The sequence below is a fragment of the Salarias fasciatus genome, chromosome 22, assembly GCF_902148845.1.
Source record: "Salarias fasciatus chromosome 22, fSalaFa1.1, whole genome shotgun sequence".
NCBI lineage: Eukaryota > Metazoa > Chordata > Actinopteri > Blenniiformes > Blenniidae > Salarias > Salarias fasciatus.
This window is the reverse complement of record NC_043765.1, coordinates 31,135,463-31,258,787: the sequence shown is the minus strand read 5'-3', so window position 1 is coordinate 31,258,787 and position 123,325 is coordinate 31,135,463. Positions and strand designations below refer to the sequence as shown.

The window sequence follows — 123,325 nt, the reverse complement described above, 5'->3', positions numbered from 1 at the left end:
ACCTATTGTTTTCCTTGATGAAAACGTGTGTTGAATCGCATGTGGCCTACTTGTCTTGTCTGCCTACTTGTAGGGGAAATGCAGGATAGATCTGTTGAGGGTTTCCAGATTGAAATATTTTTTGGAAATCAGCAATGCCAAACAATGTGCGTGCTCAACGGGCACAATGCCCTCAAACACATCATGCATGACATCTGGTGATAGCCTGTATTAACACTAAAGTGGGCAAGAGTTTTAGTGATAACACAGTGACTTTTCACCCCAAAACAGCTTGTGCCATTCTCCTGAGCTGATTTCACATGACAGTCATGGAGTTCTTTAGTCCTGAGACTGAATGCACCTGACTTAACTTCTTCTGTTTGGATGTCTGTTCTTGTTCCTGTGCAAAATCGGCAGATATAGCCAGAAGAAAAGCTCTCATTAAAACCAGCTAAACTGTGGGCTCCCAGGTTGTCTGCTGCAACAAACTGAATCGTGCCTTTCAGACATCTGTCAAGCGATGGAACAAATACTCCCTCTTCTTCTAGAGTTTTTATATCTTGAAGAAGGGGATGCAAGACACGGTCATAACCAAAATTGTTCACATCATCTGTCTTACACAAGACTGCCAAGAAAATTGAAGAAAGTGATGAATGTGAGCCTGGAGGGAAATTATTCAAAGTCCAGTAGATTGCACAAAGCTTATGTTTTCTACGAGAAGTACCCAGAGGGTTGCAAACCTCAAAGTCATCTATGTATAAGTTAACTAAAATTGTTAACTCATCCCCCGAGAGGAAACTGTTTCCTTGGAAGAACGCACCATCCTGAGAAGATCTGTAAGTATGTTGCTCACCAGTCACCTTGTTACTCTGCTGGGCTTTGTGGTTTTCAACTACCTTGTCTACAACATCTCTCCTTTCAAAGAGTTGCTGCAAAGACTTCAGTACAGGCACATACTGAAAACTGCTTTTCTCCTTTGCATCAAGTATGTACTCAATGGGTTCAACAACCTTAAAGCTTTGTTTATAATACTGCTTGCGGAGATAGGATGTGCTCAGGGGACCATTCTTCCCTATGGCTTTGAGCAATGGGTTTGATGCACAGAGAGCAGTTACTACTTCTCTTATCACGGACTGATCAGTTGTGGCACTATGTTTCTGAAAAACACTCTCAAGAGTGTTAATGGACAGGGGTAATGTTGCTGAATTTAGCAAGTAGTGCAGTTCCTCTAAGAACTCATCAATTTTTGTGCCTGGCACACGTGCAAAATGCTCCAACTTGAGCAACGCTGCAGCAAAATTTTGCTCAATTACTTCTGGTAAGTTCTTGACTACACTATCACTACTCGAACATGCATGTTCTGTTTCAAATGCAAAGTCATCTTGATCAAGTGTCTCTTCCTCAGGATTATCAGAGGATTCTTGTGAAACTCCAGTGATTTTAACTACACCTGGCTTGAAATCTTTCAATGCATGTGGGTTGTGTTTCCTATTCTTGTGAGAGTGAAATGTTCCATACACATTTGTTCTAAAACTGCAACCCTCAAACATACAGAAAACAGTTTCGTTACTCCTCAAATGAGTGCCAATATGTATAAAATAATCCTTTTCTGTTGGCAGATCGTTACAGGTGCACAAACAACAACTGAATGTTGAAACTTCCAGCAGCTCCTGAGTGTTTTGTTTAGGATGGACTCGACTTAAATGAATGTGAACAGCATTCCATGTCTTAAAAGTACATGGGCATGTTGTGTGGGGGCATGGATAACGTTGCCTATGACAGTGCTGTAGTCTAATATGTTTAAGCAGCTCAAGTCTGCTGGATAGACATACAGTACAGTCCTTACACCTCCACATCTCCTCACCTAAAATACATTCACTGTTTTGGAGAGAAATCCAGGTCTGACAGGATGAATTTTACCCAGCAGGCACTTCTGCAGTTGAACGCAGGCACAGGTTAAGTCGGACCGGAGCCTCCTGCAATCAGAAATTGAGAGAACAATCAATTAATGTGAATGGAAGTCAACATGTAATCACTGAAACACCTGGATCTGGATGAGTGGAACAGGTAGCTCAAAGACTAGGGATTGAGCAATCAACATAGATATGATAAATTCACAACTTATACACAACGTATTGTTTTAATTGTGTTAAGGTGCATCTGTCAAGAAAATACATTTGGCTGAAACTGGCACACATCCAAAATAATATGCAAGATCTAATCTCTAGGTGAGGCATCGCTGCAGCCACACTGCAATCCTGCACTGAAAATGTTACTAAGGATTTTAACCACCACCACCACCATCCCCCGAACACACTTCATACCTTTTCCAGAAAAGATGTTGTCACTGATGCAAGCGAATGGAAGACAGATGTAGTGGGACAGCTCACTTGAAGACACAGGACACTTTGGTGACAAACTGCTGTGAGAAAATGAGGGAGATCAATCAATTCTTGTCCATGAAGGTCAAGTTAGCAAGTAACAATTGACAGATATACATCATCCAGTGTGAAAACAAAGATGCTACAAGATGTTAAAAGATTCTTCCATTCAATATTATTATAATTATTATTAACACAAAGCAACATTATCAAAAAACGGACTGCAGTATTGTTAAACAAATGAACAGGCAGAATACTATTCATACAGCCAGGCAACTATCCATGTAATCTATCTTGAGAATAAAAAGATCACTGCAGGGAGAGGAAGTAGACAGCTGCACATCTATATCTGCCATCATAACAAACATAACAACTTTTTGAATATTTAGTTAATTTACTCTTAAAAGTTGAATTGTTGTGAGACACAGTTAATGTGCGTTCAGGCGAGCAATTGCAGTTCCTCCACTTTCACCCATTTCCTCACTCTTTCAAAACTTAGATCCTGTATTCCTTCGATTTAGCGGCTGTAGCTTCACCGCTACGGACTCATACCGTGTCCCACAAGGGTCAAACGCGCTGCAACGGGATAACAGCTGCCAGTACAGAAACGCTACATATGGATAAACTCGCACACAAACGTTTGGCGAATCGTCTGAGGACGGGCTGTCAGCTGCTGCGCTGTACACGTACTGACATGTCTCCACCGTCCGCATGCGTTTGTGATTAGCCTTTTAGCATTAGCACCGAGTGTCTCAAGTCGCTCAAAAGTTAAAATATTTTAACTCTGACTACGGGCAACCTCAGGTGGCTCGTTCTGGGCTACAGGACGCAAGTGCAGAGATCGCTTGTAGTCGCTCATTGCCATTGACTTTGCATTGAAATTGGTCGCCCGCGCCCTGAAGTCGCGTCCGGTGTGAACACGGCATAAAATACACCAACCTGCAACCAAACAACCTGCACACAGTTCCGCTGCAACGCGCACTAACCAGAAATATTTATGCATATTATTTCGTTTGCATTTAGATGGTTAATAATGACGTCTTACAACGTACCTTTTCCATGTGCGCGGTCAGTTCCTCTTCCCAGGTGTCACTGCGAACTGTCGCAACAGCAAAGTCTCGCGGATCATCGCGATATTCACGTTGCTTTCACTGCCTAGTTGTACAAACGCAATTTCTTCACATAACTGTAATGTGAATTAATTTAATAAATGTTTAGTTGCTTGACTTCATGTAAAGCCAACATGATTTTATAATGTTCATGATGGAAACATTAAATTATAGATTAGATGAAACATGTTACAATTGAATTAATGTAACAGCCTACCAGTTTGCTTATTTTGAGTGTACAGCGCCTCATGATTTTTTGCTCCATATTGGTCTGGACTGTCCTGCCACTCCTCCATTCACCCGTGGAAGGAATCCTACAGTGTACGGCGGCGGAGCTTCTCCGGCTCCGCTGTCACCGGTCCGGATCTCCTCCAGCAGCTCTGAACCACCATCCGGACATCTGCTTCCAGCCTCGCCCAAGACACGTCCATCATGGCTCTCGGCAGGGCTTTCTTTTCGGCGCCTCCAAGGGAATTACTTCGATCCGGTCCTCCACTCGCCGTCCGCCCAGAAACACCGGCAGGACTGTCAACCACAGCGTGCTAGCCCGCCTGGCTAGGTCGGCTAAAGCTCCAGCTGACGCTCCCCGCTCCAGTGACAATAGCAACATCAACGTCGGTCTGCTGAACATCCGCTCTCTCTCACGAGCAAAGGTCAACTCATCCAAGATCTCCTGACGGACCGTAAGCTTGACTTTCTCTGTTCAAATGAGACGTGGCAACTTCCTGGTGACTTCTCCCAGCTGAACGGTGCTACTCCGCTGGGGCTTGTTTACATTAGCAAACCTCGCGGCTCGGGTCACGGAGGCGATCTCACGATACTACACCGCGAGAGGTGGAAGGTCCTCCCAGTTTCTCTGCCTGCTCTCTCATCTCTGGAATGCCTGGCCTGTCAGATCTCCGGCCCCACTCCCACCATCATTGCCACCGTCTACCGTCCCCCCAAGCCTCACTCCGATTTTTTAAATGAATTTTCGGCCCTTCTCACCCACTTATCCACTCTCTCTCCGAATGTAATTCTGCTGGGAGATTTCAACATACACATGGACAATCCTGCTCTCCCCCTTACCAAGGACTTCTCCTCATCACTCGACAGTTTTGGCTTCCTTCAGTTTGCAGATTTCCCCACCCACATCAAAGGACACAGCCTGGACTTAATCTGCTGCTCCGGTCTCACCCCGTCTGACTGGACTGCTTCATATTACGACCATTTCCTCCTCTCATTAATGTCTCCCTCCGTCTGTCCATCTCTAAGGCCCCCCGTGTCATTTCATTCCGTAATATAAAGGAAATTAGCATGGACTCCCTCTCCTCCTGCATCTCCACCCTGACTTTTGACTCCTCCACCCCCGATGACCTTGTCTCTCTGGACAATCATGGACTCTCTCACATCCTCAACTCACTCGCTCCTGTAAAATCTGGCTCTGTTTTCTTTACCCGGTCCTGCTCCCTGGTTCACTCCTGATCTCCGTATCATGAAACCCAAAAAATCGTCAGCTTGAAACACTCTTTCGTAAATCTGGACTCAACATCCACAAAGACAAGTATACTGCTCATTTATCTCTTTATAAGGACTCCATATCTCACGCGAAATCACAATATTACACCGGTCTCATCTGCTCTAATGCTGGCAGCAGTAAGACACTCTTTTCTCTTTTCAACAGCATCATCCAGCCCCCAGACTCTCTACCCCCCATCTGTACTCTGCAGAGTCCTGTAACTCTCTCCTCCAGTTCTTCAACAACAAGGTCTTGAGAATCCACCAACACCTCAGCTCCTCTACCTCCCCTCTCCCCTCCTCTGAACCTCTCCCGCCATCTCATCTACTTTCCAACTTTGACCTCCCTCCTCCCTCTGACATCTCCAATCTCATCACCAAGTCCAAGCCCTCGACCTGTCAGCTGGACCCCCTCCCCACAGTCCTGGTCAGATCCTGCCTCCCCTCTCTGCTCCCCCTCATATCAGCCATCATTCACTCCTCGCTGTCGTCTGGAACTGTTCCCGCTCTTTTTAAATCTGCAGCTGTCAGCCCCATCCTGAAGAAACCTGGTTCAGATCCCAACAACTTCAATAAGCTCCGCCCCATTTCTCACCTTCCCTTCATCTCCAGAATCCTAGAGAAAATTGTTGCCTCTCAACTCCACTCCCATCTCACCCACAACAGCCTTGATGAGCAGTTCCAGTCCGGTTTCCGTCCCGCCACAGCACTGAAACAGCAGTAATAAAGATCACTGATGACCTTCTCATGGCAGCTGACTCCGGTCTCATCTCCATCCTCATCCTCCTCCATCTGAGGCGGCCTTCCTCACCGTCTCTCACTCCATCCTGCTCAATAGACTCTCCTCCATCAGCATCACTCACTCCCCCCTTCTCTGGTTTCTCTCCTCCCTCACTGGAGCTCTCAGTTCATCCAGCTCAAGTCCTTCACCTCTCAGCCCTCCCTGTCACTTCTGGTGTGCCCCAGGGCTCTGTCCGGGGGCCCCTCCTCTTCATCATATACCTCCTTCCCCTCGGCAACATTTTCTGGAAATATGGCATTAATTTTCACTGCTACACGGAGACACCCAGCTCTCTCTCTCCAGTAAACCTGACTCCACTCTCCCTCCCTCCTCCCTCACCCTCTGTATCTCTGAAATCAAATCTTTTAAAAAAATTCCTGGATCCTCGGTGCTTCAAGAATGAAACTCACCAGGATACGGAGTCATTCAGGAGCTGCTTCACCTCCGGTTGGATCCAGACCGGGTCTGCGCTGCTCCGCAAGTTTCTCCCGAACTTCTGCTGCAGACCATAGCACCAGGAGGCCCTGGTCTCCTCCTCAGACCACCGCTTATTCTTAAAATCCATTTCTTGGCTGAATTAAACTAAATTAAATGCTGCCCCATCGCAGCTTTCTGATAAAAAAAAAAAAGGCGTCTCTGTGTTTTGCCAGGGGAGACGTAGCCCCGCCCCCCAGGGCCTGACGTAGTCGACACATGGCCGGGGCCTGATCTGGGGCTGATTTGGCCCAGGAACCAGTTTGGTGGAAAAGGGGTAGAGGGGTCTTGCATCAATTTTGCACTATTATATTAAAACTATGCAGAGTTTGAATGTTGTAAAGAAATTTCATTGTCATGTTTATCATGACATTTAGAGGTTGGATTGATTAAAAGCCACCAGATGTGATCCTGAACTTATTTGGAATCACTTTCCTTACAACAACACACCTCCTGCTGAAGTTGCAGACACAGCTGTGTTCCCCACATTCACCATTGAGTCCTGTGGCCAGTATGGGGGTTGAATCCATGACTTTGGCGCTATTAGCACCACGCTCTGACCAGCTGAGCTAACTGGCCTGCTTCAGGCAAAATGGAGACAAGGGTAGTTACAGATAACTGACCGGATATTCAGATCAACCAGTGTGAGATTTGGCTGCATTGGCAGCAGCCTCTTCATTGATATGAATTATCCATCAGTTCCGAGGTGACTCGTTTGCAGAGTCCTGGATCGGGTATCTTGAGAAGTTCAGCTGTGCAGGTGAAGCCTTCTTCAATGACTTTCCTCCTGAAGGTCAACCTCCTGACATCTGGAAATACTCCTCAGTCTGCTTTTCCCTCGCTGGACACATTCTTCTTCTTTCACTACAATGAATGTTGACCTGAACCCCCAAAACCAGCTGAGGCAGGTGACAGTGGAGGAGGGGGTGCAGAAGGGGAGACCTTGAGGTAGAGTTGTGTGTCGTCAGCGTAGCAATGGAAATTAATTCCATGCTTGCTGACGACACACCCGAGGGGAAGCATGTAGATGGTGAAGAGGGTGGGGCCGAGCACGGAGCCCTGGGGGACCCCACTGCCACCATGGCCAGTTGTTCGGGCCTTATCCAAATATGAACACCCGGGGGGGCAGGCTTCGTTGAACACAGAGTAGACCCCAGGCTGTTGCCATGTCTCACAACATCCCCTTTTCGATGATGTGGTCATGGATGAGTCCGGCTTTGTTAGACAGTGACTGCACGTTTAGCTGTTCAAGAGTGATGTGTTTGTTGAAGTCCAGTTTGTTTATTGGGCGCAGGACACTGTAATCCACTCCAGGTTTTCTGACGCTCCGGCTCACAGCGCTATCAGACCTCAGTGGCCGTGCTCCGATGACGGAGCTGTTGTGCGACGGGACGCGCTGCAGACCACAGTGACGGTGTGGAGCTCTCGCTGCCGTGATTCAGGAAAGAAAACCAGCGGCCTGATCCCCGGTGGATGTGACAAGGTCTGCGCGGTAGATCCACGAGCGATGACTGTGATGGTGTGCCGTCCGGTTGCACCCACGTCTGCGCTAAGATGTCTGCAGGCATGTTGAGGGAGCTAGCACCGGTGTTAGTTGTTGTTAGTCAGGTATCCGGTGCGCCGCGCCTGAAGATGGATAAACCAGACAGAAAGAGGATCCACAGCTTCCACAAGAATGGTGGAGGATGAGTGGTGGTCTCAGGAGTGGCGGCTGACTGCAGCGTTAGCTTTGGTTTCCCAGACCAGGGGCCATTAGGCTTTCTAGCCTCTGTGTGGAGATGGCTTCTGGGGATCACACGGTGAGAGGAGACTGACCAGGCACTGTCCCACTGCTGTACACCTGATGATGGATTCCATCTTCAGGCAGGACTCCAGAGATAGGGGAGAGGCTGCTCTGGCTGTACTGGATCATCCAGGTAAGCCTGGGGAAAAGGGGCCTCGACAACTCTTCAATGTAGAAAATGAGAGTGTTAAAAGTACTGTAGTATTTAGCAGAAGACGACAGTGGAAACAGATCATAGGTTGGGTGGATTTGCTCGAGACAATTTAGAGCAGAAGCAGAACCACTGACCACAATCACTGCACACAAGACCACGTGGCCTAATGAACAAAGTTTGCAAAGTCCAGAGTTTTCACTTTCTGAGCTTTAAGTCTCTGGATGTCCTGTGGGAAACCGTCTTCCTGTGCCAGTTTAAGGACAAACATTTCTGCTTCTCTTCTTTCTTCAAGGTTAGTTGTTTTGTTTGACCTTTGTTGAAACTGTGGAGTTCAAGTCATGTGATTTCCCCAAGGTTTGGTGTTAAACAGCTTCCTGGCAGCATGAAGCTGTGGGGCAGATGACCTAGTGGGGCAGATAACTGAGTGGGACCACGTGGCCTAATGGACAAGGCGTCTGACTTCGGATCAGAAGACTGAGGGTTCGAGTCCCTTCGTGGTTAGGAGTGTCTCAGACACCATCTTGTTGTTGCTGTGTGTTTACTGATCCATCTGTTCTTTCACAAGGTGTTGTCTCTGCTCACCTGTGAATGTTGGAGTTGCTTGTGTTTGGAAAGCAGCTCCAATATGATCTGTCAGTGAGCTTCTCTTCAGTCCTGGAGGAAATCCCTGCATTCCTGTGGCGTCCTCCACTCCGTCCTGATGGTGGGAGACACTGGTCCAGTTTACATGTTGTTTTTCCAATCCGATTGAAAACGATCATGTTAAACACATGTGTATACATGGACGGTATACACAGCGATCAGCGATCAATCCTCGTTCACCAGGACCCTGGATGAAGCGGATCATGCTGCGTTCTGTGACATGAGCACAAAGTCTCTCGTGGAACTTCCAGGTCTTCCTCTCTGCAGCAGCAGTCCTCAGCGTCGAGCAGAGAGTTTTTATCTGCTGGATCTGCTCAAAAAATGTTCCAACACCTCCATGAGACGCTGCTCAAGGAGTGAGCGTTCCGCCCAGCAGCACATCACGGTGTAAATCACCGGAGCTCTGCTGCACCTGCTGATGTTTCGAATTAACTGGTCTCCGTGTTAACTTGTGACCAACAGATGTTGAAAAACCTACTAGCGAACGTGGATTATCTACGATTACAGTAAATTTATCAGTTTAATCCCCGAGTTTAATCCGCTCTGCTGTCAAAGGCCACATATATGAGACATGGAGCGGATTATCGATCGGTGTAGTTTACCTCGTACAATCGGATCCCAATCACAACCCTCTCCGAGTGAAACAGATCCACTCGGGCGTTTACATGAACCTTTTACAATCGGCTTCACCTTACAATCCCATTATACGGGCTACTGAAGGAGTCCGAGTCAGACTCAGGGCTCACTTCAGATATGTTCATGGACCTGATCACTGCAATCGGCTCTTTCTGGATGTTCCTGGACTGGAGAAGTACTTGGGACCGATGGATCCGGCCGGTGCTCTATAACGCTAGCAGCTCTGTCAGCTGCTCGGAGGACCCTGATCAGCTGGTGTGTTCGGACCGGGAGACACGGCGTGGACCGTCAGAACCTCCGCACACTGAAGCGTGGTGTACCATCAGACACTTTTAATCTTCAGTGACTTTGTTGAACGTGAGATCAGTCTCCAACAAAACTGTTTAGCTGCAGCTGTCTGAGGTAAAAGCTCCTCCAGCTGTTCTGTGTACAACTTGTATTTTGAAGCTGAAATAAATCCGATGCACTGATCTTCTCGTCTTCCCTCCACAAACTATAGAATTAATAAATCATACGGCTAACAACTTCAACCTCAGCTCCACAACCAGAAATAAATAATAAGTGTTGATATGCAATGCAACAAAACAACACTGAAAGTGAAGAAATGCACATGTTGTCAGTCCAACATTTCCACACCACCATCCTGCACTTTGAACTTATGATGGTGAGGAGCGCTTGCACCTCCAGGTAGCAGGAGGTCAGTTGGCTCTGCAGGGTCATGGGTTGAACCCCCTTACCCCCGATGCACACCGGATGCAGTCCGGCTCCGGAACGGCTGCGGTCTGGACACCGCAGCTAATCCGTAGTCATTAAAATCAATGCTGTGGTGCACACCGGCCGCGGTCCGGCTCCGGTCCGGCTCCGGAGCCTCTGCGGAGCTCCAGTCTCTTTCCGCAAGGATCTTATTTTTCCAGATGCCGGAGCCCTACCGCGTCAATCCAGAGAGAAGTAAGTCGGGTGCCGGAAGGAAACGCAATACGTGTTCCAAAATAAGTGACTTCAAAATAAAATCTGTGTGAATCACAGTGCTGCGGAATACCGGACTGCATCCAGTGTGCATGAGGGGTTACTGACCACACAAGTTTATTGGTAGTGCCGCGGCTGAGACAATCCCACAGCTGCTCCTAACAACAGAGGGACTTCAACCCTCAATCTTCTGATCCGAAGTCAGACGCCTTGTCCATTTGGCCATGTGGTCCCATTTGAAGCCCTTGTGTTCAGTGGTTCTGCTGCTGGTCTAAAGTATCTCCAGGTTCCTCTCAGTGAACAAGAGGTTCCACCAGTTGAATGCCTTCCTGGACAGTTCTGTAAAGAAGATATTTAGCTGTGTCAAAGATGGAGAAGAGAGCGATGAACTCTGGCAGGATGGAAACGAGAACTCCTGATAAACCTTCAGCAACATCCGAAATGGAAAAAAACAAGAAATTCGCAAGTGAATGACACTGTGGTCCTACAAGATGACAGAGCACCAAGAGATGAGTGGAAGCTCAGCAGAGTTGTAGAAGTTGAAGCTTGTGCTGATGGAAAGGAGCCAAAGTTAAGCTACTTGTCAGTGAGTCAACATTTGAGAGAACGACTCAGCAAAGCAGCACAGCTTGAAAGACCTGCTGACACAGTGGTCACCTTATTAGAGGCTGAATGACTTCCACACAAAGGTTCACCGAGGGGAAGACATGTTTGATGGTCTTTCCATGGTTCATCAGGGTTTCAGGTTGTTGAGTGACTTGCTGGGAGCGTCAGTGCTGCTGCAGGTATGAGTTTTGAAGCATAATGAACTTGACTGTTGTTTAATGTTGGGACAGGAAGGAGAAAGCTCCAACAGTTATGAAGGTAGTTCATGTTAGTTTGAAAGCTTTTGCTGTTCTGACTCAGTGAGAAGAGATTATTTGAGATTCAAGTCTCACCAGAGTCTCCTGCAGCCACAAGAACTTATCATTCTACTCTGTGGCCAGTATGGGGGTTGATCCCATGACCTTGGCGTTATTAGCACCACGCTCTGACCAGCTGAGCTAACCGGCCTTCTGGAGTCGGTTCTGGAAGGTGCGTTCTTCTAAAATGTGTGTTGATTCTGACTGGAAAATAAGACTTGAGCAATCATCTGTCAAACAAATTCGAAACACTTCATTTTTGCATCCCAATCATCTGCATGGTGGATTGACCAGGAACCCATCTGGAGCTGGAGGGTTCTGCAGGATCTTAAGCCCGCCACACACTACAGGATTTTTCCTCTCGGGAGGAGAAGATCGGGGCAAAATTCAGCCTGGTCATCCTGTAGTGTGTGGAGGCCTTTCGCTGTTCTCGCACTGTGATCTTCTGGACAGAGATCTGACATGTTGTTCCTGGTCTTTCCTGGAGTCATGCCTCCAGCTTGGGGGTTCCTGCCCCTCCCCCCATCACTGCTGGACCACTGCTGCCTTCACAGCCCACATTTTCTCTTTCAGTTCTTGGTGTTTCTCCAGCAGTTCCTGTTCTTCCTTTCTGATGTTCTGTCACTGGATCCTCTGCTCCGACTCTTCAGGTCCGTTCCTGCTGGTGGAACCTGGTCCTGTCTCTGTCTGATCAGTTTACCATTCACAAGCAATTGAGCTGCAGACTGAACATGGATGTCACGGAGAAGGAGCGCAGTAGAACTGTTCTGCTTTGGATCCTGCTGTTCTGCACACAAACTGAAGACCAATCCTGAAAGAGACTCTTCCCTGACCGGGAATCGAACCCGGGCCATGGCGGTGAGAGCACCAAATCCTAACCACTAGACCACCAGGGACTTGGTGTGTCATGGCTGTGAGATTGTGAGCTGGAGGTTTGACGTCAAGCCTCCATCCATCATTTTCCACAACATCAGAATCGGATCCAGGATTTTTCACGAAGCGGCCAAGATCTTTTTAATGAAGAGACCAAAAGCTACAACATGCTCCTGCTGACACCAACTGAAGTGTTGATTTAACTCTGAATGATCATTTTGACATTTTCTGAAGCTCCAGTCAGAACAGTAGAAACATGAAGCCCACAGAGAAAACGTGTGTGTCGTCCTGCTCTGACTGGATTATCTCCTCTGAAGCTGTAATGTGCAGTTTACCTGCTCTGTTTGCAGCCTTGGAAAGGATTAAAGAACATAACCACACTTCAGCAAAGACAGCCTCTGAAGCGGACGGACTCCTTCACAAGATGAGCACATTTGAATTCACATTCATGCTGTGCTTTTGGAACTCGACACTGGGGAAGACAGAAACTCCAAATAGAACCTCCAGACATGAACACAGCTGTGCAGCTGTGTGGGACAGCTCAGGGAAATGTGCACAGATGTGGTAAAGCTGAAGGCTCTGAGACGGTCCAGCTGCTGGAACGGCCCCCATCCCGCCGCGGGACCCTGTCTGTCCTGATGACCACGGCGTCCGCGAATCATCCAGCCCGTTGCTCCCGCCCGCTCGGACACCTGCTGTCTTCATCCGCCGGTGGAGTGCTACCTTCGACTCTCTTCGCCGCCGCTTCCGGACGTCCCGAGCATCCAGCATTGCCCATGGGACTTCGCCGTGTTATCAGGATTATCCTGGACTTCCGTGTTGACATGGACGGAGAAACAGCCGGCTTACAGCCCCCGGTGGAGTCGGACACCACGTGATCGCGGGAGGTGGCTGCGGCCAATCCCATTGGACACAGCTGACAGGAGCAGTGACGTCATCAGCAGGTCGTCCTATTGGTCTCCTGAATGCTCGCTCTATCGCAAACAAATCCTTCTCTCTGAACGAACTGTTCACCAGTGAAAACCTGGACCTCCTGGTCCTCACTGAGACCTGGCAGAGAGACGGGGAGTTCCTCCACCTGGAAGAGCTGTGTCCTGCTGGACGCTCAGTCCTCGGCTGGCCCCGCCCCCGTCGCCGTGTGGGGTCTTGCTGCTGTGTACCGTGACAGGTACACCTGCAGAAGGATGAATTCTGACCACTACACCTCCGTTGAGTCCTAAATGATCAAAGTGGGCTCCTGTGACATATTTCACTGTGTCCTGGTCTACCGCCCTCCTGCCCTGCTGGTGTCTCCTAAATGACGTCAATGACTTCCTGTCATCCACTTTAAAACTAGATAAAGCTTTGGTTCTTGGAGATTTCAGCCTGCATGTTGATGGTGGTTCATGTAACTCAGCAGCTGACCTCTGACCTCTGACTGAATCCTTTAATTTCCAGCAGTAGGGGTCAGGCCCCGCCCACAGCAAAGGTCAGACTCTGGACCTGGTGTTCTCACTCGGCCTCCATGTTAGAAGTGTGTGTGTGGAGGATGTCCATCTGAGTGACCACAGCTGTGTGTTTTTTGAACTGATTATTCCACCTGAACCTCAGCCTGCCTCTACAGAGGTAGGAAGGAGGATCATCACTGAACCACAGCTGAGAGATTCTGGGCCTTGTTTGACTCTCGTGATCTGGCCCACTGGTCTGATGCTGATGCTTTATGTGCTGCTTTAACTCACTCTGTGGCTCCATTATAGACCGAGTGGCTCCACAAAAATCTAGCAATGTCTCCAGAAAGCAGCCGTCTCCCTGGTTAAAGGACAACAAGACTATGTCTGCTCAAATAAAGTCCCAACATCTCCATGATACGCTGCTCAAGGAGCGCCGGCCCGCCGAGCTGCACGTCTTGGTGTAGGACCGGGGCTCTGCTCCGCATGCCGATGTTTCGAATTAACTGGTGCCCGTGTTAACTTGTGACCAACACATGACTGAAACTTTTAATGGTTCTGGCGAACGTCGGTTATCGGCAGTTACAGTGAATGTATACGTTCAAAGTCTTTTGTGAGTCTTATGGTGCGTTCACACCGGACGCGTCGCGGGCATCGTGGGCAGCGCTTTTCTATGCAAAGTCTATGGTGGACGAGCGTCGTGGAGCGGCGGGCGGCGGGGCAGCACATCAGGAGCGTATTATGGGCGCTGATACTATGGGTGCATGTAAACGTGCCGACTGACACTCCCAGCAAGTCACTCAACAACCTGAAACACTGATGAACCATGGAAAGACCATCAAACATGTCTTCCCCTCAGTAAACCTTTGTGTGGAACTCATTCAGCCTCTAATAAGGTGACCACTGTGTCAGCAGGTCTTTCAAGGTGTGCTGCTTTACTGAGTCGTTTTCTCAATCTCTCAACTGGGTTCCCCCAAGAATGGTAAGGGAGGGGCTCTGGTCCCGCATATGCAGCTTTTGGTCTCTTCATTAAAAAGATCTTGGCCGCTCCGTTAAAAATCCTGGATCCGATTCTGATGTTGTGAAAAATGACGGATGGCGGCGTGACGTCAAACCTTCAGCTCACAATCTCACAGCCATGATTCTCTACATGGAGACACCAAGTCCCTGGTGGTCTAGTGGTTAGGATTTGGCGCGCTCACTGCCACGGCCTTGGTTCGATTATCGGTCAGGGAAGAGTCTCTTTCATCTTTGCCTTGTGTGGAGAACATCAGGATCCAGAACAGTTCTGTGCTCAAATCAAAGAGGAAGTGGTTTTGGGGGGCGGGGTTAATCCACCATGCAGATGATTTGGATGGAATCTCTAATGCTGCGTTCACACCGAACGCGATTTTGCGTCAAAAATCGCGTAAACGCGAAAAGCTGAACGCGTGTCAATTCTGAGGTCCGACGCTGAACAACGCGGGGCCAAAAGCCGCGTTCACACCGAACGCGTCAAACGCGTCGCGTCTGGTGGGAAGGCGGGGCTTCGGGCCGTGTTTCCTGTGTTAGCTTAGCCTCATGGCTAACCCTGTTGAGCGGGTGGCTTGGCTTTATTTGCTTAATAAAGCCAGACAACGACGCCGTCGGCGGACAGGACGCCGTGCCTGGGTGCATGATATGATCCACAGACGGTCAGAGTTTGGCGAGTTTCACTATTTGCTCCAGGAGCTGCACCAGGACGAGTGTCGCTTTCTCCGGTCCCCGCTCCCTGACCTACGTCACCATGGAGACGCTCTCTGATTGGTTTGCCGCAAAATCGCGACGCGTCAAAGTTCAGATTTCCCAACTTCAGCGTCGGACGCAAAATCGCGACGCGTCGCAAAATTGTGCCGCGTCGCGTTCGGTGTGAACGCAGCTTGAGATGTTTCCGCTGAGTTTGACAGATGACTTTTCAAGTCTCATTTTCCAGTCAGAATCAACACACATTTTTGAAGAATGCAGCTTCCAAAACTGACTGAAGTAGGCCAGTTAGCTCAGCTGGTCAGAGCGTGGTGCTAATAACGCCAAGGTCATGGGTTCAACCCCCATACTGGCCATCAGCTGGAATTCTGACTCCAAGTGTGGAACCCGACTTCTCCCACACGTTTTAAGGGACATCTTTTTCAGGAAATTGAGTCTTTTGAGAGTCCATATTTACTTCACACGGGGTCAAGAACCAGTGATAGGACCGTGGACTTAGTTTGCACCAGGAGCAGAACCACTGAGAGACTTAGTTTGGACCTGAACGGACCTGAGCCTGAGCTGGAACGTTGTGACTTTGGATCTCATGACGGATCTGAAGATGCAGTTGATGGTCTCAGGCCAGCTGGCAGCTGGAGATCTTCCTGTAGCTCCGTAGGCCTCGAACCTCCACCGTGTCTTCCCAGGGCTGCTGCCCCCCGGGGGAATAGGAAGAATGATGGCGAGTTGTGCCGGGTGCTCTGATCTGGACATGTCAGCCATCGATGGCTCCCAAACACAGTGGAAAGTTCCAAATCATCCACTAATGCTGGTTGGATGCAGCAACAGCTGATCGGGGTCCTCCGAACAGCTGATGCTGTAAGAGCCGCTAGCGTTATAGAGCACTGGCTGGATCCAAAACAGCTGCTGAGAAAGTCTTTGGGGATTTTGTGTTGAGGTTTGGTTTTCCCACACCACTCCACCATGGCCAAGGTAGGGAGTTTGAGAACAAGCTGTTTGCCACGTTTCAAGAGTGCAGTGGAGTAAAAGGGTCCAGGACCACACCGTACCATCCCCAGGGGAACGGTCAGGTGGAGCGATTTAACAGAACACTGCTGGGGATGCTCCGAAACCTCCCAGAGACGGCAAAAGCAGACTGGAAAGCGTCCCTCTCAAAAGTGGTCCACGCCTACAATTGTACACGTAGTGAGGCCACCGGGTATGCACCCTACTTTCTGTTGTTTGGGAGAAACCCCAGACTTCCCATTGACTTGATGTTTGACCTCACAGTGAAAGAGCAAAGCATGTCACACAGAGATTATGCTGAAAGGTGGAAGGCTCGCATGAATGATGCTTACAAACTTGCCTCAGAGACAGCATACAAAGAGAGTAGGCGAGGAAAAATGCTTTATGACAGAAAAGTACATGGTGCAAAACTGGACACAGGATGCAGAGTACTGGTCAGAAATTTCAATGAGACAGGAGGACCAGGAAAACTAAGGTCATTCTGGGAGGACCAAGTATTTGTGGTGACACAAAAAAATACAAGGACAGCCCGGTCTATGAAATTAAGCCGGAAAATGGAAAAGGACGAGTCCTGGTGGTCCACCGGAATCTTCTGCCCAATCAATCAATCAATCAATCTTTTTTATTACAAAATTACATATTTACAAATTGCAAAATGACAATGTCACATAGACACATACAGCAATTTGAGAAACAATCATTTTTTAACTCGGGACACCCTTGGAAGCAGACTAGTGCTTATTGGCGGGGCCCTATAACATTAAGATCGGAGAATTTTGCATTAAACACAGAAAATCACATACAACCTACAGTTACCTAAGCTATTACCTACCCTACACTAATCCTACCTGCACATGGCAACAATACAACACACATCAATATATTATTGCATACAGAATACTCATGGGTTTCAGAGGACATAAATAAGCCGTCAGCTCATCGGGGTTCCATTATATTTTTGAAGGAGATTAAGTTTAAGTTTCTTTTTGAAAATGGGCAAAGACCTAGACATTTTAAGGTCTTCACTCAGCTCATTCCAAATCTGTGGACCCTTACATGTTACACTAAAACTACTGCATTTCAACTTCCTGTTTTTACCCTTTAACAGTGATTTACCCCTTGTGTTATAGTCATGAGAGGGGGTAGAAACAGGAATTAAATGACAGAGTCTAACATTGAGTCTATACATGACATTATACATGGTACAGTCATTGTGAAATAAGTTGCACTCAGTGAGTTTCAGAAGCCGATGTTTATAGAAGAGAGGGTCCGATGGACAGTTATACTTAGCCCAAGAAATGGCTCTTATAGCCTTCTTTTGTAGAACTTGCAATTTTAGGAGGTGACTTGGGTAAGTATTACACCATGTGATGTTACAGTAATTTAGATGGGGCTCAAATATGGACCTATATAAAGTCAGAAGGGCCTCAAGGGGAAGGAAATGTCTCACCTTGAAAAGAAGACCAACATGCTCAGATAGTTTCATTGTTAGGTAATCAAGGTGTTTGCTGAAGTTTAAATGTTCATCAATTTGGATGCCAACAAAATTAATAAATGCAAAATGTTTAGAGGCTGCCGTGAAACTTCTTACCAGCGAAACAGAAAACACACATACAGAAGCAAGGAAGAACAAACAAATAAACAAAAGAAGACATGAACAACTTGAGCAAGAACAAAGTTCAGAAGAGGAGGATGACTGGGAGAGTAATGGAGTGGTCAGCAGATCACCAGGAACAAGGTGTCCAGCATCAGTGGCCAAGGGAACCTGATCCTGACCCAGAAAATGGTACGGCAGGAGGTGATCAAGAGCGTGAAGGGGATCAACATGACACAGATGCTGAGACCCAAGGAAATTACAGCTCTCAACCAGCCATTCTGTATCACTCTTCTGAAAATGAGAACAGTGATCAAGAAGATGCTGAATCATCGCCTGTTGAAGAAAGAAAGTATCCTTTCAGAGTAAGAAAACCAAAGTTGAGGTTTACTTATCATCAGTTAGGACAGCCTACTGTAGCATCTGACTAAAACATTTCATAGAGGTGTAACTCGAAGATGAAAGTAACATTGTAAAGAGTTCAGAATTTTCATTATTGTTAGTTGATATACTAGTTGATAAGCTCATTGAATGTTGTGATATGCTGATTTGGTTTGGAAATGCAGAATAAGATCTTGGAATCCAGCTTGGACTACACTACCATATGCTAAAGAGAGGTCAGAACTGTGTTAAGATGCCTTACTCAGAGAGGATGCAGATACCCATGCTAAAGATGGAAGTGGCAGTGGATTGTCATCGTGCACAATGACACCACCTGCAAGCATTTGACACCAATGTGAGAGACCTGTCATATGAACTTGTGGCAACAGCCATGCATTCTGATGGACATTGTTGAACTCTGACTCCTACTCAGTTGTAACCTGCGTGAATGCAATTGATAATTTGCTGCATAAGGTCGGATAGTGTCATGTCGGGACGCCATGTAATTTTTGAGGGGAGAGTGTAAGGGGAACATACGATACCCTCCATATGATTATTATTTTACTTTTAGTTGTTTCCATTGTAATTTGTTTCATTCCCTAAAACTGTATTCCCATCCCCATCAAATAACAGACACATAGGCTTGTACCCCTACTTCACCACCAGAGGGAGTATCCCCAAAAGTGAGCAGGGCTCTGGGCCAATATTGTGGAACGCACCCAGACAGAGGTGACAGCCATGTGTCATGTGTTTTTCAGAGACTGTTCACTAAAGCTCATCTTTAAAAAACCCACACGAGTCTGGTTATTCCTTCAAGTGTGCATCATGTAGAAGTTGTATTATTGTTACCGTTATGGTTGAATGAAATGCCTCCCAATTTAATAATTCCTCAAATTCATTAACCTGATGGAGTTTCACATACGTAGGTCATCTTCTTCTCCCTCAAGGATAATGCTGAAGGGTTGTTTACCTAATTACCCAGTGACCAACTGTGCCCCACCCTCCGGACAGGAGTTCAAAGCTCAGGTTTTCTTTTTACTTTTAGCCCTGCAACTGATAAACAGCTTCAAACCTTTGCCAAGTCACATTTTTTTGTATCACTGAAAAAAGACAATTATGCTGGAAAATGTGGTTGTAATCAGCCCATCAGTCTCAACATCCATCTGCATACAGCTCTGTTTAACACACTTCCGAGAAAGACTCCGAGTTGTGCCGGGTGCTCTGATGTGGACATGTCAGCCATCGATGGCTCCCAAACTCAGTGGAAACTTCCACATCATCCAGAAATGCCATGCTATGTCTGCTATCTGTGCTGGCAGCCAGCTGGTTGGAGGCAGCAACAGCTGATCAGGGTCCTCCAAACAGCTGACAGAGCTGCTGGTGTTATAGAGAACCGGCCGGATCCATCGGTCCTGGGTCCTTCTCCAGTCCAGGAACATCTAGAAGGAGCTGATGACAGTGATCAGGTCCATGAACATATCTGAAGTGAACACTAAGCCTGACTGGGACTCCAACAGTGCTAGGTTTCCGTTCTCTGGTAATTACCGGACTTTGATTGGTAAAATCTGCCGAAGTCCGACATATTTGAACACCACCGGTCAAAATGTCCGGTTAAAAATATTCCCTCCATGCTCAATGGAGCAAAACATTTTTTCTTCAGGCAGAACTAAACTTGTTTTATTACTCTGACAAAGCGCGCAGTGCAACAACAATACAGCAGGAGACACGTGGAAACAGCCGAAGCTTAAAGACTTTTTTACTAAACAGAATAGCTCAGAGGAGAAAGGGTTCGAGCCCTACAGAGGCTGTCCAGGTGGATCCTGACCGTCATTATGGGGGAGCTGTCCGGGACTCCGCTGTTGGACTCCTCATTACTCATTGACGCTCAGTGCAGGTTTTATAATCAGTAGTTGTAAACAGTCCACTCAGCTTGTTAGATAACTTTACTTTGTAGAAAGAACAAATGTTTCTAGGACCAAATTATTTAGGTTTTTAAATCACTTTGCCACGAAGAGCGACAAAGATTACATCCACTGAAGATACTCCCCCACTTAATGACAGGAATAGATTTTTTATGTCCTGATCTTTGGGCATATCCTTGAATAAATCCCCCTACCACTCTATTGAAATGTTGTCCGCACGAAATTTGACAGGCGAGGGCGGGGCCCTTTGAAAAGTGTACCCCCCACCAAGCCTCATGGAAGCTGCAGGGGTATACTTTGCAGCATTTAAGCTCAATTAATTCAGATAATATTTGACGGGGAAACCAAACACTTGTCTGGTAAATTGAAAACCTGCCGGTCACGTTGTCTACTGCATTTTTTTATAGATGAAACCCTGCTTCAGTGTCTCCAACCATCAGGATGGAGTGGAGGACGCCACAGGAATGCAGGGATTTCCTCCAGGACCCAAGAGAAGCTCAATGACAGATCATATTGGAGCTGCTTTCCAAACCCAAGCAGGTTCTAACATTCACAGGTGAGCAGAGACAACACCTTGTGAAAGAACAGATGAATCAGTAAACACACAGCAACAAGATGTTGGCTGAGACAATCCCAGATACTCCTAACCACGAAGGGACTCGAACCCTCAATCTTCTGATCCGAAGTCAGACGCCTTGTCCATTTGGCCACGTGGTCTTGTGTGAAGTGGTTGTGGTCAGTGGTTCTGGTCCAGGATTAAGATAACTCCAGGTTCCTCCCAGTGGTCCTGGTCCTGGTCTAAAGTAAATATCTATCAGGCTCGTTCCTTCTTCTCAAATAGTTTTGTGATCATATTAGTCTGACAGCTTCTGGTAGTTCTGACTCAGTGAGAGGAGATTTCATGGTTTGTGTGAAAATGTCTGAGCAGGTTCAACACTGTGACTGAGACATGATGCTCACCTGCATTCTCCTGCAGCCACACCAAGTTCCAGAAGCCAGCACTCAGTCCTCTTGGAGTTCAGTGGTGTGTTGAAGCTGATGAAGTCCAAGTCAGAGTCATGCTCCAGAAAGCTGTTTCACACCAAACCTTGGAAAAGTCACATGATTTGAACTCCACAGTTTCAACAAAGGTCAAACAAAACAACTAACCTTGAAGAAAGAAGAGAAGCAGAAATGTTTGTCCTTAAACTGGCACAGGAAGACGCTTTCCCACAGGACGTCCAGAGACTGGAAGCTCAGAAAGTGAAGACTCTGGACAAGAACAAGGTTCATCAGTGTTTCAGGTTGTTGAGTGATTTGCTCGGAGTGTCAGTGTTACTGCAGTTATATTGATGTGAATTTTGAAGCATAACCAACTTGACAGTTGTTTCACATTGGGACATGAAAGAGAAAGCTCCAACAGTTATGAAGGTAGTTCATATTAGTTCATATTACTCTGTCAGCTGGTCGGAGGACCCCGATCAGCTGTTGCTGCCTCCAACCAGCTGGTGTGTTCGGACCGGGAGACACGGCGTGGACCATCAGAACCTCCACACACTGACGCGTGGCATACCATCAGACACTTCTGATCTTCAGCTGAATTTGCTGAACATGAGATCAGTCACCAAAAAAAATAATTTTAATTGCAGCTGTTAGAGGTAAAAGCTCCTCCAGCTGTTCTGTGTGCGGTGCTCCATCAACCAACCATCACTTGAAAACAGTGGAACTCACAGAAGAAGTAAGAAATATCACCTCCAGCAAAGATGCTAGAAGTACCTAAATAAATAATGGATTGAGCACATGAGGAACCAAAATGTTGACCCAGTGAGAGCAAAGATGAGCACAGCTTCTCTGTTTGTTACATTTAGCTGAAGAGGAGGACAACGGAAAACGCTGGCGATACAGTGTTAAAACAAGATCAGTGCCAGAGATGGAGGAGGGTTCAAGAAATGAAAGGCAACGATGAAGGGAAGCATCACTGCAGCTATCAGATGACGGTCCCAGGTTCAATGAACTGCCGCATTGCCCCTCATATCCACCTCCAGAAAACACACAGGTGGGCGGAGCTGAGAGGCCCGCTGTGACTTTGTGGTTTTTAGCGTCGGGATCTTCTCACAAAGATCAGCTGCAGGCTGCAGGTTGGGTCGTAGCACCGTGTCAACCATCGTCTCCGAGGTGGGTGGAGCTTCATGGAGGGAGGTGCAGCTGCAGTTTGAGGCCTTCCTGTCTCCAGAGCAGATGGCAGACATACAGTAGCATGGCATTTGTGGAAGATGTGGAACTTTCCACTGTGTTTGGGAGCCATCGATGGCTGACATGTCCAGATCAGAGCACCCGGCACAACTCGCCATCATTCTTCCAACACCTGTGGGGCAGGAGCCCTGGGAAGACACGGTGGAGGGTCGAGGCCTATGGAGCTACAGGAAGATCTCCAGCTGCCAGCTGGCCTGAGACCATCAACTGCATCTTCAGATCCGTCATGAGAACCAAAGTCACAACGTTCCAGCTCAGGCTCAGGTCCATTCAGGTCCAAACTAAGTCTCTCAGTGGTTCTGGTCCTGGTGCAAACTAAGTCCACAGTCCTATCACTGGTTCTTGACCCCGTGTAAAGTAAATATGGACTTTCAAAAGACTCAATTTCCTGACAAAGATGTCCCTCAGAATGTGTGAGGAAAGTTGGGTTCCACACTCGGAGTCAGAATTCCAGCTGATGGCCAGTATGGGGGTTGAACCCATGACCTTGGCGTTATTAGCACCACACTCTGACCAGCTGAGCTAACTGGCCTGCTGCAGTCAGTTCTGGAAGCTACGTTCTTCTCAAATGTGTGTTGATTCTGACTGGAAAACGAGACTTGAAAAGTCATCTGTCAAACTCAGCGGAAACACCTCAGTGATTCCATCCAAATCGTCTGCATGGTGGATTAACCCCGCCCCCCAAAACCACTTCCTCTTTGATTTGAGCACACAAGTGTTCCGTTTTGGATCCTGCTGTTCTCCACACAAGGCAAAGACGAATAAGTTTCTTCTCTGACTGGGAATTGAACCCAGGCCGTGGCAGTGAGAGCACCAAATCCTAACCACTAGACCACCAGGGACTTGTTGTCTCCATGTAGAGAATCATGGTTGTGAGATTGTGAGCTGGTGGTTTGACGTCACGCCGCCATCCATCATTTTCCACAACATCAGAATCATATCCAGGATTTTTAACGGAGCGGCCAAGATCTTTTTAATGAAGAGACCAAAAGCTAGAAATACTATGGCCAGTACAGGGGTTGAGCCCATGACCTCGGCATTATTAGCACCATGCTCTGACCAGCTGAGCATCAGGGAATTGAGGAAACTGACTTTGAGTCGGAGTTGATCAAAGACCTTTACCAGAGTCCCTCCCTTACCATTCTTGGGGGAACCCAGTTGAGAGATTCAGAAAACGACTCAGCAAAGCAGCACAGCTTGAAAGACCTGCTGACACAGTGGTCACCTTATTAGAGGCTGAATGACTTCCACACAAAGGTTTACTGAGGGGAAGACATGTTTGATGGTCTTTTCATGGTTCATCAGTGTTTCAGGTTGTTGAGTGATTTGCTGGGAGTGTCAGTGCTGCTGCAGTTATGAGCTTTGAAGCATTCCACTGTGTATGGGAGCCATCGATAGCTGACATGTCCAGATCAGAGCACCCGGCACAACTCGGAATCTTTCTTGGAAGTGTGTTAAACAGAGTCTGTATGGGGGTTGAACCCATGACCTTCATGTTATTCGCACCACGCACTGACTAGCTGAGCTAACTGGCCCACTTAAGGCGATGTTGAGACTAGGGCAGTTAAAGATAATTGACCGGATATTCAGATCAACCAGTGAGAGATTTGGCTGCATTGGCAGCAGCCTCTTTGATCGATATGAATTATCCATCAGTTCCGAGGTGAATCGTTTGCAGAGCCCTGGATCGGGTATCTTGAGACTTTGCAGGTGTCACAAAAGTGTCAGCATCTGTAAAAAAAAAAAAAAAAAAAAAAAAACACAAGATGAGCTTCTGGTCTTCTCTGTCATCCAGAGAGATTCTGACTGCATAAACTTGTGACTTCGGGCAGTCCGCGAATTTGTGCCTTAGAAATTTGGGTGTTTTCTTCGATAAAGACATGTCTCTCATGCAGCACTACAAGCAGCTGACAAGAAACTGTTTCTTTCAACTAAGAAATGTCTCTAAACTTAGGAAAACGGTATCATGCAACAATCTAGAGCTCATCATCCATGCCTTTGTTTCTTCACGTTGAGACTATTGTGACAGCCTGTTTTCATGTCTGAACAAGGAGGAGCTTTCGAAGCTGCAACTTGTACAAAACCCTGCAGCGAGAATATTGACCTGCACAAACAGGTGGACTCGCATATCCCCCATTTTAAAGGAGCTTCACTGGCTGCCAGTCTCTTACAGGGTCCATTTTAAGATTTTGGTATTAACCTTGCATGGCCAAGCTCCTTCTTACATCTGTGACCTGCTCCAGCTTTACTCCCCTGCCAGGGTTTTAAGGTCTGTGGATCAGAATTTGTTGAAGGTGCCTCATACTCGGTTTATGACCAGAGGAGTCCGATCATACCAGGCCGTTGCTCCCAGGCCCTGGAATGATAGCGCGCTCTCTCTCCGCTCGGTTGTGTCTGTTGACACTTTGAAAACACAACTTAAAACCTTTCTGTTTGCCCAAGCATTTGCTTAGTTTTTCGGGCCTATTATGATCTCCTTTTTAATGTTGACTATTTAGATGGATTTAATTGTTGACTACTGGAGAGACAGTTGGCAGCCTGGAAAGACAGCAACTGGGGTGAGGAGGGTCGGCAGCCCAAACCGCTTCCTCTGTAAGGAGGTAACCCACCACAAAGCTGCAGATCGACTCATGGAAGAATACCCCCAGGGGTGCCCGAGAGGGGGGGAGGATGAGCACCCCAATCTGACGGATCCAAGAATACCGAACAATGGCAACGACCAAACGATTACGACTGCTGTATGCAGGTGCGGGAAAATCTGCAAAAATAGCCATGGCCTCAAGATTCATCAGGCCAGGATGAAGTGTTTGGTGGAGGAGAATATGTCACAGCGCACAGATGCTACATCTGATGAGACGCAGGAGGAGCCGCCAGGAATCACCCCACAGAGCCCAGAGCCTCCATGTGGCAGTACCTGTTCCGGGATACAGTCAGGTCGGTACCAATCCAAGTCGGCCCTGGACAACTCGGCACCGCCTCCGGGATACAGTCAAGTCGGAATCAAACCCAAGTCGGCCTCGCGGGGGGGCTCTCAAGTGGCCGAGTTGGTCGGTGCCGACTTGACTGTAAGCTGCTTACCAACTCGGCCAAAAGCCTCTTTTTTTTTTTAATCACGATGCGGCTGCGGCGCATCGATTTGCACAGTTTTTTGACGATGCACTCGGATGTAGGTTTTTTTCTTGTTTGTTTTTTGCCCAGGCCAGAGCGCAGATTTGCATTTGCACCAACCTAGTTGATGTAAACAACAGTGAAATATAATAAAATATTTGATAAAAATTTAATAAAAATTTTAAAAAATTCAAGGAGTCTGTGCCTTCAGAGCGGGCAGAGTGGTCGTATAATGAAACTTTTCCTAATCACAGCTGAACGTGTTTTTATTCTGGTGTAAACTATCTATCCAATCTGTGGACAAAAATAATGATTTAAGATATTTAGTGATTTAAAGAAGCAGGTTGTGTTTGTCACACTATCCGCTCAAAAGAAAAAAACAAACAAACACAAAACAGAAAAAAAACATACATGAATAAGCTGTCTGATTATCAAATGCGGAGGTCAAATTCTAAGACATTTAACTATGTTTCCCTCCTCCGTACTGCAGAACTTAATTTTTCTGACAGGCTCATCACAGTCCTCACAGTCTGCTGCGTGCACGGAGTTCACGCTGACGGAGATGCCGAAATGAACGAATGACCTGAGGGAATGAGCTCTCCACTTATTCCTAATAGTGGAGATGAACGTCAATATCGGAATGGAGGGAAATAATGATTGACACTAGAACTAAAATGATTAATACTACAACTGCCAGCATTCTTACCCCCCTCCAAAGGCCGCAGTGCTCAGCCAGACCGTCATACATTTTGCTGTGTTTTTGCGCAGGAGCACAACAGGTTGTTTTTCTGTAATCTAATGTATTAGAAATTAAGATAAACAAAATATTAAGCCAAGAGTATCAGAAAACCTTTTAATGCCTCATGTCTGCTTTATTAATGCCTCAAATCAGGTTTTAAAATTTATTTAATTTTTACGGTGCGCATTTCAGCAGAGTCACCTCTTACTCACACTCCGCGCACTCATTTCTCTGATAAACACACACACACACACACACACACACACACACACACGCCAACACACACAAAATAGTTGTATTATTAACTGTCAATAATAATCAAGAACATATTAAAGTGAGTAAAATAAGTCTCCCCGGCTGCGCACCAGGACGGACACCTTCCCACACGGTCCCGTCCTCACCCTGCTCATTTGATTCTGGGACTGCAGGCTCCACAGGACAAAGGTATTTATTCAGAAAATATATTTGTTCAAAAATTAATTTTTGGAAACGAAAAATACATGGTTTGCTGTACTTTGATGGAGAATATAATATTTTACCTGAATCTGTAATTGGCACCTCTGGAGACGCTGCAGTGCTCCTGCTGTCAATACCGTGTTCACTGTTATGTTGAGATTTATTACATTAGTTTATTTATTTTTCACACCATTTATGTTATTATAATTTAGTTGTAAACTGACAGTAGCCTACAGTAATTCTCTATACCTGGAGGTGACGCGTGAGCCCCTTCATGCGCCACTGCAGGTTCTGTACGTGCTACGTGAGGAGAAGTGGCGCAGCCGGCACGAAAAAAAAAAACTATGCAAATCGTGGCGCCGCAGCCGCATCGTGATTTAAAAAATAAAGTGGCTTTTGGCCGAGTTGGTAAACAGCTTACAGTCAAGTCGGCACCGACCAACTCGGCCACTTGAGAGCCCCCCCCACGAGGCCGACTTGGCTTTGATGCCGACTTGACTGTATCCCGGGGGCGGTGCCGAGTTGGCCAGGGCCGACTTGGATTGGTGCCGACCTGACTGTAATCCACCTGTTCCCCCAACTCTGCCCCTGGCGAAGGTTCAAATTAAGTGGCCACCGGCCTGCAAGACGACACTTTGGGAGCAGTTTGACGAGGATGTCGATAAAGTGCTTGAAGCATCTGCAAAGGGAGATGTGGATCGAAGGCTGCAGACAATGACAACCATCATCATTAGTCTGGCCCAGGAGAGGTTTGGTGCAGAGGAGAAGAGGCCAGCTCGGACACCCTACACCATGAACCGAAGGGCTGCCGAGATCCATAAAATATGACAGGAACTGAGGTCCCTCAAGAAGCAGCACGAGGAAGCCAATGAGAATCAGCTACCCCCCTTGGCAGGGCTGCGGGCCATCTTCAGGAAAAGGCTGATGACCCTGCGCAGAGCTGAGCGTCACCGAAGGTGTCGGAAAGAGAGAGCCAGGAAACGTGCTGGATTTATAGCCAACCCCTTTGGCTTCATGAAACAGCTGTTGGGGCAGAAGCGGGATGGGAACCTGGGCTGCTCCAAGGAGGAAATAGACCGGCATCTCCATGGCATCTACAGTGATCCGTGCAGACAGGAAGACCTGGGCCAGTGCGATATCCTGGTAGAATCGCCACCTCCCACCAAGGATTTCGACACCAAGGAGCCACTTCTGAAGGAGGTCCAGGAGGTTGTGAAGAAGGCATGAGCTAGCTCTGCCCCTGGACCAAGTGGTGTCCCGTACAAGGTCTACAAGAACTGTCCATTGCTGCTCAAGTGACTATGGAGGATGCTGAGGGTCGTATGGAGGAGAGGGAAGGTGGCTCAGCAGTGGAGATTTGCTGAAGGTGTCTGGATCCCCAAAGAGAAGGATTCCAAGAAGATCGACCAGTTCAGGGTAATCTCACTGCTGAGTGTGGAAGGAAAGATCTTCTTCAGTATAGTAGCAAGGCGGCTGGTGGACTTTCTCTCCAGTAACAACTACGTAGACACATCGGTGCAGAAGGGAGGGATCTCAGGAGTACCGGGGTGTCTAGAACACACTGGACTGGTGACTCAGCTCATCCGGGAAGCCAGGGAGAACAAGGGATACCTCACTGTGCTGTGGTTAGACCTAGCCAACGCATACGGCTCCATCCCGCACAAGTTGGTCCAGATCACCATGACCAAACACCATGTGCCACACCAGGTTGTCGATCTGATCCTGGATTATTATGACCAGTTCAGGATGAGAGTCACTGCGGGAGAAGTGACATCAGAGTGGGACAGGTTGGAGGTGGGGATAATCACAGGCTGTACAATCTCTGTGACCCTGTTCACGCTGGCAATGAATATGATGAAGTCTGCGGAGCCAGAGTGTCGGGGCCCACGGACCCAATCAGGGACGCGCCAGCCCCCAATAAGGGCATTCATGGATGACCTGACAGTCACCACAGAGTCTGTGCCAGGATGCAGGTGGATCCTCCAAGGGCTGAGAGACTCGTCCGCTGGGCCCGGATGGGATTCAAACCAGCCAAGTCCAGATCTCTCGTCGTGAAGAAGGGCAAGGTCACGGACAGGTTCCGTTTCAACATCGAAGGGTCAGTGATACCATCAGTCTCAGAGAAGCCAGTGAAGAGCCTGGGCAAAGTCTTTGACAGCAGCCTCAAAGACTCCTCCTCTGTCCAGGCAACCTGCCAGGAACTGGGCAGCTGGCTTCGAGCAGTGGATAGATCTGGCCTCCCAGGCAAGTTCAAAGCATGGATATACCAGCATGGTATATTGCCAAGGATACTCTGGCTGCTACTTGTGTACAAGGTCCCCATCTCCACTGTGTAAAACCTGGAGAGGAAAGTCAGCACCTGTCTCAGGAAATGGTTGGGGCTGCCCAGAAGCCTCAGCAGCATCGCCCTTTATGGAAACACCACGAAGCTCCGGTTGCCCCTGAAGTCTTTGGAGGGGAGTTCAGGGTGACACAGACACGAGAGGTGCTGATGTACAGAAACTCAAAGGACCCGAAGGTGGCCCAGGCAGGGGTGGTGGTAAAGACTGGAAGGAAGTGGAGTGCCCAGGCAGCTGTGTTGGACGCTGAATCACGACTGCACCACTGGACTGGCCCAGGGCAGAGCAGGCCTGGGGATGTTCCCAACACCATCCCATCGCAAGGAGTGTAAAGGGAAGGAGGAGCGTAGGCGAATACAGGAGGAGGTCAGGGTTGCCGTGGAGGAAGGAAAGACAAGCAGAGTGGCTGGTCTGAGGCAGCAGGGGGCCTGGACCAGATGGGACCATGCTATGGACCGTAAAGTCACCTGGACGGATCTCTGGCAGAGTGAACCACACCGCATCAGCTTCCTGGTCCGGGCAGTTTATGACATCCTACCCAGCCCAGCGAACCTCCTCACCTGGGGTAAAGTGGAGACCTCGAACTGCCAACCGTGTTCGGGAAGAGGGACTCTGGAACACATTCTGAGCTACTGCCCAAAAGCGCTCGGCCAGGGCCGTTACACCTGGCGTCACAACCAAGTGCTGAAGCCGACTGAAGAAGCCATCAGCAAACGGATCAGCAGCTATGGCCGAGGACACAATTACACCTGTGCAATCACCTTTGTCAGAGCAGGAGAGCAGCCAAAGGCAGGCTGTCACAAACCACCAGCCGGGATCCTGGCAACAGCCCAGGACTGGCAGCTCTCTGCAGACCTGGAGAAGCAGTTACAGTTTCCCCAGCATATTGCCCGCTCCGCCCTGAGGCCAGATAGAATGGTAAGTTCTGGAAGTGTGTGTCCAGGGCCGTTTCTTCCTATAGGCCAACTAGGCGGATGCCTAGGGCCCCCAAGCCACCAGGGGGCCCCAAAGCTGCATGTTCAACTTCTTCTGAGGATAATTAAAATGTCCTGTTTTTATCTGTAGCTAGCTCTTGTGTTTATTACACCTCTTACATACTTAAAAATAAATGTTGGCTATAAATAAAGTAAACTGCAATGATAAGCTGTGGCTGGTGCTTTGTGGCATTATTAGTCTGTTGGACCGCTGTCACACAGCAAGTGACGTCACGTAGCGGCCGCCGACAGGCATGATGGGAATGATTGACAGCTCCCCGTCATTAACAAAACAAACCATAATGGCATCAAAAAGAAATTATCCCAGCGGCAGAGAAAAACAGAAGAAAAAGAAGACTGAGGAAGAAAAACGTTCAAAGGATCAAGGTAAGTCATTTGTTGGTGATGTGGGCTGGAGAGGTGGAGGTGAAACCAAGTTTTTCTTTTTTTTGCAAGTTTGTTTATTTGTCCCACTTGCCAGCTAGCTAGCGTAGGATAAATGTTAGCCTGCTGTCGGTTGTTATCTGTTCGTCACAAACTCAGCTTTAAGGTTCGTCTCATGAACGTTGGCCTGTCTTGCCGGGAATGATTGGCTGACTCCAGACCAGTAGACCCGTTTATTCAGATTATAAGGAGGGAGGCATGTTGTTGTAGTGGTCTGCTCTGTCAGTGTTCAGTGGAAGTTGTCTCACATATTTTACACTTTATTTTATAATTAGTCAGAATTAATTTACTAAGTTTAGTGTGTGCTGTATAGGGCTCTAATTAAAACTGTGCTACTGTTTTGTTTTTAATTTAAAGAACTTTTTCAAAGGTTTGTTTTTTAATCGATCAGTCAATCAACATTTATTTAATAGACCCCTTTACAACACATACAGTGACCAAAGTGCGCTCCAAGAAAATTAAAGTATATGAATAAAAGTAACTACTTAATGTAAAACCAATAAGACAAATAATAAAACAATATTAAACCAAAAAAAAAAACAAAAAAACAAATACAAGTAATGTGTTTGATGAATGTGTCTTAAGTGATTTATAAATATTAGGCATGGTGTTTTATTCTTATTTTAGACTGTTGTGGCAGTGGTTCATTTGTCTTAGTTTTATTACTTTAGTACAATTTGCAAACTAATGCAGAAAACTCTTAAAAGTGCCAGCTTTGTAACTGGATGCAAACTTTAAAGGGACACTGTACATCACAATGTTTAATTTAAAAACAGATTAATTTTAATTTTCTGCATTGCTGCAACAACGCTGTAATAATAAAATAGAATATGTACTCAGGATGTATTTTTGCTTGATAACCTAATGAGCTTTGTCTTTGCAGGAGCAATTCTAAAATATTTTGGAGCTCCAGACATCGAGCCTGAGGGATGGTCTGAACATCCTGACCAGGAAGCCCCGGGGCCATCAGGGATCTGAGGACCTCCTTCTGTCCAGGAAGCTCCAGAACAATCACTGACCTCAGAACCTCTTTCTGCCCAGGAAGCATCAGCTGCTCATTTAGATGGCCAGCTGCCTGTTTTTGCTCAACCCGTAGATCCAGCTGACTGGCCATCAGTTTTCTCTGATTCATTCAGAAGTGATATAGGCAGAGGCCCATTTCAGATCAGTTCTGTTTTTACGTTCCCCAGAAAAGAAGATGGCAGAAAGCTCGGAAGCAGACATTTTTAACGCAATACACCGTGACTGTTACTGTGAATAGTGTGTTATTAGCTGTTGTGCTGAGTGTGAGACTGTAGTGTTACGAATTATTTTAAGCGGTGGTTTGTTTTGATTGTTGCACTTTAAAATACATGTTGATTTGTTATGTTTTCTGATTTAAAGTAAACTCTTTTTTTTTTATAAATTCTCAATCTGTTTTATTTATTGACATATAGAGGATAGGTTTTCCTCGTGTTATAGTTTTATCGGCTTAACTTGCCTGAGTGGCTCAACTCTTAAGACGTTTGATTTTAACTGTAGCCTAGGTTAAGTAGACCATCTAAAGGGTTAGGAATCTCTTCATTAGTCTGACAAGATATGGGCCCCCAGACAACATCTTGCCTCGGGCCCCCATGAAGCTAGAAACAGCCCTGTGTGTGTCCCTCTGCCTTCTTCCTCTCAGCCTGTTTTCTGACTCAGTGCTAATAGGAAAGCTCTTCTCTCAGGTTCGGTGGAGTTTCAATCATCATTCCTCTCATTCTTCTTTATGAGACGCACTCCGCCGCCGCCGCTTCCTCACCACTTCAGAAGATATCCTGAGTCTGAATCCTCAGAGACTCACTCAAGCTCCACTCTGATATCACATCCTGATGATCCCAAACAATCCAGATCAAGTGATAATCACGAGTGTAATGTCGTCAGTAGCTAGCATGCTAACAAACAGGCGTGACTGGAAAACGCTCCAAAGTACAGCTTCACACAAAGCCTGGAAATGTGTTTTATTTTATTTAAGTTATGATGAGATGTTTGGAGAAATGTTGGATTTCTGCTTTCTACACCTAAATGTGACGCGGAGTGGTAATGGAGTTTGTCAATTCCTCTAAACAAAGCCAACAACGCCACCCCAGGAATTGCACCTGGAGAATTAACTTAGAGCACACAGGTTCGGAACTTTACTGAGAGGCGGAGACTAGTCAGTTGGTTTTAAGAAATTTTATTTACAGAAAGAAAAAAAAATATTTATGACCATACTTTATTATAACAGTCTCTTTTTAAAAGGCCAAGAGTCTAAAATAATGAAGCTTCTTATCACACACACACACACTTACGGCGAAAAAGGGGACTAGGAGCTGGGGCTCAACCGTGACTGGGGAGGGGGAGAACCAAAGGGGGGGTAGAAACCTTAAACTAAGGGAAAAAAAACACAAAGACTCAACACAGCAAACCAGAAGAAGGAAGTGCACCACAAACTAAACGGGACGACCACCGCCAGGGGGAATCCACCACCACCACCACTTGACTCCACCACCAGCTCCTAGAAAAGAACACAACAAATATTAGAATTTATATAAAGAAAAATGACTTTCAGTCTTCCCACAATGAAGGGGGGGGGGGGGGGGGGGGAATAAACAGTGTCCCGATTGCGCAGCCTTCCTTCGGCGAGACTGCAGCAGCATACGTCAAACCCTCCCTGTAGTTGAACGAGGCGCTGTCCTAGCGGCGGCCACACTGAGCGCAGGGAGAGGTTACGAGCAGTTCAGGCTGCGACAGGACAGGTCTGCACAGCAGCAAGCAGCAACAGCGGAGTACGAAAGCAACAAGCAACAGATAATTGGCCGCGGAGGATCGAGGCAGGGCAAAACAGCAACACGTCTGAAGTAAAAGTGGAGAAGAAATATTAGGTTGGAATATTGGAGCTCAACCACCACAATAACAGACATTCCTTACCACTTTTGAGCTGAAATGCAGCTCCTCAAAAGGGAGAGGCTCGAGCCGAGAGCTACACCGGTTGCCTAATGACAATACAGAAGCTAAGTTAGGCTAAAGCTACGCTAACTTAGCTGCAGGAGCCCTGCACCCCACAAATGAAAAACACGCTTACCAGCGATCGTGCTGCGAGAGGCATAGGTCCGCGTCTATGTGCGTGACTGTCCGTGCTACAAATAGATGCTCTAGTTAGAGAGAGATTTTTTTCAAATTTCCAAGAAGAGCGGAGCTCCTCTTACCTGCCGTGAGGCACCGAAGAACACGGAAGTGAAACGCCGGTAGGCGGGCAGATGCATGACGTCAAAGGGGCAGACCAAGAAACGGCACTTTTATGGATCACCAGCTGGCGCAAGCGGCCAATGAGGGCCCAGGCCCTCAATTGAAATCCCACCTCCAACCACGTAATGCCACATAAAGAAACTCTTCTAGATTCTCTGAATTATGAGGACACTGAGTCCCAGTATTGTCCCTCAGAGTGTGGTGTGTATTCTTGCTAAATGTCCTCACAATCCATCAAAACCAACACACACACTTTTCACTGAACTCCGTCCTCCAGAACCAGAGACAGGGTCTTCCTCACTGAGCTCCGTCCTCAAGAACCAGAGACAGGGTCTTCCTCACTGATCTCTGTCCTCCAGAACCAGAGACAGGGTCTTCCTCACTGATCTCTGTCCTCAAGAACCAGAGACAGGGTCTTCCTCACTGATCTCTGTCCTCCAGAACCAGAGACAGGGTCTTCCTCAGCTCCACGGAGCAGTTTGATCTGAGGGCCTTCACTCAGTGCTCCTGCTGCTCTCCGGGCTCAGAGTGCTGGTCCTCCTCCAGTCCTGGTCCCTTGCTGCTGGTCCTCCTCCAGTCCTGGTCCCTTGCTGCTGGTCCTCATCCAGTCCTGGGCCCTTGCTGCTGGTTGGGTTCTGGTAGTTTGATTCCCCTGTCCTGGGGCCTTACCTATAAAGCTTGCGGCGCACAAAACGAGCCCCAAACCTTGCGGTGCCGCCCCTCTGCGCCAAAGCAGGTACCTATATACATTTTGCGAAGGGAAAAAATGCGCGTGACTTTGCGGTCCTCACCGCCAACAAAATAGCTGCCGTACGGGACCGCACAATTCAGAAAAACTACGTGGAGACGACTAAGCAGAAGGAAACGGAATTGAAAAGCCTTTATTTGTCCCGCATGGGGAAACTGCAGGGCTGCAGCGGCAAGAAACGTAGAAAGAAAAGTAGAAAAATACAAAGCGCAACCATACAAGGAAAAGTTAAATATAGTTTGTATGTAAAATTAGATATAATTGCATAACAGGAATACACTGACCGACACAACTAATTATTTAAGTTGAATTAAATATAACGGAAATAAATCGGAAGACACATTTAATTAAATAATAGATAGAAGCCGACAGATATAAATCAAACATAATTTACACCAAGATCCAAGACAGATATAACGAAATAAATAACAGACATAAGTTCGATATAATTTAAATATACATTTAAGACAGACAGTGAGTGGTGATGAGCACATGAGGGGAGACACTTTGAGGAAGTCATGTTCAGTGGCTTTGGAATGTTTCCATCCTGAACCATCTCCTTTCTGCATCTTCTAAAATAAACACAAAATAAATAGTTCACAGGGAGCAATCAGACACATCACATATAAACATGTACAATGTCTTTGTCTCTGCACTTACAAATACCGACTGTCCCTTGTATGACAATTTTTCTCATGATACACACTTCAAATTGTTCACAATTAAATGACAAATTGACACAAAAAATGTTTGCTATTTTGCCATGGCCATATCTGACATCCGAACCCCGAATCATCCCGGGTTCACAGCCTCTATGCTGCAGCGCATTAAATCCTGCTGACTCCAGAGGCAAAACAATTTAGATAATGCCTGGACGCACAATCATATTGTGCAACCATTTCCACTACATTTTTATGTTAAGTTTTTTTTTCCTTTTTTTTTAAAGGTGTTTCCGCAATGTTGAGACTCTATGAATTATGACAACTCACCTTCAAGTCGGACCACTTCTTTCACTTCAGCAGTAGTGGCCCGATGGCTCTGACCACGCTGTGGTCACCTGCTCCACTCTGTCCCTCCACTGCTGTGTCCTCCAGAGAGGACAGCAGACCGGCTCTCCACCTCACCAATAACGGCAGCAGCATCACCTCAGCCCTCCACAGCAGCAGCTCCACCGCCTGCATGCGGCGCGTCTCACCTGCCGGCGACACTTGTGTTCTGCAGCGAGACGCTGATCGCCTTGAAAAGGAAAAGCTGCGTTGTTTTCTGCTGAATGTGCGATTAAATTGTAAATGCCATGATTATGCACACTTTTGCTCATTTGGCTGATCATAAAGTGTTTTCTATCGTTTTCGTTCGTTTCTTTATGTTTGGAATAAGATTTAAAATGTTGCTTTTTTTTTATTTGAATGCTTCAACACAACCCGCCCGAATGTCATTAAAATCTTAATTTTTCGACACTTCATCCGCCTGATCCGCGGTTATCTGCAGGCTCCGCGCGTGCGCCTCACCGTCTAATATACCCAAATTTCATTCATGAGTTCATTTGCATACCCATATATGGTGCCAAGGGGTGGAGTTGGGGCGGGATTGTGGGTGTGATCGGCCACCGACACGTTCTCCGCAGGATTTGAAACCGTGACTTGGAAATTGCGAACAGCTGTGCGGCGCACTTTTTTTTGGCTCCCGAATTTTTTTTGCGGACAGAAGTTTGCGTTGCGTTCCCACGCACCATTATTGTCAGATTTTCCCGCAGGGTTTTATAGGTGAGGCCCCTGGTCTCTTCCTGCAGCTGCAGCTCGGCGGCGCTCCCTGAGTCTTCCTGCGCTCTGCTGTGATCCGGTGAGACAGCTTCACGGATGGACGGTCCGACGCTCCAGACGCCGCCTCAAATGATTCTCTGACAGCGTCAGAACTTCTAGGATGGTGGACTAGACCAGCTCCAGCTCCTCAACCAATCAGAACACAGCGGAACGTGATCGTTGATCAACAGGAGAACCAGAGAGCCAAAGCGATGGGAGAGAAAATGTTTGTTCGGAAAAGAGGAAAGCCTTGAGGAGCCTCACTCTCACAGAGCTTCATCTTTCAGCCTCAGAACCAGCTGTGATCCAGCTCCAGCAGAGCAGGACAGCAGGCCTCTTCAGGACGTCAGCATGTCTGCAGCCACAGCAAATCCCCCTCACCTCATGAGAGAAGGAACCTGCTCCAGACACTCTGGGAAACAGCTGCTGCTCAAGCTCAACGCTTTGATATTCACGGCTTAGTTTCTTCACCTTCAGCTTTTCAACCTTGTTTTTATATTATAAGACTCTTATCTACGTGACTTTGACCCAGAATGCCAGACAAAACTCATTTTACTGTCTAAGAAACAATATCTGCAAGAGGAACTGGTTATCACAGTTGGAATTCGATGAATTGCAACAAAAATGTGTACCAAGCCCCAGCACCTCATCGATGCCAAGGGGTAGTTGGTGGGGTGGGGGTGGGGGGGGGGGGGGGGGGTGGGGGGGGGGGGGGGTATCATCACCCCCAAATAATAATGACAGTGGGACAGTGGGTACCAAGCCGCAATAACAGAGCAGCTTAACACGAGGACAAGAAACTGAGGCACTGGAGACTGCCAAGCCGAGCTGCACGCCCAAAGAACTACATGAGAGAAGCGGAGACTCGGGGAATAAACAGGATGTTCACCAACAATCCACCTGGGGCTGAGACTGAGCTACACTGGAAGAGTATCTGGGAGAAAGAGGTTTCACACAACAGCAATGTCCAATGGCTGGCAGGCTGAGCAAGCAACGTCCCAGAACAAGATCCAGTCGTAGTTACAGCACCAGATGTCCAAAGTGAAGAGCTCCAGAGCCCGATGAGATTCCACTGGCTTAAAGGGGAACGGTCGTTTTTACAATCTGGACCTTATTTCACATTCATAACAACAACATTTACTCACCCGTTTGACTTTCGTGTGATTTGCAGTTGGTTCGGAGATAATTAGATGCTCCCATATCCATACAACGGCAGCGGGCGGGGCACCGACATGCAGCCGTTACAGACGCTCTTTTCTCTTATGTTTGTTGTGGTGTGGTAGATACATGTAAATTTATTAAGTCGGCATCACTTAGCGCTATTGGGAAGTCTGTAAACCGTCCAGATTGAGCAAATCTCCGGGAGCTCTGAAGTGATGATGTCATCACACTGCGCCGTGGCGCACATTCACTCTGTTTGTTTACATGGAAGTAGCGTCTCTGCTCTGCAGTCAGACCACGGCATCTCGATCGGCTTTTTTAGGCAGTCAGAGTTTATTTTCAGCTGGTTGTAAGCTGGTTGTAACCACTCCATTCTGATGGTCGGAGACACTGAAGGAGTCCCAGTCAGACTCAAGGCTCACTTGAGATATGTTCATGGACCTGATCACTGTAATCAAGTCTTTCTGGATGTTCCTGGACTGGATAAGTACTAGGGACTGATGGATCCGGCCAGTGCTCTATAACGCCAACAGCTCTGTCAGCTGTTCGGAGGACCCCGATCAGCTGTTGCTGCCTCCAACCAGCTGGTGTGTTCGGACCAGGAGACACGACGTGGACCGTCAGAACCTCCACACACTGAAGCGTGGCGTACCATCAGACACTTCTAATGTTCAGTTGACTTTGCTGAACATGAGATCAGTCTCCAACAAAACTGTTTAGCTGCAGCTGTTTGAGGTAAAAGCTCCTCCAGCTGTTCTGTGTGTGGTGCTAAATCGACCAACCATCACTTGAAAACAGAGGAACTCACAGAACACAACGCACCGGTAGGAAATATCACCTCCAGCAAAGATGCTAGAAGTACCTAAATAAATAATGGATTGATTGCATTCCTGTTGGTCCAGGATCCAGGGTCCATTCCTGTTCAGTTTACAGCAGCTGGCCCAGTTTATAGTTGTTTGATTTATTTCTAGGAGGCCAGTTAGCTCAGCTGGTCAGAACGTGGTGCTAATAATGCCAAAGTCATGGGTTCAACCCCCATACTGGCCATTAGCTTCAGTTTTCACTCAAAAAGTATGGAACCCTGCTGTCCCCACTCATCAACACGAGGTACATCTCTGTCAGAAAACTGTGTCTTTTGAGAGTCCACATTTACTTCACACGGGATCAAGAACCAATGATAGGACCGTGGACTTAGTTTGCACCAGGACCAGAACCACTGAGAGACTGAGTTTGGACCTGAACGGACCTGAGCCTGAGCTGGAACGTTGGGAGTCTGGTTCTCATGACGGATCAGAAGATGCAGTTGATGGTCTTAGGCCAACTGGCAGCTGGAGATCTTCCTGTAGCTCCGTAGGCCTCGACCCTCCACTGTGTCTTCCCAGGGCTCCTGCCCCACAGGTGTTGGAAGAATGATGGTGAGTTGTGCCGGGTGCTCTGATATGGACATGTCAGCCATCGATGGCTCCCAAACTCAGTGGAAAGTTCCACATCATCCAGAAATGCTGGTTGGAGGCAGCAACAGCTGATCAGGGTCCTCCGAACAGCTGACAGAGCTACTAGTGTTATAGAGCACCGGCCGGATCCATCGGTACCTAGTTCTTCTCCAGTCCAGGAACATCCAGAAGGAGCTGATTACAGTGATCAGGTCCATGAACATATCTCGAGTGAGCCCTAAGCCTCACTCGGACTCCTTCAGTGCTAGGTTTCCGTTATCCGGTAATTACCGGACTTTGACCGGTAAAATCTGCCGAAGTCTGACATATTTGAACACCACCGGTCAAAATGTCCACTGAAAAATATTCCCTCCAAGCTCAATTTGAATTAGAAAAGGCAACTCCCACGTCATTTTATTAAAAACAACAACAACAACAAAACTTCGAATCTTATCTTTTATGAACCGGCCTGGTCGATGTGGAACAAAACTTTTTTTCTTCAGGCGAAACTAAACTTGTAGCACATGTTTTATTACTCCGACAAAGCGCGCAGTGCAACAACAATACAGCAGGAGACACATGTGGAAACAGCCGAAGCTTAAAGACTTTTTTACTAAACAGAATAGCTCAGAGGAGAAAGGGTTCGAGCCCTACAGAGGCTGTCCAGGTGGATCCTGACCGTCATTATGGGGGAGCTGTCTGGGACTCCGCTGTTGGACTCCTCATTACTCATTGATGCTCAGTGCAGGTTTTATAATCAGTAGTTGTAAACAGTCCACTCAGCTTGTTAGATAACTTTACTTTGTAGAAAGAACAAATGTTTCTAGGACCAAATTATTTAGGTTTTTATATCACTTTGCCACGAAGAGCGACAAAGATTACATCCACTGAAGATACTCCCCCACTTAAAGGGCAACTCCGGTTTTTTGACACCTGGACCTTATTTCTAGGTGTGTCATGCTCATATACTCACTCAGACAAACATCGTGCAGCTCGGAGTCCTTCAGAAGTTATTTAGATCCAACCAATTTAGCGGGGGCCACGGCAAGGGAGCTTCAGCGCGGGACAAAATCTCTGCAAAGTTGCTCATTTCGGCTATATTTCTTCATCCATCACCAGTGTTATCATAAAGTCAGCTCGTCACCTTGTGAAAGAACAGATGAATCAGTAAACACACAGCAACAAGATGGTGGCTGAGACTATCCCAGATACTCCTAACCACGAAGGGACTCGAACCCTCAATCTTCTGATCCGAAGTCAGACGCCTTGTCCATTTGGCCAAGGATGGGGCAAAAGGGACTGCTACGGTGGGGGAAAGAAAAAAAAGGAAAAAGGGGAAGGGGGGGAAGAGAAAAGGAGAAAAAAATGAGAAAATTCAGCATAAAATCATACATCATCAGACGCTGTAGCTCAGAAAAAGTACTTATTCCTCTATTATTGTTCTGTTAAATATTTATTGCTGTATTAATCCATTAATATTATTAATATTATTGAGAATCCTCTATGATTACAAAAAATTACAACAAGTTGCACACTCTTGCCAGGATTTGCACCTGGAATCTTCCACCCAAAGGTTGGCTGTGTTGCTGTTACACCACAAGAGTTGTGTTTTTGTTGTTTGTTTTCAGTGACAAATCAACACTATTTTGACTTGTTACCACTTATCAGCTATTTTAGCCTTTGCTTTAAAGCTGCAAAATGCAATTTTAACACAATAACACTTTGATTTAACACCTAAAATGAATAAAATATGTTGAATGGATGAAACATCAAATCCTGTCAGAGACACACATCATTTAGACAAGAACAGAACAGACAGGAAGGCATAACACACACTGTGTGTGTAAAGTATACACACAGAACACACCCCTGTATGTTACAGGCACATGTACAAACACACCCAGATGTCTATATCAGTAGTGTATTAGATGCAGACACACACACCATCAAGTGGTGTAAGTTACACGTGAACACACAGCTACACACACAGTAGAAGCAGACTCTCGGCAGACACCTCTCACTGCTTGCTGGCCTGGAGCAGAGCTGCTGGTATTGATAGAGGATCTGCAGGCCCTGGCCAGCTGGTCTTCTCAGGGTTCCAGGAGTACCTGCTGAGGAGCTTGTTGATGGGATCCAGACAGGAGCACAGCCTCAGGATTTCTGCTATTTCCATGTTAGAAAGAGCAGTTATCATCCGGTGGAGTCAGGCATCGACTGCCTCCCATCTGGGAACGTCTCTGAGATCACATCGGCCGTCCTGTCACATGAGAAGAAAAGAAGAACAGTTCATGCAGCTCATTTAAGAGAAACAGTCAAGAGACCAGCTTGTTTCATGGTCAGATACGAGCAGCTTCACTGGAACTGAAGTCCTCCAATGGGGAGCTGACAGGACGTCACTTTCAACTGTAACGTCCTAAAGGACTCACTGGTGAGGACAGAGTTAGAGGCCCTCTGCAGATCAGGTTTACAGTAAAAATGTATTAAAATGGGTTAATACTGGGCTATCAGATCGTTACCTGAATCAAGACTGGAAGAGAATAAGGAGGTATTGTCACATCAGGATACTCATCCTCCTGAACCGGCTCCAGCATCTCTGGCAGATCGGCTCCAGTTCCATCAGGTGCACTCAGGAGATCTTCTCTGGTGGACTGAGCCACTGCAACAAGCTCACCTGCCATCAGTCGTCACCTGGAAAAAGAAGAAGACAGGAGAATGAGTGAGAGAACAGAGGTGCGACCATCATGATCTGACAGTCTGGTTATTGATACAGTATTGTTCAGCAACTGTTCTTGTTGCTCTGAACTAGTTAAAGGCTGCTGAGGAGAGAGCCGGGAACTAGTCTGGACCCGTCTTCCAGACCAGCTGATGATCAAATGTCCAATGCTCGATTTGTCTTCAGATATGACGATCCATTCATTTGTTGTTGAGCTCAGCACAATCACTGTTTGGACCCTTGTCTATCCATTACAGAGTCCATGATCACAGGTCCTGTACTGCTTTTAGACAACAATTCCACTGAACAAATTCACCTTGCAACACCACATTATGATATGAAAAAGTCAGAGTGGGAATATCCTGGGAAATTCCAGTTCATGGGAATCTCATGTCCAATCAGAAACCAGTGAAACATTCCAGAGACCCCAGCTGCAGTGTCATGTCCCCTACCTCCTGATGTCCACACTTGCAGAGCATCTGTCCCTCAAAAACGTCGTATTTGTGGACAGGCTGACCAAACACAGGAGTCAGGAGGCTCCAGCTCCTGCCTCTTGGTCTCTGGCCTGTTAAAAATACACGTTATCCTGAGCTGACAGGGTCAGCACTCCTTCCCAGCATGACCCTGGGTTCCAGTCTGTAAATGTCCTGGCCCTCCATCACTGACCACTCATTCATTCATCATCTGAATGTTTATACACTGGAACATGGTCCTACTGTAAATGTCAACAAGAAAACTGATGGATCTCTCTGTTAGCTCTAACTGGGAAATTAAATCTGTAGCGTCAACAGGAAATGCATTTACACATAAAGGACTGGAATTGCAATATATTGCAAAAATATACTGTAATATATTACAAAATATAGAAATGGTTGCTGTTTCCAATATATTGCAATACATTGGGGAATATAAACATTAAAGCTCAAAGACATCAGCAGCAGTTCTTCCGTTTATACATCATAACATTGTTTTGGATGTTTTAACAGGATCACACATCGCCAGTAACTATATATAGACACTTAGTAGAAGTGATAAAAGAAAACACACTTGAACCAGCACACGTACAGACTACTGACTTATCCACACACATGAACAGACTACCACTTAAAAAAATACACTTTGAAACACGTTTATGTTCATTTCAGTACTTACTTCTGACGTTGTGAATGAAATAAATCTTCCGTGCAGAGTTGTTGACAGCGCTGCAGCGGTTCCGTCAGCGCGTCTGGTTGCACCAATCTGCACTTCTGATTGGACCAGTGAGCTGTCAGTCAAACAGCAGCTCGCCATCCGATTGGACGACAGCCGTCACTAATCAGAAGCTGATTGGCTCCTTTGCCCCACCGTTAGGACCTTGTTCGGAATCTCTTTGATGTGTTAGGACTTGGGTAGGAAGTGTTAGGACTTTGTTAGGAAGCGTTAGGACTTTGTTAGGAGTTGTTAGGACTTGTTAGGAACTGTTAGGACTTCATTTGGCAGGCCATTTACTGCAAGGTGCGGCCACGTGGTCCCACGAGGTTATCTGCCCCACTAGGTCATCTGCCCCACAGCTTCATGCTGCCAGGAAGCTGTTTCACACCAAACCTTGGGGAAGTTGCTTGATTTGAACTCCACAATTTCAACAAGGGTCAAACAAAACAACTAACCTTGAAGAAAGAAGAGAAGCAGAAATGTTTGTCCTTAAACTGGCACAGGAAGACGCTTTCCCACAGGACATCCAGAGACTGAAAGCTCAGAAAGTGAAGACTCTGGACTTTGGAAACTTTGTTCATTAGGCCACGTGGTCTTGTGTGCAGTGATTGTGGTCAGTGGTTCTGCTTCTGCTCTAAATTGTCTCGAGCAAATCCACCCAACCTATGATCTGTTTCCACTGTCGTCTTCTGCTAAATACTACAGTACTTTTAACACTCTCATTTTCTATATTGAAGAGTTGTCGAGGCTCATTTTCCCCAGGCTTACCTGGATGATCCAGTACAGCTAGAGCAGCCTCTCCCCTAACTCTGGAGTTCTGCCTGAAGACGGAACCCATCATCAGGTGTACAGCAGTGGGACAGTGCCTGGTCAGTCTCCTCTCACCGTGTGATCCCCAGAAGCCATCTCCACACAGTGGCTAGAAAGCCTAATGGCCCCTGGTCTGGGAGACCAAAGCTAATGCTGCAGTCAGCCGCCACTCCTGAGACCACCACTCATCCTCCACCATTCTTGTGGAAGCTGTGGATCCTCTTTCTGGCTGGTTTATCCATCTTCAGGAGCGGTGCACCGGATACCTGACTAACAACAACTAACACCGGTGCTAGCTCCCTCAACATGCCTGCAGACATCTTAGCGCAGACGTGGGTGCAACCGGATGGCATACCATCACAGTCATCGCTCCTGGATCTACCGCGCAGACCTCGTCACATCCACCGGGGATCAGGCCACTGGTTTTCGTTCCTGAATCACGGCAGCGAGAGCTCCATACCGTCACTGTGGTCTGCAGCGCGTCCTGTCGCACAACAGCTCCGTCATCGGAGCACGGCCACTGAGGTCTGATAGCGCTGTGAGCCGGAGCGTCAGAAAACCTGGAGTGGATTACAGTGTCCTGCGCCCAATAAACAAACCGGACTTCAACAAACACATCACTCTTGAACAGCTAAACGTGCAGTCACTGTCTAACAAAGCCGGACTCATCCATGACCACATCATCGAAAAGGGGATGTTGTGAGACATGGCAACAGCCTGGGGTCTACTCTGTGTTCAACGAAGTCTGCTCCCCCGGGTGTTCATATTTGGATAAGGCCCGAACAACTGGCCATGGTGGGGGCCTTGCTGTAATATACCACAGCAATATTGACCTATCCCCTATTCCTGTCCCTGCTTTCAGCTCGTTTGAAATCCTGGTTATTAACTGTAAACACCCATTTTCTGCCACAATAGCCCTCATCTGCCGCCCTCCTAAATCACACCCATCCTTCATTTCAGACGCTTTCTCATTTCACTCTGCACCTCCTATACAAATATTCTGGTCACTGGAGATTTTACAATACACATGAACTCACTCACATGCCGACAAGCTTCAGAATTCAAACAAGTACTGGACTGTATCAACCTACAGCAACTCACTGATCAACCTACACGCAATAAGGGACACACTGGACTTGGTAATCACGGATTGAATTCCATTAACTGATCTCCATATCTACGACATTGGTATCTCTGATCATCAGGCAATAACAATCAAGATTCCCATCTCCTCTCTCTTCCCCAAGCACAAACGACAAATAACTTTCCGGAATATCAAGAACATGGACTCCACCTCATTTAAACAGGACATTCAACTTCTTTCTGTACCCCCTGAACCTACAGTTGTCAATCTTGTGGAACATTATAATAGCCTAAGCTCAATCCTGGACTCGTACGTTCCAATAAAAACCCAGACTATCACTTTTGTCTGCTCAGCACCCTGGTATGACACCCAGCTGAGGGCCATGAAAGGATCTGCCGTGTCCTGGAGCGGGCCTACATAACATCTGGACTGACGGTGCATAAGTTGGCCTACCGGGAACACCAAAGAGCTTACGCCAAAGCTCTGTCCAATGCAAGGTCAGGACATTACTCCACAATCATAAACAATAACTCCGGAAATTCCAATAAACTTTTCTCCACCATCCAACACCTTCTCAACCCAGATTCCTTCACACCACTCCCCAACAGCAACTCACTGCAACAAATTCTTGGATTTCTTTACCTCAAAAAATCACAATCTCCACTCCACACTCTTATTTACATACAGCTCTTCCTTCGCCCCAATCACACCCAGCAAAAAACTCTCTCAACTTTCACTCACAACGCAGCAGGAGGTTGAGATTCACCTCAGAACTTATGGATAATTCATATCAATGAAGAGGCTGCTGCCAATGCAGCCAAATCTCTCACTGGTTGATCTGAATATCCGGTCAGTTATCTGTAACTACCCTTGTCTCCATTTTACCTGAAGCAGGCCAGTTAGCTCAGCTGGTCAGAGCGTGGTGCTAATAACGCCAAGGTCATGGGTTCAACCCCCATACTGGCCACAGAACTCAGTGGTGAATATGGGAAACACAGCTGTCTCTGCACCTTCAGCAGGAGGTGTCTTGTTGTAAGGAAAGTGATTCCAAATCAGTTCAGGATCACATCTGGTGGCTTTTAATCAATCCAACCTCTAAATGTCATGATAAACATGACAATGAAATTTCTTTACAACATTCAAACTCTGCATAGTTTTATTATAATAGTGCAAAATTGGGTAACGCTTCCTTTTACAGTACGGTAATTACCATGTATTAACAGGGTAATTGCAGGGTAAGTACCATGTAATAAGGAGAAGTTACTGTAAAATTACCATGTAATTACAGGGTAACTATGTTGCTAATTACCTAGTACTTTTAGAGTAATTACCAAGCCAACTCCAGGCAAATACCAAGTAACTACCTGGTAGTAAGTATTAATTACTGGGTAATTATAATGTATATAGCAACTATGTCAGTAATTGCCAGGTACTTAGTAAGTAATTGCTAAGTAATTACCATGTAATCATTTGGAAATGTAGACTTTTTACTAGGTATTACTAGGTACTGCTAGGTGTGTACGCTATGTATTTCCCTATTAGTCAAGTGTTTTTTACTACTTACCTGGTAACTTCTTAGTATTTCCCAGTAACTACAACATTTACCTGGTAATTACGGTTGAACTGTAGACTACTGCAAAAGGAAGTGAGGCCTGTTTCCACACTATTACCTGGTAACTACTTATTCGTTACCCAGGAACTGCAAAAATACCTACCTGGAAATTACATAGTTATTAAAGTGGATTTGTACTGTAAAAGGAAGTGAGGTCTGTTTCCATGTTATTACATGGTAATTGCTTATTTGTTACCTAGTAAATAGAAAAATATTTACCTGGAAATTACATAGTTATTAAAGTGGATTTGTACTGTAAAAGGAAGTGAGGTCTGTTTCCATGTTATTACCTGGTAATTACTCATTTATTACCCAGTAAATAGAAAAATATCTACCTGGAAATTACATAGTTATTAAAGTGGATTTGTACTGTAAAAGAAAGTGAGGTCTGTTTCCATGTTATTACCTGGTAATTACTCAGTATTTAGCCTGTTACTCGGAAACTTTCACATTACCCCACACACTTGCACCAAAAATGCAGCGAACCCCATCAGTGTCTGTGATACAGTGTCTGAACAGCACACTGTATCTGTCAGGAGATCAGAGTTTCCATCAAAACCACCATCACCAGCCATCACATTACATTAAGATGAACGCATTATTATTACACTTCCTCACTCCAAACACCTCACTGTGACAGACATGCAAAAACAAGAGAGCTGCCAAAGATAAACATTTTAATCAAATGGAGTTCAACTTCTTATAAAACAATTTACAAAACAGTGCACATTTTTAGCAGTCAGGCACCTTTTTTTTTTTTTTTAAGAAACAGAACAGATTTCTTTTGCAAAAAACAAAATACAAATAACAGTGATAAACAATCACTATAAATCAACATTAATAAGTACACTGCTCCAGTCTTGTGAATTCACATCATGTGTTTTCTGCAGACCCGTCTGGTCTACAGGAACCCTTGATCTCCATCATCCCGAATACCCAGGACCGCCGTCGCCAGGTGTTGTCACGTCGTCCACGTCCAGACTTGTACCTCCCTCGGCGTGATGGAAACGAGGACAGCACAACTGTTCCTTCTTAATGCTCAGGGTTTATTCACTTTAACACCCAAACCCCAAATGTGAGAGCTGAAAACATACAAATATACATATTAATAAACAGAGACTTAGACAATAAATAAATATACACATTGCACAAAACACCAATATCTTTAAACCTTCAAACATACACATGAAACCGACATTACAACCGAAACATTCACCCAAGCCTGAACCACAGCCACCCAGCACCCAGCTGCAGAGCCACCACACTACCACCACGATAATGATCAATAAAACACCAAGAAAAACGAAAATATATACACCTTGGTGTGCACCACAGCATTGATTTTAATGACTACGGATTAGCTGCGGTGTCCGAACCACTGTCGTTCTGGAGCCGGACTGCATCCGGTGTGCATCGGGGGTAAGGGGGTTCAACCCATGACCCTGCAGAGCCAACTGACCTCCTGCTACCTGGAGGTGCAAGCGCTCCTCACCATCATAAGTTCAAAGTGCAGGATGGTGGTGTGGAAATGTTGGACTGACAACATGTGCATTTCTTCACTTCGAGTGTTGTTTTGTTGTATTGCATACCAATACTTATTATTTATTTTTGGTTGTGGAGCTGGGGTTGAAGTTGTTAGCCGTCTGATTTATTAATTCTATGGTTTGTGGAGGGAAAACGAGAAGATCAGTGTATCGGATTTATTTCAGCTTCAAAATGCAAGTTGTACACAGAAGGAGCTTTTACCGAAAACAGCTGTAGCTAAACAGTTTTGTTGGAGACTGATCTCACGTTCAACAAAGTCAGCTGAAGATTAAAAGTGTCTGATGGTACACCACGCTTCAGTGTGCGGAGGTTCCGACGGTCCACGCCGTGTCTCCCGGTCCGAACACACCAGCTGATCAGGGTCCTCTGAGCAGCTGACAGAGCTGCTAGCGTTATGGAGCACCGGCCAGATCCATCGGTCCCAAGTACTTCTCTAGTCCAGGAACGTCCAAAAAGAGCTGATTACAGTGATCAGGTCCATGAACATATCTGAAGTGAGCCCTGAGTCTGACTCGGACTCCTTCAGTAGCCCGTATAATGGGATTGTAAGGTGAAGCCGATTGTAAAAGGTTCATGTAAACGCCCGAGTGGATCCGCTTCACTCGGAGCAGGTTGTGATTGGGATCCGATTGTACGAGGTAAACTACACCGATCGATAATCCGCTCCATGTCTCATATATGTGGCCTTCGACAGCAGAGCGGATTAAACTCGGGGATTAAACTGATAAATTTACTGTAATCGTAGATAACCCACGTTCGCTAGTAGGTTTTTCAACATCTGTTGGTCACAAGTTAACACGGAGACCAGTTAATTCGAAACATCAGCAGGTGCAGCAGAGGTCTGGTGATTTACACCGTGATGTGCTGCTGGGCGGAACGCTCACTCCCTGAGCAGCGTCTCATGGAGCTGTTGGAACATTTTTTGAGCAGATCCAGCAGATAAAAACTCTCTGCTCGGCGCTGAGGACTGCTGCTGCAGAGAGGAAGACCTGGAAGTTCCACGAGAGACTTTGTGCTCATGTCACAGAACGCAGCATGATCCGCTTCATCCAGGGTCCTGGTGAACGAGGATTGATCACTGATCGCTGTGTATGCCGTCCATGTATACACGTGTTTAACACGATCGTTTTCAATCGGATTGGAAAAACACCATGTAAACTGGACCAGTGCCTCCGACCATCAGGACGGAGTGGAGGACGCCACAGGAATGCAGGGATTTCCTCCAGGACTGACGAGAAGCTCACTGACAGATCATATTGGAGCTGCTTTCCAAACACAAGCAACTCCAACATTCACAGGTGAGCAGAGACAACACCTTGTGAAAGAACAGATGGATCAGTAAACACACAGCAACAACAAGATGGTGTCTGAGACAGTCCTAACCACGAAGGGACTCGAACCCTCAGTCTTCTGATCCGAAGTCAGACGCCTTGTCCATTAGGCCACGTGGTCCCACGAGGTTATCTGCCCCACTAGGTCATCTGCCCCACAGCTTCATGCTGCCAGGAAGCTGTTTCACACCAAACCTTGGGGAAGTTGCTTGATTTGAACTCCACAATTTCAACAAGGGTCAAACAAAACAACTAACCTTGAAGAAAGAAGAGAAGCAGAAATGTTTGTCCTTAAACTGGCACAGGAAGACGCTTTCCCACAGGACATCCAGAGACTGAAAGCTCAGAAAGTGAAGACTCTGGACTTTGGAAACTTTGTTTATTAGGCCACGTGGTCTTGTGTGCAGTGATTGTGGTCAGTGGTTCTGCTTCTGCTCTAAATTGTCTCGAGCAAATCCACCCAACCTATGATCTGTTTCCACTGTCGTCTTCTGCTAAATACTACAGTACTTTTTTAACACTCTCATTTTCTATATTGAAGAGTTGTCGAGGCTCATTTTCCCCAGGCTTACCTGGATGATCCAGTACAGCTAGAGCAGCCTCTCCCCTAACTCTGGAGTTCTGCCTGAAGACGGAACCCATCATCAGGTGTACAGCAGTGGGACAGTGCCTGGTCAGTCTCCTCTCACCGTGTGATCCCCAGAAGCCATCTCCACACAGTGGCTAGAAAGCCTAATGGCCCCTGGTCTGGGAGACCAAAGCTAATGCTGCAGTCAGCCGCCACTCCTGAGACCACCACTCATCCTCCACCATTCTTGTGGAAGCTGTGGATCCTCTTTCTGGCTGGTTTATCCATCTTCAGGAGCGGTGCACCGGATACCTGACTAACAACAACTAACACCGGTGCTAGCTCCCTCAACATGCCTGCAGACATCTTAGCGCAGACGTGGGTGCAACCGGATGGCATACCATCACAGTCATCGCTCCTGGATCTACCGCGCAGACCTCGTCACATCCACCGGGGATCAGGCCACTGGTTTTCGTTCCTGAATCACGGCAGCGAGAGCTCCATACCGTCACTGTGGTCTGCAGCGCGTCCTGTCGCACAACAGCTCCGTCATCGGAGCACGGCCACTGAGGTCTGATAGCGCTGTGAGCCGGAGCGTCAGAAAACCTGGAGTGGATTACAGTGTCCTGCGCCCAATAAACAAACCGGACTTCAACAAACACATCACTCTTGAACAGCTAAACGTGCAGTCACTGTCTAACAAAGCCGGACTCATCCATGACCACATCATCGAAAAGGGGATGTTGTGAGACATGGCAACAGCCTGGGGTCTACTCTGTGTTCAACGAAGTCTGCTCCCCCGGGTGTTCATATTTGGATAAGGCCCGAACAACTGGCCATGGTGGGGGCCTTGCTGTAATATACCACAGCAATATTGACCTATCCCCTATTCCTGTCCCTGCTTTCAGCTCGTTTGAAATCCTGGTTATTAACTGTAAACACCCATTTTCTGCCACAATAGCCCTCATCTGCCGCCCTCCTAAATCACACCCATCCTTCATTTCAGACGCTTTCTCATTTCACTCTGCACCTCCTATACAAATATTCTGGTCACTGGAGATTTTACAATACACATGAACTCACTCACATGCCGACAAGCTTCAGAATTCAAACAAGTACTGGACTGTATCAACCTACAGCAACTCACTGATCAACCTACACGCAATAAGGGACACACTGGACTTGGTAATCACGGATTGAATTCCATTAACTGATCTCCATATCTACGACATTGGTATCTCTGATCATCAGGCAATAACAATCAAGATTCCCATCTCCTCTCTCTTCCCCAAGCACAAACGACAAATAACTTTCCGGAATATCAAGAACATGGACTCCACCTCATTTAAACAGGACATTCAACTTCTTTCTGTACCCCCTGAACCTACAGTTGTCAATCTTGTGGAACATTATAATAGCCTAAGCTCAATCCTGGACTCGTACGTTCCAATAAAAACCCAGACTATCACTTTTGTCTGCTCAGCACCCTGGTATGACACCCAGCTGAGGGCCATGAAAGGATCTGCCGTGTCCTGGAGCGGGCCTACATAACATCTGGACTGACGGTGCATAAGTTGGCCTACCGGGAACACCAAAGAGCTTACGCCAAAGCTCTGTCCAATGCAAGGTCAGGACATTACTCCACAATCATAAACAATAACTCCGGAAATTCCAATAAACTTTTCTCCACCATCCAACACCTTCTCAACCCAGATTCCTTCACACCACTCCCCAACAGCAACTCACTGCAACAAATTCTTGGATTTCTTTACCTCAAAAAATCACAATCTCCACTCCACACTCTTATTTACATACAGCTCTTCCTTCGCCCCAATCACACCCAGCAAAAAACTCTCTCAACTTTCACTCACAACGCAGCAGGAGGTTGAGATTCACCTCGGAACTTATGGATAATTCATATCAATGAAGAGGCTGCTGCCAATGCAGCCAAATCTCTCACTGGTTGATCTGAATATCCGGTCAGTTATCTGTAACTACCCTTGTCTCCATTTTACCTGAAGCAGGCCAGTTAGCTCAGCTGGTCAGAGCGTGGTGCTAATAACGCCAAGGTCATGGGTTCAACCCCCATACTGGCCACAGAACTCAGTGGTGAATATGGGAAACACAGCTGTCTCTGCACCTTCAGCAGGAGGTGTCTTGTTGTAAGGAAAGTGATTCCAAATCAGTTCAGGATCACATCTGGTGGCTTTTAATCAATCCAACCTCTAAATGTCATGATAAACATGACAATGAAATTTCTTTACAACATTCAAACTCTGCATAGTTTTATTATAATAGTGCAAAATTGGGTAACGCTTCCTTTTACAGTACGGTAATTACCATGTATTAACAGGGTAATTGCAGGGTAAGTACCATGTAATAAGGAGAAGTTACTGTAAAATTACCATGTAATTACAGGGTAACTATGTTGCTAATTACCTAGTACTTTTAGAGTAATTACCAAGCCAACTCCAGGCAAATACCAAGTAACTACCTGGTAGTAAGTATTAATTACTGGGTAATTATAATGTATATAGCAACTATGTCAGTAATTGCCAGGTACTTAGTAAGTAATTGCTAAGTAATTACCATGTAATCATTTGGAAATGTAGACTTTTTACTAGGTATTACTAGGTACTGCTAGGTGTGTACGCTATGTATTTCCCTATTAGTCAAGTGTTTTTTACTACTTACCTGGTAACTTCTTAGTATTTCCCAGTAACTACAACATTTACCTGGTAATTACGGTTGAACTGTAGACTACTGCAAAAGGAAGTGAGGCCTGTTTCCACACTATTACCTGGTAACTACTTATTCGTTACCCAGGAACTGCAAAAATACCTACCTGGAAATTACATAGTTATTAAAGTGGATTTGTACTGTAAAAGGAAGTGAGGTCTGTTTCCATGTTATTACATGGTAATTGCTTATTTGTTACCTAGTAAATAGAAAAATATTTACCTGGAAATTACATAGTTATTAAAGTGGATTTGTACTGTAAAAGGAAGTGAGGTCTGTTTCCATGTTATTACCTGGTAATTACTCATTTATTACCCAGTAAATAGAAAAATATCTACCTGGAAATTACATAGTTATTAAAGTGGATTTGTACTGTAAAAGAAAGTGAGGTCTGTTTCCATGTTATTACCTGGTAATTACTCAGTATTTAGCCTGTTACTCGGAAACTTTCACATTACCCCACACACTTGCACCAAAAATGCAGCGAACCCCATCAGTGTCTGTGATACAGTGTCTGAACAGCACACTGTATCTGTCAGGAGATCAGAGTTTCCATCAAAACCACCATCACCAGCCATCACATTACATTAAGATGAACGCATTATTATTACACTTCCTCACTCCAAACACCTCACTGTGACAGACATGCAAAAACAAGAGAGCTGCCAAAGATAAACATTTTAATCAAATGGAGTTCAACTTCTTATAAAACAATTTACAAAACAGTGCACATTTTTAGCAGTCAGGCACCTTTTTTTTTTTTTTAAGAAACAGAACAGATTTCTTTTGCAAAAAACAAAATTCAAATAACAGTGATAAACAATCACTATAAATCAACATTAATAAGTACACTGCTCCAGTCTTGTGAATTCACATCATGTGTTTTCTGCAGACCCGTCTGGTCTACAGGAACCCTTGATCTCCATCATCCCGAATACCCAGGACCGCCGTCGCCAGGTGTTGTCACGTCGTCTACGTCCAGACTTGTACCTCCCTCGGCGTGATGGAAACGAGGACAGCACAACTGTTCCTTCTTAATGCTCAGGGTTTATTCACTTTAACACCCAAACCCCAAATGTGAGAGCTGAAAACATACAAATATACATATTAATAAACAGAGACTTAGACAATAAATAAATATACACATTGCACAAAACACCAATATCTTTAAACCTTCAAACATACACATGAAACCGACATTACAACCGAAACATTCACCCAAGCCTGAACCACAGCCACCCAGCACCCAGCTGCAGAGCCACCACACTACCACCACGATAATGATCAATAAAACACCAAGAAAAACGAAAATATATACACCTTGGTGTGCACCACAGCATTGATTTTAATGACTACGGATTAGCTGCGGTGTCCGAACCACTGTCGTTCTGGAGCCGGACTGCATCCGGTGTGCATCGGGGGTAAGGGGGTTCAACCCATGACCCTGCAGAGCCAACTGACCTCCTGCTACCTGGAGGTGCAAGCGCTCCTCACCATCATAAGTTCAAAGTGCAGGATGGTGGTGTGGAAATGTTGGACTGACAACATGTGCATTTCTTCACTTCGAGTGTTGTTTTGTTGTATTGCATACCAACACTTATTATTTATTTTTGGTTGTGGAGCTGGGGTTGAAGTTGTTAGCCGTCTGATTTATTAATTCTATGGTTTGTGGAGGGAAAACGAGAAGATCAGTGTATCGGATTTATTTCAGCTTCAAAATGCAAGTTGTACACAGAAGGAGCTTTTACCGAAAACAGCTGTAGCTAAACAGTTTTGTTGGAGACTGATCTCACGTTCAACAAAGTCAGCTGAAGATTAAAAGTGTCTGATGGTACACCACGCTTCAGTGTGCGGAGGTTCCGACGGTCCACGCCGTGTCTCCCGGTCCGAACACACCAGCTGATCAGGGTCCTCTGAGCAGCTGACAGAGCTGCTAGCGTTATGGAGCACCGGCCAGATCCATCGGTCCCAAGTACTTCTCTAGTCCAGGAACGTCCAAAAAGAGCTGATTACAGTGATCAGGTCCATGAACATATCTGAAGTGAGCCCTGAGTCTGACTCGGACTCCTTCAGTAGCCCGTATAATGGGATTGTAAGGTGAAGCCGATTGTAAAAGGTTCATGTAAACGCCCGAGTGGATCCGCTTCACTCGGAGCAGGTTGTGATTGGGATCCGATTGTACGAGGTAAACTACACCGATCGATAATCCGCTCCATGTCTCATATATGTGGCCTTCGACAGCAGAGCGGATTAAACTCGGGGATTAAACTGATAAATTTACTGTAATCGTAGATAACCCACGTTCGCTAGTAGGTTTTTCAACATCTGTTGGTCACAAGTTAACACGGAGACCAGTTAATTCGAAACATCAGCAGGTGCAGCAGAGGTCTGGTGATTTACACCGTGATGTGCTGCTGGGCGGAACGCTCACTCCCTGAGCAGCGTCTCATGGAGCTGTTGGAACATTTTTTGAGCAGATCCAGCAGATAAAAACTCTCTGCTCGGCGCTGAGGACTGCTGCTGCAGAGAGGAAGACCTGGAAGTTCCACGAGAGACTTTGTGCTCATGTCACAGAACGCAGCATGATCCGCTTCATCCAGGGTCCTGGTGAACGAGGATTGATCACTGATCGCTGTGTATGCCGTCCATGTATACACGTGTTTAACACGATCGTTTTCAATCGGATTGGAAAAACACCATGTAAACTGGACCAGTGCCTCCGACCATCAGGACGGAGTGGAGGACGCCACAGGAATGCAGGGATTTCCTCCAGGACTGACGAGAAGCTCACTGACAGATCATATTGGAGCTGCTTTCCAAACACAAGCAACTCCAACATTCACAGGTGAGCAGAGACAACACCTTGTGAAAGAACAGATGGATCAGTAAACACACAGCAACAACAAGATGGTGTCTGAGACAGTCCTAACCACGAAGGGACTCGAACCCTCAGTCTTCTGATCCGAAGTCAGACGCCTTGTCCATTAGGCCACGTGGTCCCACGAGGTTAACTGCCCCACAGATTCATGCTCCCAGGAAGCTGTTTAACACCAAACCTTGGGGAAATCACATGATTTGAACTCCACAGTTTCAACAAAGGTCAAACAAAACAACTAACCTTGAAGAAAGAAGAGAAGCAGAAATGTTTGTCCTTAAACTGGCACAGGAAGACGCTTTCCCACAGGACATCCAGAGACTGAAAGCTCAGAAAGTGAAGACTCTGGACTTTGCAAACTTTGTTTATTAGGCCACGTGGTCTTGTGTGCAGTGATTGTGGTCAGTGGTTCTGCTTCTGCTCTAAATTGTCTCGAGCAAATCCACCCAACCTATGATCTGTTTCCACTGTCGTCTTCTGCTAAATACTACAGTACTTTTAACACTCTCATTTTCTATATTGAAGAGTTGTCGAGGCCCCTTTTCCCCAGGCTTACCTGGATGATCCAGTACAGCGAGAGCAGCCTCTCCCCTAACTCTGGAGTTCTGCCTGAAGACGGAACCCATCATCAGGTGTACAGCAGTGGGACAGTGCCTGGTCAGTCTCCTCTCACCTTGTGATCCCCAGAAGCCATCTCCACACAGGGGCTAGAAAGCCTAATGGCCCCTGGTCTGGGAGACCAAAGCTAACGCTGCAGTCAGCCGCCACTCCTGAGACCACCACTCATCCTCCACCATTCTTGTGGAAGCTGTGGATCCTCTTTCTGGCTGGTTTATCCATCTTCAGGCGCGGCGCACCGGATACCTGACTAACAACAACTAACACTGGTGCGAGCTCCCTCAACATGCCTGCAGACATCTTAGCGCAGAGTTGGGTGAAACCGGACGGCATACCATCACAGTCATCGCTCCTGGATCTACCGCGCAGACCTCGTCAAATCCACCGGGGATCGGGCCGCTGGTTTTCGTTCCTGAATCACGGCAGCGAGAGCTCCACACCGTCACTGTGGTCTGCAGCGCGTCCTGTCGCACAACAGCTCCGTCATCGGAGCACGGCCACTGAGGTCTGATAGCGCTGTGAGCCGGAGCGTCAGAAAACCTGGAGTGGATTACAGTGTCCTGCGCCCAGTAAACAAACCGGACTTCAACAAACACATCACTCTTGAACAGCTAAACGTGCAGTCACTGTCTAACAAAGCCGGACTCATCCATGACCACATCATCAAAAAGGGGATGTTGTGAGACATGGCAACAGCCTGGGGTCTACTCCATGTTCAATGAGGCCTGCCCCCCCGGGTGTTCATATTTGGATAAGGCCCGAATAACTGGCCATGGTGGCAGTGGGGTCCCCCAGGGCTCCGTGCTCGGCCCCACCCTCTTCACCATCTCCATGCTTCCCCTCAGGCGTGTCGTCAGCAAGAATGGAATTAATTTCCATTGCAACACTGACGACACACAACTCTACCTCAAGGTTTCCCCTTCTGCACCCCCTCCTCCGCTGTCACCTGCCTCAGCTGGTTTTGGGGGTTCGGGTCAACATTCATTGTGGTGAAAGAAGAAGAATGTGTCCAGCGAGGGAAAAGCAGACTGAGGAGTATTTCCAGATGTCAGGAGGTTGACCTTCAGGAGGAAAGTCATTGAAGAAGGCTTCACCTGCACAGCTGAACTTCTCAAGATACCCGATCCAGGACTCTGCACATGATTCACCTCGGAACTGATGGATAATTCATATCAATGAAGAGGCTGCTGCCAATGCAGCCGAATCTCACACTGGTTGATCTGAATATCCGGTCAGTTATCTATAACTACCCTTGTCTCCATTTTACCTGAAGCAGGCCAGTTAGCTCAGCTGGTCAGAGCGTGGTGCTAATAACGCCAAGGTCATGGGTTCAACCCCCATACTGGCCACAGGACTCAATGGTGAATGTGGGGAACACAGCTGTGTCTGCAACTTCAGCAGGAGGCGTGTTGTTGAAAGGAAAGTGATTCCAAATCAGTTCAGGATCACATCTGGTGGCTTTTAATCAATCCAACCTCTAAATGTCATGATAAACATGACAATGGAATTTCTTTACAACATTCAAACTCTGCATAGTTTTAATATAATAGTGGAAAATTGATGTAAGACCCTTCTACCCCTTTTCCACCAAACTGGTTCCTGGGCCAAATCAGCCCCAGATCAGGCCCCGGCCATGTGTCGACTACGTCAGGCCCTGGGGGGCGGGGCTACGTCTCCCCTGGCAAAACACAGAGTTGCCTTTTTTTGTCTTTATCAGAAAGCTGCGATGGGGCAGCATTTAATTTAGTTTAATTCAGCCAAGAAATGGATTTTAAGAATAAGCGGTGGTCTGAGGAGACCAGGGCTTCCTGGTGCTGTGGTCTGCAGCAGAAGTTCAGGAGAAACTTGCGGAGCAGCGCAGACCCGGTCTGGATCCAACCAGAGGTGAAGCAGCTCCTGAATGACTCCGTATCCTGGTGAGTTTCATTCTTGAAGCACCGAGGTGTTAGCCTGCTGAGAATATGAAGCCAGAAATGATCCAAACTCTGAAACGCAATAATTACCTCCGCCAAGGAGGTTATGGAATCACGTCGGTTGGTTGGTTGGTTGGTTGGATTGTTAGCAACATTATGGAAAAAGTTATGGACGGATTGCAATGAAACTTTGTGGAAAGGTGCGTCTTGGGCTAACTTAGAATCCATTAAATTTTGGTGATGATCTGGATCAGTGTCTGGATCCAGGAATTTTTTAAAGGATTTGATTTCAGAGATACAGAGGGTGAGGGAGAAGGGAGGGAGAGTGGAGTCAGGTTTACTGGAGAGAGAGAGCTGGGTGTCTCCGTGCAGCAGTGAAAATTAATGCCATATTTCCAGAAAATGTGACAGAGGGGAAGGAGGTATATGATGAAGAGGAGGGGCCCCCGGACAGAGCCCTGGGGCACACCATAAGTGACAGGGAGGGCTGAGATGTGAAGGACTTGAGCTGGTTGAACTGAGAGCTCCAGTGAGGGAGGAGAGAAACCAGAGAAGGGGGGAGTGAGTGATGCTGATGGAGGAGAGTCTATTGAGCAGGATGGAGTGAGAGACGGTGAGGAAGGCCGTCTCAGATGGAGGAGGATGAGGATGGAGATGAGACCGGAGTCAGCTGCCATGAGAAGGTCATCTGTGATCTTTATTACTGCTGTTTCAGTGCTGTGGCGGGACGGAAACCGGACTGGAACTGTTCATCAAGGCTGTTGAGGGTGATATGGGAGTGGAGTTCAGAGGCAACAATTTTCTCTAGGATTCTGGAGATGAAGGGAAGGTGAGAAATGGGGCGGAGCTTATTGAAGTTGTTGGGATCTGAACCAGGTTTCTTCAGGATGGGGCTGACAGCTGCAGATTTAAAAAGAGCGGGAACAATTCCAGACGACAGCGAGGAGTGGATGATGGCTGATATGAGGGGGAGCAGAGAGGGGAGGCAGGATCTGACCAGGACTGTGGGGAGGGGGTCCAGCTGACAGGTCGAGGGCTTGGACTTGGTGATGAGATTGGAGATATCAGAGGGCGGAGGGAGGTCAAAGGTGGAAAGTAGATGAGATGGCGGGAGAGGTTCAGAGGAGGGGAGAGGGGAGGTAGAGGAGCCGAGGTGTTGGTGGATTCTCAAGACCTTGTTGTTGAAGAACTGGAGGAGAGAGTTACAGGACTCTGCAGAGTACAGATGGGGGGTAGAGAGTCTGGGGGCTGGATGATGCTGTTGAAAAGAGAAAAGAGTGTCTTACTGCTGCCAGCATTAGAGCAGATGAGACCGGTGTAATATTGTGATTTCGCGTGAGATATGGAGTCCTTATAAAGAGATAAATGAGCAGTATACTTGTCTTTGTGGATGTTGAGTCCAGATTTACGAAAGAGTCTTTCAAGCTGACGATTTTTTGAGTTTCATGATACGGAGATCAGGAGTGAACCAGGGAGAGGACCGGGTAAAGAAAACAGAGCGAGATTTTACAGGAGCGAGTGAGTTGAGGATGTGAGAGAGTCCATGATTGTCCAGAGAGACAAGGTCATCGGGGGTGGAGGAGTCAAAAGTCAGGGTGGAGATGCAGGAGGAGAGGGAGTCCATGCTAATATCCTTTATATTACGGAATGAAATGACACGGGGGGCCTTAGAGATGGACAGACGGAGGGAGACATTAATGAGAGGAGGAAATGGTCGTAATATGAAGTTGAGCAGCAGTCCAGTCAGACGGGGTGAGACCGGAGCAGCAGATTAAGTCCAGGGTGTGTCCTTTGATGTGGGTGGGGAAATCTGCAAACTGAAGGAAGCCAAAACTGTCGAGTGATGAGGAGAAGTCCTTGGTAAGGGGGAGAGCAGGATTGTCCATGTGTATGTTGAAATCTCCCAGCAGAATTATATTTGGAGAGAGAGTGGATAAGTGGGTGAGAAGGGCCGAAAATTCATTAAAAAAATCGGAGTGAGGCTTGGGGGGACGGTAGACGGTGGCAATGATGGTGGGAGTGGAGCCGGAGATCTGACAGGCCAGGCATTCCAGAGACAAGAGAGCAGGCAGAGAAACTGGGAGGACCTTCCACTTCTCGCGGTGCAGTATCGTGAGACCGCCTCCGCGACCCGAGCCGCGAGGTTTGCTAATGTAAACAAACCCCGGCGGAGTAGCACCGTTCAGCTGGGAGAAATCACCAGGAAGTTGCCACGTCTCATTTGAACAGAGAAAGTCAAGCTTACGGTCCGTCAGGAGATCTTGGATGAGTTGACCTTTGCTCGTGAGAGAGAGCCGATGTTCAGCAGATCGACGTTGATGTTGCTATTGTCACTGGAGCGGGGAGCGTTAGCTGGAGCTTTAGCCGACCTAGCCAGGCGGGCTAGCACGCTGTGGTTGACAGTCCTGCCGGTGTTTCTGGGCGGACGGCGAGTGGAGGACCGGATCGAAGTAATTCCCTTGGAGCCGCCGAAAAGAAAGCCCCGCCGAGAGCCACGATGGACGTGTCTTGGGCGAGGCTGGAAGCAGATGTCCGGATGGTGGTTCAGAGCTGCTGGAGGAGATCCGGACCGGTGACAGCGGAGCCGGAGAAGCTCCGCCGCCGTACACTGTCGGATTCCTTCCACGGGTGGATGGAGGAGTGACAGGACAGTCCAGACCAATATGGACCACAAAAGGACCCTGCGGGCCCACATCATGAGGCGCTGTAGAGAGGCGATGATGAGGAGCCAAGCGAGGAGCCAGCAACAGCAGCAACAACCGGTGAGCAGCAGCAGCCGGGCGCGCCTGCATTCACTCAACCGACATGAACAGCTTTGTAACAACAAGTTACATGGTGCACGGAGCAGCGTGCACCATGCAGACACACACACTGTGACTGGGCCTGAACCAGCCTGGAACCAGCGGACGTTAACACCAACAGTTTAGTGGGTTTGGGGAATCTGTCCGCCTTAAAAACAAACCCACACCTGAGCTGATAGACGTCAGCTACAACACAAGAACGGCTGGACTTGTGTTGGTTCATCAATCTTTGTGACTGACTCTGCTATGTCGCCAATGTAAGACACAATGAAGACCTGATCAAGGAGCAGTGAGCTCTGTTCAGTTTGTCTTTTGAAATATTCCGTTAAGGTGGACTGACAGCCTGGATTTAAAGGCTGCATTGAAAATAATACAAAATGACCCTGGAGCAGATTTTTATTTTTGACATGGACAAGACTGATTTCAGCACAAGGACGAGAGACAACCCCATGCAGATGATTTGGATGGAATCACTGAGGAATTTCTATTGTGTTTGACAGATGACTGTCAAGTCTCATTCCTTTTTTTGCAATCAAAATCAAAACAAATGTCAGAAGAACGTAGCTTCCAGAGTAAACTGAAGCAGGCCAGTTAGCTCAGCTGGTCAGAGCGTGCTGCTAATAACACCAAGGTCATGGGTTCTGAAAGTGTGTGTGGCTGCAGGAGAGTCTGGACTTGGATCTCAGACAATCTCTTCTCACTGAGTCACAACAGGAAAAGCTCTCGAACTACCTTCATAACTGTTGGAGCTTTCTCCTTCCTGTCCCAATGTTAAACAACAGTCAAGTTCATTATGCTTCAAAACTCATACCTGCAGCAGCACTGACACTCCCAGCAAGTCACTCAACAACCTGAACCCCTGATGAACCATGGAAAGACCATCAAACATGTCTTCCCCTCAGTGAACCTTTGTGTGGAAGTCCTTCAGCCTCTAATAAGGTGACCACTGTGTCAGCAGGTCTTTCAAGCTGTGCTGCTTTGCTGAGTCGTTCTCTCAAATGTTGACTCACTGACAAGTAGCTTAACTTTGGCTCCTTTCCATCAGCACAAGCTTCAACTTCTACAACTCTGCTGAGCTTCCACTCATCTCTTGGTGCTCTGTCATCTTGTAGGCCCACAGTGTCATTCACTTATAAATTTCTTTTTTTTTTTCCATTTCAGATGTTGCTGAAGGTTTTTCAGGAGTTCTCATTTCCATCCTGCCAGAGTTCATTGCTCTCTCCTCCATCTTTGACACAGAACTGTCCAGGAAGGCATTCAACTGGTGGAACCTCTTGTTCTTGTCCAGAGTTTTCACTTTCTGAGCTCTCAGTCTCTGGATGTCCTGTGGGAAAGCGTCTTCCTGTGCCAGTTTAAGGACAAACATTTCTGCTTCTCTTCTTTCTTCAAGGTTCGTTGTTTTAGTTGACCTTTGTTGAAACTGTGGAGTTCAAATCATGTGACTTTCCCAAGGTTTGGTGTGAAACAGCTTCCTGGAGCGTGACTCTGACTTGGACTTCATCAGCTTCAACACACCACTGAACTCCAAGAGGACTGAGTGCTGGCTTCTGGAACTTGGTGTGGCTGCAGGAGAATGCAGGTGAGCCTCATGTCTCAGTCACAGTGTTGAACCTGCTCAGACATTTTCACACAAATCATGAAATCTCCTCTCACTGAGTCAGAACTACCAGAAGCTGTCAGACTAATATGACCACAAAACTATTTGAGAAGAAGGAACGAGCCTGATAGATATTTACTTTCGACCAGGACCAGGACCACTGAGAGGAACCTGGAGTTATCTTAATCCTGGACCAGAACCACTGACCACAACCACTTCACACAAAACCGTGTGGCCAAATGGACAAGGCATCTGACTTCGGATCAGAAGATTGAGGGTTCGAGTCCCTTCGTGGTTAGGAGTATCTGGGATAGTCTCAGCCACCATCTTGTTGCTGTGTGTTTACTGATTCATCTGTTCTTTCACAAGGTGTTGTCTCTGCTCACCTGTGAATGTTAGAACCTGCTTGGGTTTGGAAAGCAGCTCCAATATGATCTGTCATTGAGCTTCTCTTCAGTCCTGGAGGAAATCCCTGCATTCCTGTGGCGTCCTCCACTCCATCCTGATGATCGATGACACTGAAGGAGTCCCAGTCAGGCTTAGGGCTCGCTTGAGATGTGTTCATGGACCTGATCACTGTCATCAGCTCCTTCTGGATGTTCCTGGACTGGAGAAGGTCTCGGGACCGATGGATCCGGCCGGTTCTCTATAACACTAGCAGCTCTGTCAGCTGTTCGGAGGACCCTGATCAGCTGTTGCTGCCTCCAACCAGCTGGCTGCCAGCACAGATAGCAGACATAGCATGGCATTTCTGGATGATGTGCAAGTTTCCACTGAGTTTGGGAGCCATCGATGGCTGACATGTCCACATCAGAGCACCCGGCACAACTCGGAATCTTTCTCGGAAGTGTGTTAAACAGAGCTGTATGCAGATGGATGTTGAGACTGATGGGCTGATTAGAACCACATTTTCCAGCATGATTGTCTTTTTTCAGTGACACAAAAAGTGTGAGTTGGCAAAGGTTTGAAGCTATTTAGCAGTTGCAGGGCTAAAAGTAAAAAGAAAACCTGAGCTTTGAACTCCTGTCCGGAGGGTGGGGCACAGTTGGTCACTGGGTAATTTGGTAAACAACCCTTCAGCATCATCCTTGAGGGAGAAGAAGATGACCTACGTATGTGAAACTCCATCAGATTCATGAATTTGAGGAATTATTAAATTGGGAGGCATTTCATTCAACCACAACGGTAACAATAATACAACTTCTACATGTTGCACACATGAAGGAATGACCCGACTCGTGTGGGTTTTTTAACCCTTTCAGCTCGGGGCCATTTTCGCCTAAAAGTTCAACTAAAGACGTACCCAAAGTAAACTGAATGCTGTTCTTGAACTGTTTGGAGTACATGCATGGTTGGGGTCTCATTTGAAAGCTGACAACCAGTATTTTCACCCTGTGCAGTCAGAATTACTCTGGATGCTACTGGCACAGATTTATTTATGTTGCAGCACACTGAATTAGGATGAATTTCATTCTCGCCTGAATTTTTTCCCTCATAAAACACCTGGAAATAAGTGTGGAAGCACTGTGAGAGCTTGAAAACACAATTTTGCTAAAGCCTGGGGTCTTACATAGTTCAGGTCAAAATGTCAGAGCAGTACTACAAGAAATGAGTGTTTCACACATGTATTTGTACTGCTATGCCCCGGTGGGGTCAATTTTGGACATCCTCTGTATACCCTCTGGATGCCCTCTGTACAATGGTATATGTTGGTTTTTGGCCCGTTTTTACATTATTTTCACTCCAAAAACTCATAAAGTACTCAAAAAATCACTTCACATAGGCTTCAGTGTGGGATAAGGCCCTCAGATTGAGAGGAGCAGGGACAGACAGCAGGTGCATCCCTCAGCAGATGTCTGAGAAGTCACAAAACCCCGCCAGCGGGCCAGCCAGCCATTCAGCAAGCTCATTGGCTACCAGCCCTGTCAGTCAAACGTTTCTACCGATGTGATTGGCTCAGAATTCATTGATTACGAGTGATGACGACCGATGACGTGGGTCCATCAGTCTCGGCAGCGGTTGGCTGGTTAGCCATCGGAGGGAGGGATGAGTCACTTGATTGGTTGAAAGATGACAAATAAGCAACGGAAACCGATCAGTCGCCATATTGGATATCCGCAGCGCGAGTGAGAGCAGTCTGGATGTTTTTATCTGATAAAAAAATGTTTTATTATCGGACGCGCACGCGGAGAGACGCGCCGCATGTGCGCCTCTAATTCTGGATTATTTGCTTATTTCAAGACATGTTTTGGACAAAAGGCTATACTTTCTAGCTTTGCCTGGATGCATACGTTTGCACTGTGGCAGTTTGTGCTGGATTATCTGGATTATGGATCATCTGTGATCAGTTATGAGCCTCCAAAGGTGAGTTGCGCTGTTTACTTAATTTGCTGTATGTTGGACAAATGTGTTTATACTACCCGCTATGGTAATCACATCTGAAAGTGGTTTATACCAGCGGATTCATGAGAATATCAGCTTTCTAACGGTATATAGTACGTCTGTGGAATATGCAAAATGCGTCTGGATAATTGATAAATGCATCGGGAGAAGTTGAGCTTTAGGGGTTAAAGATGAGCTTTCGTGAACAGTCTCTGAAAAACACATAACACATGGAACTGGTGAAACATCCTCTCAACTGTGCCCACTGTAAGCTGAAGCAAAACTCCCACCAATGTGTTGGTCACGTCAGGTGAGCCTCACCAGTATTTTCATACAAATCATGAAATCTCCTCTCACTGAGTCAGAACTACCAGAAGCTGTCAGACTAATATGACCACAAAACTATTTGAGAAGAAGGAACAAGCCTGATAGATATTTACTTTCGACCAGGACCAGGACCACTGAGAGGAACCTGGAGATACTTAGACCAGGACCAGAACCACTGAGAGGAACCTGGAGATACTTAGACCAGGACCAGAACCACTGAGAGGAACCTGGAGACACTTGGACAAGGACCAGAACCACTGTCCACAGTCAACTTAACGACACCACGTAGCCTAAAGGTCAATGCGTCTGCAGCTGGTGGAAGCACTCGCATTGCTTGTAATTGAAACGGATCAGCTCCACTGCTGCAGCGGAGACGGACCGGATACATATGCAGTGGAGTCTTTGCTTTAGTGAGCTTCTCTTCAGTCCTCGAGGAAATCCCTGCGTTCCTGTGGCGTCCTCCACTCCATCCTGATGGTCGGAGACACTGGAGAGTCCCAGTCAGACTCAGGGTTCACTTGAGATATGTTCATGGACCTGATCACTGTAATCAGCTCTTTCTGGATGTTCCTGCACTGGAGAAGGACTCGGGACCGATGGATCCGGCTGGTGCTCCATAACGCTAGCGGCTCTGACAGCGTCAGCTGTTCGGAGGACCCTGATCAGCTGTTGCTGCGTCCAACCAGCATTAGTGGATGATTTGGAACTTTCCACTGTGTTTGGGAGCCATCGATGGCTGTCGATAGCGTCGGGATCTTCTCACAAAGCTCAGCTGCAGGTTGGGTCGTAGCACCATCGTCCCCGAGGTGGGTGGAGCTTCATGGAGGGAGCTGCAGCTGCAGTTTGAGGCCTTCCTGTCTCCAGAGCAGATGGCATACATAGCATGGCATTTGTGGATGATTTGGAACTTTCCACTGTGTTTGGGAGCCATAGATGGCTGACATGTCCAGATCAGAGCACCCAGCACAACTCGCCATCATTCTTCCAACACCTGTGGGGCAGGAGCCCTGGGAAGACACGGTGGAGGGTCGAGGCCTAAGGAGCTACAGGAAGATCTCCAGCTGCCAGCTGGACTGAGACCATCAACTGCATCTTCAGATCCGTTCAGGTCCAAACTAAGTCTCTCAGTGTTTCTGGTTGTACAGCAAACTAAGTCCCCGGTCCTATCATTGGTTCCTGTCCCCGTCTGAATTAATATGGAGCCTTAAAAGAGTCAGTATCCTGAGAGAGATGTACCTCATGCTATAGTGTGTGGGGACAGCATGATTCCAAAACTTTAGAGTCAGAACTCAACCACATGGTTAGTATGGGGGTCAAACCCCTGACCTTGGCATTATTAACACCACGCTCTGACCAGCTGAGCGAACTGGCTCACTTAAGGCAGAATGGAGACGAGGGTAGTTAAAGATAACTGACTGGATTTTCAGCTCAACCAGTGAGGGATTTGGCTGCATTGGCAGCAGCCTCTTCAATCGATATGAATTATCCATCAGTTCCGAGGTGAATCGTTTGCAGAGTCCTGGATCGGGTATCTTGAGACTTTTCAGGTGTCACACAAGTGTCAGTGTCTCTAAAACAAGACAAGATGAGCTTCTGGTCTTCTCTGTCATCCAGAGAGACTCTGACTGCATAAACTCTCCTCCAGCTGATGAACTCTGTCAGGAAGCACTCAGACATCAAACCACTGTCGTCTCTCAGCCTGGGCTTTGGCCGAGAGTCCAGTTCACAGCTGTTGTAGGAGTGGGGAGAGTCTCTGGATGGGCAGAGAGAGGAGGGGGGCAACTGTTCACTGCCTCACTGCCTGAGGATCCAGGCTGGGGTCCAGATGATTTGGATGGAATCACTGAGGAGTTTCTACTGTGTTTGACAGATGACTTTGCAAGTGTCATTAAATTTTTTTCAATGATAATCAACACACATTTCAGATGAATGTAGGTTCAAAGTGGCCTGCAGCAGGCCAGTTAGCTCAGCTGGTCAGAGCATGGTGCTAATAACGCCAAGGTCATGGGTTCAACCCCCATACTGGCCACAGAGCAGAATGGTGAGTTCTGAGGGTGCTTTCACATCTGCTAGAGTGGTTTGGTTCGGACTTAAGCTATTCATAAATGTCACAGCTGTCAACGAGTTCAGTTCGCATTCACACCACTTGTTTTTGCAGATGAACTCTCCACTATGACCCTCCTGCCCCTTGGTGGCGCTGTTCACACAATTGTGTGTTTTGGGTGACGGAAGTGATCCCTGATTGGCCAGCATGTGTGACGTGATGCGCCGCACGGCTTGCTACGGAAGCCTCCGCCGACCAAAAAGCCTTCTCCACAACAGAACGGACAGGACCGAGGCCGGGTTGTTTGTCCCGGACCAAAAGTAACTGGTCCGCTTTCACACCAGCGCATACGAACCAAACCTGCAGGAGTTGGGGACTCTCGTCCGCTTCAAGCAGACCAAATGAAGAAGGTGTGAAAGCACACTGAAAGTGTGTCTCCCACTGTCTTCTTCCTCTCAGCCTGTTTTCTGACTCAGTGCTAACAGGAAAGCTCTTTTCAGGTTCTGGGGAGTTTCAGTTATCATTCCTCTCATTCTTCTTTATGAGACCATGAGGTCCCTTGCTGCTGGTCCTCCTCCAGTCCTGGTCCCTTGCTGCTGGTCCTCCTCCAGTCCTGGTCCCTTGCTGCTGGTCCTCCTCCAGTCCTGGGCCCTTGCTGCTGGTCCTCCTCCAGTCCTGGTCCCTTGCTGCTGGTCCTCCTCCAGTCCTGGGCCCTTGCTGCTGGTTGGGTTCTGGTAGTTTGATTCCCCCGGCCTGGTCTCTTCCTGCAGCTGCAGCTCGGCGGCGCTCCCTGAGTCTTCCTGCGCTCTGCTGTGATCCGGTGAGACAGCTTCACGGATGGATGGTCCGACGCTCCAGACGCCGCCTCAAATGATTCTCTGATAGCGTCAGAACTTCCAGGACGGTGGACTAGACCAGCTCCAGCTCCTCAACCAATCAGAACACAGCGGAACGTGATCGTTGATCAACAGGAGAACCAGAGAGCCAAAGCGACGGGAGAGAAAATGTTTGTTAGGAAAAGAGGAAAGCCTTGAGGAGCCTCACTCTCACAGAGCTTCATCTTTCAGCCTCAGAACCAGCTGTGATCCAGCTCCAGCAGAGCAGGACAGCAGGCCTCTTCAGGACGTCAGCATGTCTGCAGCCACAGCAAATCCCCCTCACCTCATGAGAGAAGGAACCTGCTCCAGACTTTCTGGGAAACAGCTGCTGCTCAAGCTCAACGCTTTGATATTCACGGCTTAGTTTCTTCACCTTTCAGCTTTTCAACCATGTTTTTATATTATAAGACTCTTATCTACGTGACTTTGACCACAGCAGACCCACCCAGCTGAAAATAACCCACCCACAGTGACTAACCAGTAAGTGGAATAACTGTGAGTCACCTCCTCATCATCAAAAATGCCAAGAATGAGCATGGCATCGACTCCCTGATTCACCTCACCAGGACATACAGCATTGGGATGTCATTCGGACTAGATAAGTGTGGACGAATGGTTTCGAGAAGAGGGAAGGTGATCACAACTGAAGGAGTTGAATTACCTGAAAGGAACATAACAGCCATCTGGATGGTAAAAATAAGATCCAGGCCAAAAACACCTATGCCCTACCAGCAATCAGATACCCTGCTGGCATATTGTCCTGGCCACTGCAAGAAATGCAAGCTACTGAGATCAAGACAAGAAAGCTCCTTACAATGCAGCTTACAGAGCCGCTAGTGTTATGGAGCACCGGCCTGATCCATCGGTCCCGAGTCCGTGTCCAGTCCAGGAACATTCAGAAAGAGCTGATTCATATGTCCATGAACATATCTCAAGTGAGCCCCGAGTCTGACTGGGACTCTTCAGTGTCTCCGACCATCAGGATGGAGTGGAGGACGCCACAGGAACGCAGCGATTTCCTCGAGGACTGAAGAGAAGCTCACTAAAGCCCAGACTCCACTGCATATGTATCTGGTACGTCTCCGCTGCAGCAGTGGAGCCGATCCGTTTCAATTATAAGCAATGCGAGTGCTTCCACCAGCTGCAGCACGGCTGTGGATCTGCTCGGTCTGCCGGAGCTTCTATTTTTGCCGAATGCCGGACCACGGCGTAGCAATCTATATCGTGCGATTATACAATCAATCGGGAGAGTTCGTTGACCCGCTGCAAGGTGGAGCCATACCACAGACAGATCCAGGGGGAGCTGACGAGTGTCAGATGACGGAGCAGAGCTGCAAAGGACCGGATATGCATCCAGTGGAATCCTGGCGTAACGGATCATGCCAGAGCTCCTTTCAAACCCAAGCAGATTCTAACATTCACAGGTGAGGAGAGACAACACCTAGTGAAAGAACAGATGCATCATTGAACACACAATAACAAGATGGAGGCTGAGAAAGGACATCCAGAGACTGAAAGCTCAGAAAGTGAAAACACTTCCAATCTTCAGTTGACTTTGCTGAACTTGAGATCAGTCTCCAACAAAACTGTTTAACTGCAGCTGTTAGAGGTAAAAGCTCCTCCAGCTGTTCTGTGTGCGGTGCTCCATCGACCAACCGTCACTTGAAAACAGAGGAACTCACAGAACACAACGTACCGGTAAGAAATATCACCTCCAGCAAAGATGCTAGAAGTACCTAAATAAGTGATAAGGCGGAGAAGCACATGAGGAACCAAAATGTTGACCCAGTGAGAGCAAAGACGAGCACAGCTTCTCTGTTTGTTACATTTAGCTGAAGAGGAGGACAACGGAAAACGTTGGCGATACAGTGTTAAAACAAGATTAGTGCCAGAGATGGAGAAGGGTTCAAGAAATGAAAGGCAATGATGAAGGGAAGCATCACTGCAGCTATCAGGTGACGGTCCCAGGTTCAATGAACTGTTTTGTCGCATTGCCCCTCATATCCACCTCCAGAAAACACACAGGTCTCCGGTGGGCAGAGCTGAGAGGCCCCCTGTGACTTTGTGGTTTTTAGCGTCGGGATCTTCTCACAAAGCTCAGCTGCAGGCTGCAGGTTGGGTCGTAGCACCATGTCAACCATCGTCCCCAAGGTGGGTGGAGCTTCATGGAGGGAGCTGCAGCTGCAGTTTGAGGCCTTCCTGTCTCCAGAGCAGATGGCAGACATAGCATGGCATTTGTGGAAGATGTGGAACTTTTCACTGTGTTTGGGAGCCATCGATGGCTGACATGTCCAGATCAGAGCACCCGGCACAACTCGCCATCATTCTTCCTCCACCTGTGGGGCAGGAGCCCTGGGAAGACACGGTGGAGGGTCAAGGCCTACGGAGCTACAGGAAGATCTCCAGCTGCCAGCTGGCCTGAGACCATCAACTGCATCTTCAGATCCGTCATCAGGACCAAAGTCACAACGTTCCAGCTCAGGCTCAGGTCCGTTCAGGTCCAAACTAAGTCTCTCAGTGGTTCTGGTCCTGGTGCAAACTAAGTCCACGGTCCTATCATTGGTTCTTGTCCCCGTGTGAAGTAAACATGGACTCTCAAAAGACTCAATTTCCTGACGAAGATGTCCCTCAAAATGTGGGGGGAAAGTTGGGTTCCACACTTGGAGTCAGAATTCCAACCAATGGCCAGTATGGGGGTTGAACCCATGACCTTGGCGTTATTAGCACCACGCTCTGACCAGCTGAGCTAACTGGCCTGCTGCAGTCAGTTGCGGAAGCCAGGTTCTTCTAAAATGTGTGTTGATTCTGACTGGAAAATGAGACTTGAAAAGTCATCTCCCAAACTCAGTGGAAACATCTCAGTGATTCCATCCAAATCATCTGCATGGTGGATTGACCCCGCCCCCCAAAAACACCCTCTTTGACTTCAGCACAGAACTGTTCTGGATCCTGTTGTTCTCCACACAAGGCAAAGACGAAAAAGACTCTTCCCTGACCGGGAATCTAACCCAGGCCGTGGCAGTGAGCGCGCCAAATCCTAACCACTAGACCACCAGGGACTTGTTGTCTCCATCTAGAGAATCATGGCTGTGGGATTGTGAGCTGGTGGTTTGACGTCACGCCTCCATCCATCATTTTCCACAACATCAGAATCATATCCAGGATTTTTAACGGAGCGGCCAAGATCTTTTTAATGAAGAGACCAAAAGCTTCAAATGTGGCATTATGAGCACCGTGCTCTGACCAGCTGAGCATCAGGGAATTGAGGAAACTGACTTTGAGTCGGAGTTGATCAAAGACCTTTGCCAGCTCCCTGGCATTACAAAGACCAGAGTCCCTCCCTTACCATTCTTGGGGGAACCCAGTTCACTGAGGGGAAGACATGTTTGATGGTCTTTCCATGGTTCATCAGTGTTTCAGGTTGTTGAGTGACTTGCTTCGAGTGTCAGTAGGCACGTTTACATGCACCTATAGTATCGGCTTATGTGGCGGAGCGGATTGTAAATGCGTCATGTAAACACCGAGTGGAGCCGCTTCACTCGGAGTGGATTGTACTTCGGAGCCGATTGTACAAGGTGGTGTACACCGATCAACAATCCGCTCCGTGTCTCATTTAAACGCCGCCTGACAGCGGAGCGGAATAAAAGGGGGATTATTTGTTCCGCCATGCGATCCCTCGTACGTTGTGACGTGTGCAGTAAACGGGAAGCAGGACAGTCAAAAACAAGCAGAAGAATGCCACGGTGGTAGAAAAACACTTTTTTCATAAAAACCCTGAGAGAACAAACACTGGAGAGGAGAGATGGAAGCAAATTGTGCAACAGTGAGTTGTTCAAAGAGCTCCGTAGCAGAATACGAGCGATCGCCCGGCCGGTGTTATGGATTAACTGGTTCCCGTGTAAACGAATGACGGCGGAATTCTGTGTAAACACATGCTGATAACAACAGTTGTTAAAGAAATGGTGCGTTCACACCGGACGCGTCGTGGGCATCATCGACGCTTGGGACGCCTCGAAGCTGACGCTTGTGACGCTTCAAGCACAACACTTGACACCAGGTGGTCACAAAGCTCTTGACGCGCATCAGTTTGTTGGCGTGCCGGAGGCTGATTTCTGTTTCCAGCGGATCACATCAGGAGAGTGGCTCGCCTTTATTTTTTAAATGAAGCTAGACAGCGTCGTCGTCGGGCACATGGGCGTCGTCTTTGGGTTCATCCCATTATTCAGAGGCGTTCTGAATTTGGGGAGTTTCACCATTTGCTCCAGGAGCTGCGTGAGGATGAGGGTCGCTTCCAGGGCTACTTTCGTCTCTCCTGTGCCCAGTTTGACGACCTGCTGGCCCCAGTGTTGCCAACTCCCCAGTAAGAAAAGTCACTATTGGCTGGTCTGCTCCTCTCTGCTCTGACTGCAGCAGGGGGCGCTGCTGAGACTGACCACTTGTGAGTGCTTTGGTATGGGGGAGGGGCTCACGGCAGCACCGCTACTCATGGACGACCGCAACGAGACGTCCTGTCACGTCTACAGAGCACTGGAAAAGGTCGCTAGATTTGTCGTTAGTCGCTTTTGACAAAAAAAAGTCACCAAGAGGCTTTGGAAAGTCGCCAGATTTAGCGAGAAAGTCGTCAAGTTAGCAACACTGGCTGGCCCGCATCGGTGCTCGGATCACTCGTAGTGACGTAGCACCGGAGGGATCGTCTCTGATTGGTTGACGCCCAGCGGCAGCGTGTCGAAAGTTCAGTTTTTCCAACTCTCAAAGAGCGACGGTCACGACTCTCCTGATGCTGGGGACGCACGTCATGGGCGTCAGACACTCGAAACGCTCGAAATGCTTGAAAAGTTGATGCTCCTGACGCTCCTGACGTGCCGCCCGCCGCTCCACGACGCTCGTCCACCATAGACTTTGCATAGAAAAGCGCTGCCCACGACGCCCGCAACGCGTCCGGTGTGAATGCACCATAATGGTGCATTCACACCGGACGCGTCGCAAGCGTCGTGAGCGGCGCTTTTCGAGCGTTTCGAGCGTCGACGCCCACGACGCTCGTCCCCGGCGTCAGGAGCGTCGTGAGCGTCGCTTTTTGAGAGTTGGGAAAATTGAACTTTCGACGCGCTGCCGCTGAGTGTCAACCAATCAGAGACGATCCCTCCGCTGCTACGTCACTACGAGTGATCCGAGGACCGATGCGGGCCAGCCAGTGTTGCTAACTTGACGACTTTCTCGCTAAATCTGGCGACTTTCCAAAGGCTCTTGGCGACGATTTTTTTGTCAAAAGCAACTAGCGACAAATCTAGCGACCTTCTCCGGTGCTCTGGAGACGTGACAGGACGTCTCGTTGCTGTCGTCAATGAGCAGCGGGTGCTGCGTGAGCCCCTCCCCCCTCCCAAAGCTATCACAGCGGTCAGTTTCACGCAGCGCTCCCTACTGCAGTCAGAGCAGAGAGGAGCAGAGCACCCAATAGCAACTTTTCCGACGACGACGCGGTCTAGCTTTATTTAAAAAAATTAAGCCAAGCCGCTCTCCTGATGCGATCCACCATAGCTGGAAACAGAAATCAGCCTCCCGCGCACCAATAAACTGACGCGTGTCAAGAGCGTCGCGAGCTTTGTGACCACCTGGTGTCAAGCGTCGGGCTTGAAGCGTCACAAGCATCAGCTTTGAGGCGTTCCAAGCGTCGACGACGCCCGCGATGCGTCCGGTGTGAACGCACCATAAGACTCACAAAAGACTTTAAACGTATACATTCACTGTAACTGCCGATAACCGACATTCGCCAGAACCATTAAAAGCTTCAGTCATGTGTTGGTAACAAGTTAACACGGGCACCAGTTAATTCGAAACATCGGCATGCGGAGCAGAGCCCCAGTCCTACACCAAGACGTGCAGCTCGGCGGGCCGGCGCTCCTTGAGCAGCGTATCATGGAGATGTTGGGACTTTATTTGAGCAGACATAGTCTTGTTGTCCTTTAACCAGGGAGACGGCTGCTTTCTGGAGACATTGCTAGATTTTAGTGGAGCCACTCGGTCTATAATGGAGCCACAGAGTGAGTTAAAGCAGCACATAAAGCATCAGCATCAGACCAGTGGGCCAGATCACGAGAGTCAAACAAGGCCCAGAATCTCTCAGCTGTGGTTCAGTGATGATCCTCCTTCCTACCTCTGTAGAGGCAGGCTGAGGTTCAGGTGGAATAATCAGTTCAAAAAACACACAGCTGTGGTCACTCAGATGGACATCCTCCACACACACACTTGTAACATGGAGGCCGAGTGAGAACACCCGGTCCAGAGTCTGACCTTTGCTGTGGGCGGGGCCTGACCCCTACTGCTGGAAATTAAAGAATTCAGTCAGAGGTCAGAGGTCAGCTGCTGAGTTACATGAACCACCATCAACATGCAGGCTGAAATCTCCAAGAACCAAAACTTTATCCAGTTTTAAAGTGGATGACAGGAAGTCATTGACGTCATTTAGGAGACACCAGCAGGGCAGGAGGGTGGTAGACCAGGACACAGTGAAATATGTCACAGGAGCCCACTTTGATCATTTAGGACTCAACGGAGGTGTAGTGGTCAGAGTTCATCCTTCTGCAGGTGTACCTGTCACGGTACACAGCAACAAGACCCCACACGGCGACGGGGGCGGGGCTAACCGAGGACTGAGCGTCCAGCAGGACACAGCTCCTCCAGGTGGAGGAACTCCCCGTCTCTCTGCCAGGTCTCAGTGAGGACCAGGAGGTCCAGGTATTCACTGGTGAACAGAATCAGAATCAGAATCAGAATTGTCTTTATTGTCATTGCAACAAGTTACCGAAGTTACAAGTGCAACGAAATTGCATGGGTTTTTAAGATGCCCAGGCAGCCAATTACGACGCTCCGTCTTGAAAAGGAAACAGAGTTAAAGAAACTCAGACAGAAATTAGGGGAGGGGGGGAGGGGGGGGTGGTAAAAAAAGATACATCAATTCAGATCACGGTTCCGAAGGGAGTCGTGATTAGAAGTGAGAGACCAAAAAAAGCCAACCTGCGCACATGCATAGCAAAAAAAACACGAGACAAGTTGCTATCAGACTAACGGATCAGCGGTCGCAGCTATACATCAGCGCAACACGTCATCACCACTAGTCGTCAGCAGAAAGGTGTGGTGGAGATGTTGAAAATGGGGGATGGAGTGTGTGTGGCATGTATGTGGCATTTCAGTTCATCAGTCCGTGCACGCGTGTGTGTGGTTTGGCCCGCCTCCCCTTTGCGCTCCAACTCAGATGGTCGTTGCCGGGACGGCCTTGAATGAAGCAGTCCAAAGTGAACTTGGGTTGCAGCTGAGAGTGAGAGAGGGAAAATAGACAAAGCAATCAGTCTTGTCTTGAATCTTCAGGGAGATTTGTTTAGTCTTCCAGGGGCACCAAACGCAATCAGAAGTTATCTTGTTTTGGTGTGGAAGGAGCCGTTTGACCTTCCTTTGCTCGGTTTCTCCACATTTCAGACAGAAGCTGGCTTAACCCTCTCGGCGATGGTGACATCCAACTTGCGTCTCAATCGTCCATAACCCAAAATGTCCACCTTTCGAAAGAGTTCGCACAAACGGTCAGTCTCAGCTTTTGCCCGTTGATTTGAAAAGACCGTCCTCCCTTGGACGTCTTTTGTGGTGGCGGTCTTCTTAATCCTCCAGAGGATCAGGTCGCAGCACCGGCCAATCAGCAGCAGACCGATCATCATAAATCCGAAAATGTAATCATCCACAATGACCTCGACGGACAGGGGTGCCAGGCATGTGATCCCCCTCCACTTCTCCCAGGCGTCCATCACATACCCAGCATGCCGAGTCCCGTCCGGACAGGCAGGATCCCCGCTCCTGTGCTCTTTGTTGAAAGACTCGTATCAATTGCGTAGAGAGACCAGCTGATCAATTCCATAGTTGATATTTGGTTTGTTTGAAAAACCAAGTCAAGTGATTCCTCCAGTAAAACAGATGAGACAGAGAGCAGCAGCAGAGACGATAGGGAGGGAGAAGCAAAGTAGGGAGCGATAGAAAAAGCATCCGCCTCCTCCGAGAGCCAGCAAAGAATGCTGAACAGTTCGTTCAGAGAGAAGGATTTGTTTGCGATAGAGCGAGCATTCAGGAGACCAATAGGACGACCTGCTGATGACGTCACTGCTCCTGTCAGCTGTGTCCAATGGGATTGGCCGCAGCCACCTCCCGCGATCACGTGGTGTCCGGCTCCACCGGGGGCTGTAAGCCGGCTGTTTCTCTGTCCATGTCAACACGGAAGTCCAGGATAATCCCGATAACCCGGCGAAGTCCCATGGGAAATGCTGGATGGTCGGGACATCCGGAAGCGGCGGCGAAGAGAGTCGAAGGTAGCACTCCACCGGCGGATGAAGACAGCAGGTGTCCGAGCGGGCGGGAGCAACGGGCTGGATGATTCGCGGACGCCGTGGTCATCAGGACAGACAGGGTCCCGCGGCGGGATGGGGGCCGTTCCAGCAGCTGGACCGTCTCAGAGCCTTCAGCTTTACCACATCTGTGCACATTTCCCTGAGCTGTCCCACACAGCTGCACAGCTGTGTTCATGTCTGGAGGTTCTATTTGGAGTTTCTGTCTTCCCCAGTGTCGAGTTCCAAAAGCACAGCATGAATGTGAATTCAAATGTGCTCATCTTGTGAAGGAGTCCGTCCGCTTCAGAGGCTGTCTTTGCTGAAGTGTGGTTATGTTCTTTAATCCTTTCCAAGGCCGCAAACATAGCAGGTAAACTGCACATTACAGCTTCAGAGGAGATAATCCAGTCAGAGCAGGACGACACACACGTTTTCTCTGTGGGCTTCTTGTTTCTACTGTTCTGACTGGAGCTTCAGAAAATGTCAAAATCATCATTCAGAGTTAAATCAACACTTCAGTTGGTGTCAGCAGGAGCATGTTGTAGCTTTTGGTCTCTTCATTAAAAAGATCTTGGCCGCTCCGTGAAAAATCCTGGATCCGATTCTGATGTTGTGGAAAACGATGGATGGAGGCTTGACGTCAAACTTCCAGCTCACAATCTCACAGCCATGGAGATACCAAGTGCCTGGTGGTCTAGTGGTTAGGATTTGGCGCTCTCACCGGGTTCGATTCCCGGTCAGGGAAGATTCTCTTTCAGGATTGGTCTTCAGTTTGTGTGGAGAACAGCAGGATCCAAAGCAGAACAGTTGTATTGTGCTCCTTCTCTGTGACATCCAGGTTCAGTCTGCAGCTCAATTGCTTGTGAATGGTAAACTGAATCAGACAGAGACAGGACCAGGTTCCACCAGCAGCAACAGACCTGAAGAGTCGGAGCAGAGGATCCAGTGACAGAACATCAGAAAGGAAGAACAGGAACTGCTGGAGAAACACCAAGAACTGAAAGAGAAGATGTGGGCTGTGAAGGCAGCAGTGGTCCAGTAGTGATGGGGGGAGGGGCAGGAACCCCCAAGCTCGAGGCATGACTCCAGGAAAGACCAGGAACAACATGTCAGATCTCTGTCCAGAAGAGCACAGTGCTAGAACAGCTAAAGGCCTCCACACACTACAGGATGATCGTGCCGAATTTTGCCCCGATCTTCTCCTCCCGATTGAAGCCAACAGGGTCCGACTGTCGGGAGTATGCAAATGAGTTCGGGTCTGATCCTCCTCTGGTGTGTGGTGTGTTCAGAGAGATGTTTTCCGGTCGGAGCCTCTCGGGAGGCGTCGGAAGGGGAGATCGGAGATAATGAACATGTTTAATATTTCCGATCGCAACTCCTGTGGTGTGTGGTGCTCTGAGAGGCATCGATCAGCTCCGAGTAGAGCTGTCCACATCCTCGGAATAAAGCTCCCTCATTGGGTGAACAGCTCCGTCTCACCAAGGTGCCGCTGATTAAAAAAATCCACTCACAGATGTCAGAGCTGGATGAATATATGTCTGTGAAATATATTCACTATATGACAGTGAAACAGAAAAGCCAGAGCTCCTAAACTCAGCTGTACAGGAAGTGATGGTTAATCCTGTCGCTCCTGGATGAACTGGATTTCCTCCATTCAGACCCAAACTCCGATCTAATATCTGCATTTCCGCCAGTCCTGCAATAATCCCAATGTTTTAATTAAATCTGTTATTAACCATCACGGAAGAATGGGGAAGAAAAAAAATAATAATAAAAGAAAAAAAGTTTCCGCTGACTCCTGCCTTCAGAGACAGGCGGACTGTAATGAAACTTTTCCTAATCAAAGCTCAACGTGTTTTTATTCTGGTGTAAACTATCATATCTGTGGACATAAAGAATGATTTAAGATATTTGGTGATTTAAAAAAGCAGCTTTTATTTGACACGGTCTGCTAATAACTTTATTCTACTGCTGCACACGGGACTCAAAAGTAAAAAAAAAAAAACACACACAAACAGATTAGCTAATAAGCTGAATTACGAGGGTGGACCCAAAAGTTCCCGGACTGTAGTTATAACTTTTTATTTTTTAATCGTCGCAATTATTTGAAACTGTCACCTTCAAAATACTAAACTAAACTAAACTAAACTAAACTAAACTAAACTAAACTAAACTAAAACAAACCAAACCAAACCAAACCAAACCATGCCAAACTAAACTAAACTAAACTAAACTAAACGAAACTAAACTAAACTAAACTAAAACAAACCAAACCAAACCAAACCAAACCAAGCCAAACTAAACTAAACTAAACTAAACTAAACTAAACTAAACTAAACTAAACTAAACTAAACTAAACTAAACTAAACTAAAACAAACCAAACCAAACCAAACCAAACCAAACCAAACCAAACCAAACCAAACCAAATCAAAGCCAAACCAGCAAGTCACTCAACAACCTGAAACCCTGATGAACCATGGAAAGACCATCAAACATGTCTTCCCCTCAGTGAACCTTTGTGTGGAAGTCATTCAGCCTCTAATAAGGTGACCACTGTGTCAGCAGGTCTTTCAAGCTGTGCTGCTTTGCTGAGTCGTTCTCTCAAATGTTGACTCACTGACAAGTAGCTTAACTTTGGCTCCTTTCCATCAGCACAAGCTTCAACTTCTACAACTCTGCTGAGCTTCCACTCATCTCTTGGTGCTCTGTCATCTTGTAGGACCACAGTGTCATTCACTTGCGAATTTCTTGTTTTTTTCCATTTCGGATGTTGCTGAAGGTTTTTCAGGAGTTCTCGTTTCCATCCTGCCAGAGTTCATCGCTCTCTTCTCCATCTTTGACACAGCTAAATGTCTTCTTTACAGAACTGTCCAGGAAGGCATTCAACTGGTGGAACCTCTTGTTCACTGAGAGGAACCTGGAGATACTTTAGACCAGCAGCAGAACCACTGAACACAAGGGCTTCAAATGGGACCACATGGCCAAATGGACAAGGCGTCTGACTTCGGATCAGAAGATTGAGGGTTGAAGTCCCTCTGTTGTTAGGAGCAGCTGTGGGATTGTCTCAGCCGCGGCACTACCAATACACTTGTGTGATCAGTAACCCCTCGTGCACACTGGATGCAGTCTGGTATTCCGCAGCACTGTGATTCACACAGATTTTATTTTGAAGTCACTTATTTTGGAACACGTATCGCGTTTCCTTCCGGCACCCGACTTACTTCTCTCTGGATTGACGCGGTAGGGCTCCGGCATCTGGAAAAATAAGATCCTTGCGGAAAGAGACCGGAGCTCCGCAGAGGCTCTGGAGCCGGACCGGAGCCGGACCGCGGCCGGTGTGCACCACAGCATTGATTTTAATGACTACGGATTAGCTGCGGTGTCCAGACCGCAGCCGTTCCGGAGCCGGACTGCATCCGGTGTGCATCGGGGGTAAGGGGGTTCAACCCATGACCCTGCAGAGCCAACTGACCTCCTGCTACCTGGAGGTGCAAGCGCTCCTCACCATCATAAGTTCAAAGTGCAGGATGGTGGTGTGGAAATGTTGGACTGACAACATGTGCATTTCTTCACTTCGAGTGTTGTTTTGTTGTATTGCATACCAATACTTATTATTTATTTTTGGTTGTGGAGCTGGGGTTGAAGTTGTTAGCCGTCTGATTTATTAATTCTATGGTTTGTGGAGGGAAAACGAGAAGATCAGTGTATCGGATTTATTTCAGCTTCAAAATGCAAGTTGTACACAGAAGGAGCTTTTACCGAAAACAGCTGCAGCTAAACAGTTTTGTTGGAGACTGATCTCACGTTCAACAAAGTCAGCTGAAGATTAAAAGTGTCTGATGGTACACCACGCTTCAGTGTGCGGAGGTTCTGACGGTCCACACCGTGTCTCCCGGTCCGAACACACCAGCTGATCAGGGTCCTCTGAGCAGCTGACAGAGCTGCTAGCGTTATGGAGCACCGGCCGGATCCATCGGTCCCAAGTACTTGTCTAGTCCAGGAACGTCCAAAAAGAGCTGATTACAGTGATCAGGTCCATGAACATATCTGAAGTGAGCCCTGAGTCTGACTCGGACTCCTTCAGTAGCCCGTATAATGGGATTGTAAGGTGAAGCCGATTGTAAAAGGTTCATGTAAACGCCCGAGTGGATCCGCTTCACTTGGAACGGGTTGTGATTGGGATCCGATTGTACGAGGTAAACTACACCGATCGATAATCCGCTCCATGTCTCATATATGTGGCCTTCGACAGCAGAGCGGATTAAACTCGGGGATTAAACTGATAAATTTACTGTAATCATAGATAACCCACGTTCGCTAGTAGGTTTTTCAACATCTGTTGGTCACAAGTTAACACGGAGACCAGTTAATTCGAAACATCAGCAGGTGCAGCAGAGGTCTGGTGATTTACACCGTGATGTGCTGCTGGGCGGAACGCTCACTCCTTGAGCATCGTCTCATGGAGCTGTTGGAACATTTTTTGAGCAGATCCAGCAGATAAAAACTCTCTGCTCGGCGCTGAGGACTGCTGCTGCAGAGAGGAAGACCTGGAAGTTCCACGAGAGACTTTGTGCTCATGTCACAGAACGCAGCATGATCCGCTTCATCCAGGGTCCTGGTGAACGAGGATTGATGACTGATCGCTGTGTATGCCGTCCATGTATACACGTGTTTAACACGATCGTTTTCAATCGGATTGGAAAAACACCATGTAAACTGGACCAGTGCCTCCGACCATCAGGACGGAGTGGAGGACGCCACAGGAATGCAGGGATTTCCTCCAGGACTGAAGAGAAGCTCACTGACAGATCATATTGGAGCTGCTTTCCAAACACAAGCAACTCCAACATTCACAGGTGAGCAGAGACAACACCTTGTGAAAGAACAGATGGATCAGTAAACACACAGCAACAACAAGATGGTGTCTGAGACACTCCTAACCACGAAGGGACTCGAACCCTCAGTCTTCTGATCCGAAGTCAGACGCCTTGTCCATTAGGCCACGTGGTCCCACGAGGTTAACTGCCCCACAGATTCATGCTGCCAGGAAGCTGTTTAACACCAAACCTTGGGGAAATCACATGATTTGAACTCCACAGTTTCAACAAAGGTCAAACAAAACAACTAACCTTGAAGAAAGAAGAGAAGCAGAAATGTTTGTCCTTAAACTGGCACAGGAAGACGCTTTCCCACAGGACATCCAGAGACTGAAAGCTCAGAAAGTGAAGACTCTGGACTTTGCAAACTTTGTTCATTAGGCCATGTGGTCTTGTGTGCAGTGATTGTGGTCAGTGGTTCTGCTTCTGCTCTAAATTGTCTCGAGCAAATCCACCCAACCTATGATCTGTTTCCACTGTCGTCTTCTGCTAAATACTACAGTACTTTTAACACTCTCATTTTCTATATTGAAGAGTTGTCGAGGCCCCTTTTCCCCAGGCTTACCTGGATGATCCAGTACAGCGAGAGCGGCCTCTCCCCTAACTCTGGAGTTCTGCCTGAAGACGGAACCCATCATCAGGTGTACAGCAGTGGGACAGTGCCTGGTCAGTCTCCTCTCACCTTGTGATCCCCAGAAGCCATCTCCACACAGGGGCTAGAAAGCCTAATGGCCCCTGGTCTGAGAGACCAAAGCTAACGCTGCAGTCAGCCGCCACTCCTGAGACCACCACTCATCCTCCACCATTCTTGTGGAAGCTGTGGATCCTCTTTCTGGCTGGTTTATCCATCTTCAGGCGCGGCGCACCGGATACCTGACTAACAACAACTAACACTGGTGCGAGCTCCCTCAACATGCCTGCAGACATCTTAGCGCAGAGTTGGGTGCAACCGGACGGCACACCATCACAGTCATCGCTCGTGGATCTACCGCGCAGACCTCGTCAAATCCACCGGGGATCGGGCCGCTGGTTTTCGTTCCTGAATCACGGCAGCGAGAGCTCCACACCGTCACTGTGGTCTGCAGCGCGTCCCGTCGCACAACAGCTCCGTCATCGGAGCACGGCCACTGAGGTCTGATAGCGCTGTGAGCCGGAGCGTCAGAAAACCTGGAGTGGATTACAGTGTCCTGCGCCCAGTAAACAAACCGGACTTCAACAAACACATCACTCTTGAACAGCTAAACGTGCAGTCACTGTCTAACAAAGCCGGACTCATCCATGACCACATCATCGAAAAGGGGATGTTGTGAGACATGACAACAGCCTGGGGTCTACTCCATGTTCAATGAGGCCTGCCCCCCCGGGTGTTCATATTTGGATAAGGCCCGAACAACTGGCCATGGTGGCAGTGGGGTCCCCCAGGGCTCCATGCTCGGCCCCACCCTCTTCACCATCTACATGCTTCCCCTCGGGTGTGTCGTCAGCAAGAATGGAATTAATTTCCATTGCAACACTGACGACACACAACTCTACCTCAAGGTTTCCCCTTCTGCACCCCCTCCTCCGCTGTCACCTGCCTCAGCTGGTTTTGGGGGTTCAGGTCAACATTCATTGTGGTGAAAGAAGAAGAATGTGTCCAGCGAGGGAAAAGCAGACTGAGGAGTATTTCCAGATGTCAGGAGGTTGACCTTCAGGAGGAAAGTCATTGAAGAAGGCTTCACCTGCACAGCTGAGCTTCTCAAGATACCCGATCCAGGACTCTGCACATGATTCACCTCGGAACTGATGGATAATTCATATCAATGAAGAGGCTGCTGCCAATGCAGCCGAATCTCACACTGGTTGATCTGAATATCCGGTCAGTTATCTATAACTACCCTTCTCTCCATTTTACCTGAAGCAGGCCAGTTAGCTCAGCTGGTCAGAGTGTGGTGCTAATAACGCCAAGGTCATGGGTTCAACCCCCATACTGGCCACAGGACTCAATGGTGAATGTTGTTCGGGCCTTATCCAAATATGAACACCCGGGGGAGCAGACTTCGTTGAACACAGAGTAGACCCCAGGCTGTTGCCATGTCTCACAACATCCCCTTTTCGATGATGTGGTCATGGATGAGTCCGGCTTTGTTAGACAGTGACTGCACGTTTAGCTGTTCAAGAGTGATGTGTTTGTTGAAGTCCGGTTTGTTTATTGGGCGCAGGACACTGTAATCCACTCCAGGTTTTCTGACGCTCCGGCTCACAGCGCTATCAGACCTCAGTGGCCGTGCTCCGATGACGGAGCTGTTGTGCGACAGGACGCGCTGCAGACCACAGTGACGGTATGGAGCTCTCGCTGCCGTGATTCAGGAACGAAAACCAGTGGCCTGATCCCCGGTGGATGTGACGAGGTCTGCGCGGTAGATCCAGGAGCGATGACTGTGATGGTATGCCATCCGGTTGCACCCACGTCTGCGCTAAGATGTCTGCAGGCATGTTGAGGGAGCTAGCACCGGTGTTAGTTGTTGTTAGTCAGGTATCCGGTGCACCGCGCCTGAAGATGGATAAACCAGCCAGAAAGAGGATCCACAGCTTCCACAAGAATGGTGGAGGATGAGTGGTGGTCTCAGGAGTGGCGGCTGACTGCAGCATTAGCTTTGGTTTCCCAGACCAGGGGCCATTAGGCTTTCTAGCCACTGTGTGGAGATGGCTTCTGGGGATCACACGGTGAGAGGAGACTGACCAGGCACTGTCCCACTGCTGTACACCTGATGATGGGTTCCGTCTTCAGGCAGAACTCCAGAGTTAGGGGAGAGGCTGCTCTAGCTGTACTGGATCATCCAGGTAAGCCTGGGGAAAATGAGCCTCGACAACTCTTCAATATAGAAAATGAGAGTGTTAAAAGTACTGTAGTATTTAGCAGAAGACGACAGTGGAAACAGATCATAGGTTGGGTGGATTTGCTCGAGACAATTTAGAGCAGAAGCAGAACCACTGACCACAATCACTGCACACAAGACCACGTGGCCTAATAAACAAAGTTTCCAAAGTCCAGAGTCTTCACTTTCTGAGCTTTCAGTCTCTGGATGTCCTGTGGGAAAGCGTCTTCCTGTGCCAGTTTAAGGACAAACATTTCTGCTTCTCTTCTTTCTTCAAGGTTAGTTGTTTTGTTTGACCCTTGTTGAAATTGTGGAGTTCAAATCAAGCAACTTCCCCAAGGTTTGGTGTGAAACAGCTTCCTGGCAGCATGAAGCTGTGGGGCAGATGACCTAGTGGGGCAGATAGCCGAGTGGGACCACGTGGCCTAATGGACAAGGCGTCTGACTTCGGATCAGAAGACTGAGGGTTCGAGTCCCTTCGTGGTTAGAAGTGTCTCAGACACCATCTTGTTGTTGCTGTGTGTTTACTGATCCATCTGTTCTTTCACAAGGTGTTGTCTCTGCTCACCTGTGAATGTTGGAGTTGCTTGTGTTTGGAAAGCAGCTCCAATATGATCTGTCAGTGAGCTTCTCTTCAGTCCTGGAGGAAATCCCTGCATTCCTGTGGCGTCCTCCACTCCGTCCTGATGGTCGGAGACACTGGTCCAGTTTACATGGTGTTTTTCCAATCCGATTGAAAACGATCGTGTTAAACACGTGTATACATGGACGGTATACACAGCGATCAGCGATCAATCCTCGTTCACCAGGACCCTGGATGAAGCGGATCATGCTGCGTTCTGTGACATGAGCACAAAGTCTCTCGTGGAACTTCCAGGTCTTCCTCTCTGCAGCAGCAGTCCTCAGCGTCGAGCAGAGAGTTTTTATCTGCTGGATCTGCTCAAAAAATGTTCCAACAGCTCCATGAGACGCTGCTCAAGGAGCGAGCGTTCCCCCGACTGGAGTCCCGCCCCGCCCAGCAGCACATCACAGTGTAAATCACCGGAGCGCTGCTGCACCTGCTGATGTTTCGAATTAACTGGTCTCCGTGTTAACTTGTGACCAACAGATGTTGAAAAACCTACTAGCGAACGTGAGTTATCTACGATTACAGTAAATTCATAACTTTACAGTCTTTTTTGAGTCTTGTTTTGACATCTGCTGTTACCAGAATGTGTTTACACATGTGAACCAGTTAATCCATAACACCGGCTGGGCGGTCGCTCATCGTCTGCTGCGGTGCTCTCTGAACAACTCACTGTTGCGCAATTTGCAGCCATCTCTCCTCTCTAGTGTTTGTTCTCTTGTGGTTTTTATTGAAAAAATGTTTCTCAACCACCGTCCAGCACTTGTGCTTTTTTTGACTTTCCTGCTTCTTGTTTACTGCGTTTACGTACTATTGAACGCATGCGCGGAGCAAATAATCCCCGAGTTTAATCCGCTCTGCTGTCGAAGGCCACATATATGAGACATGGAGCGGATTATCGATCAGTGTAATTTACCTCGTACAATCGGATCCCAATCACAACCCGCTCCGAGTGAAACGGATCCACTCGGGCGTTTACATGAACCTTTTACAATCGGCTTCACCTTACAATCCCATTATACGGGCTACTGAAGGAGTCCGAGTCAGACTCAGGGCTCACTTCAGATATGTTCATGGACCTGATCACTGCAATCGGCTCTTTCTGGATGTTCCTGGACTGGAGAAGTACTTGGGACCGATGGATCTGGCCGGTGCTCTATAACGCTAGCAGCTCTGTCAGCTGCTCAGAGGACCCTGATCAGCTGGTGTGTTCGGACTGGGAGACACGGCGTGGACCGTCAGAACCTCCGCACACTGAAGCGTGGTGTACCATCAGACACTTTTAATCTTCAGCTGACTTTGTTGAACGTGAGATCAGTCTCCAACAAAACTGTTTAGCTGCAGCTGTTTTCGGTAAAAGCTCCTTCTGTGTACAACTTGCATTTTGAAGCTGAAATAAATCCGATACACTGATCTTCTCATTTTCCCTCCACAAACCATAGAATTAATAAATCATACGGCTAACAACTTCAACCCCAGCTCCACAACCAAAAATAAATAATAAGTATTGGTATGCAATACAACAAAACAACACTCGAAGTGAAGAAATGCACATGTTGTCAGTCCAACATTTCCACACCACCATCCTGCACTTTGAACTTATGATGGTGAGGAGCGCTTGCACCTCCAGGTAGCAGGAGGTCAGTTGGCTCTGCAGGGTCATGGGTTGAACCCCCTTACCCCCGATGCACACCGGATGCAGTCCGGCTCCGGAACGGCTGCGGTCTGGACACCGCAGCTAATCCGTAGTCATTAAAATCAATGCTGTGGTGCACACCGGCCGCGGTCCGGCTCCGGTCCGGCTCCAGAGCCTCTGCGGAGCTCCGGTCTCTTTCCGCAAGGATCCTATTTTTCCGGATGCCGGAGCCCTACCGCGGGATGTTCAGGATCACATCTGGTGGCTTTTAATCAATCCAACCTCTAAATGTCATGATAAACATGACAATGGAATTTCTTTACAACATTCAAACTCTGCATAGTTTTAATATAATAGTGGAAAATTGATGTAAGACCCTTCTACCCCTTTTCCACGAAACTGGTTCCTGGGCTAAATCAGCCCCAGATCAGGCCCCGGCCATGTGTCGACTACGTCAGGCCCTGGGGGGCGGGGCTACGTCTCCCCTGGCAAAACACAGAGTTGCCTTTTTTTGTCTTTATCAGAAAGCTGCGATGAGGCAGCATTTAATTTAGTTTAATTCAGCCAAGAAATGGATTTTAAGAATAAGCGGTGGTCTGAGGAGACCAGGGCTTCCTGGTGCTGTGGTCTGCAGCAGAAGTTCGGGAGAAACTTGCGGAGCAGCGCAGACCCGGTCTGGATCCAACCGGAGGTGAAGCAGCTCCTGAATGACTCCGTATCCTGGTGAGTTTCATTCTTGAAGCACCGAGGTGTTAGCCTGCTGAGAATATGAAGCCAGAAATGATCCAAACTCTGAAACGCAATAATTACCTCCGCCAAGGAGGTTATGGAATCACGTCGGTTGGTTGGTTGGTTGGTTGGATTGTTAGCAACATTATGGAAAAAGTTATGGACGGATTGCAATGAAACTTTGTGGAAAGGTGCGTCTTGGGCTAACTTAGAATCCATTAAATTTTGGTGATGATCCGGATCAGTGTCTGGATCCAGGAATTTTTTAAAGGATTTGATTTCAGAGATACAGAGTGTGAGGGAGGAGGGAGGGAGAGTGGAGTCAGGTTTACTGGAGAGAGAGAGCTGGGTGTCTCCGTGCAGCAGTGAAAATTAATGCCATATTTCCAGAAAATGTGACAGAGGGGAAGGAGGTATATGATGAAGAGGAGGGGCCCCCGGACAGAGCCCTGGGGCACACCAGAAGTGACAGGGAGGGCTGAGAGGTGAAGGACTTGAGCTGGTTGAACTGAGAGCTCCAGTGAGGGAGGAGAGAAACCAGAGAAGGGGGGAGTGAGTGATGCTGATGGAGGAGAGTCTATTGAGCAGGATGGAGTGAGAGACGGTGAGGAAGGCCGTCTCAGATGGAGGAGGATGAGGATGGAGATGAGACCGGAGTCAGCTGCCATGAGAAGGTCATCTGTGATCTTTATTACTGCTGTTTCAGTGCTGTGGCGGGACGGAAACCGGACTGGAACTGTTCATCAAGGCTGTTGAGGGTGAGATGGGAGTGGAGTTCAGAGGCAACAATTTTCTCTAGGATTCTGGAGATGAAGGGAAGGTGAGAAATGGGGCGGAGCTTATTGAAGTTGTTGGGATCTGAACCAGGTTTCTTCAGGATGGGGCTGACAGCTGCAGATTTAAAAAGAGCGGGAACAGTTCCAGAGGACAGCGAGGAGTGGATGATGGCTGATATGAGGGGGAGCAGAGAGGGGAGGCAGGATCTGACCAGGACTATGGGGAGGGGGTCCAGCTGACAGGTCGAGGGCTTGGACTTGGTGATGAGATTGGAGATGTCAGAGGGCGGAGGGAGGTCAAAGGTGGAAAGTAGATGAGATGGCGGGAGAGGTTCAGAGGAGGGGAGAGGGGAGGTAGAGGAGCCGAGGTGTTGGTGGATTCTCAAGACCTTGTTGTTGAAGAACTGGAGGAGAGAGTTACAGGACTCTGCAGAGTACAGATGGGGGGTAGAGAGTCTGGGGGCTGGATGATGCTGTTGAAAAGAGAAAAGAGTGTCTTACTGCTGCCAGCATTAGAGCAGATGAGACCGGTGTAATATTGTGATTTCGCGTGAGATATGGAGTCCTTATAAAGAGATAAATGAGCAGTATACTTGTCTTTGTGGATGTTGAGTCCAGATTTACGAAAGAGTCTTTCAAGCTGACGATTTTTTGAGTTTCATGATACGGAGATCAGGAGTGAACCAGGGAGTGGACCGGGTAAAGAAAACAGAGCGAGATTTTACAGGAGCGAGTGAGTTGAGGATGTGAGAGAGTCCATGATTGTCCAGAGAGACAAGGTCATCGGGGGTGGAGGAGTCAAAAGTCAGGGTGGAGATGCAGGAGGAGAGGGAGTCCATGCTAATATCCTTTATATTACGGAATGAAATGACACGGGGGGCCTTAGAGATGGACAGACGGAGGGAGACATTAATGAGAGGAGGAAATGGTCGTAATATGAAGTTGAGCAGCAGTCCAGTCAGACGGGGTGAGACCGGAGCAGCAGATTAAGTCCAGGCTGTGTCCTTTGATGTGGGTGGGGAAATCTGCAAACTGAAGGAAGCCAAAACTGTCGAGTGATGAGGAGAAGTCCTTGGTAAGGGGGAGAGCAGGATTGTCCATGTGTATGTTGAAATCTCCCAGCAGAATTACATTCGGAGAGAGAGTGGATAAGTGGGTGAGAAGGGCCGAAAATTCATTTAAAAAATCGGAGTGAGGCTTGGGGGGACGGTAGACGGTGGCAATGATGGTGGGAGTGGGGCCGGAGATCTGACAGGCCAGGCATTCCAGAGATGAGAGAGCAGGCAGAGAAACTGGGAGGACCTTCCACTTCTCGCGGTGTAGTATCGTGAGACCGCCTCCGCGACCCGAGCCGCGAGGTTTGCTAATGTAAACAAACCCCGGCGGAGTAGCACCGTTCAGCTGGGAGAAGTCACCAGGAAGTTGCCACGTCTCATTTGAACAGAGAAAGTCAAGCTTACGGTCCGTCAGGAGATCTTGGATGAGTTGACCTTTGCTCGTGAGAGAGAGCCGATGTTCAGCAGACCGACGTTGATGTTGCTATTGTCACTGGAGCGGGGAGCGTTAGCTGGAGCTTTAGCCGACCTAGCCAGGCGGGCTAGCACGCTGTGGTTGACAGTCCTGCCGGTGTTTCTGGGCGGACGGCGAGTGGAGGACCGGATTGAAGTAATTCCCTTGGAGCCGCCGAAAAGAAAGCCCCGCCGAGAGCCACGATGGACGTGTCTTGGGCGAGGCTGGAAGCAGATGTCCGGATGGTGGTTCAGAGCTGCTGGAGGAGATCCGGACCGGTGACAGCGGAGCCGGAGAAGCTCCGCCGCCGTACACTGTCGGAATCCTTCCACGGGTGGATGGAGGAGTGGCAGGACAGTCCAGACCAATATGGACCACAAAAGGACCCTGCGTGCCCACATCATGAGGCGCTGTAGAGAGGCGATGACGAGGAGCCAAGCGAGGAGCCAGATAGCCCCGGTGAGCAGCAGCAACAACCGGTGAGCAGCAGCAGCCGGGCGCGCCTGCATTCACTCAACCGACATGAACAGCTTTGTAACAACAAGTTACATGGTGCACGGAGCAGCGTGCACCATGCAGACACACACACTGTGACTGGGCCTGAACCAGCCTGGAACCAGCGGACGTTAACACCAACAGTTTAGTGGGTTTGGGGAATCTGTCCGCCTTAAAAACAAACCCACACCTGAGCTGATAGACGTCAGCTACAACACAAGAACGGCTGGACTAGCGTTGGTTCATCAATCTGTGTGACTGACTCTGCTATGTCGCCAATATAAGACACAATGAAGACCTGATCAAGGAGCAGTGAGCTCTGTTCAGTTTGTCTTTTGAAATATTCCTTTAAGGTGGACTGACAGCCTGGATTTAAAGGCTGCATTGAAAATAATACAAAATGACCCTGGAGCAGATTTTTATTTTTGACATGGACAAGACTGATTTCAGAACAACGACGAGAGACAACCCCATGCAGATGATTTGGATGGAATCACTGAGGAATTTCTATTGTGTTTGACAGATGACTGTCAAGTCTCATTCATTTTTCTGCAATCAAAATCAAAACAAATGTCAGAAGAACGTAGCTTCCAGAGTAAACTGAAGCAGGCCAGTTAGCTCAGCTGGTCAGAGCGTGGTGCTAATAACACCAAGGTCATGGGTTCTGAAAGTGTGTGTGGCTGCAGGAGAGTCTGGACTTGGATCTCAGACAATCTCTTCTCACTGAGTCACAACAGGAAAAGCTCTCGAACTACCTTCATAACTGTTGGAGCTTTCTCCTTCCTGTCCCAACGTTAAACAACAGTCAAGTTCATCATGCTTCAAAACTCATACCTGCAGCAGCACTGACACTCCCAGCAAGTCACTCAACAACCTGAAACCCTGATGAACCATGGAAAGACCATCAAACATGTCTTCCCCTCAGTGAACCTTTCTTTGGAAGTCCTTCAGCCTCTAATAAGGTGACCACTGTGTCAGCAGGTCTTTCAAGCTGTGCTGCTCTGCTGCAGCTGACAAGTAGCTTAACTTTGGCTCCTTTCCATCAGCACAAGCTTCAACTTCTACAACTCTGCTGAGCTTCCACTCATCTCTTGGTGGTCTGTCAACTTGTAGGACCACAGTGTCATTCACTTGTGAATTTCTTGTTTTTTTCCATTTCAGATGTTGCTGAAGGTTTTTCAGGAGTTCTCGTTTCCATCTTGCCAGAGTTCATTGCTCTCTCCTCCATCTTTGACACAGCTAAATGTCTTCTTTACAGAACTGTCCAGGAAGGCATTCAACTGGTGGAACCTCTTGTTCTTGTCCAGAGTTTTCACTTTCTGAGCTTTCAGTCTCTGGACGTCCTGTGGGAAAGCGTCTTCCTGTGCCAGTTTAAGGACAAACATTTCTGCTTCTCTTCTTTCTTCAAGGTTAGTTGTTTTAGTTGACCTTTGTTGAAACTGTGGAGTTCAAATCATGTGACATTCCCAAGGTTTGGTGTGAAACAGCTTCCTGGAGCGTGACTCTGACTTGGACTTCATCAGCTTCAACACACCACTGAACTCCAAGAGGACTGAGTGCTGGCTTCTGGAACTTGGTGTGGCTGCAGGAGAATGCAGGTGAGCCTCATGTCTCAGTCACAGTGTTGAACCTGCTCAGACATTTTCACACAAATCATGAAATCTCCTCTCACTGAGTCAGAACTACCAGAAGCTGTCAGACTAATATGATCACAAAACTATTTGAGACGAAGGAACGAGCCTGATAGATATTTACTTTAGACCAGGACCAGGACCACTGAGAGGAACCTGGAGTTATCTTAATCCTGGACCAGAACCACTGACCAGAACCACTTCACACAAGACCACGTGGCCAAATGGACAAGGCGTCTGACTTCGGATCAGAAGATTGAGGGTTCGAGTCCCTTTGTGGTTAGGAGTATCTGGGATTGTCTGTTCTTTCACAAGGTGTTGTCTCTGCTCACCTGTGAATGTTAGAACCTGCTTGGGTTTGGAAAGCAGCTCCAATATGATCTGTCTTGAGCTTCTCTTCAGTCCTGGAGGAAATCCCTGCACTGTGGCGTCCTCCACTCCATCCTGATGGTCGATGACACTGACGGAGTCCCAGTCAGGCTTAGGGCTCGCTTGAGATATGTTCATGGACCTGATCACTGTCATCAGCTCCTTCTAGATGTTCCTGGACTGGAGAAGGATCCAGGACCGATGGATCCGGCCGGTTCTCTATAACACCAGCAGCTCTGTCAGCTGTTCGGAGGACCCTGATCAGCTGTTGCTGCCTCCAACCAGCTGGCTGCCAGCACAGATAGCAGACATAGCATGGCATTTCTGGATGATGTGGAACTTTCCACTGAGTTTGGGAGCCATCGATGGCTGACATGTCCACATCAGAGCACCCGGCACAACTCGGAATCTTTCTCGGAAGTGTGTTAAACAGAGCTGTATGCAGATGGATGTTGAGACTGATGGGCTGATTAGAACCACATTTTCCAGCATGATTGTCTTTTTTCAGTGACACAAAAAGTGTGAGTTGGCAAAGGTTTGAAGCTGTTTAGCAGTTGCAGGGCTAAAAGTAAAAAGAAAACCTGAGCTTTGAACTCCTGTCCGGAGGGTGGGGAACAGTTGGTCACTGGGTAATTAGGTAAACAACCCTTCAGCATTATCCTTGAGAGAGAAGAAGACGACCTACGTATGTGAAACTCCATCAGGTTAATGAATTTGAGGAATTATTAAATTGGGAGGCATTTCATTCAACCACAACGGTAACAATAATACAACTTCTACATGATGCACACTTGAAGGAATAACCAGACTCGTGTGGGTTTTTTAAAGATGAGCTTTAGTGAACAGTCTCTGAAAAACACATGACACATGGCTGTCACCTCTGTCTGGGTGCGTTCCACAATATTGGCCCAGAGCCCTGCTCACTTTTGGGGATACTCCCTCTGGTGGTGAAGTAGGGGTACAAGCCTATGTGTCTGTCATTTGATGGGGACGGGAATACAGTTTTAGGGAATGAAACAAATTACAATGGAAACAACTAAAAGTAAAATAATAATCAAATGGGGGGTAACCTATGTTCCCCTTACACTCTCCCCTCAAAAATTACATGGCGTCCCGACATGACACTATCTGACCTTATGCAGCAAATTATCAATTGCATTCACGCAGGTTACAACTGAGTAGGAGTCAGAGTTCAACAATGTCCATCAGAATGCATGGCTGTTGCCACAAGTTCATATGACAGGTCTCTCCCATTGGTGTCATATGCTTGCAGGTGGTGTCATTGTGCACGATGACAATCCACTGCCACTTCCAACTTTAGCATGGGTATCTGCATCCTCTCTGAGTAAGGCATCTTAACACAGTTCTGACCTCTCTTTAGCATATGGTAGTGTAGTCCAAGCTGGATTCCAAGATCTTATTCTGCATTTCCAAACCAAATCAGCATATCACAACATTCAATGAGCTTATCAACTCGTATATCAACTAACAATAATGGCAATTCTGAGCTCTTTACAATGATACTTTCATCTCCGAGTTACACCTCTATGAAATGTTTTAGTCAGATGCTACAGTAGGCTGTCCTAACTGATGATAAGTAAACCTCAACTTTGGTTTTCTTACTCTGAAAGGATACTTTCTTTCTTCAACAGGCGATGATTCAGCATCTGCTTGATCACTATTCTCGTTTTCAGAAGAGTGATACAGGATGGCTGGTTGAGAGCTGTCATTTCCTTGGGTCTCAGCATCTGTGTCATGTTGATCCCCTTCACTCTCTTGATCACCTCCTGCCGTAACATTTTCTGGGTCAGGATCAGGTTCCCTTGGCCACTGATGCTGGACACCTTGTTCCTGGTGATCTGCTGACCACTCCATTACTCTCCCAGTCATCCTCCTCTTCTGAACTTTGTTCTTGCTCAAGTTGTTCATGTCTTCTTTTGTTTATTTGTTTCTTCTTCCTTGCTTCTGTACGTGTGTTTTCTGTTTCGATTGGTAAGAAGTTACACGGCAGCAGAAGATTCCGGTGGACCACCAGGACTCGTCCTTTTCCATTTTCCGGCTTAATTTCATAGACCGGGCTGTCCTTGTATTTTTTTTGTGTCACCACAAATACTTGGTCCTCCCAGAATGACCTTAGCTTTCCTGCTCCTCCTGTCTCATTGAAATTTCTGACCAGTACTCTGCATCCTGTGTCCAGTTCTGCACCATGTACTTTTCTGTCATAAAGCATTTTTCCTCGCCTACTCTCTTTGTATGCTGTCTCTGAGGCAAGTTTGTAAGCATCATTCATGCGAGCCTTCCACCTTTCAGCATAATCTCTGTGTGACATGCTTTGCTCTTTCACTGTGAGGTCAAACATCAAGTCAATGGGAAGTCTGGGGTTTCTCCCAAACAACAGAAAGTAGGGTGCATACCCAGTGGCCTCACTACGTGTACAATTGTAGGCATGGACCACTTTTGAGGGACGCTTTCCAGTCTGCTTTTGCCGTCTCTGGGAGGTTTCGGAGCATCCATAGCAATGTTCTGTTAAATCGTTCCACCTGACCATTCCCATGGGGATGGTACGATGTGGTTCTGGACCCTTTTACTCCACTGCACTCTTGAAGCTTGGCAAACAGCTTGTTCTCAAACTCCCTACCTTGGCCATGGTGGAGTCGTGTGGGAAAACCAAACCTCAACACAAAATCCCCAAAGACTTTCTCAGCAGCTGTTTTGGATCCGGCCAGTGGTCCATAACGCTAGCGGCTCTTACAGCGTCAGCTGTTCGGAGGACCCTGATCAGCTGTTGCTGCATCCAACCAGCATTTGTGGATGATTTGGAACTTTCCACTGTGTTTGGGAGCCATCGATGGCTGACATGTCCAGATCAGAGCACCCGGGACAACTCGCCATCATTCTTCCAACACCTGTGGGGCAGGAGCCCTGGGAAGACACGGTGGAGGGTCAAGGCCTATGGAGCTACAGGAAGATCTCCAGCTGCCAGCTGGCCTGAGACCATCAACTGCATCTTCAGATCCATCATGAGAACCAAAGTCACAATGTTCCAGCTCAGGCTCAGGTCCAAACTAAGTCTCTCAGTGGTTCTGGTCCTGGTGCAAACTAAGTCCACGGTCCTATCACTGGTTCTTGTCCCCGTGTGAAGTAAATACGGACCCTCAAAAGAGTCAATTTCCTGACAAAGATGTCCCTCGAAATGTGTGGGGAAAGTTGGGTTCCGCACTTGGAGTTAGAATTCCAGTCATTGGCCAGTATGGGGATTGAACCCATGACCTTGGCGTTATTAGCACCACGCTCTGACCAGCTGAGCTAACTGGCCTGCTGCAGTCAGTGCTGGAAGCTACGTTCTTCTAAAATGTGTGTTGATTCTGACTGGAAAATGAGACTTGAAAAGTCATCTCCCAAACTCAGTGGAAACACCTCAGTGATTCCATCCAAATCATCTGCATGGTGGATTAACCCCGCCCCCCAAAACCACCCTCTTTGACTTCAGCACAGAACTGTTCTGGATCCTGCTGTTCTCCACACAAGGCAAAGACGAAAAAGACTCTTCCCTGACCGGGAATCGAACCCAGGCCGTGGCAGTGAGATCGCCAAATCCTAAACTCTAGACCACCAGGGACTTGTTGTTTCCATCTAGAGAATCATGGTTGTGAGATTGTGAGCTGGTGGTTTGACGTCAAGCCTCCATCCATCATTTTCGACAACATCAGAATCATATCCAGGATTTTTAACGGAGCGGCCAAGATCTTTTTAATGAAGAGACCAAAAGCTGCAAATGTGGCGTTATGAGCACCGTGCTCTGACCAGCTGAGCATTAGGGAATTGAGGAAACTGACTTTGAGTCGGAGTTGATCAAAGACCTTTGCCAGCTCCCTGGCATTACAAAGACCAGAGTCCCTCCCTTACCATTCTTGGGGGAACCCAGTTGAGAGATTGAGAAAATGACTCAGTAAAGCAGCACACCTTGAAAGACCTGCTGACACAGTGGTCACCTTATTAGAGGCTGAATGAGTTCTCACACAATGGTTCACTGAGGGGAAGACATGTTTGATGGTCTTTCCATGGTTCATCAGTGTTTCAGGTTGTTGAGTGACTTGCTGGGAGTGTCAGTAGGCATGTTTACATGCACCCATAATATCAGCGCCCATAATACGCTCCTGACGCTCCTGACGTGCCGCCCCGCCGCCCGCCGCTCCACGACGATCGTCCACCATAGACTTTGCATAGAAAAGCGCTGCCCACGACGCCCGCGACGTGTCCGGTGTGAACGCACCATAAGACTCACAAAAGACTTTGAACGTATACATTCACTGTAACTGTCGATAACGTTCGCCAGAACTATTAAAAGTTTCAGTCATGTATTGGTCACAAGTTAACACGGGCACCAGTTAATTCGAAACATCGGCATGCGGAGCAGAGCCCCGGTCCTACACCAAGACGTGCAGCTCGGCGGGCCGGCACTCCTTGAGCAGCGTATCATGGAGATGTTGGGACTTTATTTGAGCAGACATAGTCTTGTTGTCCTTTAACCAGGGAGACGGCTGCTTTCTGGAGACATTGCGAGATTTTAGTGGAGCCACTCGGTCTATAATGGAGCCACAGAGTGAGTTAAAGCAGCACATAAAGCATCAGCATCAGACCAGTGGGCCAGATCACGAGAGTCAAACAAGGCCCAGAATCTCTCAGCTGTGGTTCAGTGATGATCCTCCTTCCTACCTCTGTAGAGGCAGGCTGAGGTTCAGGTGGAATAATCAGTTCAAAAGACACACAGCTGTGGTCACTCAGATGGACATCCTCCACACACACACTTCTAACATGGAGGCCGAGTGAGAACACCAGGTCCAGAGTCTGACCTTTGCTGTGGGCGGGGCCTGACCCCTACTGCTGGAAATTAAAGAATTCAGTCAGAGGTCAGAGGTCAGCTGCTGAGTTACATGAACCATCATCAACATGCAGGCTGAAATCTCCAAGAACCAAAACTTTATCCAGTTTTAAAGTGGATGACAGGAAGTCATTGACGTCATTTAGGAGACACAGGACCAGGACACAGTGAAATATGTCACAGGAGACCACTGTGATCATTTAGGACTCAACGGAGGTGTAGTGGTCAGAGTTCATCCTTCTGCAGGTGTACCTGTCACGGTACACAGCAGCAAGACCCCACACGGCGACGGGGGCGGGGCCAACCGAGGACTGAGCGTCCAGCAGGACACAGCTCCTCCAGGTGGAGGAACTCCCCGTCTCTCTGCCAGGTCTCAGTGAGGACCAGGAGGTCCAGGTTTTCACTGGTGAACAGTTCGTTCAGAGAGAAGGATTTGTTTGCGATAGAGCGAGCATTCAGGAGACCAATAGGACGACCTGCTGATGATGTCACTGCTCCTGTCAGCTGTGTCCAATGGGATTGGCCGCAGCCACCTCCCGCGATCACGTGGTGTCCGGCTCCACCGGGGGCTGTAAGCCGGCTGTTTCTCCGTCCATGTCAACACGGAAGTCCAGGATAATCCCGATAACCCGGTGAAGTCCCATGGGAAATGCTGGATGGTCGGGACATCCGGAAGCGGCGGCGAAGAGAGTCGAAGGTAGCACTCCACCGGCGGATGAAGACAGCAGGTGTCCGAGCGGGCGGGAGCAACGGGCTGGATGATTCGTGGACGCCGTGGTCATCAGGACAGACAGGGTCCCGCGGCGGGATGGGGGCCGTTCCAGCAGCTGGACCGTCTCAGAGCCTTCAGCTTTGCCACATCTGTGCACATTTCCCTGAGCTGTCCCACACAGCTGCACAGCTGTGTTCATGTCTGGAGGTTCTATTTGGAGTTTCTGTCTTCCCCAGTGTCGAGTTCCAAAAGCACAGCATGAATGTGAATTCAAATGTGCTCATCTTGTGAAGGAGTCCGTCCGCTTCAGAGGCTGTCTTTGCTGAAGTGTGGTTATGTTCTTTAATCCTTTCCAAGGTCGCAAACATAGCAGGTAAACTGCACATTACAGCTTCAGAGGAGATAATCCAGTCAGAGCAGGACGACACACACGTTTTCTCTGTGGGCTTCATGTTTCTACTGTTCTGACTGGAGCTTCAGAAAATGTCAAAATCATCATTCAGAGTTAAATCAACACTTCAGTTGGTGTCAGCAGGAGCATGTTGTAGCTTTTGGTCTCTTCATTAAAAAGATCTTGGCCGCTCCGTGAAAAATCCTGGATCCAATTCTGATGTTGTAGAAAATGATGGATGGAGGATTGACGTCAAACTTCCAGCTCACAATCTCACAGCCATGATTCTCTACATGAACACACCAAGTCCCTGGTGGTCTAGTGGTTAGGATTTGTCGCTCTCACAGGCATGGCCCGGGTTCGATTCCCGGTCAGGGAAGAGTCTCTTCCAGAATTGGTCTTGAGTTTGTGTGGAGAACAGCAGGATCCAAAGCAGAACTGTTCTATTGTGCTCCTTCTCTGTGACATCCATGTTCAGTCTGCAGCTCAATTACTTGTGAATGGGAAACTGAATCAGACCAAGACCAGGACCAGGTTCTACCAGCAGCAACGGACCTGAAGAGTCAGCAGGAAGAAGCAGAGGATCCAGTGGAGAGAAAGCCCAGGCTGAGAGACGACAGTGGTTTGATGTCTGAGTGCTTCCTGACAGAGTTCATCAGCTGGAGGAGAGTTTATGCAGTCAGAGTCTCTCTGGATGACAGAGAAGACCAGAAGCTCATCTTGTCTTGTTTTAGAGACGCTGACACTTGTGTGACACCTGAAAAGTCTCAAGATACCTGATCCAGGACTCTGCAAACGATTCACCTCGGAACTGATGGATAATTCATATCAATGAAGAGGCTGCTGCCAATGCAGCCAAATCTCTCACTGGTTGAGCTGAATATCTGGTGAATTATCTTTAACTACCCTCGTCTCCATTTCACCTTGAGTAGGCCAGTTAGCTCAGCTGGTCAGAGCGTGGTGCTAATAACGCCAAGGTCATGGGTTCAACCCCCATACTGGCCACAGAACTCAATGGTGACTGTGGGGAACACAGCTGGCCCCGCACCTTCAGCAGGAGGTGTCTGGTTGTAAGGGAAGTGATTCCAAATCAGTTCAGGATCACATCTGGTGGCTTTTAATCAATCCAACCTCTAAATGTCATGATAAACATGACAATGAAATTTCTTTACAACATTCAAACTCTGCATAGTTTTTATATATTAATGCAACATTGGTGCAAGGTCCTTCTCTCAGTCCTATAACCCCCCACAGTGTGAAATCAGCAGACTACAGAGAATAAAATATAAAAATAATAATCCAGTGCCGGCACAGAGGTCAGTGTCGTAACAAAATGGTTTCTCCTGGGTGGGTTGTTAGTCCTCCGCAGGATAGTCGGTTGGTGGGGCTGCCACCTCACAGTGTACCGACACACTGGGGTCTTTGTTTGTCAGGAACCTACCTGGAGACCGTCCCGCCAAGGGTGACCCTAACAGGAGCAAGCTCCAGACGGTGTCGCTCTCCAGGATCACTGGAACACGCAAGCCCCCTCGCCACATCAAGGCCAAGACCCAGAGGGGGACAGCGCCACATTCGCTGGTTCGGCCATGTTCTCCGTCTTCCCCTTGACCACCCGACAAGAGCTATTTTGAAGTTTGATCCAAAGGCCGCAGGCAGGAGACGACCACGAGGCAAGCCCCGCACTCGATGGCTTGACATCATCGCAGACGACCTCTGACAAGATGGAATTACCGTGAAGGACACAGACCTGCTGGCACAAGATCGCCTGTGCTGGAAAAACCTGGTTTCTCTGGTCGGCTCTACGCAACGGGACGGGACGCCAGCCCAATGCAGGAGCACTAAGTAAGTAAGTAAGGCACAGAGGAGAAGCAGACAGTAACAGAGGTTCTGCAGCTCACAGAGGGAAGGTTCAGACTGGTCTCTGACTTCTGGTCTTTAGAGTCCAGTTCACAGCTGTTGTAACAGTGGGGAGTGGGGAGAGCCTCTGGATGGGCAGAGAGAGGAGGGGGGCAACCGTTCAGGAGCCTCACTGCCTGAGGGTCCAGGCTGGGGTCCAGTCTGCTGGTTCAGGCTCTTATGGACCTTCTACCTGAAGCAGCAAGAGCAACAGCTGATGCTGATCAGCCTGAGTGCAGCTGGAAAACCACAGAGAGAGACAGACAGAGAGAGGGTCCAAGCTGTGGAGTCTGCGGTGTGTTGATGAGTCTGCTGGGGCTGATGGAGTTCAATTCTGAGCTGGAGTCACCAGACAGCATCCTAATAGATGTGCTGGAGCTTTCAATGTGACTGGGAGCAGGATGCAGCAGGCTGGAGACGGCATCGTCTGTGGATCTGTTGTCACCTGTTATCATTAGCTGGTCACCCATTCCACTTCCTCTCGATTGTTTGTTGTCCTCTTCAAAAAGGAGAAAAGGATGTGAAGCCGGCCTGGGAGAGGAGCAGCAGAGGAGGCAGAACCCATCCCTCCAGGGATTTGGCAGGTCTGGAAGTGAGTGCCACAGGTCTGCAGTCATTTCGTCATGTGACATTGGACTGTTTGGGGATGGCCACTATTGCTCCTGTCTTGAAGCTGGCTGGGAGCCACACTGTGGACATCTGGTTGGAGATGGAGGTGAAGATGTCCCCTAACTCAGGACTGAGCTGGTGTCAGTGGAGGGGAGGGGGCGGGGTCAGTGTTCTCCCTGTCAAAACAGACTTAAAAGTAACTGAAGTCCTCAGATGAGGTGGGGGCTGCTGAGGAAGACGGAGGTCTGTTCTTACAGTCCACAATAGCCTTGATGCCCTCCAACACCGGCCTGGGGTTTATGGAGCTGGAAAAAATGGCCTCAAGGTACCGTTTGTACTGTAAAGTAGTGGCATTGATGTCTGCATTTCTTTTAGTGACAAACTCTCTTCAGGAAATTAAAGCACAATGGTTTTGGAAGACATCTACGTCAAGAAGTACTGCTTCTTCAGAGAATGCTCATATAACTGGTGGAAACCATGTGTTCAGAAAAGAAGAGATTTCGGTAACAATAAAGAGTGTTCAGGGGCAAACAGTGGGTCCACCTATTCCAGAGGACATGTTCAGTCTTCCACGATCTCTAATGGAGAGTTCTTCACTTTGTGTCGTCTCACCTTCTTGATTTCTCAGTGGGAGTCTCCACTGGGCTTGAAGAAGGGTTTTCACTGAATGTGATTTAGTGTGAAGACAAAACATTCACCAGTGTTGGACTCCTGGTCAATCCACTATGCTGATGATTTGGATGAAAAACTGAGGAGGTGTTCCTGTGGTTGGCGATTTGTTTTTGAAGTCATCTTTGTCTTTCAAGCATAATAAAGACACATTTTGGAAGAAAGTGGACAACTGCTCCAGCCAGTTGCATTTGCCTGTTAACATAAGACGAGGAACGCCATCTGAGCAGTCGAAATGTTGAACCTGCTCAGACATTTGCACACAAATCATGAAATCTCCTCTCACTGAGTCAGAACTATCAGAAGCTGTCAGACTAATATGACCACAAAACTATTTGAGAAGAAGAAAGGAGCCTGATAGATATTTACTTTAGACCAGGACCAGGACCACTGAGAGGAACCTGGAGTTATCTTAATCCTGGACCAGAACCACTGACCAGAACCACTTCACACAAGACCACGTGGCCAAATGGACAAGGCGTCTGACTTCGGATCAGAAGATTGAGGGTTCAAGTCCCTTCGTGGTTAGGAGTATCTGGGATTGTCTCAGCCACCATCTTGTTGCTGTGTGTTTACTGATTCATCTGTTCTTTCACAAGGTGTTGTCTCTGCTCACCTGTGAATGTTAGAACCTGCTTGGGTTTGGAAAGCAGCTCCAATATGATCTGTCATTGAGCTTCTCTTCAGTCCTGGAGGAAATCCCTGCATTCCTGTGGCGTCCTCCACTCCATCCTGATGGTCGATGACACTGAAGGAGTCCCAGTCAGGCTTAGGGCTCGCTTGAGATATGTTCATGGACCTGATCACTGTCATCAGCTCCTTCTGGATGTTCCTGGACTGGAGAAGGACTCGGGACCGATGGATCCGGCTGGTTCTCTGTAACACTAGCAGCTCTGTCAGCTGTTCGGAGGACCCTGATCAGCTGTTGCTGCCTCCAACCAGCTGGCTGCCAGCATAGATAGCAGACATAGCATGGCATTTCTGGATGATGTGGAACTTTCCACTGAGTTTGGGAGCCATCGATGGCTGACATGTCCACATCAGAGCACCCGGCACAACTCGGAATCTTTCTCGGAAGTGTGTTAAACAGAGCTGTATGCAGATGGATGTTGAGACTGATGGGCTGATTAGAACCACATTTTCCAGCATGATTGTCTTTTTTCAGTGACACAAAAAGTGTGAGTTGGCAAAGGTTTGAAGCTGTTTAGCAGTTGCAGGGCTAAAAGTAAAAAGAAAACCTGAGCTTTGAACTCCTGTCCGGAGGGTGGGGCACAGTTGGTCACTGGGTAATTAGGTAAACAACCCTTCAGCATTATCCTTGAGGGAGAAGAAGATGACCTACGTATGTGAAACTCCATCAGGTTCATGAATTTGAGGAATTATTAAATTGGGAGGCATTTCATTCAACCATAACGATAACAATAATACAACTTCTACATGTTGCACACATGAAGGAATGACCCGACTCGTGTGGGTTTTTTAACCCTTTCAGCTCGGGGCCATTTTCGCCTAAAAGTTCAACTAAAGACGTACCCAAAGTAAATTGAATGCTGTTCTTGAACTGTTTGGAGTACATGCATGGTTGGGGTCTCATTTGAAAGCTGACAACCTGTATTTTCACCCAGTGCAGTCAGAATTACTCTGGATGCTACTGGCACAGATTTATTTATGTTGCAGCACACTGAATTAGGATGAATTTCATTCTCGCCTGAATTTTTTCCCTCATAAAACACCTGGAAATAAGTGTGGAAGCACTGTGAGAGCTTGAAAACACAGTTTTGCTAAAGCCTGGGGTCTTACATAGTTCAGGTCAAAATGTCAGAGCAGTACTACAAGAAATGAGTGCTTCACACATGTATTTGTACTGCTATGCCCCGGCGGGGTCAATTTTGGACATCCTCTGTATACCCTCTGGATGCCCTCTGTACAATGGTATATGTTGGTTTTTGGCCCGTTTTTACATTATTTTCACTCCAAAAACTCATAAAGTACTCAAAAAATCACTTCACATAGGCTTCAGTGTGGGATAAGGCCCTCAGATTGAGAGGAGCAGGGACAGACAGCAGGTGCATCCCTCAGCAGATGTCTGAGAAGTCACAAAACCCCGCCAGCGGGCCAGCCAGCCATTCAGCAAGCTCATTGGCTACCAGCCCTGTCAGTCAAACGTTTCTACCGACGTGATTGGCTCAGAATTCATTGATTACGAGTGATGACGACCGATGACGTGGGTCCATCAGTCTCGGCAGCGGTTGGCTGGTTAGCCATCGGAGGGAGGGATGAGTCACTTGATTGGTTGAAAGATGACGAATAAGCAACGGAAACCGATCAGTCGCCATATTGGATATCCTCAGCGCGGGATACAGTCAGGTCGGCACCACTCCAAGTCGGCCCCGGCCAACTCGGCACCGCCCCGGGATACAGTCAACTCGGCATCAAGCCAAGTCGGCATCTCGCCAAGTCGGCCTCGCGGGCGGGGGGGCTCTCGAGTGGCCGAGTTGGTCGGTGCGGACTTGACTGTAAGCTGCTTACCAACTCGGCCAAAAGCGTCTTTCTTTTTTTTTTTTAATCACGATGGTGGATAATGTACCTGGGAGCTTCATGTTTGACGTCCGAGTAGCTTAGCTACAAGCGCGCAGCGCTTAGCGGCTGTCTGGTCATGTGACCGGTCCCAAGGCATTCTGGGAATCGTGGTGCAGCGATGCCGGCTGCGCCGCGACGATTTGCAGTTTTTTTCGTGCCGGCAGCGCCGCTTCTCCTCACGTAGCAGGCAGGGGACTGGAGGACAAACTGTGTGGTTATGGTGACTGACAGGTTAGAGGTGGAGAATGGACCTGGAGCTTCATGGTTGACGTCCTGTTTGAACCGAGTAGCTTAGCTACGAGCGCACAGCGCGAGCGGCTGTCTGGTCATGTGACCAGATCATGTGACCAGCATGTGATCCGCCAACGCTGCATGATCAAACCAGTCGCCTGCATTATAATTTTATTGTAATGTTCTCCAGAAGTTTGGATCCAGGCTGGGGTCCAGATGATTTGGATGGAATCACTGAGGAGTTTCTACTGTGTTTGACAGATGACTTTGCAAGTGTCATTAAATTTTTTTCAATGATAATCAACACACATTTCAGATGAATGTCGGTTCAAATTGGCCTGCAGCAGGCCGGTTAGCTCAGCTGGTCAGAGCGTGGTGCTAATAACGCCAAGGTCATGGGTTCAACCCCCATACTGGCCACAGAGCAGAATGGTGAGTTCTGAGGGTGCTTTCACATCTGCTAGAGTGGTTTGGTTCGGACTTAAGCTATTCATAAATGTCACAGCTGTCAACGAGTTCAGTTCGCATTCACACCACTTGTTTTTGCAGATGAACTCTCCACTATGACCCTCCTGCCCCTTGGTGGCGCTGTTCACACAATTGTGTGTTTTGGGTGACGGAAGTGATCCCTGATTGGCCAGCATGTGTGACGTGATGCGCCGCGCGGCTTGCTACGGAAGCCTCCGCCGACCAAAAAGCCTTCTCCACAACAGAACGGACAGGACCGAGGCCGGGTTGTTTGTCCCGGACCAAAAGTAACTGGTCCGCTTTCACACCAGCGCATACGAACCAAACCTGCAGGAGTTGGGGACTCTCGTCCGCTTCAAGCAGACCAAATGAAGAAGGTGTGAAAGCACCCTGAAAGTGTGTCTTCTTCCTCTCAGCCTGTTTTCTGACTCAGTGCTAACAGGAAAGCTCCTCTCAGGTTCTGGGGAGTTTCAGTTATCATTCCTCTCATTCTTCTTTATGAGACGCCTCCTCACCACTTCAGAATAAATCTTTCTGGTCCTCCTCCAGTCCTGGTCCCTTGCTGCTGGTCCTCCTCCAGTCCTGGTCCCTTGCTGCTGGTCCTCCTCCAGTCCTGGTCCCTTGCTGCTGGTCCTCCTCCAGTCCTGGGCCCTTGCTGCTGGTCCTCCTCCAGTCCTGGTCCCTTGCTGCTGGTCCTCCTCCAGTCCTGGGCCCTTGCTGCTGGTTGGGTTCTGGTAGTTTGATTCCCCCGGCCTGGTCTCTTCCTGCAGCTGCAGCTCGGCGGCGCTCCCTGAGTCTTCCTGCGCTCTGCTGTGATCCGGTGAGACAGCTTCACGGATGGATGGTCCGACGCTCCAGACGCCGCCTCAAATGATTCTCTGACAGCGTCAGAACTTCCAGGACGGTGGACTAGACCAGCTCCAGCTCCTCAACCAATCAGAACACAGCGGAACGTGATCGTTGATCAACAGGAGAACCAGAGAGCCAAAGCGACGGGAGAGAAAATGTTTGTTAGGAAAAGAGGAAAGCCTTGAGGAGCCTCACTCTCACAGAGCTTCATCTTTCAGCCTCAGAACCAGCTGTGATCCAGCTCCAGCAGAGCAGGACAGCAGGCCTCTTCAGGACGTCAGCATGTCTGCAGCCACAGCAAATCCCCCTCACCTCATGAGAGAAGGAACCTGCTCCAGACTTTCTGGGAAACAGCTGCTGCTCAAGCTCAATGCTTTGATATTCACGGCTTAGTTTCTTCACCTTTCAGCTTTTCAACCATGTTTTTATATTATAAGACTCTTATCTACGTGACTTTGACCACAGCAGACCCACCCAGCTGAAAATAACCCACCCACAGTGACTAACCAGTAAGTGGAATAACTGTGAGTCACCTCCTCATCATCAAAAATGCCAAGAATGAGCATGGCATCGACTCCCTGATTCACCTCACCAGGACATACAGCATTGGGATGTCATTCGGACTAGATAAGTGTGGACGAATGGTTTCGAGAAGAGGGAAGGTGATCACAATTGAAGGAGTTGAATTACCTGAAAGGAACATAACAGCCATCTGGATGGTAAAAATAAGATCCAGGCCAAAAACACCTATGCCCTACCAGCAATCAGATACCCTGCTGGCATATTGTCCTGGCCACTGCAAGAAATGCAAGCTACTGAGATCAAGACAAGAAAGCTCCTTACAATGCAGCTTACAGAGCCACTAGTGTTATGGAGCACCGGCCTGATCCATCGGTCCCGAGTCCGTCTCCAGTCTAGGAACATTCAGAAAGAGCTGATTCATATGTCCATGAACATATCTCAAGTGAGCCCCGAGTCTGACTGGGACTCTTCAGTGTCTCCGACCATCAGGATGGAGTGGAGGACGCCACAGGAACGCAGCGATTTCCTCGAGGACTGAAGAGAAGCTCACTAAAGCCCAGACTCCACTGCATATGTATCTGGTACGTCTCCGCTGCAGCAGTGGAGCCGATCCGTTTCAATTATAAGCAATGCGAGTGCTTCCACCAGCTGCAGCACGGCTGTGGATCTGCTCCGTCTGCCGGAGCTTCTATTTTTGCCGAATGCCGGACCACGGCGCAGCAATCTATATCGTGCGATTATACAATCAATCGGGAGAGCTCGTTGACTCGCTGCAAGGTGGAGCCGTACCACAGACAGATCCAGGGGGAGCTGACGAGTGTCAGATGACGGAGCAGGGTTCAAGAAATGAAAGGCAACGATGAAGGGAAGCATCACTGCAGCTATCAGGTGACGGTCCCAGGTTCAATGAACTGGTTCGTCGCATTGCCCCTCATATCCACCTCCAGAAAACACACAGGTCTCCGGTGGGCGGAGCTGAGAGGCCCGCTGTGACTTTGTGGTTTTTAGCGTCGGGATCGTCTCACAAAGCTCAGCTGCAGGCTGCAGGTTGGGTCATAGCACCGTGTCAACCATCGTCCCCGAGGTGGGTGGAGCTTCATGGAGGGAGCTGCAGCTGCAGTTTGAGGCCTTCCTGTCTCCAGAGCAGATGGCAGACATAGCATGGCATTTGTGGATGATGTGGAACTTTCCACTGTGTTTGGGAGCCATCGATGGCTGACATGTCCAGATCAGAGCACCCGGCACAACTCGCCATCATTCTTCCAACACCTGTGGGGCAGGAGCCCTGGGAAGACACGGTGGAGGGTCGAGGCCTACGGAGCTACAGGAAGATCTCCAGCTGCCAGCTGGCCTGAGACCATCAACTGCATCTTCAGATCCGTCATGAGAACCAAAGTTACAACGTTCCAGCTCAGGCTCCGGTCCGTTCAGGTCCAAACTCAGTCTCTCAGTGGTTCTGGTCCTGGTGCAAACTAAGTCCACGGTCCTATCACTGGTTCTTGTCCCCGTGTCAAGTAAATGTGGACCCTCAAAAGACTGAATTTCCTGACAAAGATGTCCCTCAAAATGTGTGGGGAAAGTTGGGTTCCACCCTTGGAGTAAGAATTCCAGCCAATGGCCAGTATGGGGGTTGAACCCATGACCTTGGCGTTATTAGCACCACGCTCTGACCAGCTGAGCTAACTGGCCTGCTGCAGTCAGTGCTGGAAGCTACGTTCTTCTAAAATGTGTGTTGATTCTGACTGGAAAATGAGACTTGAAAAGTCATCTCCCAAACTCAGTGGAAACACCTCAGTGATTCCATCCAAATCATCTGCATGGTGGATTAACCCCGCCCCCCAAAACCACCCTCTTTGACTTCAGCACAGAACTGTTCTGGATCCTGCTGTTCTCCACACAAGGCAAAGACGAAGAAGACTCTTCCCTGACCGGGAATCGAACCCAGGCCGTGGCAGTGAGATCGCCAAATCCTAAACTCTAGACCACCAGGGACTTGTTGTTTCCATCTAGAGAATCATGGTTGTGAGATTGTGAGCTGGTGGTTTGACGTCAAGCCTCCATCCATCATTTTCGACAACATCAGAATCATATCCAGGATTTTTAACGGAGCGGCCAAGATCTTTTTAATGAAGAGACCAAAAGCTGCAAATGTGGCGTTATGAGCACCGTGCTCTGACCAGCTGAGCATCAGGGAATTGAGGAAACTGACTTTGAGTCGGAGTTGATCAAAGACCTTTGCCAGCTCTCTGGCATGACAAAGACCAGAGTCCCTCCCTTACCATTCTTGGGGGAACCCAGTTGAGAGATTGAGAAAATGACTCAGTAAAGCAGCACACCTTGAAAGACCTGCTGGCACAGTGGTCACCTTATTAGAGGCTGAATGAGTTCTCACACAATGGTTCACTGAGGGGAAGACATGTTTGATGGTCTTTCCATGGTTCATCAGTGTTTCAGGTTGTTGAGTGACTTGCTGGGAGTGTCAGTCGGCACGTTTACATGCACCCATAGTATCGGCTTATATGGCAGAGCGGATTGTAAATGCGTCATGTGAAGTGGATCCGCTTCACTCGGAGTGGACTGTATTTCGGAGCCGATTGTATGAGGTGGTGTACACTGATAAACAATCCGCTCCGTGTCTCAGATAAATGCCGCCTGACAGCGGAGCGGAATAAACGGGGGATTATTTGTTCCGCCATGCGTTCCGTCGTACGTAATGACGTGCGCAGTGAACGGGAAGCAGGACAGTCAAAAACAAGCAGAAGAACGCCACGGTGGTAGAAAACCACTTTTTTAATAAAAACCCTGAGAGAACAAACACTGGAGAGGAGAGATGGAAGCAAATCGTGCAACAATGAGTTGTTCAAAGAGCTCCGTAGCAGAATACGAGCGATCGCCCGTCCGGTGTTATGGATTAACTGGTTCCCGTGTAAACGAATGACGGCGGAATAGGGTGTTCCTAATAGACGTCACGGTCACGTGACCTTCCACAACAATCGCCATGTTGGATGACACACACTGGCTGTGTTCGAAACCGCATACTTACCTACTACTCATACTAACTTATTGAGTATGCAGTGTGTTTACACTGGCAGTATGCGATTTTGAGTATGCGAGAAGTTCCCGGATGCATACTGCATTTGCCAGAAATGTTGAGTAGACATCGTGTGTTCACTACTCATACTGAAATTGCCCAAGATGCAACGCAACGGACAGCGGTTGCGCCAGACAGAGCTTGCGCCGCCTGGCGGTCGGCGGGTGTGTGTGTGTGTGGGGGGGCGGCTCGGGTAGGGGGGCGGCCCCTGGCCCCGCGATCTGGGTCCGGTCCCGGAGGGTGTGAGAAACTCTGCGCTCGCCGGCGGGCCCGCCGCTGGGGTGGAGAAACACCAAGAACTGAAAGAGAAGATGTGGGCTGTGAAGGCAGCAGTGGTCCAGTAGTGATGGGGGGAGGGGCAGGAACCCCCAAGCTGGAGGCATGACTCCAGGAAAGACCAGGAACAACATGTCAGATCTCTGTCTAGAAGAGCACAGTGCTAGAACAGCTAAGATCCTGCAGAACCCTCCAGCTCCAGATGGGTTCCTGGTTAATCCACCATGCAGATGATTGGGATGCAAAAATGAAGTGTTTCGAATTTGTTTGACAGATGATTGCTCAAGTCTTATTTTCCAGTCAGAATCAACACACATTTTAGAAGAACGTACCTTCCAGAACTGACTCCAGCAGGCCAGTTAGCTCAGCTGGTCAGAGCGTGGTGCTAATAACGCCAAGGTCATGGGTTCAACCCCCATACTGGCCACGGAGTAGAAAGATAAGTTCTTGTGGCTGCAGGAGACTCTGGTGAGACTTGAATCTCAGACAATCTCTTCTCCCTGAGTCAAAACAGCAGAAGCTTTCAAACCAACATGAACTACCTTCATAACTGTTGGAGCTTTCTCCTTCCTGTCCCGAAGTTAAACAATCCATCAGCACAAGCTTCAACTTCTACAACTCTGCTGAGCTTCCACTCATCTCTTGGTGCTCTGTCATCTTGTAGGACCACAGTGTCATTCACTTGTGAATTTCTTGTTTTTTTCCATTTCAGATGTTGCTGAAGGTTTTTCAGGAGTTCTCGTTTCCATCCTGCCAGAGTTCATTGCTCTCTTCTCCATCTTTGACACAGCTAAATGTCTTCTTTACAGAACTGTCCAGGAAGGCATTCAACTGGTGGAACCTCTTGTTCTTGTCCAGAGTCTTCACTTTCTGAGCTTTCAGTCTCTGGACGTCCTGTGGGAAAGCGTCTTCCTGTGCCAGTTTAAGGACACACGTTTCTGCTTCTCTTCTTTCTTCAAGGTTAGTTGTTTTATTTGACCGTTGTTGAAACTGTGGAGTTCAAATCATGTGACTTTCCCAAGGTTTGGTGTGAAACAGCTTCCAGGAGCATTACTCTGACTTGGACTTCATCAGCTTCAAAACACCACTGAACTCCAAGAGGACTGAGTGCTGGCTTCTGGAACTTGGTGTGGCTGCAGGAGAATGCAGGTGAGTCTCATGTCTCAGTCACAGTGTTGAACCTGCTCCGACATTTTCACACAAATCATGAAATCTCCTCTCACTGAGTCAGAACTACCAGAAGCTGTCAGACTAATATGACCACAAAACTATTTGAGAAGAAGGAACGAGCCTGATAGATATTTACTGTAGATCAGGACCAGAACCACTTAGAGGAACCTGGAGTTATCTTAATCCTGGACCAGAACCACTGACCACAACCACTTCACACAAGACAACGTGGCCAAATGGACGAGGCGTCTGACTTGGGATCAGAAGATTGAAGGTTCGAGTCCCTTCGTGGTTAGGAGTATCTGGGATTGTCTCAGCCTCCAGAGTCTTCACTTTCTGAGCTTCCAGTCTCTGGATGTCCTGTGGGAAAGCGTCTTCCTGTGCCAGTTTGAGGGCACATGTTTCTGCTTCTGTTCTTTCTTCAAGGTTAGTTGTTTTGTTTGACCTTTGTTGAAACTGTGGAGTTCAAATCATGTGACTTTCCCAAGGTTTGGTGTGAAACAGCTTCCTGGAGCATGAAGCTGCTCAGTGGAGCAGATCTCTTCACCCTGAGTTCCTGTTTGGTTGGAGTCGAGCTGCCTTTCACCCCACTTTCCCTCATCCTATCCGAAGTCACTACGTCAGCTGGCGGAGCCTCCTGAGCGCGCACCTGGACCTTATTAGACAGAGCACGGTGAGCCCAGATGAGGAAGGAACACGGGTGGCTCAACAGCGCGAGCAGCGCGAGCCAAAATAGCCTGGAGAGTTCTGTACTTACCTCAAAGCGATCGTGCAGGCGATCTCCCTAACGCCAAACGCCTAACGCCTAACCCTGCCGTTAAAACTAACGCTGCAACTGCAATAAAAGAAACTAAAAAAGCAACGAGTGGAGTCCTGCGTGCTTCAGTTGACAAAACAACACACTGATTAATTGTATTTCATGCACAATTATTGATGTACATCACGCTCAAGATAACACGGAAACCTGTGGGATTTTTATTTTAGTTTATTTTTATAAACTTGGTTGATTCTGGGACGGTGAATTGGATGTTGACTCCTGGTAATAGAAGAAAGCTTTCCATGTCCACTGAGATGCGACATGTTCTTATTGTCTAAACTTTGCCCGATGACTCTGATTGACTGACAGTCGATGATCAAACTGGAGATGGTGCTCACATCAACCGCAAATTTATAACTGCAGACAAACCCCAGTGCATATTATATGCACTGTGCATACAGAACGTGATGTTGACTATGAACAATGTTTTTTTCCAGGACTTTGACAGTGATTTGATTATATCAACATTTTTTTGACAGGACTTAGTGCGCAGCGTCTGTATGTCTGTCTACTGTCCAGATGTCTTTGTTTAATGTTTCAGGTTCTCACAAATATTTCCAAAGTTCCCTTGCCAAATCCCGCGATGGGCAATGGAATGATTTGGGACGGTTCGTGCGACAACGCGTGATTTCAGCCAACTGCTGATCCAACCCTCCAATATTCGCCATCTCTCTCAGCATATCGTAAGACCTCCGCTGAAGTACATGTTCTGCAATTTGTACTATTGACATGATATGCCAATGAGCATGCTCGAATAACCACGTATGCAATTGTGTTTTCAAGAACAAACGGAACAAAAGTTCACTTTGTTAGGATCAGAATGTAAAACCTTATTAATTTAATCTTGAGAGGGTTTCTTTTTATTTCAGACCCTCCAAAGCGAACTGTAAAACAAACAGTTCATTCAGTAGCTGCATCTTTATCAGCTGAGGAGCTGAGGACAGCTGAACAAGAAACAACTGCAGAGGCCTGAGAAACAGCATCACACACACAGCCTAGTGAGCTGATGATGTGGGGTTGAAGATGCACTGGTCTTCTGTCTGGGAAGCATTTGTTTGTTTTGTTAGAAAATTCCTACAGGTACCCCCATCGCTCCGATCCACAATCCCGATCCTCCATTGCCAGCCGCACCACAAGGACCTGAGGGGAGCAGCTTCACGGCAGCGGGAAGTACAGACACACACACACACAACTAGAGGGACTCAGATTGACACAGATTTAGGGAGAAATTGGTTTTTTCCTGAGCCTGTGAGGACATGTGCGGTGATTCTGTTCTTCTCTTTCTGCTGAGACTTTTTTAATGCAGGAGAGAAGGAGGAACTGTTGTGGCTGTGGAAGCAGTGGACACAATAATGGAGGGAGCTGCTCCAGAGGCTGGAGGCAGGGCGGCTGGCGGTTGAGGAGGTTGAGGAGGTTGTGGAGGCGGTGGGGTTTTGACTACGAACGTGGAAACTTCCGACGTGATGACGACATGTTGACTGCTGGCTGATCGCCGAGGTCAGAGCATGAACACACACACACACACACACACACACACACACACACACACACACACACACAAGGACACTTACAAAACCACACAGACAGAGAAAAGGAGAGGTAATTGGAATTCCCAAAGTTATTTTATCAACTTTCAAATGGTGATGCATTTATTGTATCTGGTCACTCTCAAGGGAGAAATATTAGTGGGTCAACAGAACTGATCAATCCTGATAAAGGGAGAAAGAAGAGGCAGCAGGCTGCCTCCCTTATGGGTCACTTCTCCCCCCACAGCGCTGTGGCTCTGACCACAGGCTGTGAGGCTCATCGTCTTAGTGAAATTATTTAAGATGTCATGCTTTAATATTGTGAACTTTATGTTTATCTGTACGTATTATGGAGAAAATATACCAATGCTAAACACACAAGAGAACTTATTTAAAGGTATAATACACGATTTTGATTTCTGGGTGGATCACCTAAATAATTGGTGGGTCCTTTTGTCAATCATTCTGACGAGCTGCTTTCGTAAGGCGGTTCTACGTGCTTGCGCCCAATCAGCTTCTCCCTTTTGCGCATTCAGAGTGTTTATGTAGCCGGTGAGCTTCTGAGCTAGTACTTACCGATGGCGAGTCTGACATAATGAAACTGGAACTGTTTCGGAAAAAAAAGCTTTATTTATGAGCAAGGCGGATCGCAGAAACTGTAAACAGAGCCGTGCACGCCGGAGAAGAGGAGATCGCGCTCGTACACTTCCGCGTTTCCTGGGAGAAGCAGGAGAGCCGGGCGGATGGTCTGGAGCATGGCGTTGTTCAAAAAGTGAGTAACAGACTTGGGGCTTCGTCTTTTCGAGAAAATCGTGTATTAGACCTTTAAGTGAAGGTTTGTTTATGATTGGCTACAAGAACCCTCAATCAAATGTCAGTTTCAAGATCCACTGACACAGATGGAACTTCCACCTCCATCTGTTTTAGCTGGAATATTTTTGGACTGAACAAAGATTATGTAGCTTAATAAGCTCAGCTAAACCTTGCTGAGTAACACTGAGGCCAAGTGTCACATTAACACGTCCTGGACGATGACAGTGGTTACAGGTATTGGATATGTTATGGCGTGAATAACTGCTGAAGGTCTTTAGTTGAGACGTACGGTCCATATGATACACCTGATTTCACACCAAAACCGCTCACCAGGAAGCAGGTTGTCTCTTTCCTGGGAATGTATTCCTGCTGCCGACAGTTTATTCCAAATGATTTTGATTTTATTGCTCCCATTAGGTCTCTGACTGCATGTTTGCAGGTTTCCTGGACTCCAGATGCACTGGAAGCGTCCCGGGCCCTGCAGTCTTTCTTCACTTTTCTGTCTCGACCTGTCATTTCGTTGTTTCTGATATTGAACAAACTGTGATGTTATGGTTCTGATAGTTCTGGTAAAATGATAATGTTCCTTCTCTATTAGCAGCTTGCTTCACGATGCGCTGTTTTGACCGCCAGGCTCAGGTTGTTTGGGATCCACGCCGGAGGAATGGACTGCGTTGAAGGACATGCTGATAACATGCAGCTTGTGTTTGAGGTTGTTTTCATTGAGCTGTCTCTTCAGACTGCTCAGCCCCTCCTTTACACTCTCACCAACTTTCTGGGGAATGAGGACAGTTTTTTTTCTCGCTCGGAGCTTCGATTAACAAACTAACCCATTCTGATGTGATATATTCTTGGTGTACATGGTGGTTCTGAGGGGGGAATGGTACATCAGGCCTTATCATTCCCACCAGGTTACATCATTGTGGTTTTCTGGGAAGTTCTCAGTGGTGGCAGAACAGCACTGTAGAGTGTTTGGTGTGTGCAGCTCACAAGGCAAGGCGAGGAGAACGCTGTGGGGAATGCTGCTCACCCGCCTGTGACCCCCTGATGGTGGACTTCGTGGAGCTGCTCTGTTTCAGATCAGACAGACCATCACATGGGGCCCTTCCCCTCCTGAAGGGCCTCTCCACTCTTCGCTGGCTGAACCCAGGTGACTGGGTCCAGGTGAAGGACTTCTGCAGGAAACACTGGAAGGCCAGGCAGTGACCAGGTCCAGGTCCTGCTGGACTCATGCTGCCTTTAAGGTAGCAAAGCGAGCTACCTGGAGCCAGGCGAGTCACTGTAAGCCTTTCCCAGCACCACCCTGACTCCAGCAGCTGATCTCCCAGCCACAGGGCAGAATAATCCCTGAGATCAGCTACTGTGTGAGGTAGTCCACCCTCCACCAGGCAACGGTGAAGATGTTCCTGCTCCTGAGGGTGCTGCTGCCCAAACCGCAGTGGCCCCCCTGCTTCGTTGCAGACGTATGGTGGACCTCACAGGACTCCAGGACAGCCTGTGGTGGAGAGCTGCCCCTGCGGTAGCTCCAGAGTCACATGATGCCAACTGTACTGTTTGTGCTTTAAGCCTTATGCTGCCTCCGCTAACACTTTACCATTCCTTGTTCCTTGTTCCTGTTCCTCTCCAGGATTCTCTCTACACATTTCTGCATGCAGGCAGGAATAGCACTGGCTCAGAGCTGCGACATCCTAATGCTTCTCACTCTAACCCTTAGCCTTAGTCTTTCCCTTACCCTTACACTTTCCCTCTCCTTTTCAGCAGCATTCTGAGGAGGTGTCTTCCCTTGGCATGGCACCTTTCATAACCAGCATGAGAGCCTCACTAGTCTTGTTACTGATGGATTTGACCTCCTCATGGAGGAGCAGAAGGCTATGTGTGTCCTGGGCCTGCTGAACAGAGTGGCCCTGGACCTCCTTCTTGAAAAGAAAGGGGGGTTTGCCCTCTCATAGGTGATCAGCACTGCTCCTGGGTTCCTGACATCTCAGAGAACATGACAAACGTAGACACTCAGCTGTCTTCTCTGCTTGCTGAATTGAGCTCTCAGGAAACGGGTGTCCCCTTGTCTGGATGGGACTTCTGGGATGGCTGACTGAGGGCAGCTGGCGAGCTTGGCTTACTAAGGTTGCTGGCATGCTTGCTATTTTCCTGTCGATTCTGGGGGTTTTCTCCTGCTGCATTATTCCCCTGGTCCGTTGTCTGGTTGCTCGCATGTTCACAGCTACTTTGGCTCATTATACTTTGCTTCATTCCACTGAACTGTTTGCATCCTTGTTCGCTCACCTTTCTGATGATTCTGATGATGATGATGATGATGATGATGATGCTGATGATTTGGGGTTGATTGACTGATGTGGGGTGTCTGCTGGCATCTCCCATGTGTTGAAGTTGATTAAACCGTGGTTGATTTAATCAAAAGGGGGGAATGTAATGGAAATTTCTCATGTATGCATGCTTTTTCTCACTTGTAGTGCTCACAGAGGTATTTTTGTAAACAACCGTAGCTCACACACTCAGATGTGTGGGGAACCGTGAATGCTTTGTCTAGAATTTACTTTTCCTGATAATCTTAGCGTAGCAGCTGCGGCACTCGTGGGAGTCTTCCTGTGTCCAGTCTATGGCTGGGTGCAGTCAAGGCCCCTGGGAGTGAACGTAGCAGATAGTTATTAGAGGCTTGCACGCCCCTGCGAGGGCAGAACTCACTCTGTTACTCTGTTGACTGCGTGACTTCTCCTGCTGTACAGCATAATAAAAGATACCAAAACGAACTCACCGGCTGATGCCCTTTATTAAATAAAATTGCCATAACAGGGGACATCCTTTCACGTGGGGATTCTGCACAAACCTACACACACTTGACAGTTCCACCGTGGCAGAATGTGCTCGGGAAGGTCTTCATCCCTGATTACTGTATTTCTGCATCTCTCCTGGAGAATCTGTTTCCCACAGAGAGTGAGATGAGCTCCAAACCCTGTTGGGTCGTAGACAGACGGACACTTGGAGGACTCTTCTCCTTGTCAGGAGACTTTTGTTGTTGACGCCACATTTGTAGCTTTTGGTCTCTTCATTAAAAAGATCTTGGCCGCTCCGTGAAAAATCCTGGATACGATTCTGATGTTGTGGAAAATGATGGATGGAGGCTTGACGTCAAACCTCCAGCTCACAATCTCACAACCATGATTCTCTACATGGACACAACAAGTCCCTGGTGGTCTAGTGGTTAGGATTTGGTGCTCTCACTGCCACGGCCCGGGTTCGATTCCTGGTCAGAGAAGGGTCTTTTTCGTCTTTGCCTTGTGTGGAGAACAACAGGATCCAGAACAGTTCTGTGCTGAAGTCAAAGAGGGTGTTTTTTGGGGGGGTTAATCCACCATGCAGATGATTTGGATGGAATCACTGAGGTGTTTCCACTGAGTTTGACAGATGACTTTTCAAGTCTCATTTTCCAGTCAGACTCAACACACATTTTAGAAGAACGTAGCTTCCAGAACTGACTGCAGCAGGCCAGTTAGCTCAGCTGGTCAGAGCGTGGTGCTAATAACGCCAAGGTCATGAGTTCAACCCCCATACTGGCCATTGGCTGGAATTCTTACTCCAAGTGTGGAACCTAACTTTCCCCACACATTTTGAGGGACATCTTTGTCAGGAAATTGAGTCTTTTGAGAGTCCATGTTTACTTTACACGGGGACAAGAACCAGTGATAGGACCGTGGACTTAGTTTGCACCAGGACCAGAACCACTGAGAGACTTAGTTTGGACCTGAATGGACCTGAGCCTGAGCTGGAACGTTGTGACTTTGGTTCTCATGACGGATCTGAAGATGCAGTTGATGGTCTCAGGCCAGCTGGCAGCTGGAGATCTTCCTGTAGCTCCGTAGGCCTCAACCCTCCACCGTGTCTTCCCAGGGCTCCTGCCCCACAGGTGTTGGGAGAATGATGGCGAGTTGTGCCGGGTGCTCTGATCTGGACATGTCAGCCATCGATGGCTCCCAAACACAGTGGAAAGTTCCAAATCATCCACAAATGCCATGCTATGTCTGCTATCTGTGCTGGAGACAGGAAGGCCTCAAACTGCAGCTGCAGCTCCCTCCATGAAGCTCCACCCACCTCGGGGACGATGGTTGACACGGTATCATTCTTCCAACACCTGTGGGGCAGGAGCCCTGGGAAGACACGGTGGAGGGTCGAGGTGTACGGAGCTACAGGAAGATCTCCAGCTGCCAGTTGTCCTGAGACCATCAACTGCATCTTCAGATCCGTCATGAGAACCAAAGTCACAACGTTCCAGCTTCACCCTTTAGAGTTCTGTGAGTTCTTCATCTAAAGCAGTTTCTCTCAGTTGCAGTCCTGATTCAAATGATCTGCTCGTCATCAAGCTCTGAAGAATGTGCTGGAAGAGGGAAACAGCTCAATGTTGGACAGAAAGGCCTAAACTGAGAAATACTAATCTAAACCAACAACATGTGTTTCAGATCCAAACTGACAGCAGTCACTCCGGGTGTCATCCTGCTCCTTGGTGGCTGAATGGGATGATGCCAAGACACACCTCCCACAGGAAAAGCGTTTGGACAGAACATCACTTAGTCAAGTTCAAGGCAATCACAGGATCCTTACGGTTCTTCATTTAGTTGCAACCATGAAGGGACTTGTACCCTCAATCCTCTGATCTGAAGTCAGACACCTTGTCCATTAGGCCACATGGCTTTAACAAAAGGAGAGTTGTGTCCAAACTAAGTCTCTCAGTGGTTCAGGTCCTCGTGCAAACTCGGTACAGGGTCCTCTCATTGGTTCTTGTCCCCGAGATCCCTCCACAGTGCTGGAGGACAAGATGTATGAGGTTCCACCCTGAGCCAGAATCAAACCCCAGCCATGGCAGTGAGCGCACCCACTCCCAACCACTAGAACACCAGGGACCGTGTCTAACATTTGTCAGCTTGTGAGTTGTTAGGTTGATGTGAAGCATGCATTGATTGCTTTCCTCAACTTAAAGTTGCTATCCGCGATTTTAATTTAACCAGGGCGAGAAAAATGCTTTAGACATCATGTACTAGCAAGTCCTGCTACATTTCTGTGAAAAAAAAAAAAAATCTCACATTGATCAGCGTGTTTTGGATATCTGGCCCCGCAAAGCGCTGCCTGAGGATTCAGCGTGACGACCTCTCTGCTCCAGTCACAGCGCAGCAGCAGGGGGGCGGAGCCAGGCCGTCTTCAGCGTGCACGACACCGGTAAACAGACCAGCATGGAAGCCGAAGGAGCAACAAGCTACTTTCTGTATTGAACATGTAGCGACAAGGTAACATCTGGTTTACCTGAGACGAAGCGGCCATTTATTTTGAACAAAAAAGAGTCGAAGTGGCTTCTGCTGTATTTCCTCCGGAGGATTGTGCACGCGTATGGGATGTGCATGAAGCGTTGTGCACGCTGAGTGGGAGCAGAGCGGAGGGGGAGTGGGAGGGTTTTCTCAACATGAGGAACCAGTCAGAGAGCTCGGGGGCGGGGCCAACATTTCAAACTGAAGTCAGGGCTCAGAATCACAGATAGCTCCTTTAAAGATCAAACACAGCTGGTTCTGTGAATTACTGAGCATGGTGCTAATAACGCCAAGGTCATGGGTTCAGCTCCCATACTGGCCTCAGGAGGGAGTTGTGAGTGACTGCAGGAGGCTACAGGTGAGTGTTGTGTCTCATACTCAGATGATTATTTTGAATTAGTCATGAAATCTCACCTCACTCAGTCAGAACTACAAAAAGCTGTCAAACTAATTTTGAGAATTCCCTGGTGGTCACGGCACGTCTCTCTGATACTGTGGCAAATCTCTTCAGGAAGTTCAAGTGAAATGAGACAGTTGACCTTTCGTAACACCCACCCCGGAACGGACTTTGTCCAATCACACATCCTGGCAGCCGTCACAATGAAAACACTTGTTGAGCTGTGGAGTCCCACCAAAAGAGGTCCTGTGGAAACAAGGCTGCAGAGGAACCCCCTGTTGATGGTGTAGGGACAGCCGTGTGCCACGTGACAACCATGACAGGTCTCTCCCACAGGAGAGTTTAGAATTTCTCACACAGAAGAGTTTTTCTGTCTCAAAGTTCCTTGAAGTGGATCCTGGAGCTGCTGTGATGTTCTTGGTGCTTTGTAAATAAAACTGAAGTGAGTCATAGAGGGACATCAAAGAGGAAAGCTGTTTTACTGATGACATGCTGCGGATCAGGACGTGAAAAGATTTCATACCTGTGCCAGGAACTGAATTAATGTGTAGACTGGTCTAGAAATGTTGGGGCTTCTTCCTGACTTTCTGTGTGGGTCAGATCACTTTAAACTGGATGTCTGGATACATGCAGAAGAAAGCTACAATATCTGCTATAATGTATCCAAAATCTCTTTGAAGTTATTTATTTTGGTTGATATATATCCTGTCATTTATATCGCTCACTTCCCTGATCCTTTCTGTTCACCACGTGGTCAGAGCTTCTCCATGTGGAACCAGCGTATTTCTGCAGGCGACCCTCATGCTTGATGGAAATCAGATGCTTTTCTGCAAAGAAACAAGTCGAACGAGGACTGAGAAACACGTTGATATTACCATCATGAAGGACGCACCAGGAACCAGCTGGACCGGTGTGCCATCCTGCCGATTCCAGGGTTTCTGTGTTTTCAGAAACACAGAACCTGCTGCATGTTAACAGCGAGGAACAGGGGCAGGGTGCTGCTGAAACAGGGACCAGGCTCCGCCTGAGTCCTGCAGGGTCCCAGGCTCAGGTGAGAAGCACCTGTAACTGTCTGAAAGCCACCAGGAAGAAGATTCCAGCAGTAAGGCTGAGGAGGTTGAAGGATTCAGTGCAGGGAATGCTGGGATCAGCACTTTGTGAGAGAGGAGCTTATATAACCAGAGCTGACGGGAGCGGAGATGCAAATTGCAGTAATTAGCAAGCTCTCAGTGTCCTGCAGCGGGGAGGAGTGTGTGTGTGTGTGTGTGTGTGTGTGTGTGTACAGGCTGAATATTCCATTTCCACACACACATATTCAGTCGGCTGGAGAGTCCTCTGGCTCATTACAGCAGCAGTTCAGTGTTGGTACGTGGCTCCACGGCGGCGCCGGTCCCTGAACCGTCTCTGCCTCTGACCCCGGACGGGCGAGAAAGTTGTTGGTTTGATCTCCATGAACTAAAGGTTTGTGTTTCAGCTCGCTGCTACGGCGGAGTCTAACCCGAACCCCGACCCTTCCCCCCTTGTGGCACCAAGAAATCAGGTCCTCCTTGGAACTGGAGGGGCCCTTTGACCCCCCCAGGGGGTTAAAGTTGAGGCGTCCTAGTGACAGATGATACTGATTAGTACCAGGTGTACCGGGACCAGGAGACCCAGCGAGGACAGGTGACTCCACCCGAGGGCGTCTGCCAGGGGACAGTCTTCCTTTTTCAAAACCGGGACGCTGATCCATCAGACTGAGTCCTCTGATGTCCCCACACCAAAACCAGCGAGGACAGGTTCATCCCGTCAAGGTCTCCTCTGGGACTGGGCCTTCAGGGCCTCACAGACCAGCCACATGGCTTCCAGCGCCGCTGTGCTGCAGTGGATCGCTTCAGGCTCACCTTTCAGTGAGTTCAGATGGGAGCGTCTGAAGAAATACAGACAGCAGAGAAACGAGTGAGGCTAATTCTGAAACCTCCAGACACCATCCAGAGGTATTCAGTTATACTCAGGAGTTCAGAGGTCAGAGGTCATGCACGCTCAGTTTCATCTGTATGAAGCCACACTAGGAGCATATGCAGTCTGCAGTAACTGAGCGGCAGCTCCGGGACTTTCCTTTGGGACGTAGGGGAAAAGAAGAGGGTTAGCCAGGCGGCGTGGCTGAACAGGAGGCAGGGAGCGAGTCAGGACTTGAACCAGCAGCTGCAGCTCACCTCGTCCAGACCGACTCACACACTGAGGATCGTGTCTGAAAGAGGTCGGCGTCGCTACGACAACAGGATGTTTTGGTCCCAGGCTAAAAATAAAGGCTTTGTTTTATTTATGGGGCCTGTTCAGAAGACAAGAAGCGACTGTTTGGCATTTTGTTGGCTGTTTGAACAGTCCATCATCCTTTATAAAGGATCTCTGAGTATGAAAATGACTCAGATGAGAACACTGGAGCCATGAAGATGCAAACAGCCTGTGTGTCGATCAGGTGTTTGTTTAAAGACGCCATCAGCTTCCATTTCAGATCTGATGAAAACAAAGTCTCATTTCTGCCCAAACTGGACCCAGGAAACAGTCTAGAGGTGAAGCTGTGAGCCAGATAGCAGTAAAGCTCTGTCAGACGCTCAGGTTTCACTGTGCCTTTTAGTTTCTGAAAACCCATTCATCAATACTGAGAGCCGGCCGTTAAACACAGCTGATTTACTGCGTCTGAGACGGCGGCGCCTCGCTCCCAAAGGCTGAGGAGAATGGATCGCTTCTTATTTATTCATATCAGGAGTGGAGCTCATGTCAGGAATAAATCCAGCAGAGCTTCCAGCGCGGTGAGAGAGCAGCCTTCATTCATCCCCATCCTGACCTCTGAGGAGCCAGACGGAAACACAGCAACCAGGAAACACCACGGCTCCCAGGCTGTGCTGGTCACCAGGAGGCCCGGCACTGAGCACAGCATCCAGCCAGCATCCAGCCAGCATCCAGCCAGCATCCAGCCAACCAGCATCCAGCCAGCATCCAGCCAACCAGCATCCAGCCAGCATCCAGCCAACCAGCATCCAGCCAGCATCCAGCCAGCATCCAGCCAGCATCCAACCAACCATCATCCATCCATCCATCCATCCATCCATCCATCCATCCATCCATCCATCCATCCATCCATCCATCCATCCATCCATCCATCATCTGTGGTAGTGGTGGTTGGATGGATGTATGGTTGGATGGATGAGTTTCATGAAGATTTCTGGGAGTTTCTCCCTGTTTAGACCGGGTTACTATGGAAACTACTGATCATCAGCAGGTTAAAGGGCAACTTCGGTTTTTTTTACACCTGGACCTTATTTCTAGGTGTGTCATGCTCATATACTCACTCAGACAAACATGGTGCAGCTCGGAGTCCTTCAGAAGTTATTTAGATCCAACCGATGTAGCCGCACTTAGCGGGGGCCACGGCAAGGGAGCTTCAGCGCGGGACATAATCTCTGCAAAGTTGCTCATTTCGGCTATATTTCTTCATCCATCGCCAGTGTTATCATAAAGTCAGCACGTCTACCATCTTCAGGTGAGTCAGCTGACAGTTTTCGCTAACTTAGCCACAATTAGCTCGGATGGGAACGTTGCGGCGCTCCTCTCCCCAGCAGAGAGGCACTTTGAGTCGGCCTCGGCTGTCACGGCGCCCCGGCGTCTGACTTCCAGGGGCCGAGTTGGAAAACGGCCCTCAGCTGCTCCACGGAGGCTCCGGACACCGGCGAAGACGCACGGCTCGCGCGCGGCCGTTGGATGTCTCTCCTCGCCGGGAGGAAGCGTATCTCCGCTCCCCGGCGGATGCGCGCTCCGGTCCGGCCGCGGGACGCGCGACGAGCTCTGTCCTCAGCGGGAGAATCCAGATCTCCGCCGCCCGGCGGATGCGCACTCCAAGCCAGGCCGCGGGACACTGCCGGAGGCCCCCCTTCCGACCGAAAGGCAACCCAGCGCCGATGGAGGAAAAAATACAGCCGAAATGAGCGACTTTGCAGAGATTATGTCCCGCGCTGAAGTTCCATTGCCTTGGCTAAGTGCGGCTACATTGGTTGGATCTAAATAACTTCTGAAGGACTCCGAGCTGCACGATGTTTGTCTGAGTGAGTATATGAGCATGACACACCTATAAATAAGGTCCAGATGTCAAAAAACCGAAGTTGCCCTTTAAACCAACCTGTCTCATGACGGTCTAACCAGCTCCCGTTCCCTGTTAGGGGAGAACAATCCAACGCTTGGCGTGGATGACAGGAACATGACAGATGACAGGAAGAGCCGACATCCAAGGATCAAGAAGCGCCGTCACTATGAACGCTTGGCCGCCACGAGCCGGTTCT

General features: G+C 48.1%; 29 non-coding genes across 29 annotated transcripts; 17 read left to right on the top strand and 12 right to left on the bottom strand.

The window, feature by feature from the left end:
- Positions 1 to 6,726: 6,726 nt before the first annotated feature.
- Positions 6,727 to 6,800, bottom strand: trnai-aau (transfer RNA isoleucine (anticodon AAU)). Its single transcript has one exon. It is a non-coding gene; the product is annotated as a tRNA-Ile (tRNA).
- A 1,786-nt stretch (positions 6,801 to 8,586) lies between these two features.
- Positions 8,587 to 8,659, top strand: trnar-ucg (transfer RNA arginine (anticodon UCG)). The gene has a single exon. It is a non-coding gene; the product is annotated as a tRNA-Arg (tRNA).
- Positions 8,660 to 11,381: 2,722 nt separating this feature from the next.
- trnai-aau (transfer RNA isoleucine (anticodon AAU)) lies at positions 11,382 to 11,455 on the bottom strand. Its single transcript has one exon. It is a non-coding gene; the product is annotated as a tRNA-Ile (tRNA).
- A 673-nt stretch (positions 11,456 to 12,128) lies between these two features.
- trnae-cuc (transfer RNA glutamic acid (anticodon CUC)) lies at positions 12,129 to 12,200 on the bottom strand. The gene has a single exon. It is a non-coding gene; the product is annotated as a tRNA-Glu (tRNA).
- Positions 12,201 to 15,608: 3,408 nt separating this feature from the next.
- Positions 15,609 to 15,682, top strand: trnai-aau (transfer RNA isoleucine (anticodon AAU)). The gene has a single exon. It is a non-coding gene; the product is annotated as a tRNA-Ile (tRNA).
- Positions 15,683 to 20,872: 5,190 nt separating this feature from the next.
- trnar-ucg (transfer RNA arginine (anticodon UCG)) lies at positions 20,873 to 20,945 on the bottom strand. The gene has a single exon. It is a non-coding gene; the product is annotated as a tRNA-Arg (tRNA).
- Positions 20,946 to 22,918: 1,973 nt separating this feature from the next.
- On the bottom strand, positions 22,919 to 22,992 carry trnai-aau (transfer RNA isoleucine (anticodon AAU)). Its single transcript has one exon. It is a non-coding gene; the product is annotated as a tRNA-Ile (tRNA).
- Positions 22,993 to 23,230: 238 nt separating this feature from the next.
- Positions 23,231 to 23,302, bottom strand: trnae-cuc (transfer RNA glutamic acid (anticodon CUC)). The gene has a single exon. It is a non-coding gene; the product is annotated as a tRNA-Glu (tRNA).
- Positions 23,303 to 38,447: 15,145 nt separating this feature from the next.
- Positions 38,448 to 38,521, top strand: trnai-aau (transfer RNA isoleucine (anticodon AAU)). Its single transcript has one exon. It is a non-coding gene; the product is annotated as a tRNA-Ile (tRNA).
- Positions 38,522 to 45,598: 7,077 nt separating this feature from the next.
- Positions 45,599 to 45,672, top strand: trnai-aau (transfer RNA isoleucine (anticodon AAU)). The gene has a single exon. It is a non-coding gene; the product is annotated as a tRNA-Ile (tRNA).
- A 3,569-nt stretch (positions 45,673 to 49,241) lies between these two features.
- On the bottom strand, positions 49,242 to 49,314 carry trnar-ucg (transfer RNA arginine (anticodon UCG)). Its single transcript has one exon. It is a non-coding gene; the product is annotated as a tRNA-Arg (tRNA).
- A 2,470-nt stretch (positions 49,315 to 51,784) lies between these two features.
- Positions 51,785 to 51,858, top strand: trnai-aau (transfer RNA isoleucine (anticodon AAU)). Its single transcript has one exon. It is a non-coding gene; the product is annotated as a tRNA-Ile (tRNA).
- A 3,568-nt stretch (positions 51,859 to 55,426) lies between these two features.
- On the bottom strand, positions 55,427 to 55,499 carry trnar-ucg (transfer RNA arginine (anticodon UCG)). Its single transcript has one exon. It is a non-coding gene; the product is annotated as a tRNA-Arg (tRNA).
- Positions 55,500 to 57,268: 1,769 nt separating this feature from the next.
- trnai-aau (transfer RNA isoleucine (anticodon AAU)) lies at positions 57,269 to 57,342 on the top strand. The gene has a single exon. It is a non-coding gene; the product is annotated as a tRNA-Ile (tRNA).
- Positions 57,343 to 62,529: 5,187 nt separating this feature from the next.
- On the top strand, positions 62,530 to 62,602 carry trnar-ucg (transfer RNA arginine (anticodon UCG)). Its single transcript has one exon. It is a non-coding gene; the product is annotated as a tRNA-Arg (tRNA).
- A 4,366-nt stretch (positions 62,603 to 66,968) lies between these two features.
- On the top strand, positions 66,969 to 67,042 carry trnai-aau (transfer RNA isoleucine (anticodon AAU)). The gene has a single exon. It is a non-coding gene; the product is annotated as a tRNA-Ile (tRNA).
- A 3,575-nt stretch (positions 67,043 to 70,617) lies between these two features.
- trnai-aau (transfer RNA isoleucine (anticodon AAU)) lies at positions 70,618 to 70,691 on the bottom strand. The gene has a single exon. It is a non-coding gene; the product is annotated as a tRNA-Ile (tRNA).
- A 10,545-nt stretch (positions 70,692 to 81,236) lies between these two features.
- trnar-ucg (transfer RNA arginine (anticodon UCG)) lies at positions 81,237 to 81,309 on the bottom strand. Its single transcript has one exon. It is a non-coding gene; the product is annotated as a tRNA-Arg (tRNA).
- Positions 81,310 to 83,078: 1,769 nt separating this feature from the next.
- Positions 83,079 to 83,152, top strand: trnai-aau (transfer RNA isoleucine (anticodon AAU)). The gene has a single exon. It is a non-coding gene; the product is annotated as a tRNA-Ile (tRNA).
- A 1,296-nt stretch (positions 83,153 to 84,448) lies between these two features.
- trnar-ucg (transfer RNA arginine (anticodon UCG)) lies at positions 84,449 to 84,521 on the top strand. Its single transcript has one exon. It is a non-coding gene; the product is annotated as a tRNA-Arg (tRNA).
- Positions 84,522 to 91,645: 7,124 nt separating this feature from the next.
- Positions 91,646 to 91,718, top strand: trnar-ucg (transfer RNA arginine (anticodon UCG)). Its single transcript has one exon. It is a non-coding gene; the product is annotated as a tRNA-Arg (tRNA).
- A 3,328-nt stretch (positions 91,719 to 95,046) lies between these two features.
- trnai-aau (transfer RNA isoleucine (anticodon AAU)) lies at positions 95,047 to 95,120 on the bottom strand. Its single transcript has one exon. It is a non-coding gene; the product is annotated as a tRNA-Ile (tRNA).
- A 2,976-nt stretch (positions 95,121 to 98,096) lies between these two features.
- On the top strand, positions 98,097 to 98,168 carry trnae-cuc (transfer RNA glutamic acid (anticodon CUC)). The gene has a single exon. It is a non-coding gene; the product is annotated as a tRNA-Glu (tRNA).
- Positions 98,169 to 98,720: 552 nt separating this feature from the next.
- Positions 98,721 to 98,794, top strand: trnai-aau (transfer RNA isoleucine (anticodon AAU)). The gene has a single exon. It is a non-coding gene; the product is annotated as a tRNA-Ile (tRNA).
- A 2,624-nt stretch (positions 98,795 to 101,418) lies between these two features.
- On the top strand, positions 101,419 to 101,491 carry trnar-ucg (transfer RNA arginine (anticodon UCG)). Its single transcript has one exon. It is a non-coding gene; the product is annotated as a tRNA-Arg (tRNA).
- Positions 101,492 to 104,120: 2,629 nt separating this feature from the next.
- Positions 104,121 to 104,194, top strand: trnai-aau (transfer RNA isoleucine (anticodon AAU)). Its single transcript has one exon. It is a non-coding gene; the product is annotated as a tRNA-Ile (tRNA).
- A 3,034-nt stretch (positions 104,195 to 107,228) lies between these two features.
- On the bottom strand, positions 107,229 to 107,302 carry trnai-aau (transfer RNA isoleucine (anticodon AAU)). Its single transcript has one exon. It is a non-coding gene; the product is annotated as a tRNA-Ile (tRNA).
- A 2,031-nt stretch (positions 107,303 to 109,333) lies between these two features.
- On the top strand, positions 109,334 to 109,407 carry trnai-aau (transfer RNA isoleucine (anticodon AAU)). The gene has a single exon. It is a non-coding gene; the product is annotated as a tRNA-Ile (tRNA).
- Positions 109,408 to 116,805: 7,398 nt separating this feature from the next.
- Positions 116,806 to 116,879, top strand: trnai-aau (transfer RNA isoleucine (anticodon AAU)). The gene has a single exon. It is a non-coding gene; the product is annotated as a tRNA-Ile (tRNA).
- Positions 116,880 to 123,325: the final 6,446 nt, after the last annotated feature.